Source organism: Talpa occidentalis, unplaced genomic scaffold, assembly GCF_014898055.3.
Source record: "Talpa occidentalis isolate TD23 unplaced genomic scaffold, MPIMG_talOcc4v2.1 talOcc4.8, whole genome shotgun sequence".
Classification (NCBI taxonomy): Eukaryota; Metazoa; Chordata; class Mammalia; order Eulipotyphla; family Talpidae; genus Talpa; species Talpa occidentalis.
This window is the reverse complement of record NW_023605194.1, coordinates 79251467-79395645: the sequence shown is the minus strand read 5'-3', so window position 1 is coordinate 79395645 and position 144179 is coordinate 79251467. Positions and strand designations below refer to the sequence as shown.

General features: G+C 35.3%; 1 protein-coding gene across 3 annotated transcripts; it reads left to right on the top strand.

Moving 5' to 3' along the window:
• Positions 1-28352: 28352 nt before the first annotated feature.
• On the top strand, positions 28353-141815 carry PTPRC (protein tyrosine phosphatase receptor type C). 3 transcript variants are annotated; one of them, XM_054690291.1, is made up of 30 exons: positions 28353-28453; positions 28540-28655; positions 81329-81352; positions 91610-91681; positions 92720-92743; positions 94406-94600; positions 95682-95792; positions 97247-97411; positions 102636-102755; positions 108146-108304; positions 109453-109658; positions 111774-111834; positions 117103-117211; positions 117891-117925; positions 119058-119167; positions 119747-119837; positions 119922-119998; positions 123755-123791; positions 124166-124263; positions 124984-125109; positions 127558-127715; positions 127914-128049; positions 130042-130191; positions 132957-133047; positions 133964-134097; positions 134964-135098; positions 136969-137091; positions 137305-137483; positions 138917-139052; positions 140507-141815. In XM_054690291.1, exons 2-30 carry the CDS (start codon positions 28589-28591, stop codon positions 140774-140776), a joined length of 3399 nt encoding a protein of 1132 aa, XP_054546266.1. In that variant the 5' UTR covers positions 28353-28453; positions 28540-28588; the 3' UTR covers positions 140777-141815. The 3 variants fall into 3 exon arrangements, with proteins under 3 accessions (XP_054546266.1, XP_054546267.1, XP_054546268.1); XM_054690292.1 differs by having other exon boundaries at positions 28353-28460; XM_054690293.1 differs by lacking the exon at positions 91610-91681.
• The last annotated feature ends 2364 nt before the right edge of the window (positions 141816-144179 follow it).

Below are 144179 nucleotides of genomic sequence, written 5' to 3'. Positions count from 1 at the left end.
ATGCAGAGATAAAAGATGAAAGAATGAATGACATGTTATAGATTATTATCACAGTACATAAAAGACTTATGTTGGAACTCTGAACAATTTTTTCCTCTTTCATGGGACTTATGATTCAGTGGCTCCTTTGTGATGCTATTTACATGATGGGATCATATAGGTATTGAGGCAAAATAGTATTGACTGACAAAATCCATAGCAGTGCTGAGATAATGTATTTGAAAACATTTCTAATAGGCTGCTTTTCTATTCTGTTATTTTATATCTTCCAACTATATATATCAAAATTCCATTTGAAAACATTAGTTATTTCCACCATTTTTTATAAAGCCAACAAAATAGTCAAACAGAAAGAAATCTCTACAATGAGATAGTTATTCCAGTTTGCTAAACAGTTTAGTCTAATCATTGACACGTATCTACAAGTACTAAGAAAATTTCACAATAATGTTTCTATTTAAGTTTTTATTTATTCTCACTAGATGATTCATGGGAATTGGTCAGGAGCAACAGATACAATTTTTTTTGTTCCTGGTTTTGTATGATGCTTTTCTTCTTTTGACATATCTCTGTTCATCTTTTGTGACTTACTCTCTTGTTTCCCATGCTATGCCAAAGCAAGTCAGTGCATGGTGATTTACCTCAAAATTGATACACTAGTTAGAGCAGATCCCATGTCTCTCCACACTTACTACAACAACAGTCATTTAAGGTACAATGTTCTAGTTAACCTTGAGCTCTAATATTGGAGTTCTATTTTTTCTGTCATGTTTTGCACCTCGTTTATGTAGGCAATAGTCTCCAACTGCAATTGCTGGTGACATAGTGCCTGCAAGCAAACTTGCTTTCCTTTTTGAATCTGCACAGTAAGAGAGGTTTTACAGAGACCAACATTTGTTTTTGATGTTACCTGGAAGAATTTCTCTAATATTACTCAGAAGCCCCTCATCCTATTTTATTTATTGCTTGATATAATTCATATTCTGTGCCTGGTCCTTGATCTTAATAACAATAATTAAAAACTACCTGACTTTTGTTCACTGGGATTGTACTATTAAATATTTTATACTGTGTTATGTAATAACAAGATTGGCCTGTACAATGCAAAACTATTAAATATAAAATGTCATTGTGTTTTAAAGTGTCATAATTTCTTGTGCTTCTTTATTTTTCCATTTTTATGATTATTCAACTTGCTGTAAGTTCTGTTCTCCCCAACATAGTTTTTCTTATTGCTTATGGCAAATGACCCTTATTTAAAGTTTATATGTCAAATTTTATATATAAAGTTTATATAGCTTGTACAGTCTAATAGGAAGCTCTAGTTTAGTTTCATGTGAATTAAATCAGAAGTTACTTAAGTGCATCAATATCTAATTGTGCTTTACTTTGATCTATAGCTAATGCTAAACCATTTTATAAAGTCAAAATGCACTTAATTAGAAGAATCTTTTTTTTTAAAGATTTATTTATTGATTGATTTATACATACATATATACAAGCACTGGGTACAATCAGAAGCGCGGGAGGGTGAGAGAATTCACCAGAGCCAGAGCAGGGAGCAGAGCAGGCAGAAGGACCAAAGTACACTGCTGAGGGGAGCAGCGGGTGGCAGGAGAGGTCTGCGCGCCATGAAGGACCCTCCTCTGGGGGCTGGGGAGCAGCCAGGGATGGAACCGGCGCTGCAGAGGCTGCGGCCAACTTCGCAATCCAGCGCTCAACCGCTGCGCCACCGGGGAGGCCCAGAAGAATCTTTTTGAATGTACCTTATGTTACTAGTAATGCAGAAACCACATTAATTTAATTTTGAAGAAATTGCTGCCTTAGCAAAATTCTCTTCTAAAACGCAGACAGTTGTCTTCTTACTATTCAGTCAGGCTCACCTTAGCTCAGCTTTCTTCAGACACTGCAACACAGGTTCTAGACTTGATGGAGGAAAAATGGAGACCCACTGGCACCAAATCTGATAACTACCCAAAATAATTGTCATATCCCTCTTGACTATGATAAACCCACTAACTATATCACTTAAGCCATTCATTAAAAATGAAATATTCTCCCTACTGAATGACTTTTTCTTTGTCTCCTATCAAGGTATTTGACAAAATCTGTAAGAGTTTTCTTTTGGAGGTTAAAAAAAGGAAAAGCCTTCTAATTTTGTAGTTATAATTGTTTTTAACAGTAAATGTGCAACAATCTGAAAGTTCCAGCGTATACTCAGATGACAAGCACTTTGTGCTATGTTAGATCAGTGATTCTTAAGGGGGCAAGATTACCCTCCGGGAACATTTGTCCAAGTCCAGAGACATTTGACATCACTCTGGAGTTGATGGAGATACTACTGACAGAATATCCCACATGCAGGAAAGACAAACCTCCCCACCCCCTGCAATCAGCCAACCAAAATATAAATAACAAGAAAATCAACTTTAGATTGAACAAAGTCTGCCATTTTAAGTTGTCAGAGTGTGACATTTCTGTGGAAAAAATATCCTTCTAAAAGTAATTATTTTTCTTTTCAGTAGTATCTAAAATTTTGACTATCAAAATCCAGATTAAAAGCTACTCAGAGTGACCAACTTGGATAAATAGAAATAATTTGGTGGAGGTGACAGAGTAGGGGGTACTGTGGTGACTTTGGTATTGCACAAACACAAAGCACCCCCATGAGCTGTCTTTTGAAGAAGGAAAAAACTGTATCTCAAGCAGAGTGTATGTAGCTCATTAGTTAGCTAACTGGACTCTCTGTTCTTTACAAGAGAAACTTCCTCTGGGGTTGGGAGTGGGGGAAGGGGGAGGAGGTGGTGGGCAGTTTGCAAGTCTGAGGAATACAAATCTTTGAGGTGACTAAATTAAAAACATGCTATGAAGCTATAAACTCACTACGGAATCTGTGGCCTCGGGTCAGAATCCCTGCAGGAGAGCCGTTTCCTCAATGCCTGTGCTTGTTAACATTTTCTGTAAGGAGCAGCCCAGGGCTAAGTCAGCTCTGAGCAGGACTCTGCAAGCCCACATCAAAAATGACAACAGGCGGCCAGTGTGCTGAGGCCTCGGTGGGAGGTTCACCCGGTGTGCAGATTCTGTCCTGCCACACCCCGGGAGAGTCGCAAGGACAAATGTAAATGTTCTGTTTCATTGAAAATCACTTTGGATTATACAAAGCTTATTCTTTTTCACTTGAAAAGCTACCGATTTCTGCATTCATATGTGTAAGAGATGAAGATTTTCTAAGACCCGAAGGACACCCCAGTGACCATTCCTGTGCCGTTTCTTCCACACAGTTCAGGTGGTAGTTAGCAGCACTCCAGCCCCTCCCCTGTAACAGCATCCTTGCTTAGCGCCTGACTATACTTCACAGCTATGGAAAAAGAAGAGGAAAAAAAAAAGCCATGCTTACACTATATGAACTGAAAGTGATTTTCAACCATTGCTAGGCAAAAGATATCCCTGCTTCTATTGTATTAATTTTCAAAAATTCCTAATAACTACAGTTCTGTGCTTTCAAATGGAGAAAATTAACCACTCCCCACCCCCTGCACACACACAATACACACATTTTTTTATTATCCAGAGACATTTGGGGAGCATCACAACTGAGAGGTCTTACTGGCATCTAGTGGGAAGAGACCAGGAATGTCTGTGTTCAGCACAGACTCTCACAACAAAGAGTTATCCAACCAAAATGTATGTAATAGTGCTAAGAAGGAAGATAAAGAAACCCTGGCGAAGCCATGGTCAAGAACCCAAGAGGAACTCTATGTTTGGCATTTACTGAACTAATAATAGTGTTACTGGGCAGAGGGAGGGGCACCCCAGAATCCCCAAATCTGCCCACTCTAAATAGGTTCTGCCATCTGCTGCATCAAGACAAAATAGACTTTTAGTGAAAAGAAACTTTATTATAGGTAGTGTGCAACAAAGACAAGAAAAGGAATAAAGTTTTACAATCAAGCACCGCAAGTTGCCCATCCCCTTGTGGGTAAATGCCTTGCCAAACAGGATTGGCCCAAAGCAGGGCCACTGAGGCCTGAAAACCTGCCCCAAGTCTAAGACACCTTCTGGTGGGGACCCTAAAAAAGGGTAGAAATGGTCAGACAAGTCTGGAAGAAATAGCAAAATCAAAATCAAGATAAACGCTGGCATTGTTTAACCTCCCTACGGGTCTCTCACCCATATCAGTTTCAAGTGTCTCCTCTTCATGCCCCCCAAGTCCCTGGTACAAGTCCAGGGCTGAGAAGCAAGTGCAGTTTCTTCACATGTCACTCTGTTCCGTGTGCCTCGTCCAGGTCTCCTTCTAATTCTCTGTCCTTCCTTCTTCTAGTCTCCTCTCCAGCTTCTCCTCCCAGCTTGCCCTTCCTTTGTTAACCTCCCCACAGGTTAGTTCGCACCAAATATGTGCTGGGATACCTGGTCTCCTCAATGGCCTTTGACACAGAATGTGTTCTGGCCATGCTTCTGCATTCCTAGAACTGGGCTGGTTTTTCTGGTCTTGGTGGTATGTCTTATGGCCCTGCTCTCATGGCAGCTATATTGCTTCCCTTATCTATGCAAGCCTCCCAAACTTGCCTGCTGGGCAAGGTGGATGGGGAACTAAGTCTTTAATGTTATAAAATGACACCCTAACAAATAATCACGAGTTTATTCTTTTCTACTTGTTTTATTTTCAATTATACTCCTGCATTTTTGTATTGGGAGTTTGAGTATACAAAAGCAAAAGTTTTGAGATAAAAATTATGTAGGAAAATACATATTCTAAATAATTTTGAGTTAAGGTTCACTGCTTTCTTGTGCAAAATTGGGTGCCTTGATACTATAAAATAAAAACAGTTTCCATGACTGGATTTATTATGAATTATTTTAGTGCCCTGTCATTACTATCACTTAGGTGGTAACACTGGTTAAGTGTTCAAAATATTTACTTTTATATACTTTATGTGATTTGTCATGGTTTTGGCATTTTCTTACCTTTAAGTGTTTTACATTTGGAAGCACTGAAATAAAGAAGGTACCCTGTTTGCAAATTTTAGCAAGTTTTTAAATAATAGCTTCTTTTTTGCTATATAAATAAAGTCTTCATGTTAATGGGGGATACACTTAGCAACTTTTAGTTTTCTACACATTACTCATGTATGTCAAGGCAGCACAAGCCATGTATAAAATATATGACAGCATTTGCTGTGAAAATTGAAGAACTATTTTTTTAACATTGTTCTTTCTAACAGTCTTTGTTTTAAAAGACTGCATAGTTTAAAAGGTGCATAGTTTGATTGAGTTTAAGAGCAATCTATAAACTGTAGTAATCAGCTGTCTCCATTTACTACTGGATCAAAATTGTTATCATCTCCACAACATGTGATCTTTATCATCCCTGAAGGAACATGAGCCACTCTAAATAACTTGTATTAAATGAAAAGAATTCCAAAATTTTTGGTTTAGATAGTTTTTAGAAATGGTGTTCCAGAAGTGTGAAACTTCTAGAGCTTATGATAAATAGCCTTTACGCAGATGTTTATGAGGGAAACAGTCTTTGGGCCTCAGATGCCTCCTAGGTGAAAGAAAAGGTGTGCAAATCTCTTAGCCATTTCATTCAATGCATCCCTCAGGAGATTTTGTCCTTTTAAAATGAATTGAGTGTTTGGAAGAATTGTTTTCAATTTGATGAAGCCATTACCATCTTGCTGTCATCACAGATGTCTAACAGATAACATCAACACTTAAACTCATATAATGACTAAATCATCTTAAAAAAAAAAAAAACAAACAGCATTGCTGCTATTTAAAATTTTAGGGCTCTGTCATATTCTTTAGAGATCAAGAAAATATTTTAGGGCTTCCTGGGTGACGCAGAGGTTGAGCACTGGGCTGCGAAGCTGCCCGCAGCCTCTACAGCACTGGTTCGATCCCCAGCCACCGGCGAGGGTCCCACATGGCTCACAGACCTCTCCTGCCAGGCCCGCTGCTACCCTCAGCAGTGTACTTCGTCGGTCTGTCTGTTCTGTTCCCCACTCTGGCTCTGGTGAATTCTCTCACTCTCCCGTGCTGACTGTACCCAGTACTTGTATAAATAAATAAATAAATCTTTAAAAAAAAATTATTTTCACGATGTAAACATTATACTCATTTCTAAAAAGGAAAATAACATTGATTTTTCTTACTAATAAAATGTAAGCAACTAATTTATCAGTTCTTGGTTGTTTAAACTTAAGTTACCCAAAATAACTTAATAATTAAGTACTAATAATGTGAGAACTTTCATTTTGAATAAGAATTATTATGATTATTATTTTAGAATGTTACTCATTTATAAGAATTTCCTGCTATTACCAGACTCAACACTACTATTTCAGAATCACTGAAATATCATATCATTGTATCATATCAAGGAGAGTACCAAAACATCAAAAAAAAAAGTGAAGAAAGAGAGAGAAATTGTTTAGAACTTTTAGTCAGTTGGAAATATCTCCTATTGCAGTAAGTACTGAAATGTGTTTAATCACTAAGTTACCAATTATTTATAGAAGGGCATAAAAATTCAAAGACATGGTTTGTAGAGTTCTCTTCCTTCTAGCTCACCTTCCTCTACCTTTCACCCTCCATATACACATCCTAGAGGAATTGTTAGTTAATTTGAATTGGCTTTACTGTTGCCTTGAATACATCATGTCCAAAAGTATCTTATTAATGTTAAATAAGGGGAAATTGCAAGAAATGGGGGAAAGACAAACTTGTTCACTATATTGGTTTCCCTGCTCCAACCTCTATTTGGGTTGTGGACTGCTGTCTGGTATCAACACTCATGGGAATTCCAGGTGGCAGGGTATGGGTAGACAAAGTTTCTCAACTGGAGTCTGAAAAATAATAGATAAAAGAGATCTTCCTTCTCCTTGTTACCTACTATTTTCAGTTTCTACAGCACATTTTTTGTTGTTGTTGAAGAACTAGGAAAATGTCATGAGGGATTGTGATGAAGGAAAGATTAACAAAGTTCTAGTCAACTGCTATAACTCCATTGGCCTCATAAAGGAAGTCTTTGAAAAGTTTAAGGGCTACAGCTGGGGAATGAGGTGGAGACCATAGAAAGCTATGCAGGTCACATGGTCTCCCATTCATGTCTGGTCTCCCAAACATATCCCTCTCCAGTTTCTGAGTCTAAACACTATTCATTTCAGTAAAACCCTGGCCTTCACCAAGAAAGAGATCTCATTCTCGGGATACTTGACAATTCTTGGTATGGAGGATGAAAGCTCCTTTTTATATTGGAGTTTTGTATGCATTGTAAAACATCTAAATTAGCTTTTACTGGTTGCTTCTTTTGTAAACCCCCACATATGGACCCACTGGGGCTGTGCTTAATGCATGTTATCACTATTTTATTCAGAGTCTTTTAGAAAGAGAGCCTTTGAGGGAAGGGTTATCATTACCTTCTGCCACAAAGCCCACTATTTTTATAATATGGTGAACAAAATGCAAGTAAATATTGATTTGTGCATTTTTGCTGAAATACTTTTCTTACATGAAAGCAAAAGGAGTATGCACCTGTATTTACATAATTTAAACTCCTAAAATTTGCCATTTTTGAAAACATTCTGTTTTCAGAAGATTGCACTATTGTAATAACCATGTCCTTTTCCTTTTAGCTGGCGCTATTTAAATGTGTGAAATATATTATAGGGAAAAAAGCAGATGCATTGGTGAACTATTTTCTGACAGGTTTTTTAGTTGAATGTCATGAATTCAGGTCATTGGGTAACTGGATATCTTATTGCTTGGCAGAAATTTAAATATTTATTTTTTCCTAAGATATTATAGTAGCTATTTTTGGAAACTGCCTACTTTTTCTTATGAAAATTCTGTCTTTAGAACATACAGAAATCCAATGAGACCCTCTTACCTTTACTTGCTTCTTTGCCATTTCTCCTTTTCCTTTCACAGCAGGAACCTAAAGCTTTTATGATTTCCTGGGTACTTGTTATGAAAAAAATACAGAAAAATCTTACTTTTGCAAATTTTACAAAAGTACGTGACTGTATAAACACCTCTCTGGGATCTTGAAAGGGACCTGTCTAAGTCAGGGGTCCTGAAACTTCCACTTTTGCACTCAAACTTCATTTCTGAACTCCTGAACAATTGAAATCTAATACTTGCCTTTGTTTTTTTCCATGGGAGAGAGGGCTCATGTATAAGAGAGGTACCTGGCTGCACAAAGATACTGAGATATAAAGAAAAAATTTTAATGTAAAAATCTCACTTTCTGGCATCCAGACCTAGATTTTGCTCTTTTCTATCTCTTTTCCTTTGCAGCACAATGCACATCTAGTCAAGTGATGTATTTAGTTTGTTGGGAACAGACATCAAAGGAGTCTTGCTAGTGTGTGGAAGGATGGGAGAAGGGGACTATAGCTGCAAGAGCGCAATCCCAATTACAACCACTTTAAAAATAATTAAATATCTAGGGGTAAAATTAACAAGGGATATGAAGGAACTCTACAATGAAAACTGTAACATCTTATTAAAAGAAATATAAGAAGACACAAAGACATGGAAAGCTATTCCTTATTCATAGACTGGATGAATTAACATTGCTGAAATGGCTATCTTACCCAAAGCAATATAAGATTCAATGCAATTCCCATAAAGTTTCAATTGCATACTTTAAATGAATTGAACAAACAGTACTGAAATTCATATGAAACTACAAAAGACCCCAAATAGCCAAAGCGGTACTGACAAAATAGACTTCACACATTACCCGACTTCAAACACTAAAAAAACATAGTAATCACAACAATATGGTATGGCATAGAAACAGAGATCAGTGCAAAAGAATTGAGAGCCCAGGAATAAACTTTTATGGACAGCTAATCTATGATGAAGCCAAAAGTATACAACGGAAAAGGGAAAGTCTTTTCAACGAATAATGTTGGGAAAACTGGAGACCCACATGCAAAAGAAGCTTCGATGCCATTTATAACTTGGTATTGGAATCCTTCTAGTCTTAGCATATTCTACTGTTCATGTAGCTCATAAAATTGTAAATACTAGGAAACTATATTGGAGACCAGCTTCCTTATACCCTCTGTCTCCTTTTGTTAAGCATTCAAATGGCATAATTATTTACCAAGCTTTTAGAATGAGTTCTCTCAAAGGTAAATTATACATGAGTCCATGTGAATGAGTCATTCTGGAAGTAGATCCTCCAGCTCAAGTCAGGTCTTCAGATGCCTGCAATTCAGCTGCCATCTGATTATAATCTCATGAGAGACTCCAAGCCAAGACCCAGCCAAGCTGCTTCTGAATTCTTCACAAGCATAAACCATGAGAGAAAGTAAAGAAGTATTACTGTTTTAAACCTCTTTTTAAAAAGCTTACACTAGCATTACAAGAAAGGAAAAGTATAAAAGAATGTAAAAATACTAAATTATTAGTATATGAACAGTAGATTAAATAGTCCTTATTCTAAGAATGCATGAAGAGTTGAGCATTCAAGGAGAGAGAGAGAAGAAGAAGAGGGGAGAGAGAGAGAGAGACAGAAAGAGAGAGAGAGAGAGAGAGAGAGAGAGAGAGAGAGAGACTGACTCCCATTGTTAGCTCAGATGCAGGAAAGAATTAACACACCATGATACAAAAATTCAGTAAATAGGGAAGAGAAAGGCACTTCCTTAAACCAAATAAAGAACTTCTATTAAAAAATCTGCAGCAGATACCATAGTTAATTGTATATTATTGAAAACTACCCCTGAATTTGTAGATGTTAAATTGCTGCCCTGTATTATAACTGCTTTTCAACGAAGTCCTGTGGGTCCTTCCTCATACAAAAAGGCAAGATAAAGAAATGAAAGGCAAAGGCCTAAGAATGGAAGAGATATTGTCAAGAGATATTCATTGGATATAAAAAACCCAATGAATCTACAAATTACACAGTTTCACAAGTGAATTTAACAACTTTGATGCTTACAGTTGCTGAACATAAGATTATTATACTAAAAATTTATGGCATTTATATATTGAGGCAAACAAAAAGAAAATGAAAGTAAAAATGTAATTAACAATAGTACCAAATAACATTAAATATTAAGAATACATCTAATAAAAATGTATAAGAGATATACAATTAATAGGGTATTCCTGAAAAAAAATAAAGAAGATCTAAATAGAGATATTTGCCATAGTCATGGTTTTGGTTGAAAATAATATAAAGATACAAATTACATCAAAATTAATCAAGCTGAAAAAGATGATTTTGCATTTTTCTAAAAAGTGCTTTATGATACTTTGGTGCCTTGTTTAGAGCAGTGTCCTTTACTCAGCATTAGCATATTACTGTTTTGTAAGATATGGATGCTAATGAAGCACCATCTTGTAGCTCTTCAAGAGAAACCAAAAGTGTGAATTTAAAAAAAAAAAATCTCATTTTTAAATGCTAAGAACTATCTCAGATTAAAGCAACCACCAAAATCATAAACTCTCCCCCCAAAATAACAGCTACAAGTTTGTAATCCTTGCTTTGAAGTCCATTTTCCCAGCACTGTAGCAGGAATAATAGCACAACTCAATATTGATCTTAACACTTAAATGAAAAATTACATGTACAAGTGATTGGTTGCTGACATGCTGCTATTGTTTTTTTTTTTATTGCTATTTGGTATTATAATCTGTCTCTTAAGATTTATCTTAATTATTCTTAATTTTGATAACATTTCTACTGAATGTCACACCATAATTATAGCAGCATCACATCTAAGGTAGATTTCAATACAAATTTGTGACTTAAATATATGCAGATTGATTGGTAATGACATATTTATATACTTTAGATCAGTATATCTTACATATCAGTATCTCAATGGCATGTGCTATATCATAGAATATTAGGTTAGGATTCTGGGGAGCATGGAAAATTTAGAGGCTAATTATAGATGTTTATACTAGTGACAGATAATTTGTGGACAGGTAGAATTAAATAAGTGTGTCATAACATCCATATAATATGTTTTTCCTATTCTATCCTACACGGTTTTAAGAACAAGCTCACAATGTTGCACCTCCCATTTGTGAACACCAGTAAAATACATTAGTCTCACATTGACTCATTCTCTTAGGCTATCCTTCACCATCTTTGGTCTTTTCCTTCTTTACAGCTCTGATGACATTACTCCTTCATTTGTAGCCCTTGTTTAAAATTCTATTTGTTCTGCCATTGCAGATAAAATCCATAGATAAACACATCAAGGCAGCTGAGTAACACTGTTGATGCTCTTGTCTATGTGAGTGACCATGGATTTTATCAAGGCAGAAACTTTAGGCATTGTGTCTGTTGTTGCAGAAGCAGTAATAGCAATGCTCTCACTCCTTGCACCATAGCACTTTTAGATTTCAGTAGCATGTTCGTCATCCTTTTACTATTTATAGAAATCCAAGTGAATTGAGCTAGTGCTAGATCTGAGCAACAACACACATAAGTTATTATGTCTGGTAGAGTTATTATGTCTGGTAGAAATGGCCAGAAATAGATCTCCAGGAGAAAAATACAGGAGCTCCAGAAACAAAGAGAGATGGATAAACCTAATTAACTGCAAGGAGGGAAAATGGCTTCAAAAGTGAATTGAAATCATACTGTAATGTGCATTCAGCTGGGCTATCTACTGTACAGAGAGGGATTCTTGAGTTAGGGGCTCAGAATTCAGTTGTTTTGACTCTGGTATAGGAGACACCTGACAGCATTAGAGGAAGTTGGTTTATCCACCAGGATTAGTCCATATTTGTAGAAACTTGTGTGCTGACATTTTGCTGGAGCCTTATTTTCCTCCATTTGGAGGAAGTTGGTCCTTCTGCTGAGACATGTTTTCCAATTTTGAACATTTGCACATAAGAATCTTAGCAATTCCCATGTCCAAATCACTTGTCAGTTTCAAAATTGACACTCAGATAATTAAATAATTTGTAGAAATCATCCACTAATTAATAACAGAATTTAGATTCTAGATTTTTGATTTTCAGTTAAGGACTCAATGTGTTATGTCACTATTAAGAAAATTTTCAGATCCTTTCTTGAGAATGGCTTTGCTTCAAAGGATAAGTGGAGCAAACCAAAATGAAAAGCACTACTAATTAGTCATCACTAGTTTTTGCATGAACTACTCTGAATGCATTCATATGAACAATATTAAGTATGTTCTAATCTACTAAGGAAGAAGATAGGGAGGGCTATCATGTCCTCTTCACGCAACAGCTCTTATTTGGTTTATTACATTTTGCTATTTTTTTAAAAAAAAATTAAATATGCTGCAAAATATACTTACAGGGTAAGTAGCTAATAAGTAAACCTATAGATATTAAAAATTAAGAGTAAATTCCATCACTGTAATAAACATGGTGAGAAGAAATAAACACTATATAATAATGTGATTGCGTTTATTCCATTTTGCAGTAGCAAACACAAATATGGAAGCTATAAACTTGTAAATCATCTAGAAGAGTCCATTCCCATGAAGCAGGGGTGAAAATCAAAAGTCAGCTCTCTGCTAATCTACAGATTTGCCTTGCTAATGACACTTTAAGTGAGTAGAATGAGATTTTCATTGAAAGTGAAATATTTTAAATTCTCTTATGGTTTAGTCTACCTACAATGTATGAATATTTTTTTCCTAAGATATAGAGGATTATACAGAGTTGAAGGAAGTTATTTATTTAGAATTTCAAATTCTTTGAAATAAAAACCACACACCCAAATGCTACCCTAAATGGAAAAGGAAAAGAAATTTAAGTGCAAGCACAACCTAAAAATATCTTAATGCCATTGCATTTTACTTGAGAAAGTCGCGTACATGTGTCCGTGTACACAGAATTTATTTCTGGTCAATAAGTTAAGGTATTTCTCAAATAGGATAGGATTAAAGTTAATGTGTTATTGATTTACTATATCATGCTTTGGTGTATAAAAATGATGTAACTAGGCTAACATGTACAAAGAAGAAAATAACATCAACTGGCAATTTAATACTCAGATAATCATAGCCCTCTTGGCAAACATACTTCTGCACCTCTCTATACTTAGATTTGTGTTCCGTCTCTCACAAACACAATCACATACACACACTTGATGTGAGTGGATTCTTACAAAATGTGCTATACAGCACCTGCTTTTCTGTCCATCAATAAATTCACCCATTTTATGTGAAGCTAGAGATGTTCATCCAGAAATGTGCATTTGAAAGTGTCATGATTTTAACTTAGTAGCAAAGTGAAAATACTGAGTGGCAAATACTGAATAATGTTTCAGATGGTGAATTGGCCAGTTATAAGAAACCATTAACTGGAAGTACAGTGTGTGAGGTATATTTGAATATTTGTTACATATGCTTATTTTTTTCACATTTGTATTATGAAAATTTAAACAAAAAAGAAAAAAGGAACTTTACAGAGTAACACACACACTGCACCTGTGTTCATCTGCTGTTGGCATTTTGCTGAATTTTCTGACTTCTGTTTATCTAGTAATCTTTTGGTTTAATCTCACTTTTATTTCCTGAAGCATTATAAAAACATTACAACACTACTCCCCAAAGACTTCAGCCTTAGTTTATAAAATATTAACAATCTCTAACACTCACATTCATGTCATCATAATACCTAACCAGATACCTAACAAAACTACCAAAAATTCTCTCATATTATTTAATATTGAAAATTGACTTATTCTGAAAGCCAGCTTTCAAAAGCTAGCAAAAAAATTCTTCTAAGTTACAGCTGAGCAATTCAATTCCCTTAATGCAAATAGCTTTTTTTAATAAGCTGATTTTAAACTACTGTCTGTTGTGTAATTTCTATATAAACATAAGTATAATAACATGTGCAAATGTAGAAGTTAAGAAAATATTTTATTCCAGGAGAAAAATTTTTAAGTGAATATTTTGTGGTGTAAATTTTGCACACAATTTACTTTGCATTTGATTGTTTATCTAGTGTGTCAATATTTGTCACTCATTACACTGATAGCCATTACATGTTTGTGCTGTTAGCCTCTCTCCATTCAGAAAGACTAGATTCACTTGCATCCTTTTCAAACAGTTACCACAGTGATCGGCAGAGGATTGCTGTCTTGAAAAACAGTGAAACATGGTTCTGGTTCTTGTATTTCAAACAAAGAAAGATTAAAGCAAACAAAAAAAGCAGACTTCCGGGGATCTTCTTTATTTGGATCAGCTGGCTTCATAAGGCTAACTGAATGGCGTTTTCTCAACAGTGCACATCAGGTGACTAGGATTAAAATATATATTCTCCTTCACAATATATGTGAGAAGATAAAGTCAATTTTGTTATAGACATGGTGCTCTTTACCCCCGCAAATACTCATCTTTGTTTGTCTTCTCAATCCATTTACCGTTGTAGAAATAATCAGCATCAGGGTAACAAGGAAAGAGCTCTCTCCTTATTCATATATTTCTAGGCATAATAGATATTTTCTACCTATTTTAAATGTTCTCACATTGTGCTTTCTTAAAGAATGATCCTGTCCAGATTTAGCATGCATATATTAGTCAAAGGCAGGCATGAAAGTGTGCAGTAGATGCTGTTGGGGAGGGACAGCCGCTCCTGGCTGGGAGGTGTGCTGACCCACTGTGCGTGTCATCTACGTGTGCACACTGACTTGTTGTCATGTGAAGGGTAGAAGACTCCTGCTGCTTGCCCTTGCTCTAACCACCTCCACTGGACCCTGCTGTGGATCTCTGCTCCCACGCTGTGAGCCTGGAGCTGGGCCTCACTCCTTGAGCAGCCTGTCCTGTGAAACCCTACTGTCTGCTTCCTGCCCCTCAACCTCTCCTCTGCTCAGACCCTGGAAAGAAGTCCCACAGAGGGGAAGGGCAACAGCCTGGCTTCCCTGTCCAACACAGAGAAGCTGAGACTGCATTTGGAGAGGCTAAACTGAAAGCAGGTATTGTTAAAAAGGAACCACTGACTTCCTGTGAAGCTTGTTCCTGTCTCACCCTTGCTCTGCTGCAGAGGCTGGGCTGGGAGGAGTTCTTAGCACCCAAGGTGCAGCTCCCAGGAGCTTGGAGGCCTGAGGAAGGGATTCCAACTGTGACGAAGGCCACTATCCCATTCGAAGGTCACCATGCCTCTAGTTATATATGTTCCTACATTCTTGCCACAAGTCATGGACTTGTGACTCTCAAATGTTGGCTCACAAGGTTCACAGCACACGCTTTGCAGCTGCACCACCCAGCTAGGAGGGTGAAACCAGTGGAGCATTGTAAGCTGAGCTCATTTCCGCCCACATCAGAGCAAGAGAGAAGTTTGTGGAGAGCTACATTTGAGCCCTCCATGAGCTGTGTTACATCTTGTAGACCAAGCTGCTGCTTCCTACACTGTGTTGATAGGGAACCAATGCTGTAGCCCTCCAAGTGCTGAAGCTTTAACTTTGAGAAGTCTTTCCTTATTCAGTCTTGCTGTCCAGTGACATTCCTTGACACAAACTAACTCTACTGGTCTCTCTCACCCTAGATTACACATTGCTACATACAGTCTGACAATTTGAGAAAAAAAGAAAGGGAGGGAGGTGGGAAGGAGTGAGAGGATTGACAGGGAGAGAGGGAGGAAGGTGTTTGGAGGGGGAGGGGGCAGGGAGGGGAGCGTGGATTTATCAGTGAAAAGTTAATCAGAAGGCCACTGCAAGTGAAATTTTTAAAATAATGTGCATTCTTTTTTGAGATGAATTGGTAACAAGGAAGAAGAAAAGATGAAGTGTTTATAAGCTAAAACAGAAGTTGAAATTGAGTGAAAACAGGGAAAACTTATTTTTATCTAAAATTATAGCATTTTACATCTGGTTGGTACAAATACTGGGAAATAATCTGAGAGTTTTTTCACTTCATCTTGTCTAATTGACAATCCCAAAAATATTGGTGAGACTTCTTGACTATCCTCTTGCTTCTGGTTCTTACGATCAACCTCATAGCTTTCCCTTGGTTTGGGACCTCATCCTTGTGTCATGATTATTATTCTTCCACTCAAGAACACTTTAATGCCATTAACAGGATGATTTCCCAAAAGTAAATTTATTATAATCCTTCCCTACTTAGAATGCTTGGATGATCCTTCACTAGACTGACACCCATTTACTACTGTCACATCCAAGGCCTTTCCTGGTCTAACAGCAACTCTACAATCCCTCCAAATTCCTTCCTTCTTTGCACTATGATTCTGTAAAATCAGAGTGCTTGCAATTCCTCAAAGAGTGTGTTTCCTTGGAAATTTCTCAGCAGTGCCTTTGTTCCTGCTGCCCCTCCCCCAGGGCAGCTGGATGATGAGCTTTCTGTGCACCTTCTGTTATCCCCTCGGGCACAGTTGATCACTTCCCCCTTTAGGCCACAGTGTTGCCATACTTTTATCACACTGTATTTTAATTACTTGTTTATGAGTCTGTTTTTACTATTAGATTGTGAGTTTCTGGGTGGGTAAGGATTTTGTTACTGTATTTTTTTGTATGTGTTTTTAGGTCCTATCGCCAATATCTGGGCTATAGTAGAAAAAACTCTAAAAATAGTTGCTAAAGAGTAAATAAATTAATATCCCATGTGGTTACTTGGGCACTTTCTGTTCCAACTGTCACAAAATCTGACCTAATCTAATTTAAGCATCAGTTAGATGACATCAGATAAAACATTTATAGATATCAGTAGGTTATAACTAGATTGAATTTACAAGTAATATTGTGTTTTTCTACATTTCTTTTTTCTTATCCCAAGGTTGTGTTTAAGTTCTTTTGGCGTTAGGTTTAGAATTGGTGTGGTGGCAAGAGAAGGTCCAAACGCCAACCTTTTTTATTTTTAATTTTCTATGCAGCAGAAAAAATAACAACTAGAGAGTGAGAGTCTCTCTTCCAGAAATGCCAGTTAAAGTTTCATCAACTAGCACTGGATTATGTGCCCCCTGTGGAACATAATTACACTTAACATGCATATTAAAATATCTAAATCTAACATATTAGATGTAGCATGCATATATTAGTCAGAGGCAGGCACTCAGGTGTGCAGTAGGTATGTATTGGGGAAGAACAGGGCCTCTCCTGCATGTCTTCTTCTCTGCCAGGAGAGAGCTCTACAACAGTGGATTTAGTCGAGCCTATGCTCACCTGTGCTATCACCCTCTCCAGACATGGGGATACAGGGTATGGAGAAGGACATATTCTATGGGTGACCAAGGATTTGTAGGTGGTTATCAATTTCTTCCTGGTTTGCCAAATGGATTTGCAGATTTTTGAAACTCATGTTTAATGTGATTATAAATTGGGGATTGAAATATTTTGACAATTAGACTGGAATCTTCCTCAGAAAAGTTAGCATTTAAATTTTTGCATCCCTTGATACTATTAAAATTCAGTAAAAACTATCTTAAACTCCTGAGATGATGATGCATTGTCCAGTGATTAGCTAACATAAGTAATATGTGAAAGATAGTTTTGTAAGTGCCTCCCTGGTGGTGCAGGCAGTTGAGTGCCGCACTGTGAAGCTGTCTGACAGCCTCTGCAGTGCAGGTTCGATCCTGGTCGGCTGGGGAGAATCCCACATGGCAAAGCAAATCTCTCCTGTCTCACCCGCTGCTCCCCTCAACAGTGTATTTCGTCAGTCTTCCTGTTCTGTTCCCCGCTCTGTCTCTGGTGAATCCTCTCACCCTCCCACGCATCTGGCCTGTACCCTGGTTCTTGTATAAATAAATAAATCTTTAAAAAAAAGATAATTTTGTAAGATAGAAAGTGATGGAGAAATAGGGAAAATTAGGGAAATAAGGAGAAGGGTAGCTAAGTGGTCAGATTTAGAAGTAAATGGGAAAGCCAAGAATAGAAGAGAGGTCTTCAGTTTGTGGGCCAGTGTCTAAGTTGCAGGTTATATCCCCTGGGGAACTAGCATTTCTTGAGTCCCTTCTATGTGTAAGATGTTGTATATCATTTTATTCAGCTTACATTCCATTTCTGTAAAGTGGTATCTACCATTTTCTACTGAGGGAACTATGCTAAGAAAAGGTACCACTAAATGTAGAAAACAAAGGAACTTCTTACAAGTTCCCAAAATTTTGTGGCAGCAGATAAATTTTTAGGAAGAAAACTAACTCAATATTGTAAGGTATCTCTGTATTATGATGTATCTCTATATCTCGAAACTATACATTAAAGTTTCCTTACATGGGTAATTTTTTATTCCCTTTTTATTTATAAACTTAGACATTTATACCATCATTTTGTCCTTTGCTAATAGACATTTACTAGGCACCTTCTAGAAGACAGGCTTTGCTGCTGCTACCAGAGTCAGCAGTGGGCAGGGCTCCTCCCTTGTGGAGCTCACATTCAAGTGCATGTGATGAAAAGTCAAGTAAACGGATGGGCAAAAAAAGATAACACAATTGTTGAAAGAATTGTTATGAAAGTAACAGAGGGTTGAGATGAAGTGGAGAACCAGAGTTGGGGATCTGCTTTAGAAAGGATGGTCAGACCATTATGTAATATAAGAAGAATTTGGTGATGGGAAGTAGGAGGGAAGCACATTGCTTAACCAAAAGCCTATATAATAGCTGAGGTGGGATCAAGACGAACTTGGGAGAAGCCTGGAGAGCAAAGTCCTATAAAACCAGGTGTGAGAGACTCAGGCAGTGGCTGGAATTTACTGGGCTTTGTGGACTCTGATAAGTGGTTTGCATTTTATTTGAATTACAAATGAAATGCTTAAACAGATTTTATACAGGGCCATTGCATGGACTTATTTGCGTTGTAAAGAGCTCTCATGGCTTTGGAATAATGGCTTTGAGGAGAGTAAGAAGGGAACCTGAGGGACAGGTTATAACCCTGCTTGCTAATACTCCTGGGGATAAGTGGTATTGTGCAGACATGCAGTGGTGGAAGTGGGAAGGAGATGAAGATGATATACCTTTTAGACCCAGAGCATTTTTTAGACAGAGTATGTTTCTGGATGACAACTCCAGATGTGGATGGAGAGTGAAGAAAAGGGAGGATCCACGATGACTTCCAGGTACCTGGCTTGAGTAACTGGGTAGGGAATATAGTACCCATGCAGGGAATGTACTAGGGTGGGAGAGCAGATTTGGGGGCATGAGAAATCAAGAGTTCAGGTTCAACATTGTTGTTTGTGCTTTGTCATCTTAGACAAGAGGAAGCAGGGGCATAGAGGTAAGGTTTGGGTAGAAAATCTATGCCATTTCAATTCATGGAAATCAATAAGTTTATCTTGAGAGAAAATGTGGGAGAAGAGGACCCCAAACTGCAATATTTATAAGTTGGATAGAATTAGTATTAAACTTTTGAAAAATTGCTTTTTTGGTTGTGTTCATAGTGTTTATTATTTCTGAGACAGGAAGGCATATTTGATTGACAATGTATTTTGTGTCATTTCTGTTTCCACTTGAATTACGTAGAATTAGTGTTACCTGTAACTAAAAACTTCCTAATGTACAATTTCAAGGGGGTTGGATTTGACTTAAATTCTTAAACTCGGAATTTGAGTTCAAGCTTAAGTTCTAGCTCCTATAGTTGAATGGACTAGGGAAAGTTTCTTGATGAATCTAGGCTCAGTTTACCAGAAAAAAATATGACACCTAGGAGTACCTACCTCATACTGGTGTCATGATTAAATGAGAAAATTCATGTTAATATTAGCATGATGCTTGGCACATAGTAAGCACTAAATGCACTACTATAAGAACTTCTCCCTAGAAGTTCTCTCATTCATATAATAAGGAACTTGTTGCTCAGAATCTGCTGATGAACAGCCTCCAAAATCAGTGGGTGAGCAACTGCATCAGGCTTGGTCAGGGCCAAAGTGAGTTGGAGAGCCTGAGGGCTTCACAAGATTGAGGTCTTCTCACTTCTGATCCTCCCACTGCAGTGCGGACACCAGGCACCATGCTAGGTGGCCTGTGGGCACAAGGAGAGCACAAGAGGGATCCTGCAGGCATTGGCTGGGCAGCCTTGCTTGGGGTCCTTGCCAGGAACCTGTGAAAGAGCATTAGCAGAGTTGAGAAAACAGAACTAAGTAAAACTGAAACTTCCCTCATGTTGCTTCAAATGGTAATTGTCCTATGAGATTGTTCAGATACATGATATTTTTTCCATTTTCACCCCAGATTCCTATGGTGTCTTTGCTGTATTGCTTACATTGCAATTACCTTTTATTAACCATGAAAATGTAATACCTTACATATTATATATCTCAGCAATTCATAAAAAGCTAAAGTGTCAGCTGTGAAAGGTAATAAGGCATCACAAATACTGGGCTTCTTTCTCCTTTAAATCAAGTAATTTGGTTTTGGTAATATTCCCCTGGCATCAGCAAAACCACATGCTTGACAATCATCTGAAAGAAAATAGACACAACTGTTAAGCTCTTAGCATATCCTTCAGGTCACAAAACAATCATATTCATCAAAAGTGAACACATGTGCATGGGTACATATTTATTTGTTCATACACATATTACATATCGTATCATATTATCATTTGTCCTGCTCCTCCTTGGCCTTGGGGTCATATATTATGTATTTTTTATATGCATTGTACCTCTACAGATAGTAGAATGATTTAGTACACTGTTTCTATTTCCAGATTCTCGTGAACATTTTTTTTTCCTATCCAAGGTATGTTGGCTGACATATCTTGCTCTCTCCCATAACTTTTCTTTATGCCCCCTTCCTTAGCATAGAGTTGTTGCTGGCTAGCAGATGCCCAACTGGAAACTAAATTTTTTCATGACCCCCTAACCCACAGATGTGGGTCTAACAACGTGACAGACGTTGCCTGCAGAATGGGTGGTAAAGTGATGTGTGTCACTTCCAAGCCAAGGCTTCTAGGAATTGTCTGTCTACACTTTCTTTACCCCTTTACCACTAATACAGACAGGTAACATTAACCCTAATAAATATAGTGCTTATTAGTAATGTGAACAGGCTTTCTCTGAAACAAGGAAAGGTATTTGGGTGTTAATTTGGTTTCATGTGTTCATATTATTTCCTCCTGCTTACTGTGCAGAAAATGAACCTGTCTTTGGAAACATGAAAAATTACGGTATCCTACTGAACATGCATAGCAGCTATAATTTTGTAACTAAAGTTTCAAAGTTGTCATATTTCTTCATTTTCTGTAATTCAAATTAAATCTAGCCATCTGATCATATTATTCCAGGAAGGGCACACACACACACACACAAACACACCCCTCAGGCTAGACTTTCTGAAACAAGAACAATTTGGAGGGCCTCCCTGGTGGTGCAAGGGGTTAAGCACCGCACTGTGAAGCAATCCACAGCCTCTGCAGCACAAATTTGAGCCCTTGCCAGCCAGGGAGAAACCCACATGGCCCAGCAGACCTCGCCTGTCTCGCCCAATGCTCCCCTCAGCAGTGTATTTCAGTCAGCCTGCCTGTTCAGTTCCCCTCTCTGACTCTGGTGGATCCTCTCACCCCCTGCATGTCTGGCCTGTACTCCAGCTTTTGTGAGCATAAATAAATAAATCTTAAAAAAAAAAAGAACAATTTGGAATCCATAGAAGCCAGGCCAGAGTGGAATATTCTCTGATCATTTTAGAAGTTACAAGACAAGAACTTGGAGACTGGTATCAGAGCTCATTGCCTGTATCATAATTCTTTACACATATTACTGGTTTATCGGATAGTCAGAACTCAATGAGGATAAAAACATAAAATAATTGTGCTTTTCTCTTGACTCTGATCAGCTATATTACTGTATTTTCATTGATTCTAAGGTAGATATTTTATAAAACACATTTTCCCATTACTGAAATCAGGACACCTCTGGCAATTGATATTGCCTTTAATTCAACTAAAGAAAACATAAGGCCTCCCTGCTGGCACAGGGGTTAAGTCTCTGCACTAGCAAGCTATATCCAGCCACTATAGCATGAGTTTGATCCTTCTACCAGGGAGCTAACCCATGTGGTGTCTCGCCTGCTGTTCCCCTCAGTGTATTTCAGTAGATTTGCCTGTTCTGGCTCCCCACACTATCTCATGAATCCTCTCAACCCTGCACCTTGACCTGCACCCCAGTATGCATAAATAAATAAAAATAAATCTTTTTAAAAAACCAAAATATTGAGTTTCCTTTTTCCATCTCTTGATAATATATAGGGCAAGTTCCACAACCTTCTCGTTACTTTTGGATTAAAAAATAGTTTCACTCCAGTTCAGTTAAACCCCTCAATCTTATATTCAGTTTAAGTCTTTACTTCCTGTTTACCTTTAGCTCTGATTAGGCCTTTACCTCTGTGATTGAGAAATGAAGAATGAAATGAAAGGGTACGCTTGAAATCCTAGTGGAGCTCCTCTCCTTCCCATTTTGGTTCCCTACTCTACTTTCTTATTGGGGTTAGGAGAGTTAGAATGTACATTCTGTTGTATGTTTTTAATGATAACCTGGTATGGTTATACAATTCATTGAATATGTACCTAAATAATTAATTTAGTTCTTACAACAATACTTAAGTAGTGTTATTAGCTCTACTAGCTTAGTGGAGATATTATAACATTGTTAGGATTTAATCCTGTTTCTTGACCATGGCAAGATCATTTTTATATCAGTAGTGTATATTTGTTTACATCAGTTGGCATCAGCATGTAGCAATACATGGACCGATTTCCTAAGCTCAGTAGGAGAGTCATGTTCTGGTGCTCAAACTGGGAAGATCTGTCACCACTTCCCCCTTCATGCGTTAGACATTGGTGGCACTTATTTTTATCTGGATTTGCATGTTACAAAAAGACAAAGAGAAAGATTAATCAGACACCACTGATTTCTCAATAAATCTTCCTAAGACAAAAAGGCATAACGAAAGAATGTACTTTCAGGTCAAATCATAAAAATGTAGAAATGTTTCATCCTTTGCATTTTTTATATTTGTCCATTGATAAGAATCTGTATCAAGTTATAATTGCATTATAATTTCATTATAATTAATGCATTCAATGCAGTCATTTATTCAATGGGTGAATATTTTTACTATTATTTTTCCTTGCCTGTGCTACAACATAAGCTTCTAGACCATTCTACTGGCTCCTCTTGCCAACTTTTTCAATACTAGCTATATCACAGCCTCATGTGTCTGATTCATTAATTTATTCAACAAGTACCATGTATAGCAACCTCTATACTAAGCACTCCTCAGGCTTCATGGTTTACCATCCAGTAGACAAGTTTTTGTTCTAGTCAGGGAGATGGATATAAATAAATATATCTCTAGATCTGGAGAAAATGAACAAGATTCTGAGATAGAAAAGAAGAAAATAGGTGTTTTTATGGGGGATGTTCAGGGAAATTTCATGAGAAAGTGACATTTAAACTGTTACCTATAGGAAACTGTGTAAAAAGTGGATGGTGGAGTGTTATAGAAAGAGCATCCAGGGAAGAATGAAAGGTAAAGGCCAGGAAAGAGCTTGGCATTTTAAAGAACAAAAAGAATAGCACAGCCTGAATATAGCATGAACAAGATTGAAAGTAGCATTAAATGAGTTGAGAAATGTTTGCAGAGGTTTGATTTTATTCAACATGCATGGGGGAAATATTGAGAAAGGTTAAGGATCTATCACAACCTGATTTGTATTTACAGAAGATCAAATTGATTGCTTCTTGGAGGAAATAATGAAGGGAGATAGAAAGAAGCTTGGAGAACAGCTAAAATACTGAGTAGTTACAGTGACCTTGTCCTAAGTAATATGATTGGAAATGGATCACAATAAAGATGGTAGCAATGGAATTAATGCTACCTATTAATAAGTTGTAAGTACTTATGACAGAAAAGGAAAAATAAAGACTAAAACTTGGATTCTGGCAAAATCTACAGGATGTACATTAGTGTGGTTACAGACATGGATAAGATCAGGAATTAGGGCAGGTTTAAGGGGAGGGGCCAAGATTTCTCCACTTCATTGACTTGGCTCTGAAGCAATACCATGTACTGTTTACAATACAGTAGCAAATGTGAGCCCTGAGACCTGAGCTGACAAGAGATACGTATTTGTGAGCCATCAGCATGTGTACCCATAAAGAAAGAAATGGGGAGGGCCTCCCTGATGACGCAAGGGGTTAAGATGCGACCTATGAAGCTATCCACAGTGACTGCCGCATGAGTTCAATCCCCACCCAGGGAGCTACCCACATGGCACAGCAGACCTCTCCTGACTCACCCACTGCTCCCCTAAGCAGTGTATTTCAGTCAATCTGCCTGTTCTGTTCCCCATTGTGTCTCTGGAGAATCCTCACACACACACACCCCACATCTCTGGCCTGTACCCCAGTTCTTGTATGCATAATAAATAAATCTTTTAAAAAAAGAAAAAAATGGGCATAGAACTGAACTTTTAATGTATCACAATACTTATAAGGCAGGTGGAGGAAGAGGACACAACATGGCGGCCAGGTCAAGGAAATCAGTAAATAATGGTGTTTAGGAAACTGCATAGTGATTAGGGAAGGAGAGGCTAATTGTATGTAATGTTACTGAGCAGTGATGTAAGAAAGAAATGGTGGGTATAAGATAGATTTCACTGTTGTTTAACAACAACATCTTGTAATATTGTAATATTAAACTGCAGTTAAACAACGTTTAATAACTCCTCAAATGTGTTAGGTTACAGTAATGAATCTCTTAAAACCTAAGTCTTAGTGATGTTGACTGTCATTTCCCCCTGAGACCTCATGATTTCCCAGAACGTCTATAATTTTTTTTTTTTTTAGGTCTAACTTCATTGCTTTAATTTCAGGTAAACTTATCTAACATCACAACTAAACCAAACATCAAGTGTATCCTGTGTGCTGAAATTGTCATGGTTATTGGTTACTTAATTATGTCTCTACCATTAAAGTATAGATTCTACCAGGGACAGGAGTATGTCTGTTTTTATTCACCATTTATTCTTTTTTTTTAATTTATTTATTTATGCATACAAGAACTGGGGTACAGGCCAAAGGTGTGGAGGGTAAGAGGATTCACCAGACACAGTGGGGAACAGAACAGGCAGATTGACTGAAATACACTGCTGAGAGGAGCAGTGGGTGAGTCTCCTGACTTGCCCTGTGCTGCGCCATGTGGGTCTTCTCCTTGGCTGGGGATTGAACTTGTGCTGCAGTGGCTGCAGATAGCTTCATAGGTTGTGTCTTAACCCCTTGTGCCACCAGGGAGGCCCCCCACCATTTATTCTTGGTGCTAGGAAAAACTACTCTATAAAATTAGGAGATAGCTTTATACTTGTTGAATGAATAAATGAAGGAATGAATGAATATCTTCTTTTGCAGTTAACTTCATGTAATATTTTCAACCTTTGTATAATCTTTACATCATGGACCTAAAAAAATCTGGAAATGATTAATATAAATAAAATATCATTTATAATTTAATATTATAGTTTAAAAACATTTATTATAATTTAATCAGCTCTGGTTATCTTCAAATTTTATTGATCAACCTTTGAGATTGTTTTGGACATGTACTGTTTCTGCCCTTCAAGAAGTAACAGGTTATTCACTACACGTAAACTCTGATATTACTTTTTAGGTCTTTCCCAATCTCATTTATTCTTTAAAAAGTACCATTTAATAGCAGCCTAATCTCTCTCAGAACCAATGAAAGAGGATAGGAAGGAACCCATCCGTATGTCCCAAATGCTCCAACTACTTCTTTGAGACTTGGAGGCTGCTGCATGCCTAGGCCCTGGGTGCTAGGCCACCTGAAATACAGTGGAGGAGATTTCCTTGGCTGTCCTATAGAAATATCAGCTGCTAACCATACTCCTGCCTAGATGCCACAGTTAGTGTTATCCACTATTGGAGGGGAACTGTGTCCTCTCTTCTAGCAACTACTAGTGTCTTCTTTATTGCCTCCCTCTGAACAGCTGATACCAAATCTTTGCCTTGCCAATGACTCCATTCTTGAGAGCATTGATTGGTATCTCTGTATGGTAGGTTCTATTTCCTTATCTGTTTATAGTGTACAATAAAAAATTTTTGCTTTCTGACACAACAAAACAAAACCAGACAATTATAAATCAGAGACATCCTGCAGGAGAGGAGGAGGGAGAGGGATCAGAAGGAGGGAGGGAGGAGCACAGGAGAGTGTGGTGATGGTGCAAGGGTGCATTGGTGAAGGAAATTCTATGGGGGACTACACGTGAGGTGAGCGGGAAGAAAATATTGTTTAAAAATGAACAATGATGTAAAAAATAAAAAAAAGCATATTAACAAACTGCTAATTATATTCCCCCCAAAACATTTTGCTTTTTGCTACACCAAAGTCTATTATTTCCTACAGACACCAAACTCAGTTTTAAACATATTAAAATATTTAATCTAAATTTTATGTTGCTAATTATTCTCAGTATTGCTTAATCTCTCTGAAACTTCTCTACCCAGCTGCCTAAGTAGAATTTAATCTCTCACATTCTTACTATTTCTTCAAAGCTGTGATCTATACAACCTCTTTTTAATGTCTCTTTAAGACTTCTAAACCTATATTTTTAGCTTGTATAGAGTACATTTTATATACTTAACTCCCTTTTAAAACATTGTATGTAATGTAGTTTTTTCCTTGCCTGTTAGTTTTGCCAAATATGCTGCCATGATGGCAGCTGATAGAACACATGTATTTGCTTAAAGATATTCAAAGCTAACTTCCCTATAGTTTTCCATTGCAAATGTATTTTAAGAAACAGACCAGAGTGAGGGGGAGCTGAATACTGAAATTTGTGACCCTTGACACATGTTTTTCATGAGGTTTACCTGCTGAGGAGCAGTGCTTGTGTTCACAGGTAATTTATTTGAAAGAACATTTGAAAAAAAAAAAAAACACATTTTTATGGAGTCCTGTCTTTATAGATTAAAATGACAAAGTTGTAAAAAACATTGAAAAAGAGGTGAAAAAATAAAAAGACACAAAGTTATGTAAGAAAAATGAAATGAAAATTTGAAATTGGTTCAAAACGTAGCATGTCAACATCCTGCTGTGAGACCTTGAACAAAACATCTAATCTCTTTGAACTTCATAGATAAAATGAGGAACAATAGCATTATATTGTTCAAGCATTGGTGTACAAACTGGATTATGTAATTAAAGTGCTAAGCACAGTCCTGTAAGTAGTTAGGAAGCTAGTAAATTAGTTATAATAATAATCATAATAAAATAATTACCAAACAAATTTCTTATTGTAATGCTGTTTTTCATAAAATAAGATGCAGGATTATTTCCATTTGCAAACAAAAAGGAGAGATGTGCACATTTGGCTCTGTAGTCCCTAGCAGCCGGACTAAAACAAGTAAGTTTGTAAATACCTAAAGGTTTATGTACTTAAATACAAGAACTCTGTAGTAGCACTTCCTAATTGGAGTTTGTAGAGTTAGTGGAAGTATTGTTTGCTCTAAGTCCCCAATGCATTATCTGCAATTTAAAAAATAATTCCTTGTGGATATATGTACTGTTATTTTTAAACACATACACATATGTGATAATGCTGCCAGTTCTTTTAATTGTATTGCTGGATTCATTGTGACTTTTTGCTAGTATGGATTTTTCTAATTAATGGACTCACCATCCAGAATCATAAAGACCATTTTGTATATTAATTTGTTGTCTTTTTTAATCAAAAAGTTTGGGCAAGTGTTGCTCAGATAAAAGCTTAGTTTTAATAAAAGGCAACTTTTGATTTTCATTGCTCTCTTTTCCTCATCAACAGCACCAAGAATATCCCAATTCACAGAAGCATTAATTTTTTTGAAGCAGAATGTGCTGTAGTAAAAGTGACACTCTGATTTCGTTCAGCCCCATAAGGATATTTATGAAAGATCTGGGGCAAACCTCTTAAGTTCTCTGAGAGTGCTTTTGCATAGGAAATGGGTCTGACTTAAAACTGTCATGTTACAGGGTTTTGAATGCCCTACTGGTAAATGACAATGGTTGCCAAAAATAACTGGATAGATAGTTGTTTACTCATTCTTCTGGTTATGGTAAATCAAAAAGAGATAATCTCTACTAACACAGTTATTTTATCACCTTGTCATCCCCCATTTTGTTATATCCATGCTAAATTGTTTTTATCATCTCTTAGGTGAGAAAATTATTGATTATTTATTGAGGATTTGGTATTTTTAAAAAGTTGTAATGAATATTGTGAAGCAGTATGTTTTGGGTACTTAAAAAAAATGTTCCTTAAGAAAAAAATCTTTCCAAAAGCCTACTAACTTGGTCTAATTACATGAATTAAGGAAGTAAGATGCCTTTGCACAGACTTGAACAACTTTCTTGACTTCCTGCAAAGAGGACCCTTTACAGTATTTTTGGAGAAGTTAGTAAAACTGAATCTGACATCACTACCTCGCTGTTAATGCTACTAGCAAGTGGTTTGTTCTTAGGGTAACAGAGGAGGAAATTGCTCCCCGTCTGATAAGTCAACAGGGTAGAGTGTGCATTCATTTCTTTTATTTTGGATTCAGTTTCATGGAGAAAATATTTTAAATAGATAACCATTATTTTGCCTTTCAGAAGGACGCATGCTGTTTCATAGGAATACAGCTGATTTCCAGATATAACCATGTTTTTGTGGCTTAAACTTTTGGCCTTTGGCTTTGTCTTTCTGGACACTGGAGTGTTTGTTACAGGTAAGCAAAATAATTTTAATATAGCCTTATTTTCTCCTTGTAGAGGGACACTGGTTTGAAAAGAACATAAGCCTTAGTGAAGCATTGGTGACTGGAATCTGCTAGAAAGTGGTGGAGGCTGTTGTAGCTCAGAGACACTTGGCTTGTGATGTGATAAAATAATTGTTTCTGTTTGAATAGGCATAAATGTTTGGGGGAAATTGCAATTTAAAAGTAAAACATTTTCTATCTTTATGTTCCTTGAAAAAAGATATATTCAAGGATATTAAAAAAAAAAGCAACAATGTTGCTGAACCCCCAAAGTCTGTGAACATAGGTTTATGAAAGTCTGAGAACTTTTTAATATCAAAATTAGTGACATTGTATCTTTTTAGCAAAAATGAATTTTTTCTGAGTTATTAGAAGGTTTTGGTTCCATGCAAGTATCTCCCTCCTTTAGCAGACAAGTTTGCTTCCTCAAATTTGATTACTACAGAAATATTTTATTAAATACATGCTTACAGTATAAAATAATGCAGTTGAGTAAAAAAAATGCAGTTGAGTAAATAAAATATTAACTGTTTTTCACATTCTTATTCCAGAATATATTTTCAGTAAAGTTAATGGTTACAGTACTTGTTTTAATGATTTTTTTTTGCCGTGGAGATTCAGGTTGGGCCGCCGCCCTTCCACGGTGATGGGTAAATAGTAGAGACTTGAAGAGATAGAATATCTAAAGTCTCAAGAATCATGCAAATGTATTCTATAGGAAAATGTAACTAATTGGACCTCAGATAGCTATTTCAGCTTGAGACCTTTAGATACATGTGGTCTATTTAATACACATTTGTTTTAACAGTTTCAGTTTGGGTGGAGTACATTTTAGTTGATTATTAAATGTAGCTAAAAATTTGATAATTAATTTTACTCCTTATGGTGCAGTGTCTAAAGACTGGTCTTTCTTATTGAAAGGAATTTGAAATGGGATTTTCATAGAAATATCAAATAAATTTAAAAAAAAGTAAAACTTTATAAAATCTTGCTTCTAGAAATTCACTCTGAAACTGTTCTTTGGCTTTCCACTGCTCTCTCTTCCTGTGAAAGGCAGGGCAGTACCTACCAACTCGGCAATTTTGTCAAATTATATTTTGAGTAAACAAAGAGTTGAAAGTAGTATGAAATAATTTACTAACTAAAAGATGGATTTAAAAAAATCTTTATGGTGTAGCCTTTTAAAGTCTTAATATGTAACATGTTTATTGTCACTGTCCTTATAAAAGTAGGTTATCTTAATCAAAAACAAATTGTAGAGAATAATTTTAGCGTATTTTCCATTAAAAATTCCCACTCAGAAACTGTTGCAAACATTTGTAAATAAACATAAAGACATACTGAAATATTTCATAGGCCGTAGAGCAAACCCCATAAAAATTTCATCTCATTCTATTAAAGGTTTTTACCATAAGAAGTTCCCTTAAATTCATAATCAAAATAAGAATATAAAATGATCTAGAAACCTTTAAGTCAATTTTGCTGAATAATTTATACTGTAATTAAGTGGCTAGATATATATAGATTTATTTTAAAAGGTCAGGTGTAACTTTAATTGTTCACATAAAAATTGAAAGGCATCAATAATTTTCTTGAAATATTTTCTCCAGGAAAAGCATATAGAGATAATCATTGTATATGTAAATCTTGTTTATTTTTAAATTCTGAAGGACATTTTATCCTGTAATATATAATTTGGTGAGTTATAAATGATTTAAATTACACATTTTTCTTCATTTGCAACAAATGAATTGGATTATATTTTTTACTTTAATGTGTCAAAATTGAGTTTAGTGTCTATAGGAAATAACTGGCTTTAGGGCAATTGTATTCTCTAAAGGCATAAAGAAATAGAGCCACATGTAGAGATGCATCAATGCATAAATATGTGCACAATTCAGATGTTCTATTTAATCTCTAAAATACAAATATGTACAAGGCCAAAGTACTCCCAGGGTAACAACATTGCTGGGTTATGTTACACAAAAGTGTACATAAGCTCTTTTGTAGTGTCACATCACCTTGTAAGTGGAAACCAAAACTTTGTTTAAAATTTCTAGATAATTTTAAGGGAAAAGATAGTTTTAAGAATGTAGATAGAGATTAGTGTTGTCTATCTCCAACAGAGATAATGCCAGACAAGCTATCGTTCTGTTCTGTGACATTGAAGTAATAGGTGTATAAGGTATTAAGTGAGCTATGAGTCATAACTGTTCAGATTAATTTCCTGGACATAATTCTTGATTTTCCATCTATTTCCACTTTCTCATGTTAGAAACATGTACTGTGCTTGCATATCACAGGTGTTCAAAACAAGTTATGAATTCAATTTAACAAGAAATACTGTTGTTATATTTTAAATACTATATGACTTAGAGATTTGGGGTAAAGTAAAATTGATTATCTACTAATTTTAGTAAATATTTCCTAATACAAACCCTGTCTGTAGTCATTGCTAGAACTTGAGGTGCATTTTGTTGAAGGAAAGATGATGTGGGGTGAGAGTCTCTCCTTTTCCTCTTTTGTTTAGTAGGTTAAATGCAAGTAGATTGGTTAGCTTGAGCCAGGTTTTTTCTCTGTTTGGGGCTTCGTGATATCCTTTCATTAGAGATTAGTAACTAGTGTAGGACTAGAGATATTTCTACACTGTTCATGGAAATACACATGCACATAAGTATACACATACATATATACATACTAGTTTTATGTGTCTTGTACCTATGCCAGGTATATAACATACATACAAATGTATGTTACATTTACACCGTTACATTTACATTTACATTACATTTACACTGATTTATCTATTTATCATCTATATTTTGGTTCTCCCTATTTGTCTCTTAAAACATTGAGGTTTAATAACTTCAGTACTTGACCAGTTTTGTTCTTGGTTTCTATACTCAGCATTCCTTATCTGCTGTGTATTTATGATCCATTTCCAGACTCATCGTTCAGAAGTGAGGAACCTACCTCCTTTCCTAAATTTGAAATCTTTTTCACAAAAAGATACACTCTGAAATATGTATTTCATGATTTTACATTTTAATAATCTTGAAAAATTTTCCCCTCTTCATCTCCATTGTTGTCACCTTAGGGTTAGGGTTAGGGTTAGGGTTATGCCTGTATCATTTTTCTCCTGAAGTATTTCAATAATTTTCTCATGTCTGAAGTTCCACCTCTTTCTATACTCTTCTGCTTAAAAAATATAAAAGGGGGCAAAGCCCTTTGATACCTTCATTGATTTTATTATAAATTCTAAACTCTTAGCCAGATCAACTGGATCCACAAGTGAGATCAGAATGAGCCTGGAGCTAGGCAGGGACTTTTTTCTTTTTCTCTTACGATTAAAATAAAAAAAGTTAAAGGTTTCAACACCCTCTCTTCTGTACTTCCTCAGGACTACCAAGGCTCTGTGAAAATCCTATTTCCTCTCTGAAGTTCTCTTTTGTCACTCTTGCCAAAAAATAGCTACACTGTAAATGCATGCTTTTTATTACCCTGCTTTGTCAATTTCACATAGAATTTTAATTTGTTGGTAGTGGCATTATTTTATCACTTACCCATCAGTGCATTTACTGTTATTGTCACCTATACAAAAGCAGAATCTATGTCTTATACCTTTTTAAAAATCTAATTTCTTACCAGGCATTGCATAAATAATTTTTTTAAATATAACTATAGATTATAGTAATGTAGAAGAAAAAAAAGAGACAAGAAAAAAGTCAGACAGCAAGGACAAAGAAAGAGGGAAGCATTACATAAAAAATTTAGACAGAGGCAAAGTAGAAGTCTGGAAAGAGACAATTTTATCAAGGTTAAATAGAATTGTTTGGGCCTCCCTGGTGGTGCAACGGTTGAGCGCTGGGTTGCGAAGCTGCCCGCAGCCTCTGCAGTGCCGGTTTGATCCCCGGCTTCCCAGCGAGGGTCCCACATGGCGCGCAGACCTCTCCTGCTGCCCGCTGCTCCCCTCAGCAGTATACTTCGTCAGTCTGCCTGCTCTGCTCCCTGCTCTGGCTCTGGTGACTTCTCTCACCCTCCTGCACCTCTGACTGTACCCAGTGCTTGTATAAATAAATAAATCTTAAAAAAAAATAGAATTGTTTTAGAGCAGCTTTCCTCCTGACCACCTGTGACTATGCTGGCATCTCTCTTTTTTCCTTTATCCCTTTCCTGATAAACCTGTGCTTTTAAAATATGTAAGATAATTAATTATAATTTTAGATCTGTATCTTTGCAGACTTGGTTTTTTTGTTGTTTGTTTTGTGTTTCATCTTTATTTTATCTCTTATCTCCTGACTTCCTAAAAATTCATATTTCAAAAATTTTGCTCCTAAATTTTCTCTGATCTGCTACATGGATATTTCCCTGATCTGCTACATGCATATTTTTGCTACTGGCATTCCATTTGGTGGGTTAGTTTCATGTTTCAGATACAAATACCTAAAGAAAGAGAAGAGGAGGATAGGAGGGAAAGCATGGGGACATGTAGCATGGGGACAAAATGAATGGAGCCAGGTTCAACTCTTGCAAGATCATGTGTGGCCTGGGTACTAGTACTGGGGACTGTTTATAAGGCACCTAGAAGAGGAAGCACCCTGCACGGTCATTGTATATACACAGAATATTTCTAGAGTCTGGGCATCATTTCTTACATGATATTGTAAGATTATGTGAGAACATGACAATGATTTTTCAATCTGAGTAAGTAAAGAACAGGAATTTGTAATCAGTTTGCTTAATTTTGTTGGTAGAGCACAGCGTTAAATGCTGTAGAAAGGTTTTGTATTTAGACCATGGGTATATAGCACATGATGCAGAGTAAGAAATTTGTCATCACCATCACCACAGATCTTTGATCTTTTTCAGTCATTTTGTAAATTTATGAGATTATTTCAATGGGAGAAAATTGGAGTGGAAATTTAACTTAATCTTAGTTTTAAACTTAGTTTGGTCCAATAGTTTTTTTTTTTATAAGTTCTGTGTTTATTATTTATTTATTTATTTATTTATTTTACACAAGCACTGGGTACAGTCAGAAGCGCGGGAGGGTGAGAGAGAATTCACCAGAGCCAGAGCGGGGAGCAGAGCAGGCAGAAGGATCGAAGTACACTGCTGAGGGGAGCAGCAGGCAGCAGGAGAGGTCTGCGCGCCATGTGGGATCCTCCTCTGGTGGCCGGAGAGCAGCCGGGGATCGAACCAGCGCTGCAGAGGCTACGGGCAGCTTCGCAACCCAGCGCTCAACCGCTGCGCACCTGGGGAGGCCCTGGTCCAGTAGTTTTGTCAATACTAGACATCCAAACCCAGACTAGTTGCCTATTACCAACTAGGGGTTGGTGCTATGATTTTTGCATACGTGAAGATATACTTTTTAGGGAAGAATAAAAAAGAAAATATTGCAGATTGTTTATTTAGCAATATAATGTGATACCTATTTCTACATGATACTAAAATATGTTGAAATAAAAATTATAGTAATCTGTAGATTTTGTGTAGATGGTCTTAGCCAATATTTAGATTAGAAAATATCTAAATATTGCCTAAAATCTTCAACTGCAACCATTTTTATCAATGTACTACTTTAGCTTTAATTGGTCAAGATTCTAGCTAATATAAGCGTAGTATTTTGTGTTCAAGAGTCATACAAAAACAAGGAAAAAAGAAAGAAACAAAGAATGAAACCATGCTACTCTTTCAACCAGGACAAGGAAAAATGTACATAAAATCTATGTACTTATGTATGTTACTATTTATAATGTCTTCAATTAATCTCTTCAATGTTTTTATTAGATTCATTAACAAAGACCTGAGCTCAAAGAAAAGTGTAACATTTTCTGTGGTACTTACTATACAGTGTTTGAAGTGTAAAGAGTAAACACTACTCCTGCTAAAAAAAGAGACCCAAATATCTGAAGTTTAAAAGCTGCTTTATTAAATTTCAGTTTCTCATACATACATATACGCATATACATACAGCATTGTGATAAACTTGTAACTACATGCAATAATATTCAAGTGAAAATCATTGCTATTTATTTATTTAAAAAATTACATTCAACAAAAATTTTCACAACTGAAATTAAATCCTCAATCCTCCAAAAAAAGAGATCTGCTAACTTTGGGACAGTGAAGAGATGAGAAAGCAGCTCAGCATCATACTCTCATGTATTAGGATATGAGCAATTGTTAAAGTGAACTTTAACAAAAATCACTGAAAAACAAAAATAAACTCCTTAATGTAAATTTACAGACTCATATTTGTCCTGATAGCCATGAACATAAACTAGGCTATATAAATAATAATAATGTTAAGAGATGATACCAAAGGGATGATATCATAGCGATAAAGTATAAAGTGCAAAGAATAAATATCTCTAGTTAAAGAAAAATTAAATAGTAACTTTTTTACTGATAAAATAAATAGTAAGCATGATAGGAATTGTGTTAGGAGCTATTCCACCTTGGAGAATACCAAGGAATCTGGACTGAGAAATATCTTGGAAATTCAATTCTATGAATTGTATGGTCATGATTCAAACATTTTTCCACCTTCAAGACACAGTTTTCTTGACTATATAGTGTTGTAAGCTTTAAAAGTGATAATACTTGTGAAAATTCTTTGAAAACTATGGCATACTCTGCAAGTTGTAACTTTTATTAATGCGATCCCATAAAATCAAAGCACGTAGCTCTTCACCATTGAGACGTGATTCCAAATCACTATTCTTTCTTTGAGAGACTCTGAGGGATGAAGTTTAAGGCCATATGGCAGAAGAATAAACCCTTATAAATATTTGAATTCTTTGAAGTTTTCTTGTCCTGTTTTAGGGATTTTGCAGGTTACTTTGGATTTTACCTTTTAAATAGTTTGTAAATCCATTTCCTTTCACAACTCTTTACTCAAGATTCTTATCATGTTTTATCCTCAACAACAGCCTGAAATCTTGCCACTCTTCAATCCCTCTTGTGTTCATACATATTCCTATAAGGATACATTTTTTAAAAGCCAAGACTCACCATTGTTCCTCTTTGAATGACTATGCATGGAATAGAGAATATACCGATTCAACAATTTTTATTCCAAAGATGGTTGGACTCAACTTTTATGACAATAAAAATATTTTCCCTGGTATCAACAACTTACTGGTTACTAGGAGCAGTGAAAGAAAGGAAGGGGATGTATCACCTCTGGTTCCATGGATGACTCCGAAGACTAGGTTGTTTCTCTTGAAAAGAAAAAAAAATAAACATTTAATTAGAACATAACTACATTTATGAATTTGCCTTGAAGATAGGTCTCACAAAAGAAAAACTCCATTAAGTCAATTTAATTCTCTGAGTAATTTTTATATCAACATATTAATCAATTTCCAGTTTCCCTATTTATACTTTTATTTTACTGAATAATTTTAACAGCATCAAATTTAATTTTTATAATTATTATTAAATTGGTGAATTATTTTTATCCACATCAAATTTTATGCCTCTGGAAATTTTCCTTTTATTATTTTTCTCAGTGTAATTTTTCTTATCAAGCATTACAGACCTAAATTTCCCCCAAAAGGCTTCAACTTGTAAATACTATTTAGCCATAAGTATTCCCTGTATACAATTTTAGTCACTGCTAGCTTCAATTTAAAAAATTTCATTGTTACATAAAATGTAATTTATATCATTTTTACTCTTGTCAAAGTTTAGATTGAGCAGTATTAGCCATTCTCAAATTTATATTGTGTTAATGTTTCTGTCAGCAGCATTCCTTTCATAATTGAGAGTTCTTTCAGCAAGATTCATTTGAAACTGGATATTTGGTTATTTGTCAGTTAGCCCATAGAAACTTTAAGAACATTTGGAGAACTGCTGCATTAATCTAAAATTGTTGTATTTTCATTACCGATCATTTGTATGGGATTCTTCTGATTAGTTTACACATGTTGGCCAACTTCTCATTGATGGAGCAGAAAGTGAGGAGAGGAATCAACGTAATAAATTTAAAATCTTCTCGATGTACAATGTATATTTGCAGTCAAATCCTCCTATTTTGTTCTCTGTACATTTAGGAAAATAAAAGTTGTTAGCATGGCACACAACTCTAATTTAATTCCACCAGATTTCTCCAGCTTTATCTGTGACCACCTTGTGACATGTATTATATAGGCTTGTATTTTAGTAAAAATATGTTTTCCTGTCTCCAAACTGTTGGGCATGCCTTTTTTTACATTTACTCCACATCTTTTTCTTAAATTGGGAAAATTATAATTGCTACTTAAAATTTTCAAAGTTGACTTCCTCTGGGCAGTCCTCTTGCACATCTTCAGTTCTCTCACCCCTTTCACAACTGCAGAGGCACTCTTCTGCTGTGAGAATCCTCTCAGTTACCTTCTTGAAAATCTCTTTCCGGGGATCTCTCAGGGTAGCTGGTAAACTCAGGTAGGTGAGTGACTGCAGGTTTTTGAAACTTGGTTGAAGAATGGATGGTCTGTCAGTGTAACACAGCCATCTATGTAGAAAGTACTTAACAGCTCATAAAAGTAATTTTAGTCCTGTCCTTTTGGTCTTGTTTCTATTTAAGTAAATTTCTGGTAAAATTTCTGCATGATAGAAATTTCAGGAAATAGAAGAATTAGCTAAGTCCTTGCTGATTTTTTTTTCTTTCCATCTTCCATTCCCTCTTTCACTTGCATGTTGTGTGTAAAATTGCACATCCCATTCTTTTCTAGGTAAATTAAACTGTGATTATGGTAGGCAATTGGAAAAATGCAGAAATGAATGTTAGGCAAATAAAAAAAATCTCACAGATTATTAATACTCACAATCTAAAAGCTTTCTGAGTATTTTATCAGGTTAGCTAAATCTACTTATTTATTCTTTAATTCAGTTCAGAAAAAGTATGTTTTCAGTGTTTTCCCTACACCAGAAACTGAGAATAACATATCCCTGTGACTATCCTCATGAAGTTTAATCTCATAATGACAGTGGCTGCTCAGAGATGGAGCTCCAAATGATCCAAATTCTCCATAACTTTCCTCAGCAAAGTAATAATATACCTTGTTATAAATAATTTTTTGTGCTCTGGTCTTTTATAAATTATAAGTAAATTGCTATTTTAAAATTTACATATACTATATAAATAAAAACTCTGTTTTTGTAAGATAGTGTCTAAGCTCTAGTTCCAACCAGATCTCTTCTGTAGGTTTCAGTGACAGAAATTCTGAAGCTGTCACTGAGTTGCATAGATTATTATTGGATATTAGATTATTATTAAATTTATTTGCCTATTTATTCATTTCTGCACTTTTCAAATTACTTAGCATAATCATGGTTTAATTTGCCTAGAAATAAATACAGTAAGACATAAAAAGTTTAAAACATACATACACCATGTTTGCCATGTAAAACTCTTTAATTCTTTTTGGTGATCTTTCAGGACAATTTTCCAAGGTCACCAGCTAATAAAGTATGGGAGTTTGGAGTGTGAGGCTGAGTCTATGTGATTCTGGGTCTTTTTTATTTTCTGGGTTGCATAGACCTCTCAGTGATCAGCTTAATAAACAGGTAATTGAGATCATGATTACATGATGGTGGGCAAGTCCCACCAAGACTAAAGAGTAGTTTGTAGCTTCCTAGAGATCATTTGTTTGAAACATACACTTAAGACCTATCCATCTAGTCTGACCAAATAGGTAAACCATTGTGCACTGAATCACCCCCATATCTTTAGCAAGATCTAACCCAGCTAAAATTGTGTGTCTCATATAAGAAGCAAACAGACACCTGTGATTAATTGGTCTTTACTATGAATGCTGATACCACATTAGGAATTCAAAAGTGATGTGGTACAATCACCTTGAAAAGGAGGTTAACAAGGTATAAGACTGAAACCATCTAGAGGTGAGTGATAGAATGGAAAGAATGGATTTTCCCCCACCTAGTTCATTTTTTGATATTACATAAAGTGAAAGACATTGAATAATTTACCAAAGAATCTAGATTTTATTGTTTCTGAAGTGCAAGGGAAGTAACTTGACCTTTGTTAAACACTTTGATCATGGAAAACACACGAGGCTTCATCTTATTCCAGGAAGTGTAGGTACCAGATAATCTTTTCACAGTCATCCAAGCAGCATATTAATGATTCAGGTAGAACTTTCTTGCAGTTTTCTACTCCAGGGACATGTTGGTTATACCTTAAGGAAAAGTAAAGAAAAAATATATTTATTGTTTGGTTACCATCATACATGTGGACTGCCAATCAGCTAATTTAGACCAAATATTCTTTGACTTCCTTAAACTTAGGTTTCCAAAGACCCTTTTGGTTTTCTGAAATAAGATTTTAATTTATACCTCATAAGCTCTGTCTTTCTAGTTTTCAATATTCCATTGTTTTATTTTCTGAATTTACTTATTGATACTTTAGGTCTAGTCAAGGTATATAATAGATAAGAAAAAATGAAGCAGAAGATAACAGTTTAGAATTCTGCTGATGAGAGGAAACGATGATGTGAAGAAAGTAGATCAATAAAAGAAGGTCAGAAAGGATGAAAGTAATTTTAAGATATGATACTAGAAATGTTGAGTTCAGGCAAACTCCACTTTTAAAGTGCTTAAGAAGTCAGTCTTTGAAACTTTACCTGGACATCATTCTGAGCTTGCCAATTATGAAACATTAGGAAACTGATCTTTCAAAGCCTCCATTTCTTTATCTGTAAAATTATAATAATGGCAATAGCTATTATATGAGATGATTTACTTATTGACTCAATAGTTGTTTATAAAGCCCCACTATGTACTAGGAACTATTATAAATGCTGGCAGAGTAGTAAATAAATAAAAAATCTATCTACTTTCCTATCTTAGCAAAGGGAAGCAACAAACAAAAAATAGAATAGAGAAAATTTCAGGTCTTTATGAATGCTCAGATATGTTATCTGATGAGACAGAACAATTTGAGGGGTGAATGCCCCTTTAGACAGAGTAATCAAGGAAGACTTATGCAGAAGTCCTTTTTTTTAAGCCACTTGACTTGACAAGAAAGTAAAGATTCACATGAAAAGACACTGGCAGGTGCAAAAGCCCTTTGGGGAAAGGAAAAAAAAATGGTGGGTCTAAGCACAGAAAGGAGGTCAGGTGCCTGTAGTGTGGTGAGTACGGGGTCAACCTTGTGGTGGCACTGGAGAGATAAGCAGAGGAGGCAGGTCCTAAGGCCTTGTTGGTAATGAGAAGGACTTGGGTTACATCCTATATGTAATGGAAAGGAGTCATTTGAAATTTTTAGGCAGAGAATGACCTAATGTTATTTTGGTCTTAGAGACTACTCTGAATGCTGTCAATGGAATATATTGGAAATGAGTCAAAACCTGTAGGACCCATTTGATCTGGTGAAAGGGAGAAAGGAGAAGCAATCTGGACTAAATGTTGGCAGTGGAGGTAGAAAGAAAGGACAGATATACCTAGGATCAAGAATTGTTGCTATGTGGAAAAGATGTTTTGCCAAATGACTCATTTTTTCCCCATAGGCAATCAGGATGGGAAAAAACGCAGTTAAGGGCAAACAATCAAGGGTACTGTCTTGTTTGTATTGCTCATTAAACATCTAGCAGAGGAGTCTGTCAATCAACTGGAGTATTGGGTTCCATTAAATCTTGATTGGAGACATACACTTAGGAATTACTGTTGCAATTGGAATTTAAAGTCAAAAGACTGAATCTGAGGGAGGAAAAGAATGTATAGCTTCAGAAGCACAGAAGAGCTAATTCTGAGCCCTAGTATTCTTCCTATTTGGAGAGTTAGGAGCAGTGACTAGAAAAAGAAACTAAGAACCATAACCAGTGAGGAAAAAAAAAAATATTTGCTTTGAATGTCAAAGGAAAGAGTTGATGACAGTAAAGGTCTACTGTGCTTGCTAGTACATTATGAAAATCTGGCAAATTCCATGTAAAAATTCAAATTCATGTCGCCTACTGAAAAGTTGATGGAATAGTAGTTGTGTACATTCTAATTATTGTTGAATGTCCCTATTTAATTTTAATATCATCACAAAAGTAAGCATGAAGGAATTTATGATATTATTTGGACAAAGATTTAAATATGTTCATATATATGATGTTTATATGGTAAAGATAAATCCATATACCTCAGAAGGTGCACTTTAAAATAAATTTTTAATAAGAATTATACAAAGTATATTGAGAGACTAATAAATTAGACATTTAACTGAAAATGTCTTATTACTATCAGTGTTGGATAGGTTGAAAATTGTTTTGATAGTTTATTTTTCCATTAAAAAGTTCATTTCTAAATCAAATTTTAAGTTTTTCATTTGAGAAATTTGAGAAACAATTGGTTATCACTTAGGCTTATATTATATTCGTCTAATAGCCTTAATAGTTATGCAGCATGTGAACATTGATTTGTCCTTTAGGGAACATACGTATATAGGATTTTAATTTCAGACTTGGTAGGTTTTTAAAAAAGAGATAGTTTTAGAATAATTTATTTTTGTACTAACTGGTAGTTAGTGAATAGGAAAAATCCTTAGCTACTATGAAAAATAGTGCTTATTATGTGCCAGGCACTACTTTCAACATTTTATAAGGGTGTTTTCATTTAACTTAAGAAAGCATTATATAATCCAGTCTAGCTTATACTTGTCTTTAACATAAGTAAATTTGTTAATTTATGTTTCCTGATATTTATTATAAAATTTGTTGATTATCATATCCTGGAAGTGAATAATAAAGTTTATTGTTGCTTGTTCTAATTGTAAATACTGAAATTGTGAAAAAAAAAAAAAAAGGTAAAGAAAGGGAAGTAACACTGAACTCTTCCCATGTGCTGGGCCCTCTTCAAGATGCTTTATCTATGTATTGCTATTCAGCTTTAGGTTTCTTTCTACGTTTTGTTTCTAATTCTTCAGAGTATTAAATGAATGTTCAGACAATCCTTAGTCACTAGTCTTAATAGAGAAAATCAAAATTATGGTTAAACCAAAAGACCAAGCAATCTAAATATTATTAATATTTATTTTTGTGTTATAGTGTTTTTGCTGAAATTGAAAAATGGCATGCATGTCAGATAGTTTGGAAGTTTCCTATGATCTCAATAATGAACTCATATTGAAAAGGCTCAGCATAGGAGAAAGTTGTTCAGATTTCTCTTCCTGCCTCTGCATAATTTTCATATAGATATAAATATAAAGCAGTAGTTGAAGTACATCTGCTACACCGTGACAGAGAGAAGGTGAGAGGTGGGCCAATGGAAGGAGGGGATAAGAGAAAGTGGTCCACTTTATTGCAAACAGTATTTTAAAGTGTGGGAAACAGAGAGTCATGCATAAAGGCATCTTCATCAGTGAGTCAGAAAACATAATTTGCTGTAATGCAAGAAAAATCTAGTTGTGTGTGAGTGTTAGGGAGATAAAAGCCTCATAATCTTAAGTGATCTATTTTCAGATGTGTTAGCTCAACTTTGTAAGCAAATCTCACTTACACTTTTCTCATCGTTTTAAATGTACAAGTTTGAAAGAAGGAAATGAACTTCTATTTAAATAAGCGGAATCAGCATCTTTTAAGTGTTAAGAGTTGAGATGCCCCTCGCTTCATTGCAACGTTAGGACAAATGGAATCTACAAGTCCATCTACAAACTCAAGAAAGGTTCTCACATGGAGAAAGAATAAAGATATTTTCGGGATGAACTACAGCAGAAAATCACTAAAGCCTTTGAAATAAAAGATTATCTCTTTTCTAAGAACAGAAGGTGGTGTTTTGTTGAGGGCAGCTTGAAAAGCATGGATGAAAGAGCTATTGGGAATGACTAGCTAGAGATCAAGGGCAAGTAGAACCTCAAGATTCTAGAAGTGGAACAAGTTAGATATAACATAAGGAGTATTTTAAATACAGGGAAATAAGAATAATAAAAATATCTTTTGTTGTCAAATGTAAAATTTGTGCCAGTTTTGTCACACTGTATTTTTCAGGAGCACTGTAAAACTAAAGATATTTTCTATTAACATCATTTTAACTGTACATATTTTTCTCATCTTAGTTATGAAAAGAAAAAAATACATTTTGCTGAAAGAATCCTAAGTGATATTTTTGTTATCCTTAATAGAATGCCTCTCTTAAACTAAATTATAGTATTTACCCATTTTCAAGTTAAAAAAAGTTATGGAAAATGAATGTGAAAGCACTTCAGAAAGTAAAATGACATGAAATAATATATGAGATTGTTAAATTATGTAAACATTTGGAAAACTTTATAAAAGAATGCAAATGTTCTGTTATCACTATTACCTTCTCTTTGGATTTCTACTTTAAGAGATGGAATGGTAAAATATTGATTTAAAAAATAAGAAATACTTTGCATATTAATCTATAAATTATGACCATTTTGATACAAAAATAGATATATGGAGTGTTCAGCAACTGTCAATGTAGACTCTTATTTTGTAGTTAAAATATCCTATAAAATCTATATTTGCTAAAGAGGAATAAATAGACTAAGGAAAATAATCATTATGATCCAGAAAACCAGGATTTTATGGAATCTTTGCTCCAGTATGTTTTGTCAGTTTATAAAAGAAAATGCTCATCATAGATCTATTTTTTTGCTAAAGAGAAACCTTTATATTTTAAAACAAATTATTTACATAATGATGTTCCTGGGGAATAAAATCTATGTTTTATTTTAATGCATCCATTATTCCTTTCCATATTTAATATAAATTACTGTAATTATTTAAAACAAAAGTAAAGCATAATTCATTAAAAAAAATCAATTTGAATTTTGTTGTCCATGAACTTTCCCAGAAGAAACACCTCTTACGACTATCAGAGACCTTGGGGAGGGGTTAAAAAAAAAGTATATCAGAGACCATAACCTGCCTTTTACTCTCAGCTTCCATTTTATGGGCTGAACATCTGGATTTGATGGGCATGAAAACATTTCCTTCCGCTGACTTTTCTAATAGTCCTGAGTTACACCAAAAATGAAGGAACTTGGTCTGGAGTTTATCTGCTGTATCAGGAGGTATTTTCCCATTTGCCTGATATGATGGAATGACTATCAAGTTAGTCATTCAGGACAAGTTTGAATCCTAACATGATCACTAATTCCTTTTCACTAGACTCAGATTCTGATGTGTGTTAGTGGGTAACTTACTTGACTTCTTCCAGTCTGTTCCTTTCCCAGTGATAAATGCTTAGTTCTAAGAAAATGGATTGTTTACTTCAGTTCCCATCTCGGCCTGATTGATCTTTTGAGATGGATAATTTAGTCATCCTGTTCATGATGGGATGTTTAGCAAAGTCCCTAAACCTTACAAAGTAGAAGCATTAGCATGCCCTCTACTCTCTAAACTCCCTACCATAAATGTCTCCAGACACTGCCAAGCATCATTTGAAGGCAAAATTGCCAGTCCTCACCACCTTCCTTGAAAACTACTGAGTTAGTTGAGACCATTCTTTGGGCCTACCCAGCAGTTAACTTAGTGTTTATCCCAGAAAATATGGCTAATTCCTGTATACGTCATTTAAAAGTATTCATTAGGCCTTATTCATTATGAAGTTGTTAGGGCCTATTTACAGTAACTAAAAAGGACATCATATCATTTTTAGAAAAGTAAAATCAAAGATCAGAAATATCTACAGATGAGAATTTTATGGTAGCAGTAAGATAACACTAGAAAGGTTTAAGAATGCTTATCTACTGTAAGTGACTCAATTTTTTTTTCATCTAAGAATATCATTGTATTTAGCAGTTTTACCAAAGTCTACAGTAACAATTTAATCATTGTTTCATAGATTAATAGGGACTCACTTCAGATCAAAGATGTGTTTTGTTCCTTTCTAAAGCCATTTGAACAGTGAAGGGCATTTGTTTCTGATAAGATTTGCTGGTGCAACCATTGTTTCATCTTGAAAATGGTCCTTTGCACATGGAAGAAATAGATACCTACTATTAGTGTTAAATTAAAAGATAATGTTACTTCTCTTTCTTTCCCTCCACCACCTTCATTTTCTTCCCACTGGCTCTAGATACCTGCTAACCGAAGGTGAAAGCCTAGTACAGACACTTTGTATGTTCAGGACACCAGAAGATTTTTCTAGCAATTAATGCTAGTCCAAAGAGGTAGTGTGATGAACTCTGCAACACTACCGGGTTACTTGGTCATGCATTGCTGCAAGTTCCCTGAGGAAGTTTACTGACTTGTGGTTTTACAAGAAATATACGTCACGGAATGGAGGCGGTGGGGAGCGGGTGCAGGAGGAAAACTTAATTGTTATAAAGTGGGAGCTGAGAGCTCAAATAGGTTGGTATGTACTGCCAGATGGAGATAAAAATTGAGGCAGCCACTTCCTGTGACTAGCAATTGTTAAGGGGAACTTCAACAATTGTTAAATGTGTTAAAGGGAATCATAGAAAGTACACTAGACAGGAGACTTAAAGGGGGAAATCAATTTTGTTTAAAATGGAGGAACCATTTCTTTTTTTTAATTTTATCTATTTTTTACATCATTTTTCATTTTTGCAAAATGTATGCATTTTCGTCATGGTTATAGTCCCCATACAATTCCCACCCACTCTTGTTTTCATCCAACCCCCACTCCCCGTATTGTGTCTCTGGTTTATAGTTGCTTGTTGATTTTGATTTTTACTTTATTATAATTAGTCTTTTTTCCTGGTCCCTTATTTAGCGATTATGCTCAGCGAAATAAGCCAGAAAGAAAAAGAAAAATACTGGATGGTCTCACTCATAGCAGGAATTTAGAAAACCTAAATAAGGAACCATTTCTTTTGTAACAGATCTATTTAACTGTATCATATGATGGTTTAAGAACATTTCATCTATGGAACACATGTGTATTAATATCTCAGATAAATATTTTGATTTATCTTTTTTCCAGTAAAGCAATGTTTGAACTCATATCAAAAACAATTGGCAAGTATAGCAGAAAAAATTAGTTGGATCGTAGTGTTGATAGTTAATCTTTCAGAAAATTAAGTTTTTCTAAGTTTACCTGTTGATAAATATGTTAATGGTGAAAATAACCTTTTCGGATATTGAATACTGACACCAGGTTATTGGTGCTTTAGTTTTTTTTCCATTAAAGAAATGTAGCTTTGATAAGTCAACCCAATTTCTATTTTTATTGAGGTTAAGAATGAAGGTTTTATTTTCTCTTCAGCTAAGACAAAGAATGTCTTGAATAAGCTACTCTTTTAAAATAAAAATAAACATATTATTAGTATTCACCTAAAATCCCAAACATGTTCCAATGAAGTATATTCAGCTTTGTGTATAAAAATCAATTATTTAAAAAACAACAACAGTGTTTTCATTTTTAACTCTCTTGCTACTTCTGGATTCTCACTGAGTCCGGAAGCAGAAGTTGCAAAACATTGTGAGAAAACTTTTTCTATATGTTTTTTTAAAATCTCCACCTAAATGGAAATACCAGAAGTCTGAGAGGAAAGTCCATTCTTGCTAAATGCTCATTTCGATATTGTATCTATACTGCAGTTCTTCAGTTATCTTGGTACACCTACCCTCTATCCCTTCTGAAGTGTCAATCATCTTTTATCATCCCTGTTCTCACCCTGAATGAATTATTTTATGTTCCCAATTGCCACAGGCTTCTTTCATGTTCCATTAAATTATGCCTTGGTAGCATCTCTTTCATAATTATATAGAAATAGTCTAATTATGGTTAGATGCTAAATGAAAGCATTACACTAAGTAGTATTCAAGTACTAGCTTTGTAGAATAACAGTTTTTTCACTTTCCCAGGAAGAGATGTGAAGTCCATGTAAAATGCAACCATCTCACATGCCCATAGAGATGTCCTCCCAATCCCTGTCTCACTTTGAATGTCCATCCTTAGTTTACTTTTTAGTTTCTCATATGGTATCATAAGCCTCTCTATAGGAGGAACCTTTCCTTATATTCTGTTGGGTGCTCAGTGCCTGATATTAGAGAGTAGTTTTTAAACAGATATTTATCAAAATAATAATGAAATGAATGAATGGATGAATCCCTACAACTTTTTGAGAGAACTTCGTGTTGTGGGATTATTATACATTATTATACATTGATGACTGATATTTTGATGGAATGGCAAACTACTGAGCTTGAGTATTGTATTACTTTCTTATATAAAGAGGGGATAAGTCAATGTGCACTCCAAATAGTTTTGTTCATGAAAGCAAAACCATACATAAGTGCTCATTTCCTTGAGATAGAATGGCTTGGATAATCTTGACTGTTTATTATGATTTATCTATCTCCACTATATAAGAAAAACATCTCTTCTATGTGATGAGATACATTTTGTTAAGCCTCTTGCTTGATCATTTTCAGACTAAGTTATCAAGTTGTCTGAGCCTTTTTCACCCCTTCCTGTCCCTCTCACCCCCCAAAATGTGGTTTACACTTTGGTATTTGTGACCTAGGAATGCTAGATGGAACATATCACACATCACACACACACATGCTTTGTTTTGTTTTTCATCATAATCAAAAAAGAATCCAATTCTTCCTTCCCTTTGCAGTGAAAGTCTTTAGAAGAAAAAGCCTGTTTTACTCCAATTATTGGGCAATGTGAAGTTGAATAAGTGATGTGGCCCTATTTCACGAGCATATAGTCAGTATCTGCCTGGCAGGCAGCTTTTGTGTTTGTCGTGGTGACTAAGAAATTCTCTTTCTAGACCAGATTTTTCAAAATAATATTTTTAGAAATCTTAACAATGAACTTTAAAGTTAAGGACCAAGTTGCTTTAAGTGACATAAACATGTTTAGAGATACATGTTTAGAAATGTGATTTTGTATTTTCATAAAATTTAAAACCAACTCAGACTGATTAACAGACCATCAGAGACATCTGGGTCTAGGTCATGTCTACGGGCACCTCTGTCTCTAAGAAGGAGGAAACGGCTTCTTCATATTTTTACTTCTGCCTATTCTCTTGCCTGTAACCACAAGACATACTTTTGTGGGAAAAAAAAAATAAGGCTTTCCTGCAAATGCTCCACAAGTGTATGTGTCACTGTATGCCATCGAGCAGAAGACACAACAGTGCTATGAGGTGTGTGGAATTTCTAGCGCAAGTCCTACCCCATGGGAAACGGAGGATCAAGCTTCATTTGAGGATACAATAGGTGGGGACTATCTGAGGAAATGGGCAATGTGTATTTAATGCCCTAACCAATTTGGTCCTGAGGGATATTTAATCTTTCTATGGAACTAATTCATTTTCTGCTGTCAAAGAAGGATATTTTGGCAGTTTGTCATTAAAATGCATATCAATAAACAGAAATGTTTTCCTAAATTTATATGACCGTATCTTTAAGATAGAGCTCTCAACTGGGAATTTCTCTGTCAAAGATTAGGAAAGTTTTAAGTCTCTCATGATAATAGCAAACGGTCTTACAAAAAAAAACTGTATTGCCTATGATCTTTCCTGGCAATGTATGAGAGTTTCCTTTCTTATACATTTGCCAGAGATGGATTTCGCCATTTTCCAACATGTATTAATTTTATATGTAAATCTGGTATTTCTTACAAAATTTCTACTTTGTGTTTAGTTTGGTTTTTGTGAGTTGTTTTATGTGCTAATCATCATTTGCATTTTCCATTTTTTGAATTGTGTTCATATGGTTTGTAGATTCCTCTCTGGTGTGACTGCGTTTAAATTTTGATTTGGAGATATGTATAGAAGGGAAATATATTTTATGAATTGATATAAATGACAGAATCAGAACAGTGAGTAGAGGTTACCAGGTTGCCATCTGTGACATTGTCTGGAAGAGGAGACATAGGCACTTCTATAAATTTTCCTTTCTATAAAACTGTTAGTCCCCAGAATATTCAGGGGAGGCTTGTGAGGCCATAATGGAGGCCAGTTTGCATTCTCCCAGAAGAGATCTTTTTATGAAATCAAGGTGGCTTTGGCAATAAGTCCTTATGCCCATTATCCTATTTATCAAGGAACTTAGCCACCAGCACAGTGATTCAAAGTGCACTATATTATGTGCTGGAGTTCTTTACCTTTTGCTTCACCCCCATAACTTCCACCCATAACCACATACCTATTTGTTAACTTTCACAACAGCCTATGAGAAACAGTATTTTCAGTCCACTCCCTTTTAAATTGCTTTCACAAGAGAATTGCACCACCGAAGTTGAAAGAAATCCTTAGGAGACATTAATACATGTATCCTCCTTGCCACACATCCTCGCTCAATATTTTCTAAGGATTCCTTTTATAAAAAAAGAAAAACCTAGTTTAGTGGTGAACCACTTAAATTATTTGAAATTTGTGGTTTCCTAATTTCCTATCCTATGACTAAAAACGGTGGTTCTCAAACATTTGGGTTTGAGGACTCCTTCTTAAACATTGTTAAACACAAATTACATTCTTAAGCATGATTGTGGATGCTCACCCAAACTTTATTTATGTGGCTTATATACATATTTACTAAAAGGGAAATCAAAACTGAGAATTTGCAAGTATTTATTTACTATTAGCTTGATAACAATAAGCCCAATATATATATATATATATATAAATATAAATATAAATAACATTTTTATGAAAAATTAGCACTTGTTATTTAATAAGAAAAGTGATACTATTTTACATTTTTGAAAATCTCCTTAAAGTCTGTGTCACTATAAGATAGTTGAATTTTATCATATCTGCTTTTACATTCTACATATTGCAATATTGCGTGCCATAAAATCCTTGGAAACATAACATTGTCTGCTAACAAGAGAGAAAAAAGACAATAGTATCCTATTATAATAAGACATTATAAAAATAATTTTGACTTCAAAGACACCTTGAAAAGTGTTTGGGGATCCCTTGGATCTCCAGAACATTTTAAGAACCACTTAAGTCAATGAATAAAATTCTTTCTTTTGCTGCAACATAGATAGGGACTATACCTTATTCCATATACTAATATTTCAAGGGTTTGAAATATTGGGAAAAAATAGCCTGCTTTTTCTTAAGTTTTTTTATGGTTGGTACACTATATTACACCCATTCTGACCTCATATGCTGAAGTTGTTCTCTTCTGATTGCTCCTGGATTTCAATTCCATTCTTAATGTGTGGTAGTCAAAACTGGACACAGCACTTCAGAGACCTGATATCTTCCAAAAGTTGACTATTAAGCAACTACTATGTTCAACTGGTTGGCTCTTTTTTTCATGTTACATTGAACAGCAGAAATCTCAGTTAGTTTAAACAGGTTTAGACATTGTGTTCTATTCATTCCATACCATATTGGTTACTTTAGTAAAAATACCAGTGTGGATAATCATTAAAATTACTGACCATACTCAGCACTTGGAATTGCTGGATGCTATGTTTAATGTAAATATTCACTCATTCATCTAACTCTTAAAATAATCCTATGATAGACATATATTTTTTAATCCCCATTTGGTAGAGAAAAAAAATGTGAAGCACAGAGAAACTGGATTAGTTGTTTGAGGTTTCATAGCTAGTAAGAAATATAGCCAAGGTTTTATCCAGACGATTTGATTCCAGAGTCATTTTGACCAAACATCTTCTGGAAACTGTGTTTAGATAAATATATTAAAATATAAACATGTCTCCATTAGTATAAATAAATATATAACTGGAATGTTATACATAGGAGTAGTTTATTTGGTAGCAATGAAAGTGATGTGCAAGAATGAAAAGAGAGAGAGAGAAGAAAGGAAAAAGTAATTATGAACATTGAAAAACTAAAATATATTACTCTTTTTATTCTGGACATAAGTGACTATTTTCATCTTTAAGTCCACCTTTCCACATACTGACCTTTTTCCACATACTCTCTCCTTTTTTAAGACAGCCTTACAAATATTCTTAGCTATTTGACAGTTAATGTTTCTGCTCTTTTAACATGCCTGCCTCTATACCTGTCTCATGTAGATGTTTTTTTTTTGTGTGTGTGTGTGTGTGTGAAATTATGGCTTCTCCTTTAACTTCAAGGACTTCATATTAAGCCCCGTTCTGTACTAACCACTCCCTTTGTGCAACTCTGTGGCTGTGCCCTGGGTCCATTGTATAACGGTGGGAGGAAAGGGCTGAATTATCATGGCCCCCTAGAGACGAGTCACTGGCTGTAGGAGAAATGGAGCATCTGTGTCCTACTTCCCAGGTGTCTGCACCTCAGAAATGCATCAGACTCCCAAGTCTATGATCACTCTACTGTTGAATAAAGACATTCTCCCAGCACAATTGCACGGCAGGCAGGATTGAACTTACGACCACTCCTTCTATGTAATTCTGAATTCCCTAGACCTGAGTCCCGCTGAGTACACCTGCTCCCCTCCACATCTTGCTGAATTTCATTCTTTTCAGTCCATTAAAAGAGCCAAACCAAACTGGTAGTGGTAAAAATTTGAATACAAATGGTCTTTAACTTATCTTTCTTTAAAAAATAAAATTCCAAGGACTGCTTTTAGAAATAAGCTTCCTTTACCTAATTAAATAAGTTTAAATTTCCTGTGAAGTACAAAAGGGCACAGGTGGTTTGCAGAAGTAAAAGGAAGCAATGCTGGGCCAGAATAATTTGAGGTACTGTAGTTGAGGAAGTAGTTGAAGAAGACTTCCTTAGAGGCTCGGACTGACAACACCCTGACCTGGACATTGAAGAGCTGTAGCCTCCCTCTAAATTCAGAAGTGACCTGGTGACCTTTTTATACATTAACAATTAAAAGGTAGTTTTGTGGTGGTGATGATAGTATACTAAATAAGTAGATTTTCTGAATTTAAACCCCAGCTTTGTCACTTACCGTATTTCTTTGGGAAAGTTGCTGAACCTCTGTATGGTGATAAAATTTGAGTATTTGTGTCATAGGCACTAAAGAATAAATGATTCAAAATAAAGTATTGAATGAATGTGAGTAATTATTATTATTCATTGCTATGCTATTATTTCTTTTATTAATATTCCTTTATAAAAGGCATCATGTTACCTACAACAGAGAATGAAAACACAGAGAATGAGAACACAACAAAATTTTTCTACATTCATAATAACAATAAACACTTCAAATGTTTCTGATCTGAACCTTTATTTTTGTTGCCCCACATGCACTTATGTCATTTAAGTAGCAGATCAATTAACAAGACTAGATGGGGTTGAACAGAGAGGGAAATAATATTACTTAAGACATTATCTACTATAGTTTTTTATCTCCCCATGTAAAAATCATCCTATATGTTCTAAGAAAATGATCTGTGGATAATTGAGGTGAGATTATAGGTTTTCATTTTGCGACCAATGTGAGAAATAAGGAACAGAAATCTTCCCACTTTTGAAAGGGAACTGTACAAAAATAGGAAAATATTTGTTCAAAATGGCTCTTTGACATGATTTCTACAGTACTATTTTGGCAGCAAAAGAAAGTTTTAGGCAAGAAGAGATTTAAAGATGGTAACTATGCTGAAAAACCAGGTGCCTGCCAGTCTCTCTGAGAACAGTTTTGAGAGGATATGTTGTTTCCTTTTACCTTTATAGATATCTAACATGTCCCATGTAGAAACTGTCGAAAACACCTGTTTTTTTCCTCTGGCACTAGCAGCGTTTGATAGTCATGTGACTGATGACAAAGTCATGTAAAGTAGCCTTTAATGAGATTTAGTGAATGCTTTTTGAAAATTTGAAAAGTTCCAACTCAGATATGCCAAGAGTTGTTTCATTTTTATCTTAAATGTTTACTTCAGGCTGGTATGTATGAAGCTCTAGAACAGGCTGTTTGGGAAAGAACAGAAAATCTCTCTAGGGCACTCCCAATACTCAGAGTTGCCAGATCACAAGTCAAGGACTTGCTCTCCCGCTGTGGCGGAGCTTTCCCCATTATGTTCCTAATGGATTTTTAATATGGGAAGAAATATTTTTCTTTTGACTTCATGTTATATACATATTAGCAGTGGTTCACTATAAGGAGAGAACGCAAAATGCTACCTTTATTTTCTAAAGATGTCCTGGAGACCTGTCATAAAAAATTCAAGTCTCCCAACTTGGAGAGTATTTTTTCTCTCTCTCTCTCTTTTTTTTTTAAAGATTTATTTATTTATTTATACAAGCACTGGGTACAGTCAGAAGCACCGGAGGGTGAGAGAATTCACCAGAGCCAGAGCGGGGAGCAGAACAGGCAGAAGGACTGAAGTACACTGCTGAGGGGAGCAGTGGGCGGCAGGAGAGGTCTGTGCGCCATGCAGGACCCTCCTCCAGTGGCCGGGGAGCAGCCGGGGATCGAACCAGTGCTGCAGAGGCTGCGGGCAGCTTCGCAACCCAGCACTCAACCGCTGCGCCACCGGGGAGGCCCTTGGAGAGTATTTTTTGACTATGAATGCAATTGGAGTCATAATCAGGAGGGCAATTTTGGAACACTTGTGTGGGCTTCTATTGCCATTTAACATGCCATTTGAATTATAATTTATTATATCATATTTTGCTATATTTAATTTAATTTAATGGGTGGGCATGTTTTGACATCAAAATGGGTCAAATAAGTCAAGCTAGGCATGAGGGCAGTGAAAACAAGGTGGAGGCAAAGGAAATAAGTGTCAGCTCCCCAAAATACACATAGAGACATTTTGCAATGTTGGCCATCTTGTCTCAGACAGATTCCCACCTTGAGGTAACTGAGTCACTGTAATGATATCTGGTCTTGATCTCTCCATGCATTTGTGTGTCTTTAAGAACAGATAAACTCTGAACCTAGCACTTTTATTCTTTTGTCTTGGCTCTCTGCCATCTGACTGGTAAATACAAGGGGCACATTCAAGTATGTTCAATAGAGTAATAAATGCCATGCATGACATAAACTGAGAAGCTTATCTGGCAAGATGTTAAAGTGTTGGCAAATGAATTTTTGTTGGCATGTTAAGGATGAACGAGACTATGGAGATATGCGAGTGAACTTCTTCCTAAAGCTAGGCAGACAGTTCAAGTGCGTGCACTGATTGCATTAAGTTGGTAGTATATTTTTACCTAGAAAGGACAATTCATTAACTTTTGATCTGCTCAGAAATTCACATTTAAAGATCTTGGAGATTTGTGGACATCAGCTCACAGAGGTCTGACGTGGAGTAGAGTGTGTGTCTGAAATAGTTTATTTTATGTTTGTTTGTTTCACTCATGTGGAAAGGGGAGGGCAAGGAAAAGGAAGAGATTGTTTTGGATCAGATTGGTCATGAAACAGATTCTTTAAATATAATAGAATTTTCTGCATCAAATTTTGTTTAGAAACTAATTGTAAGGCTGGTTTGTCTTCTATGGAAAATGAAATAATTAAAGAATTTGCTAAATATGTCTAGCTGCTAAAGTAAATGTAAAATTACTCTATTCATCTAGCGGAGTTTAAGGAATGATGTAATAATATTCTTTAAATAGGTAGAGGACTATAACAGTGATGTCAGTGAACAGATTTTATTCAGCTTTAGTAAATCAGCTATAGAAGCTATGGGCATTAAATATTCCACAGGCAAAGTGATCTTAATGTACTGCTATTTTCTTTTTTCTTTTCTTTTTTTTTTTTTTTATAGAGGCATGTTTTATTTATTTATTTATTTGTTTGTTTGTTCGTTTTGTTTATACAAGCACTGAGTACAGTCAGAAGCGTGGGAGGGTGAGAGAATTCACCAGAGCCAGAGCGGGGAGCAGAGCAGGCAGAAGGACCGAAGTACACTGCTGAGGGGAGCAGCAGGTGGCAGGAGAGGTCTGCACGCCATGTGGGACCCTCCTCCGGTGGCTGGGGAGCAGCCAGGGATCGAACTGGCGCCACAGAGGCCACGGGCAGCTTCGCAACCCAGCGCTCAACAGCTGTGCCACCGGGGAGGCCCTGTACTGCTATTTTCAGTGAAAAAATATATATTACGGCTATTTTCCCCATGGATATGCTTTTTAAAATAATAGATTTACTTTTATTTACCTTTTTACATTAAATACAATCTTAGACGAATCCACAGTAATGATCCTGTAGGTAACTGTATCAGCCAGTACTGTAATCTGATGGCAAACAAAATAAAATACAACAATTAGTGGTTCAAATGAAGAGGAGCTACAGAACTAGAGACCTAGGGAAATTTAATCCAGGAGTCATAGAGAGGCATAAGGATGTTAGAGCAACCCAAACTCTTGTTTCTTTACTGCCATCCTGTTCTATAGAATTGTGTCCTCGTATATGCCATCTCACATCTCTTGATGACTGCTATATATCCTCACCTTTCATCTGCATTCCAAGCAAAAGAAAAAACGGACAAAGTGGCAAAAGAACTTTCCTAATTACCTTTAACTTTTTTGCTCAGGCATGGAAACCTACCCCAGAGACTTTGTCTATACTTATTGAATTGAGATATAGCATGTGGCCATCTGTTGTCATAGGAGTAGAAGGAAGGCACCGAGGAAGGAAATATTTTAGTTTCCCAACCTCTATTATAGAGTTAGACAATGAATAATGGAGTTTTGAATAATTTTTGAGTATTTATTATGTCTGCTGGTTGCCATAGCCGGCAGTCACTTCAAATGACTGAATCTATGAGGCCATTTTATTTGACAATCTTTGCAGTGTCCAAAGATCAAAGAAACACAGTGAGCTTGCCTCAAATGGGAATAATTCTGTCTTAAAATAAATGGTGGTATAAAGTGTCAATTTCTTTGGCCAAATGTAGCTGAAAAGATTTTGGCTTTGTGGCATAATTAGTGGATGATAAAAATTGGGGTCACTCATCCATTCATTCCATCATTCTAGCTGTTATTGAACACTTACTAATTGAAAAGCAGTGAGTTTGACATTGAGAGGGAAAAGAAAAAGTCATAATCTCTGCCTTGAAAGCATATTCCTTCTATTTGTGTAATAGACACATACACATGTGTACAAACCGGCAATTTTATAGCATCCCATAGACATTTAAGGGGGAAAAAAGAGATGAATGGAAGCTAGAATGTTCAGAGAAATTATCCAGTTGCTAATAGAATGTAAATCCTAAGAATTGGACAAGGAGCAGCTGTGTTACAGGTATTCAAGGCAGTATGCAGCATGAGAAATTATGGCATTAAAGATTATTACAGACAGGAGAGTGAGGAGACAGTTATATTAGTTTGCAGAGTAAGTAAAGGAATGTTAGGCAAAAATGCTCAGGCATTTAGCTTATATTAAACCTTGAATGCAGAGGTCAATGTTAAAATGTGCTGTCACAACAGCAGAATATTCATTGTTAAAATGGAAGGAATTGACTTATGGAGACACTCAACGGAGTGTAGAAATGGTGAGTGCTAGCCACGTGGCTATCTGGGGGAAGAACATTTCAGGAACTCAAGTCAAAAGTGAAAAATCAAAAGTGAAAATACAGTGAGATAACTTTTATAAAATGTTATGTAATCATATACACAGGGTGATATGGTAGCCAAAAATAATATCTAACTCAAAATTTTATTTTTTAAAGATTTATTTATTTATGCATACAAGAACTGGGGTACAGGCCAGAGGATTGGGGGGTGGGAAGATACACCAGAGACAGAGTGGGGAACAGAACAGGCAGATTGACTGAAATATACTGCTGAGCAGAGCAGTGGGCGAGTCAGGAGAGCTCTGCTGGGTCATGTGGGTTGCTCCCTGGCCGGGGATCAAACTTGTGCTGCACTGCCTGCGGATTGCTTCAGAAGGTTTCATCTTAACTCCTTGTGCCACCAGGGAGGCCCTATAACTCAGGATTTTAAAGAGCATATAGGAGTTAACTAGATGAAGAGAGGGGAGAAGATAAAAGAAAAGAAATAGATGACAATAAGACATCTAAGTTATAGACTTGTATTTCCCCTATCACTGCTAAGAATAGGCAGTATTTAGTTAAAGGAAATAAGGAGTCTGAGAACTTACGTAAAGCTCTTGCATTTGGCAGGTAAATACAAAATGAAGATAATAATTCTAATTGCATGGTTTGGAGGAAAGACAAATGCTTAAATTTGAGATGAGAATGTGTCATAAGGCATTAGGTACGTTCTGAAATTGGGAAAGGTGATTAATTTAAAAAGAGAAGAAGAAATATGGTAGCAGTTAAAATATACTCTAGGAAAAATCAAACATTTTCTCAGACTAGATAAGGATACTTGTTTGAGAGTAAAAGTACAGAAGCAGAGAAGACTTAAAGACTCTATATGCAAGAGGAGGAAACAGACATGGGGTCACAGAGATTTCAGACCCAAAAGGGAAAGGGTAGATGTTTTAGCCTTTCAGAACTGGGGAATCCATTTTTCAATATGGATGGATGAGACACCTTTGATGAACAGAAATATATTGATGGGAAATGAAGGGATGAAGAGAATTTACATGATGAGAATTTAAATGAAGAGAATTTAACAAAAACCACCTGTACCAAGTAACCTTGCCAACACTTGCTTTTTTATTTTTTCTATAGGCCATTCTCACAGGTGTGAAGTGGTATCTCATTGTGGTTTTGATTTGCATTTCCCTAATAATAAGTGATTATGACCATTTTTCCATTGCTTGTTTCTATCTCTGTGCCTTGAGAAGTGATTATTTTAATCTTTCATCAATTGTCATTACTAGATTATTTGTTTTCCTGTTGAGTTGTATGAATCCTTTGTAGACGTTGAGGATTAGCCGTTTGTCATATGTATTATGTCCAAATATTTTCTCCCATTTAGAAGAGTGTGTTTTAGTTTTTATAATAGTTTCTTTTGTCATGTGGAATCTTTTTAGTTTGATGTAGTCCCACTTATTTATTTTTGGTTTTGGGCCATTGCCATTGGAATTGAGTCCACATAGATATCTCTACTGCTGAAGCCTAGGGATGTATATTTTCTTCTATGTGTTTTTATGGTTCCAGGTCTTACAGCCAAGTCTATAATCCATTCTGAGTTAATTTTCGTATATGATGTGAAGTGGTGGTCTACTCTAATTCTTTTGCATGTAGCTGTCCACTTCTTCCAACACCTTTTGTTGAAGAGACTTTTCTTTCTCCAATGTATATTCTTGTCATAAATTAACTGAGTGGGCTACTTGGGTGTTCCTAATCTGTGTGTCTATTTTTACTCCAATACCACACAGTGGCTTTGTAGTAGTATAATTTGAACTCTGAGATACCTGATAATTCTGTTCTATTTTGTCAGAATTGCTTTGATTATTCAGGGTCTTTTGTGGTTCCATGTAAATTTCAGTATTTTTTTTAAATTTCTTTGAAGAATGCCATTGAAACATTGGTAGGGATTGTATTCAATCTGTACATTGCTTTGGGAAAGGTAGCTATTTTAACAATGCTAATTCTTCAAATTCATGAGCAAGGACTATCTTATAAATGGGATTATTTTCTTCATTTCCTTTTCTCTGGTTTATTATTTGCGCATAGCAATGCAATAGATTTTTGTGTATTGATTTTGTAGGCTGCCACTTCTGTGTACCAATTTGTTGCTTCTAATAGTTTTTTCGTGATGTCTGTAGAGTTTTCTATGTATATTATTATGTCATCTGCAAACAGTGATTTATTACTTCTTTTCCAATTTGAATTCCTTTTATACTTTCTCTTGCCAAATTCTTCTAGACTTACAATGGTCTATTAGAAGAATACAAAAACATGAATTAAAAGGATATAAGCACACCTATGATCATTGCAGCACTATTTATAATAGCCAAATTTGGAGACAATATAAGTGCCCAACAACAGATAAGTGGATAAAGGAGATGTGGTATATACAGACATGGAATGGAATACTTCTCAGCTACGAAACAAAGATAAAATCTTGCCATTAGCAGCAACATGAACAGGGAGGGAGTTATGATAAGCAAAATAAGTCAGAAGAAGAAAGACAAATACCAGATGATTTCACTCTTACTTGAAACACAAAGAAACAAAACAGAAGCAAAGCTAAACAACCAAAACAAACCTTAGAAATCTGACTGCAGAATTGAGACTACAAGAAAGGTATTGTGGGGGGAGTCAAGGGAGAGAGGAGGCCCAAAGGACAATGGTAGAGGATTATTGGTGTTTTGGTGGTAGCCATGGTGTGGCAACATACATCTAAGGACATATAAACCCAGTCCTCTAAATCATATACAGTGTTATAAACCACAATGCTATCTCAATAAAAATGAATACAATTGAAATAAATAAAAATAAAACATATCCCTGGCATAGCCTGCCCAGGACCTACATGAAAAATTTATCCTTAGGTTCTAAATACGAATGTTCATATAATTGATTGTCTTTTGCACATTTTGAAAAAGAAATTGGAAGACAAAAATTTCCATGATAAAATTTTGATAATAACATTATTGTTGTACGTCTTTATTAGGTCAAGAAATTATATTCAACTTCCTAAACGTAAAACAACTTTGAAGTTTAAACACCATTGACAAAATATATAGAAGAAAAAAAAAACCACAAGATAGTTTTGGATATAGTCAGTACTTTAAAACAAAGATTTAAAGAAAGTTTTAAAAATTTTCCTAATGGATTTGGTATATATCACAGAAATACTTAAATTTTGTTTTTTAAATCTATAGATTTTCTTCCATAGATTCAAAAACAATTTTTAAATATTATCACCAAAACACAATTTTGAGAGTAGTAATTATAATAATAGTAAAATAAATAATTAAATACCCTTATCCACTTCATATTCCTATGTAATTACTCCAGTTTTCTTTTTTTTTTTAAGATTTATTTACTTATTTATGCAAGCACTGGGTACAGTCAGAAGTGTGGGAGGGTGAGAGAATTCACCAGAGCCAGAGCGGGGAGCAGAACAGGCAGAATGATGAAGTACACTGCTGAGGGGAGCAGTGGGAGTGGCAGGAGAGGTCTGTGCTCCATGTGGGACCCTTGCTGGTGGCCTGGGATCGAACTGGCACTGCAGAGACTGCAGGCAGCTTCGCAGCCCAGCGCTCAATCACTGCGCCACCGGGGAGGCCCTCCAGTTTTCTTTTCCTTCACAAATTTCCTGAAGATGTTTTTCTCTAGCTTCACAGTCCATAATCTCCCACTTCCCATTCACTTGTCTACTATTTATTGGTTTCTTCTCCCAGCACGCCACTGAAACTACTTGCATGCAAACATCAATATCATCAACCCCACCTTCTATTTGCTAAAATATCAAATCCTGTGTGCCAAGCTACTTTACTCTAACTCTCAGAGACATTTGACATTAAATGACAGTTTCCTTCTTTTTGAGACTCTTTTCTCATCTAGTTTCTATGAAGCGTGAAAACACCTGTGCTAGCTTTTCTATTTATCTCCGTCCTCTGGCTCCTCTTCATCTACTAGTTCCTTAAATGTTGGTGTGGGTGCCTATCTGGGTGATATCACTCCCTCCCATTGCTTAATTTATTGTCTATAAATTGATGACTCTACATCTATATTTCCAATTCTGCAATTTGTGTTAAGCACACATTTCTCTAACTATGTACTAGACATCTCCAGCTGATACCCCATTGACCTTTCGAATATATTGCCAACAATAAATTCAACAATAAATTCAAACTTTTCTGTCATTAGCCTGTTTCACTCTTGTTCCCTATACCAGTGAATTACATCAGATTCCACAATGTAGCCCAAGCCAGAAACTTAGAAACTAATCTTTATTTCCCCCTTTACCCATAACTCTGTATTTAGTTATAGAATATTACTAAACTTATACTCTTTATAGCTCTTGAAATGTTCGCTTCTATTTCCTTTGCCACAACCTCAATTCAGACCACTTGGCTTCTTACAATAGCCTCTGAGGTTGTCATCCACCACAACTTGTGTGTTTCTTGCTAGTGAAATCTTCCTTTTTAAGAAGAATTGCATTTTGCAGTTATTAAATTACTTAGCTACTTATGTCTCTTGGTGTGACTTAAACTTCTATTAGGTCTCACCGGTTTCATGTGACCTAGACTTAGTCTTGATTAGTCAAAGTGAATTGTGATGACTACTTTACCTTTGACAGTGATGCAATTTAGAACAATAAAACATGAAAATGTGTAAGGGAAACTTTGGTCCACAGTCTTAAAAGGAAACAAAAGGGAGACAAGGCCATTTTCCTATCTGTTTGAATTAGTATGAGAATGTGACACCTATTCATTTGTAAACCTTGAAAGCAATTAGTGCCTTACCTTTGAATGTGAGAAAAAAATATGAAGGGAACCTGAATATGAATGCAACCACAAATTAGTTACATTTTGGAGAGAAATAATGAATTCCTTAGTGTTTATTGTGTTTGAATTTTTTTTCTGTTAATTACATCTGAAGCATTTTACCACCTCTTAACTTACATCTTAGTCTTGCATCCCCATACTCAACTCTGCACACCACAAATGAGAGAGGACTGTTCATACCCTTTAGTGCACAGTAGGGCCTTGAGCAGCAGCGTTCTGTTTCCCCTAAAGAAACATTTTAAGTCCCTATCTACATGTTGCTTTCCAGCCATGAAGAGCAACTTTTACTTTCTGAAGTGACTATATTCTCAACTCTGGGCCACATCATTCTCTTTCTCTGAAAGTCTCATTTTCACTTCCTACCCAACTCTGCATGTCCTGCCCAACTAAGACATTACTTTTTTTCAGGATCTTCTATCACTACCCCAAGAATAGGTTAAGTTATTTCTTTCTGCTTCCTTAGCACATGGTGTTCAGCGCCTCTATGTTATAATGTGGTTATAGTTTAGTGACTGCAAGAATTAACTGTCAATCATTCTGCCTGCATCCAAATCATGTCCATGTCACTTAAGTAGAATGACCCTTGACAAGTTATTTGCTGTGTACTATTATGTTTTCCTCATCTCTAAAATCAGGGTCATAGTTATACATAGCTCATAGGATTATAATAATTGAGGAAGCCATTATATGATACACATACACACACACACACACATATATATAATCCAAGATCAGATGCTGTGGATACACAGTCCTTGGCATAAAGCAATTTATAGCCTTAAAAGACAGCAATTCACATAGGACAGTCACAGAAACAGCTGACAGGCACCTGGCATTATTATGCATCAAGTACTATACTAGATTACACACACACACACACATATATGTGTGAAACAGCTGAAAGGTATCTGGCATTATTATGCATCAAATACTAATGCCAGATATCTGTGTATTCATTCAGTCTACCATAAAGTAGTATCAAAAACTTTTGAAAGAAAATTATATGTGTATACTGTTGACATAATCCAGACTTCTTCAATCAAAGACCCAATTTCCCTGCATGTATTTACTGATTATATTCAGCAAAAATGGCTTAAAAGCTATGCACTCATTTTACATGGACCATTTTCATGCTCATCATCACTTTGGTTAGAAAATGGCTTTATCGTTAAAAAATTGTGAGAAAATTTCTAATAAAGGCATTTAAGGATAAATTCGTAACTAGTAAGAGGGTATTTTATAAATCAGTTGGTCAGGTAAACTTTATTGCATTTTTCCATTGTGAAATGTTATGATTTCTTAAACAATGTATAACATTGTCTTTTTGTAATAGTGTTTGTAGCATCTGCATTAGGACTGGATGATGATGATGATGATGATGATGATGATGATAATGATGATGATGATGATGATGATGATATTGTTGTTGACCAGGGCCATGACTGCAAAACCTGTGAATACGTCCTCTTTCTCTAAACTGTATAAACAAAACATTTAAACAAAACATTTAAAACTCACCTTTAATTTGGGAATGATTTCAGATTTACAGACAAGTTGAAAAGATGGGATGGAGTTTCCATCCCCCTTTCACTTCCTTTCCACTGTAACCATGAAACATTTGTTGAAATGAAGAATTACTCAGATTTCACCAATTTTTCCACCAATGTCCTTTTTTTGCTACAGTATCCAATCTAGGATACACATTGAATTTATCCATCATTTCTCTTCAGTCCCCTCTAATCTATGAGTTTTTTAGTGTTTCCTTGTCTAACATGACCATAACACTTTTTTTAAAAAAGATTTATCTATGCAAGAACTGGGGTACAGGTCAGAGGTGCGGGAGGGTGAGAGAATTCACCAGAGACAGAGTGGGGAGCAGAGCAGGCAAACTGACTGAAGACGCTGCTGAGGGGAGCAGTGGGAGAGGCAGAAGAGGTCTGCCCCGCCATGTGGGTTTCTAGCTGGCCAGCCAGAATTGAACCTGTGCTGCAGAGGCTGGGACAGCTCCACAGCGCAGCGTTCAACCTGCTGCACCACCAGGGAGGCCTGATCATAATACTTTTGAAGAGATACTAGTTAGATTATTTTGAGAATGTCTTTGTATTCGGACTTGTCATATGTACAAACTGCATTTTGATGTGCATTCTTGAACTTAGGTGGTTGCTAATCATAGTATTTTTCAAGAGCCTTTTAATGTTAAATCTAAATGATTTACATCTAATTTACAGTATTATCTCTGACAGTATGTTACTTAATCTTCACAATGACACTGAAGCTTGAAGATCTGTGACTCCTATTAATATGCTTTCTTTTCAGCTATATTGTTTGCATAGTTTTTTTTTTATCTGCATTACATTTATCTTCCCTCTGCAAAATTCTTGTACTTCAACATACATCATAGAATCCCTTCCACAAATATAAGTGACTATAAACTTCCTTAAAGAAACTTTAAACTGATATTTGCAAGTATGATCATTTTCCACTTCAAATTTGCATCCCTGGCAATGAAAAAGACTGCCTACTACTTGGAATGCTTACTAGCTATCTAGATATTTCTATTCTTCACTGCAAGGTAGGTATAATCCACCCAGTTGTCAGAGAAGAAGGCAAAGCTCACTTTTAGGGATTAAAAGTGAGAACCAGTGTTTTACCCTTTACCACTTTCCGGTTACCTTGTACTTTGTCTTTATGATCCCTTTGGTTAATGGTAATTTTTAATGCAGTGCCTAACCTTTCACAGCTCATGTATTAAAGAAATAGAGATCTTGAAGAACTACTGCATCGGGAGATATAAGGAGTAACAACAATGAAGTGAATTTATCAATATTAGACGAGAAATATCAACAGAGAATGGCAAGGATGCTACTTGAAGGAAAGGCTTATTTATCTGAACCCCTCAGCATGACACTAGCATGTAGGAAGGGATTAATCAATATTAACTATCATTATCATCATTATTACTACTACTAGCATACTATGGAAGGAAAATTCAAGTAATTTTAAGTATTTTCTCATTTTTCTAATTTTGTTACTTTATAACCCTTAAAAGATGTTGATAGTCTCTTCTTTGTGTTCTAAGATACTCAGTGAGGCAACTGTTGTATTATAAATGTGTCAGAGTAACATTTACATATCCATTAATAAGGCTATTATGCAATGTGATCCTTATATTCTAAAAAAAAATCTATGTGCTTTTTTAAAATTAATTGGTTTCTATCAAAACCAATTATCAGAAAACATATTTAAATAGATTTATCTCACACAGTCAATATTATTTTTTTATTATAGATTCATTATAGCAACTTAAGCACCATAGAAACACATAAGATGGATAATGATGTTAATAGTTAATAATAGTCAATAGTTAATGTTAATATAATGATGCATGTGCTTTTAGATTTCCTCCCCCAGACATACACCAGGGTCTGTACCTAATTTACCAAAAATGTAATAACACCACACACTACTAAACTATTCAACTAGAATTCCCGCTCCACTTTGGAGGGCTTATTAATGCCCCTATTAGTTTGCATTATCCTTTTAAAAAATTATTAGCTGTCACAAAGCATTAGTAGATTTCACCTCACTATTTCTCTGATCCAAAGGGTTTGAAGTGAAGAATATTTGTCACAAATTTGGCAGTCATCCTTGGAAAATTTTGACTATATCTCAGTCCTACTCCCTTTTTGAAAATGATAATTGTTGTTTTTTGGTTTGAAATTATTTTTGTGAAAAAAATATAAATTAAAAAAAATCTTATTGGGTGATAGACTATGGGGAAAGTGTTTATTGTAGAAATAAAATCCCAAAGTTTTATCACTATATGTGCCTCAAATCTACATTTACTTCATTATCATCATTTAGTTTTTATTCTTTTAAAAAGTTTATGCCCCTGGTAAAAATCCATGATTATAAGCCCACCTAATTTTAGCTTCCCCCCGCAATAGGATCAATTGAAGTAGACTAAGATAAGGCGATCAACTAATGCAAATATAATAAATGCAAATAAATCTATGAACTTCTCATAAGATTTCCCATAAAAATTACCCGAGTCCAAATTTGCTCTTTGTTTTACATGAAATGACATGTCAAGAACTGGATTTCCTTTGCCATAGATCAGGCAAAATATTTTTCTATCGGGCCTCCCCTCGTGGTGCAGCCGTTGAGCGCTGGGCTGCAAAGCTGCCCGCAGCCTCTGTAGCGCCAGTTCGATCCCCGGCTCACCGGTGAGGGTCCCACATGGCGCGACAGACCTCTCCTGCCGCGCCTGCTGCTCCCCTCAGCAGTGTATTTCGTTAGTCTGCCTGTTCTGTTCCCCGCTCTGGCTCTGGTGAATTCTCTCACCCTCCTGCACTTCTGACTGTACCCAGTGCTTGTATAAATAAATAAATAAATCTTTAAAAAATATATTTTTCTATCATTATTTATTAGGTTTAGGTTATGAAAATATGTTAATAAATTAATAATTTAGACACATAAGGTCCATTTCCCCTGGAAGGTTTTTATCGCTACAAGAGGAAGGCAGGCTACCCTTTCCCTACTGTTCAGCATTATCTGACCTGTACCTACATTCCAGGATCTGAAATGAATGAGGTCATTTCTATTGCAACTGCTAATTTCATTTCTATTGTAACTTAGAAAATATTAAAAACATTATTTCAGAACTGTTCCAAAAACCAGAATATAATTTCTGCCTGAGACTAAACATTAAAACCGAGGCTATAGATGCTCTATGTGATTAAAATGTGCCCCTTAAAGTTAAAAGTAAGTAAAAGAAATGGTTGAAATGAGAAATAGGCCATACTGAGGAATTTTACTTAGGCCACTAGTTGTGAACTCTCTAAATGTTGCTAAAGGACTTGTAATTATTGCTTTTTTTTTTTTTTCACTAACTCCACTCAGTCAAACCATTTTTAATTTAATACATTGTGTGTTGATGTGCAATGTGAGAGTCCAGGTTGTTGCTAGACCCTCCAAGGATCTAGGCCTAAAGGAGCCATATCCTCAGGTTTTAAAATGCTGGTTATTCTAATTTAGGATTAATGTTAAGAATAAGGTATTCTTGTAACATTTGGAAATCCCTCAGTCAGTCCACGGGGAGGAACAGTATTGAATGTGAAGCTGAAAAGAGGCCATGTCTTTTTCCATCCAGCTGTGAAAAACTTTCATTTTTTGATACAGTTTTCAAACTAAAACAGATGGTAGATCTGTAACAGTCAGTGTGGGGATTTTGGAGGATTGCCAGGATACTGGCTCCCCAACACCGCGTGGTGCTGGCGTTGTCTGCACACCTTTGCGAGCATAGCTAGGGATTCAGAACCACAGGACACAGCCATTTCCATTACCCTACACAGAGAAGACCACAGATTATAGGTCACTGGGATATCATGTTTTTGAGGATTGGTATCTATATTGGCACTCATAAGCCTTGCTTTTGATGGAAGTTCTTCAAAACCCTCCAAAGGGTGAGGGAAATGCAAGAAGAATATGATAAAATACATCATTGAATTTGATAAATACATTCAAATGTAGAGGCACACAAAATGCTATCATCTGGAGATGAAACTCAGATTCTTTTTTCCTTTCTCAGGACAAGTTGCACAGTCACAGAAAAATTATGCAGAAATCCAGAATTCAAGACAGTGGGAATATCTAGATTCTTACCTAGATAGTAATTAACAATGAAATGGGATTTTTAGTGCTATTTATAAGAATAGATGGTTTAGCCCTTAATACAGATTTAACTATCGCTAGATTTCTGAATCTCATTTGAAAATTTTACCAGTGATAGCCAGTGAGTGAAAAATGCAGAGGGATAGACTAGTGCCAACTCTAACAAACATTTATTCACCACCACATATGTGCCTGCTAGTGAAACTCCTGCAAATATTACTCCCTCTAAGTTAAACATGCTCTAGTTATGATGATTCTGACTCCACATACAAGGAGAATAAAGTTCACATATACTATTTAACCCACAGAAGATCCTAACAGGCTGAGCTAAGATTCAAAACTGGGTCAGGCTGAGTACAATGCAAAACTCTATGCTTCCTTCTACATAGGTATTTATATTTTCTGGGTATAGTTTTGCATTTTGTTCATAACTGTATGACATAAATATAGATATGTATGGAAATTCAAAAACATATGAAAATACCAAAAGGAATGTGATACCATCTTATGAAATGAGCAGCTACATAACTACAATATAGTTGCCATATCTGCAATGAGTTTCAAAATTATGTTACTCAGAATTTTGTTACCATGGGATCATAGGCACAAATCATATCTAAGACCAAAAATATTTACTATTTACCTTCCATAAACTAGCCATTGTGTAGGATATAAATGATGTTGATTTCACCAATGTCTTTAAGAAACATAAATAAAGGTAACAAGTCAAATGTCAAACGGTATAATCATAATAATGATAACAATAAGGACTACTACCATTTTTTGCTTCTAAATGAGTTACTAAATGCTTCACAAACATTATCTTGCTTAACAACAACAGCCTTATGGGTAGATATTATAAACTTCCTTTAACTAAAGAGGAACTGATGTTGGAAGAGGGTATGTCCTTTTTAGCAGTCACATAACTAGAAATGGCAATGCAGAAATTCAGACCCTCATGTGCTGTTTCCAAAGTCTATGTTCTTAAGTGGAACTCTCCATGTAAACAGACAACTGGTTAGATAAGCCAACTTATTATATATACCACAAGTGGCACATATTATTACTATTCTAAATGTTACAAGATCTTGGTTGCATAGGGAGATCAGAAATATTGTCATGAAGATGAAAGTCAAAGCATTGAACCAAGTCTTTAGGATGGCTATAATTCACATCACTCTTAAAAGTAGAAACAGTATTTCAGTCTAGGGTAATGCAAAACTGAAAGGGAGAGATGGAAACCTTTTTTGGGTTATGACAAGTTGCATTTGAACTAAATCTGAAATGAACTAATTGATTTAATTTATGTTGATAATGTTATTGCAAAGGCAAGTTAGAGAAAGATTATGAAGGGCTTTTGATAACAATAGATTTTGGAGTTGCTTACAAACATATTTCAACAGAAAAGAAACATTTCTTGTTTTTAAAAGTAGACTGATGTGTCAGTGCCTAGTGTGCATGTTGAAGGGAGAGGCAAAATGTCAATTTAGAAACTGAGTATAAAGGTTGGAGAAATAAGACATGATAAGTACTAGGACTGGGGTAAAGCCAGTGGAAAGGGAAAGGAAGCAACTGACCTCAGATAACAGATAGTCAAGGACTATGTACTGAAGTTCAAGAGAATTGATGTGAAATGAATTCACTTAACCCTCTACATCCAGGACCTACATTCTGTGCTTAGTAGGAGATGCAGGTGCTTTGGCATCTGGTAGACCTGGAGTTGAGTTTTTGCACTTTTAATTTATATTGGGACAATCAATTTTAATGATCTGTCTTCATTGTCTTCATTTCCTAATTTATAAAACAAGAGTAACAACATTTATTACAGAGATAATATGAGGATGGCAGTACTCAAAAAGCGTTTCACTATTTGAGAAAATTATTTTCACTATTTGAGAAAAATAATTCTGATATGAAAAAATGGGCCCAAGGTGAATTTTTTTCCCAAAGAAGTTAAATAGAAAGTATTCTTGTGATCTTGCCAGGATTGCAATTAATGGATAACAGTATATATTTTTTTTATATCACAAAACAATTATTTTTTTTGTCAAAGAGTAAGACATTTGGTAGAAATACCGAGCATGGAAAAATATTACAGGCAGGCTGCAAGTAGGCGGCAAAACATTTCTCTGCTTTTCTGTGTTTTTCGGTAATCAATTTCATGAAACTTCAAGCGTGATGTTAAGGAAGTCACTCGACTTACGTAGCTCAGCATATTTGCTTGCAGAGGATGCAGTGTGGTATGCCATAGCGGTAGAAAAGCATGAACATGTGATGACAAAGGGCACTGCACAAATGTGAAATGTGAATTTACCTTGACTCTGTGGCCATTTCATAAGCTTGAGGTAAAAGTAATGTGAATTCTATTTACGAATCAGCACACTTGTTCTACATTTTCCTTTGTAATCTATTTTCTTCTCCAAGTTTCACTAGATAACTAGTTAATAAAACTTCACTCCTGGTCAAAGATAAGGCAAAATTTTAGGTTATCAAAGCTAAGATTGGATGTAATGGTTACTCTCATTAAAATATCTTTACCAATACTTTTTAGAATGAAGTGCTTGTGAAGTTGTAACATCATCATAGTCATCATACTCAACCTTATCTTTGAAAGACATTTTCATTGAAACAAATGCTCCCCAAATTCAGTATTTTGTAGCAGTTAAAGGCATAATCAGAGAGCTTCAACATAAGTACAGAAGTTGTGGTTTAACCCCGAGATAGGGCTGATTATGCGGGTGCTATGGCAACCTATTGCACATTTGGAAGCGCTTCTGTGCTTAACCGCACGCGCTGCACCTCTTCCTTTCCTATAAAGACTTAGAGTAAGAAAAACAGAAGTATACCAAAGAGGAGAAACCACAAGAGCCGTAGAGACACTGCTGCTCGCTTTTAGCTGTGCTAACAGCGGTCTTGTGAGAACAGTATATTGAAAAGATCTGCTGTTTGAAAGTGTATCTTTGCCCATTAAACCGGCGTTGCTTTAATGATTTTGAAAGTTAACCAACTGTTACCTTGGGACCACCCTGTTACATTATGAGTGCAGTTCTCATTAAGGGCAAAGGAGAAGATGTCAGTCATACATTGATCAGGCTTTGCTGTTTAACTCTTCATTTGGGAAATAGATGTTTATGTGCAGCTTCCAGGGACGTTTGGTCCTGTTTGGCAGATGAGAGACTAGTCGGTTAGGGGACTCCCTATAACCTGGTATTTATTTTCTGCTTATTTCTTATATTCTTGTATTTAGTTCCCATGTGCACAAATAGAATAATTTAGGTTTAATTCCTGGTTCTTCAAAAAGAGCTGTGGATGGTGTTGTGTATAACTGACTCCACAGCTAGATTAAATGCACCTCGGAGCCCAGCTTGTTTGCGCGGTAGCTTCCCGGAGGGACCCGCACTGCTCCCTCTCCCCACTTGTTTCACAAGAGACAGGCTTGATCACGGAAAGCTTTTTGTTTTGTTTTAAATGATGGCCGTAATACAATTAAACGATTTTCAAACATGGTCTATATTCCCTCCTTTGAGTGTTTGACGTACATTGTTTAAAACTTATTGTGAAACTGAATTGTAGAATTTTAATGAGTAGTAAGTAGAAAGCCAAAATCAGCAGAGGACTGTACCTTCCATTCCTTCAGGATTTGGGTAAAAATGGGTCCTTACCTGGCTTTAGTTTGTCACAGGCCTTAGGTAAAGCTTTACCTTTAATAGGCTAATATACTTTATTACTCTTCCTGAGGGGTATGTGACATGAAATATTTGTAAAATAATTTTTTAACTATAGGACATTTTAAGACATACAAACCTAAACCAAAGACCTCGGGTTGGTCATCATCACACAGGAAGTGATAATTTCACCTCCCCCCTATGACTTGTAGATAAATATTTTAAGACAGAAAATGAGGCAAAGTAACCAATCTTGTAAAGATGATAATCTTGCATTTATAAATTTTTGTTTAACTTATCAGCATGGCTGGGATTGGAAACATGATTTTCTAAGTTAAATATAAAATATGTATAATAAGCATATGTCTAGTTTCAGAGCTGTGTATATGTATTCATATGCAATCATAGGAACAAGAATACCTCTTATGGCTGTTTGGGAGTTCTTTGGGAGACACATATGATAGTTCTTTGGGAGACAGATATGATTACTATATTTAAAAATGATGAATTCCTTGATTCTATTCTACCCTGAGGCCACCCTTTATATGTGTCTTCTTTAGCCTCACCTCAGTTTTACATGGTACCTTTCTTCTTTATTTGTATTCTTATTTAAAGACGTGCATGCATGTGTGTGTGTGTGTGTGTGTGATTTGAAAGTTCAAATAGTACTGTAGGTGTATAATAGATAAAATCATTATTTTGTCCCTATCCTTGATTCCTGCTTCCTAGAAGTCAACACAAATGCTTTTGCCATTTTTTAAATGCCACTTTCTGTTCTACTGCTGTTTCTTCTTCTTCTTCTTTTTAAGATTTTAACCAGTATCTACTGATTTTGTTTCTTAATCTTGAAATATTGCTTTCTATAAGCCCTTGTTCTTTGTTCATGGATGCAATGTTGTCTCACCTCTGAGCAGATGATTTACATTTGGTTTTAGGGTTTCTTCTGCTCCTTGCATTTTCTCAGTTTCTCCCATGTCTCTCTTCAGTTTATCTTGATCTTTTGGTCTAATGTTTTTTGGAAGTGAGATTCCCCCTAAAAAAGGTATGTCAAAACGGTCATAATTAATGAAACTTATAAATCATGGATTTCATGAAATTGTTTGAAATCAGAAAGACATTTAAGCCTGCTGATTCTTAGTTTCCTTATTTATCAAATGAACTGCATGTCAATAGATATTAAAATTTTATGTCTTTTTACCAATAGAAATTACTGAAAGTTTTTACTGGTAGTAATCGACCATTGTTTTATTTATGGGATTAAAAGGCAAAATGGCAATATAAACAATGTTTTAACAAAAAATATGTGTAAAGAATAAGAAAATTATTATTAGACATAATTGCAAATTTACTACGAGGTCCTAGGTGTGTGACTGTCAGCAAAATTCTCTAAGCTCTTTTAACTCTCAGTTTTATTTCTGGTAACAGGAAAAAATAATTGCTAACTCATTGGCTTGCTGGGATGATTCAGTGCAAAAAAAAAAGTAAAAATGCTTGAAATAATGTCATACATAATGAGATTTCAGTAAACTATTGCTATCATTTTTATATTTACCGAGAAGCTGAACGGAAGGAAGGAAAGACTATCTCCCACGATATTCTGAAATCCAAATAATAACTTATTTGTGACTTGCCCAGAATGTTTACTCCATAAATACATACTATTTTGATCTGATTTGTTGAATTTGCTGCCTGTGGACCATTTTTCAGGTTTACTGAGTAAGATAGAAGCCTTTCATTTTCATTTAAGTGCTTTATCATTGCCATGCCTTACCAAGCAATAAAAACCATACCTGTTTTAGCTGTCTCCTCTTGCCTCTTTCTTTCTTTTTTTTTTTTTTGTGGGGGGGGGCAGTTTAAGGGAAAGGCTTGATTTGCTTTTTCCTCTTTTGCATGATCTTTGTTTTTATGGAGGTCAAGTTTGAAATGTTCCATCATTACTTTTAGGGCTGATACTGAAATAAGTATTTATTTCATCTGTTTGATTTCATCCTCTGTCCTTGTGCACCTTAGAGTTGCTGAACTAGATAGGTTTAAATTTCTTTGGAAATGGCATTCCATTTCATTGAGGAAAGGGTCTTGGTGGAATGGGTAGTATTTAAAACCCAAGTGTGCCTTTCACTCAATTTATTCCTAGTTTTTGCTGAAATCTCTGATGGGGAATTAGTGGTGTGACTTCAAGGTAGTTTTGATTTGTGATCACTTAAACATTTTGAGTTGAAAAAGAACATATTGGGAAAAATAAATTCAGTACCATTACATGTATTAGAATAACACAGCTTTGAATATCAAATGCTCTGTTACCTAACTTTTTATCTGTTTAAGTTACCTGATCAATTCCATTGGTGATTCACAGCAGATTTATACATAATGAAGAGTGCTGGGTTAAATGATTGATAGATTTTTGGTGTTATATTGCCACCTACTGGAATATTGATAAATATTAGTTTGTGTAAATAATGAAACTAAGGTGGTGGGTGTGGTGTGGTAACCTATCAGAAGTGCTGTGGTAACACATATCTCTGAATTGCACACTGTTTTGCAAACAAATGTTAACTTCAGTAAAAAAAAAAAGTTAAACTTATCTTTTAATTTATTTAAAAAGTGTACAAAATGCCCCCAGATAAAGTCACATAGAAACACTAAGTATATTCTACTACACAGAAACAAAGTATGTTACTGTGATCTGTTTTGTTATATTTGATATGTTTATAGAATTTGAGAGAAACTTTCAGAAATATTGATGTCTTTTCCTTACTGCCAAAATATCCACACATGTGTTCTCTTAATTCCCATACCATTTCACGTATTTTTCTTTCACACCCTCCCAGCATTTTTCATGTATGTTTACATAAATTGTAATGCTATTTACATTAATACAATCTCCTAATTTTAAAAAGATGAGTTTTAGTTATTAAGCACCATTTTATTCTTTTTCCAAGTCTGTCTGACTCCATTAACCATATATAGTTGCTTTGAAAAAACACAGTAATAGGGATTTATAGCTTTCAGGGCTGTCTCTATATATCAATAAAGGTGACTCCATCATTCTGTTACTGTGCAGTAGTCAAGCAGATCAATCTGTGACTATATACTATGAGACAAATGAGTAGGTCATGAATGAATTAAATATCTCATATAACCAGTCTTGTCACTTTCTTGTTTAGTGATGTGGATTTAACACATCCCTTCTACCTAAAATTTTAGTAATGTTCTGACAATTTCTGCATCCATGAAATGTAACAGACACTTGAAATCACTCTTAATAACATTTAGGAAGAATTCTAATGTGATGAGACATCAAAAATTTCAATAACTTCACCACCCTATTTCAGATGTAGACTGTCTCTATAGAAGTGTTTTTAAGTACACTGCTTACATTTATGTAAAAGCCATTTGGTGATTTTTTAATTGGACAAGTCCTTTAAATTTTTTTTTAAAGATTTATTTATTTATACAAGCACTGGGTACAGTCAGAAGCACAGGAGGGTGAGAGAATTCACCAGAGCCAGAGAAGGGAGCAGAACAGGCAGAAGGACAGAAGTACTGAGGGGACCAGTCCTGCTGAGGGGACCAGCGGGCGGCAGGAGAGGTCTACTCGCCATGTGGGACCCTTGCCTGGCAGCCAGGGATCGAACCGGCGCTGCAGAGGCTGCAGGCAGCTTTGCAGCTCAGCGTGCAACCACTGCGCCACCGGGGAGGCCCAGATATTAAAATTTTAACTAGACTATTTCACGTAGATTGCCTTTATATGTGACCCTACTTTGATATTTATAGTTACTTTTTAAAAATAATTTTTAAATTTAAAATAATTTAATGTTTATAATCTAGTGTATATGGTTTATAAAAATTGAAGTGTGGCTTTAAGTTGCATTGCAGTAGTGCCTAAATATTTTCTTAATGATAGACAAATCTGAGAGTAGCTTGCATTTTTAAATTTTCATTTTAGAGAGATATCTAAGAATTTTTGAATGCCTAAATAATTTTCATGTGGTTTATTATGTTGACTAAAAATATTACAAGACTGAATATCAGCTTCTTGGGATTTTGTGACCCTGGGAAGAAGCAATTTTAGTTTTATGCTGAGTGTAAACAGTGATGGTACCCAAGTATTTGGAATTTTTTCCAAGAAGATCGAAGGTTATGTGTGGGAAGGTGGATGGGAGGGAGAAATACTTTATAAAGAAAATGAAATAAACATTAGATAAACTACAGTCTTTTACTAGAGCCTAAAAATCACCAAGTAGACGAATTTAAAATTAAATTTAGAGATAAATGGATGTTTTGAAAAATGCATATTCAATTCAAAATGCCTTTGAAAAGTAAGCATGAACACAGAAGAGAATATATATACATGTATATTGTATGTGTATATATATATATATACAAGTCAAAATACATATGTATAATTATATATATATGCATATTTCTTTCTTCCCACTCTCCAAAAACTTTGTTACAGTTAGATAGTAGGTCTGTTAGTTGTATACTTTTGTTTAATGTTACTATATTTTGATTGACTTTCCTCTCAAAATAATAATGTGTAGCAAATTAAATTGGCATATCTCTGAATTTTGTTGAATATTTAATTCACCCAGTGTATTAAAATTTAATCTGAATATCTATTTTTAGGTCAAATTTATTTTAGCATTTGTAGCATTTTAAGTCATTTATTTTGCAGTTCAATCTTGATTAAGATGCATTTTTAAAAATTTACTTAGTCTATGAGTTTTTAGTAAACAGCAATCTTCATGGAACTTAAAATAATGGCTCAAAGAATTTCCACCCTGGAAGGTCAGATGGAGCCACCAGGCTAAGGACAAGTTAATGAGGAAGGCAGGATGCCTAAGACTTGAGAGCATGGCCTGCAGAGTCAGACAGACTCGAGTTCAAGCCTGGACTAGCTTATTCTAGTCTTGTGAACTTAGCTTAGACACTTGACTTCTCTGAGCTTCTGAATGTTGTTATGCTTAAAGAGAAAAAAATAAAGGCAAAGGATTTAGTGTAATATCTGGTACTCAGCAAACATTCAGTAAATGTTAGCAAATAATAATGCAATACCATTTCTGAATTATTCCTTAAAAAAGATAAATCTCTAAAAATTGTATAGTCTATTGTGGTCATATACTTTCTTTTAAAAACACAGATTAAAATACTACACATAGTGCATTTCCTTTATGAAAATTTATTTCTTTTGAACTTGCTAGAGTTACATTAATAACTCCAGCGCATTTAACATGCCCATGGTCTGATGGATAGTCTACTGGCTGGAAATATTTCTAATCTATTTACTCTCATGTTCATAGTTCTTATGTTAAAATAGAAATAGTTTCCTTACAGTCTCTCCATTACTTTTCTCATTTCCATAATAAATTGTGACAAGTTATAATTTCATTTTATAAAAGTACCTGCATTGTTTATACAACATAATTTGGTGGCAACAAGCTAATACATCAGAATGATTGAAGTTAGTGGTCTTTGAAATTTGTGACGGTGGTAGTACAGGTAGTATTAAAATTCCTCTTCTCTGTCTTCTATTTGACTTTTCTTCTATAGTCATTGATGTGATGATTTCCATTGCCCTCAGGAAATAAAAATTCAATTTTCTAATGTCCTATAATGCTTGTTCTTAAATTTCTGCCCAAGCTTTTGTCATCATTTCTACTTTAGCTGATCTTCCTTGCATTTACTCATGCTCAAAATCATTCAACAATTGCTTACCAACACTTGATCTAAGTGCAAGACCCTTAACTAAATGGCGACCACTGCTTCTCCCCTCCTAATCTTTTTATGTGACTCCTGCTTATCTAAAAAGGGAAGAATTTTAATTGTTAGTCATAATAAGATACATAAATTACATCTGTGACCTAAATTCCTTTGAGGATCACTGGAGACTATTACAGGACAAACGACCATGCCTTTATATCTTACAACCCTAGCACTTAATAATCTACCAGCAAAATAATATTTCTTGAATGCAACTGAATCAAACTGACTTGTTTAAAATTCCACAGAGTTGGGTGTCTACTCTGAGATGGGACATATCAAACATATTTTTAGATATTTTAAAATTTTGAATTTCTCAGATAAAGAGGGAAGATGATTATGTGAAAGGTCCTCAGACATTCAAGCCAACTTGAATATTTTCAATGTGGCTATATGCTGAATTATTTATAAAAAATTACAATAAAGATTATTTGTCCTTTCATTAAAAACACAAGGAATCTCTTATTGCTACATCAATATATTTTTATTTATTTTTATCGATTTATTATTTTTTAAAAAGATTTATTTATTCATTTACACAAGAACTAGGGTACAGGCCAGATGCGCAGGAGGGTGGCAGGATTCACCAGAGACATAGCTGGGAACAGAACAAGCAGACTGACGAAATACACTGCCGAGGGGAGTAGCGGGCACAATAGGAGAGGTCTGCCGCACCATGTGGGACCCTCGCCAGCTGGCCAGGATTGAACCAGCACTGCAGAGGTTGCAGACAGTTTCACAGCATGGTGCTCAACCACCTGCGCCACCAGGGGAGGCCCACATCAATATATTTTTAATACTTGTTTTGTAGGTGAGCATTTTACGAACCCTAAAAACTTATTAGGAAATAAGAATAAATGAGAGGAAACTATTAATGGGAAATTTTATTAAGACATTTAATATTTTATGATAATCAGGTAAAAGCTGACTAAAAAAAGAAGAGAATAAAAGTGCAAATAATGCAAATTTAAAATAATACTTAAGGGCCTCTGCAATGGCTCAGTGGATTGAGCGCAGTGCTGTGAGGCTGTTCACAGCCTCTGAAGCTCCATTTCAATTCTCAGTAGGCCAGGGAGATACCCACATGGCACGGCAGACCTCCCTGTCTCTCCTGCTGCTCTCCTCAGCAGTGTTTTTGGTCCTTCTGCCTGTTCTGCTCCCTGCTCTGTCTCTGGTGCATTCTCTCACCCTCCCGCACCTCTGGCCTGTACCCCAGTGCTTATATAAATAAATAAAATCTTAAAAAAAAAAATAATACTTAAGAATAAATTATTAAGAAAAAATAGAGAACTATAAATATATTTTAATGTTACTACTTTAATAACTACATACATTTGTATGTGTAATATATATGTAATACAAAAATGGATTTTATTTCAAGGAATAAACCATAGAATGTCATTGCAGAATACTGAATCATACCCCCTTGGTGGCACCTCTGTTGGGATAAATGCTTTTCAGTTCAGTTTGTGCTCAGAACATAAAATCTCAAGGCAGGAAGGTAGCTCAAATACTAGCCAGTACATTCTTTCATTTAATATTTGATTTTCCTTTATAGCATCCATTGACTATCATTTGAGAAAAGTTCTGTGGTCTTTGTCATAATCATTTATTAAAGTGAGAGATGGAAACATGTTTTACTCCAATGTAAACTAAGATTAGCTCCTATCATGCCCATAAAGCTTGCTTTTCCAACATTCTCACAAACCCAAATAAAAAATCCAGTTGTCCCATATTAGTCCTCATTTATTTGACATCAACCATTTCTTTCTTGAAACACCTTCCACTCTTAACTCTTGCTGAACTTTGGCTTCTCCCCTATACAGAAAATTAAGTCACCTTTTCTGGCTCTCCCCTTAAATATTAATTTAACTTTAAGATTGTATCCTGGGGCCTCCCCGGTGGCGCAGCGGTTGAGCGCTGGGTTGCGAAGCTGCCCGAGGCCTCTACGGCGCAGGTTCTATCCCCAGCTGCTCCCCGGCCACCGGAGGAGGGTCCCACATGGCACGCAGACCTCTCCTGCCGCCTGCTGCACCCCTCAGCAGTGTACTTCGGTCCTTATGCCTGTTTTGCTTCCCGCTCTGGCTCTGGTGAATCCTCTCACCCACTGGCGCTTCTGACTGTACCCAGTGCATGTATAAACAAACAAACAAACAAACAAACAAACAAATAAATAAATAAATAAACCATGCCTCTATAAATTAAAAAAAAAAAAAGATTGTATCCTGGACAGATGTCCCTGTTTTATGTTTGAGGATCTTACTCCTCCCTTGTAACAATATCCACCTACATGCTGATGTATAGCATTGACCCAGATGTATATCCTGAGCTACCAATTTCTGTGCCAAATACTTCTATACATTTTTTACCTGGAAGTCTTGAGCATATAAAAATATCCTCCCCCACCTTCTTTTCTTTCTTCTTTAGTTCTGCATAAAAGCTTCTGCATTTTATCTAATGCAATGCATAATAGTTTAAACTATCAACCTAGATATTTTTTCTTATTGTTCATTGTCCACCTTCCTCATTTCCAAACATGTATAGCCTTGACTACTTCTTAAGTGGTGAATGGATTTTTCACCCTCACTTTTTTTTTGCTACCATTTTCCTAATTAAGACATATTTCTAATATGCTTTTATTTCAGTCTCCTGGTTTTCCTGTGCCCAATTTTGCATTTTGACAATCTTCCGTTTCCAACATACTGATTTAAAATTGAAATGCTTCTTCATTAAACCTCTCTGTAAACAGTTCCCTCTATGTTAAAATGGCCATCTTACATAGGAAAATACACAGATTCAAGGCAATTCTTATCAAAATATCAATGATATTCGTCAAAGAAACAGAACATACATTATTGAAATTTATATGGAACTATAAAAGATCCTGAATAGAGAAAGCACCTCTACACACACACACTCACGCACAAAAGAGGAAGAATGGCGGTATCATAGTCACAGAGACAAACTATACTGCAAACCTATAGTAATTAAAAAAATATGCTATTGGGCCTCCCTGTTGGCGCAGGGGGTTAAGACGCAACCTATGAAGCTGACTGCAGCTACTACAGCATGAGTTCGGTCCCTGGCTGGCCAGGGAGCAACCCACATGGCACAGCAGACCTCTCCTGTCTCGCCTGCTGCTCCCCTCAACAGTGTATTTCAGTAGATCTGCCTGTTGTGTTCCCCACTCTGTGTCTGGTGAATCCTCTCCCCACCCCCACATATCTGGCCTGTACTCCAGCTCTTGTATTCATAAATAATCTTAAAAAAAATGCTGTTGGAACAAAAAGAGACATGCAGATCAGTGGAATAGAAATGAGAGCCCAGAAATAAGCCCACAATTATGGACAGCTAATCTGTGACAATGGAGGCAAGAGTAGACATTGGAGAAAGGAACATTTTATCAGTAAATGGTACTGGGAAACTGGACAGTGACATGCAAAATAATTAAACAGGACCACTCTCTCACATTATATACAAAAATTAACTCAAAATGGATTAAAAACTTGAATGTAAAACCTGGAACCATAAAAAAAAGAAAATTTTAGGCCATGCACTCCATGATACTGGCTTCATGGATGTCTTTAATGACTCAACTCCATCAGCAAGGAAAATAAAAAGCGAAAAATAAAGAAGTTAGGACTATATCAAACTAAAAAGTTTGTGTGTAGCAAATGAAACTACCATTAAAATGAGAAGGCATCCAACTAAGTGGGAGAAAATATCTGTATGTCATACATCTGACAAGGGGCTAATATACAAGATTTACAAAACACTAATTCAACTCAAAAACAAAAAAAAAAAATAAAAATAAAAAATAATGGCAGAAGAGCTAAACAGACACTTCTCCAAAAAGAAGACATATAAATGGCCAATAGGCACATACAAAATGCTCATTATCACTTAACATCAGGGATATAAATCAAAAACATGAGATACCGGTTGACACCAGTGAGACATGACACCGTATTAAAAAGATCAGGAAAAAAGATATTGTTAAGGTTGTAAAGAAAAAAGAATCTTCATGCACTTAGTGGGGATATAGACTGACCCAGTCCCTATGATATAACATGGAGGTTTCTCAAAACAATACTGGGACATCTCCCATATGATCCAGCAATTCCACTCCCAGGCATTTACCTAATGAGTGCAAACACTAGTTTGAAGGGATCCATGCACCCCTATGTTCCCTTACAGCACTGTTTACAATAGCGAAGTTATGTAATCCACTTAAGTGCCCATAGATAGATAAATGGATTACAAAGATGTGGTATATATACAATGTAATAATACACAGCTATAAAAAGAGATGAACTCTTGCCATTCACAACAACATGATAGAACTGGAAGAGATTATGCTAAGCAAAATAAACCGAAATGACAAAGACAAAAACTGGATAATTTCATTCACGTTTGGAATATAGACAAACAAAGTAAAGGAGCAGACAAAATTAAGCCAAAAATAAACCTTAGAAATTGACTATAAAATTGAGGATGCCAGAAAGGGAGGGTAAGGTGGAGAACAAAATGAGGAGGAGCCTCTGGGGGAAGACTGTGGGTGTCTTGGTGATGAGTGCTGTGTGCTACCATACTTCTGAATAACTGTGAACCTACAGCTGTGAATACTATACAGTGCTATAAACCATTTCCTCAATTAAAAAAAAAAAAACAGCTCACTTCCTAGCAATGGCTATCTGAAGCCTCTAAGCCCTAACTTTTTATTCCTCTAGGACTAAGCTAGCTTTCTATAATGTTTTAGGTAACAGGTAATATGTATCCAAGAAACCTTCTCTCACACCTCCTCCACTAATTAGTATCAAACCTGGAATTCTAAATTAGACCATGCTCCTATCTGCTTCCAAAGCACTTCTGCCCTAACACTGGGGGGACTTTTTTTTCTTTTTGGCACTAATGTCACACTGAACTGAGATGATTAGGGACAGGAATTTCTATATCATTATCTTATTGTATTTCTATAATGTGTATTATCTAGCACATAGTAGGTAATGTATAATCATTACCTAAATAAATGAATACATTTGAGAAAACTTTGCAAAAGTATTTTGAAGGCTGAAATTAATTTCAATAGATTTCCTTTATTTTCTTATTTTACCTGGAATTCAAAAAGTAATAGCATAGCTTTGATACCCTTGGACTGTGTAACTATAACATTAGGAAAAGAATTATATTTTCATTTGGGTGAAGGGTCATAAAAGTTACCACTTTGTTATTACTGAATAATATAGAGATGATATATAAATGTATATATGTCATATAGATGGTTATGTATACATAAATTTAACATATTTATATACATATGTATGAAATTTGAAATTTTCTAAAAGATGTTTGTTTTTCTTTGCAGGACAATCCACACCTTCCACTAGTGGTAAGAATTAACACTTGCATTTTCTTGTTTTATTTTTTCGCAAAACTAATAAAAGTTTTATATAAAACTTATATAAAAGTATGAAACTGCACATATAATTATTTTTATATGTATTAGTGTGCATAAATTGCAGCTTTTCTTAAACTTGACCATAAATCACATGGCAGGGCTCCAATTTCTTTTTAAATCTTTTTTTTAAAGATTTATTTATTTATGCATACAAGAACTGGGGTACAGGCCAGAGATGTGGGGGCAAGAGGATTCGCCAGAGACAGAGTGGGGAACAGAACAGGTAGACTGACTGAAATACACTGCTGAGGGGAGCAGCGGGAGAGTAAGGAGAAGTGTGCTGCACCATGTGGGTAGCTCCCTGGTTGGGGATGGAACTTGTGCTGCAGTGGCTGTGAATAGCTTCACTGGTTGTGTCTTAACCCCTTGCACCCCCAGGGAGGCCCTTCTTTTTAAATCTTAATGTTGCTAATAAATGAATTTAAGTTAGAGGACAAAACCTTATAGGTCAAAAATGTGTCAAGGAATTATCTGAAAACATTAGAGAGAATTCTAAACATAAATATAATTAATTAAATCCTTCAAGAGAAAAGCTCTTAGACTATTAGGATTTTTGTAATAACCATTTCTAAATTTTACTGTCATGGCTAAATTAAAAGCTTAACAAGTGCCCTACCAGAAATAAATTAAATTTAACCAATGAAAGTGCTGAAAATAAATTCATACATATTACAAGCCAACTTAGAGATTGAACCTTGTTAAAAATAAACTGTATCAGGCCTCCCCGGTGGCACAGCAGTTGAGCGCTGGGTTGCAAAGCTGCCCGCAGCCTCTGCAGCGCTGGTTTGATCCCCGGCCACCAGGCAAGGGTCCCACATGGCGCGCAGACCTCTCCTGCTGCCCGCTGCTCCCCTCAGCAGTGTATTTCGTCAGTCTGCCTGTTCCATTCCCCGCTCTGGCTCTGGTGAATTCTCTCACCCTCTCATGCTTCTGACTGTACCCAGTGCTTGTATAAATAAATACATAAATCTTTTAAAAAAAAAAAATAAAAAATAAATAAACTGTATCACTTAAGTGTTATTGTTGTTGAAATATATATTTCCTGATTATCCATTTGGTTTACAGTTTGCATTAAGAAGGTAAGTAAAACCACTATGAGAATTCTGATTTAATAATTATAATGCACATTTAATGAAGTACTTAGAAGTGTTCTGAGAATTTGGTTAGAAATGTTCTGAGAATTCGGTTATTAACAGAATTATTTTTGTTATTAAACAATAATTCATTCCAAACTGAAGAATCAAAGAACTCTGAAAACAGTAACAAAATGCTCCTGAAGTTGCATAGAAGAATATCCTCTTCTTTCTTAAAAGATCTAAAATGTTAGAATGTTGTAATTTTCTAACATGGCAGAGAGATTTTATAAAAATATGTAAGCCACTCATTAAAACAGGTTGTGATTTGCTTATGCCACTTACATGCAACTTAGCAGTTCTACCATTTACAGAAGAGTAAGTTCACTTTAACTGTATAAACTGGTAATCTCTGCAGGAGGGAATGGGAATGGGGTGGAATGGGAGTGAATGTTTAAAATTGTAGATGACTCAGCACCTTATTACCTATGCACCAACTCTATTATAACAAGTCCCCAAATGATGAAAACAGATTAAAATCATGACCTAAAACTTAAATGAGAATGGTCTCTCCAAATACTGCCAAGAAGAATATACTTAGTGGAAACTAGTAATATTGCCCAAGTTGGGGTGCAGAGACAATGTAAGTTGGCAATTGAATTTTTAATTAATTTAAATTAAATTCTTATTTATGAAACTAGGGAGTATCTATTGAAGTATGCAAGGACACTAATGCGTCTAGGCATGAGGGTAGTTCTCTGAACACCCTTTCTTAATCCACCCTGGACTGATTTGCTTGAATAGAAGCAGTCTTGAATGATTCTCTTCAAAAGAGTATAAGGTGTTTGAACTGGTTTTGCTTCAAGTATCTGTCATTCAAATCGAAGGGAGCAGCTGCAATATTTCTCTCAAAGGAAAAAGATTTGTTGGAATCCCGTCAACACACAAGTTAATTTAATCTAAAACCAACAAACCATAATTACCCAAGTCTGTAACAATGATAGTGATTTAATGTTACTGGACACTTACCCTTTCTTTGTCCTGTCTTTCCCCACTCACTCCTATTTTCTTTTTCTTCAACATATAGCTGATTAGAGAACAACTAACACTGGATTTATGATGTACAGTGAGGACAGGATGTAGCCATGTGCTGGCTGCTCAGTTGGATGTAATTATGGGTGAAAGTTTGTAAGCATTTATTTGTAAGTGATCAGGCTATGAAACCCATAAAATTTTCTTTGGAAAATAACATGTACAATAACTCTACTATCATTTTGGATTTCTGCAATCCCAGAATAGTTTTCCAATTTTTCATGGGCACAATCCTGTACCTAGTACATCATTTTGTTAACTCTAAGAATTTTCTACCATGTTGTGACAAGTGCTCCTCAGCTGGAAAGTACTAAGGATGCCACTTTGCAGAAGACTGATGAGAGGATGGGGAGGTGCCTGGCATCTCTGCCTCCTAGTAATCTTGCTTCTTTTCATGTAAGTTTTGTCCAAGTGAGAAAGTGTGTATAAATAATAAGCCACTAAACTAGATGTGTGTTGCTCCCCCTCATGTTTTTCCATATTTAAAAATACAGATGCTTTTCCAAAATCAATAAAAGTAAAAGTTGATTTCACTTTAACTTCAGCACTAAAAGAAAGAAGCTAGAACTCCACTGTATCACTTCTATTTCCATTTTCTTAATTCCCTATTTAGTTATCTCTCCATTTCAGTTCTTGATTCTATCATGTCAATTCTACTTCTTTTCTTGTTTCTCCAATTCTCTCCCTATATTTGTGCCTTTTTCTCTTATCCAATCATGTTAAATTAATTAAACTAATTTCATAATATAAATCAAGTTTAATTAATTAAATATTGAAAGGCATAAATTTTACAATTCATAGAAATAAATACATGTAAAACAGAAGTTAAGAAAGAAGAAGCCTCTATAATCCCAACATACAGAAATCACAATTTGATTTTTATTTTTTCAAATACAATTTTGGTGTATTTCCTCATTCTTTTATGAAGAGATACACCTTCTGAGTAAGAGTATAAACAAAATTAAAAGTCTTTTATACAAGATATTTGTTTGCCCTACAGGAAGTTTATAGCCATCGTATGCTTGTATCAGCTATGCAAGGACCTATTTCATAAACATCTTGTCATATTTTTCTTTTTTCTGAAGTGAACTGAAACTATAGGAAATGTTATTTCAGTATCTCAGTTGTGGCTTTTTGATATTATGAAATTAAAAACATTTTTGTAGAAGGGTCATTTTGTATATCCCTTTAAGAATTTTGTCTTTTAATCTTTTGCTTTGTCTTTACTTTGTTTGGATATGATTTATTCAAAAGAAAAGCATTGTGTATCTAGAAGTTTGTCTTTCTTTTTTTTCTGGAGCCCAAACCCTCCTAATAGTCCTTTCTGACTTTATCTTTCTCTTTTCTTCATTGATATCTTTTATAATCTCTTTAAATCACATTTATGTGTGGTATTTCATTCTCCTGTACCCTATTGCTTTGGAGAGCTGAGAATTCAGCAACCCAGTGGGAAGATGGAAGAGGCTGCTTTCAAATTCCATTCCCCATTTTTATCTTTAATCACTATTCTGTAGCTCATAGTACATTTAAGGCTATTTATCATATCTATACCTTTGTTTGCATCTCCATTTGATGCATGCATGTAGGTATATGCATTTACAAACATATCATTATGTACATATATATTGTACATCCTATCTGTATGGTTGTGCATATACACAGGTATGTATATATGCTTATATATACCATAATGGACTGGGGAGTTAGTAAACTCAGGTGAGTATATATTTAAGGATATATTCACATATTTACTTTTTTCCTTCTTCCATCTCCCATAAATATAACAGGACTGAATGCAACAGAAAATCCCAGTGCTTCTCCTACAAGTGGCCCCTTACCTGCTAGCAGCACTGCACTCTTACCCGCAAGCACCTCTGAAAGCGAAAATGGCTCCTCAGAGACCATGTCATCTCTTAGTCCAGCCACTGTTTCAGCTGAAGTATCCCTGAACTCTTTGAGTAATGCTAGCACTTCTGATGTTTCAGGTTGGCATCAAGATGTTAAGTGAAATGGAATTAGAGAAAATGATCTTTCTTTTTCTTTTTTTTTAATTCTAACATTATCAGAAACAGTTTTTCTTTAAATTATGTGTCCACTTTCTATGCATGTGACTCTATTAAAGTGTATAAAATATGAGGGAGCTAAGATGTTTATGAAATATTGGCTGAATGAAATAATGAACATGTGTTGTTAGGGACAGAGATAAGGGAATCTTTCCTGGGAAAATCAGGAGACATCTGATCTCCAGGAACTGCCTCATTCTCCAGGTTCCTGCTCATTTAGGTTTTCTGTAGCCCCAACAGATATGGGACTCCCTATTCAGACCTTGTCAATACTGCCCTCCCTGGATGTTATCCCAAAGTAGGATCTTTCTTTGTTCAATTCCAGATTCTTAATGTCAGAAAATTATTAGAGACAGACTACTTGTTTTTTAAATGTCTTCCAGGGACATTTGCATTATTTTTAAAAGAAAAAAAATTAATCAAGGTGGTGAGTCCTAATGGTAGAGTTAAGACTATGTGGCCATGTTTATAGAAAAATGTCAGAGTGATATGGGAGGTATCTTCATCAGGAAAAGCCACCGATATTTCTTAGAATTCGAATATATCATTCTGTGTGTGATATTAGGTCTGCAAGTAAGTCTCCGATCCTTGAATCAACCATCATGAAGACCATTCATGACTTATCTGAGATAATGCACTATGTTGCCATTTTCTAAAGCAAACAGATTGATAGACATACTCTGAAAAAAGAGACAAAGCCATTTGATTAACAATGCCATTAATCAGTTTTGAAAAACAAGCATGTATATCATCACAGACATTCTGTACAGGGTAATTACAGTGTTTTGAGTATCATACTGATGAAATTTATTGGTTGTAAGAAGCAGTTTAGTAAATGGTCAGTGACTTTTTTTTATTGATTATAAGGTTGTATATTTAGTCATTACTACATTTTTCAGCTAACATAACAGAGTAGTGGCTGGGAACTAACTAACATTGTAAGCATTTCAATTTCTTGTATTTTATACCAACTTTTAAAAAAATTATTTTATTTTTATTTCTTTCTTTGGTGTGTAGAAGAACTTGGGTATAGGCCAGAGGTTGGGGGCAGGGGTGAGAGGATTCACCAAAGACAGAGTGGTGAGCAGAACAGGTGGATTTACAGAAATACATTGCTAAGAGTAGTAGCTGGAGAGGTCTGCTGGTCATATGTGGGTTAGCACTCAGTCCATAGTGGTGATAGCACTGAGACTTAACCCTTAAGCCACCAGGGAGGCTCCCTATAACAAACTTTCAATTAACTGTGTAATGTCATGCAATTTTCCACTTCCAAATTTCACTTCACATGCATAAACACACACATGACATTTCTACCATTTTTTTTTGGTATGGTCTACTTTCTTACCCTTTTTATTCTCACCAATTTTTCCCTGAAAACTTTAAAGTCAGAGATTAACATATGAAGCAAAGTGTGACAAAAAGGGTTTAAAATGGAATGGGCAATAAAGATGAATAATTTGAAACAGCAACTTGCTCTGGAGCAATAACATAGATAGTGAAATTAGCGTGAAAAGTTTGTTTTGTTTTCTGATAAAAGAACACATTTTCTTTTCTAATAAATAATCTTCTATTCTATGATATTTTAGTTATCTACTGGGATAAAATCTGTTATATGTTAATTTGTGTTTATAATTGATTTAGACTGTGGAATATAATCAGTCTTCTAGCTCACTGATACAAGTAGGGTAAAAATCTCAATTCATTTTTAACAATATTATATACACGAATTGATTTTTTTGATAATGGTTGCAAACAAACATCCACATGTATATTATTAACTTTAAATATGTAATATTATGGGACACTGGGCATATGATTCTGTGAGTGTGTGTTTATGTGTGTGTGTGACTCTTTTCCCCCATCTTATTAGTTTTTAAAACTGTCAGTAGTATAATTAAAATATTTATTTTGATTAACATTTCAAAAAGGTTTTCATAATGATGAGTGTCTATGCAGATGTTTTACCCAGTGTATGTATTAAATAGATATCTGTTACATCTCTTGTCCATCTTCTGTTTTTTCTTTTCTTTGGGATTTGTGAGAGATTCTTGTATGTTGAGGGATTCTTATTCTGCCTACAAAGAATTGTCTGGACTTTCAGCTCATAGAGTTGAAGGAGAATTCAAAAAGTTCATAGTTTCTAAAAAAATAAAAAAAAAATCACCAGGAAACCTGAGTCACTCATGACAGCATCAACTAGGGGAGCCTCCCAGGATATGTAAATGAAACCTTGGGTGCTACCTTCAGCGAGGTGAACTTAAAATACTGCAGACATCCATTTTAATAGATTCCACAGTTTGGTAAACTCTAATAATAACAAATTGCTCTTAATATTTAAATTTTTCATTAACATTGGGAAAGTATTGATGCAATGATCTCACTTTCTTACCTCAGATGTTACACCAACACCGCCTCACCTTTCCACGCATGGAAACTCGAAAGCGCCTTCTACCAGACCTGACACACAGACACTCAGCAGCTCAGCTGCCCTTACCACACGCACCCGTGCTGCTGGCATGAATGACACATCAGGTTTGCGGGTCCCTTAGACTTGTGCAAATATGAGGAGTGCACGCCAACTGCCTTGCTTAATAATGGTAGATGAGGGGTATTTGTCCCTGTGTAGCACTTACAGTTGATGAGCTTGAAATTTCAAACTTTCATAGTTACTCTTAGCCTATGAGGCCCCATGGGATGGTCTTGCAAGAGATGAAATAATAAAGAACGAGAATTATGATAATATAGGGGAAATTTCTTCAAGAGAAAACAGTTATTCACGTATGTGTTTCTTTATATCAGGGGCAAGTATTGTACCATGAAAATGAATTTTTTTTCTTTACACATTAATAAATAACACATTAATCTTTACTCAAAGCTCTTTTACTAATAAACAGAACAATGGAGAGTAGCTCATATTGACTCCACTATCAGTATTTTTTTTAAAGAATGAGAAGAAAGAAATAGATGATGCTCAGAGTCCCCATTCAAACAGCTGTCAGCTTAGCAACTCTATTTAAAAAAAAAATAAAAACAACAAAGTGTTACAAAATCAGTGTCTGAATCACTTCATGGTACCCCTTTTTTCCTCAAAAACAAGCATCATATTTTTCAGGTTACAAATCCAGTCATATATATTCCTTTAGTGACATGTGTGACTGAAGGTTACAGGTATGAAGAAAGCACCCACAGAATTGGCACTAAAATGGTTCTACTAAGTGTGGATCAAAGTTGGAAGTCAAACATAATTATGATTCTGGAGTATTAAAACTGCTTACTTAGCATAAAACCATCACAAGCAGTCTATAAACACTGAACTACTGAGTAAAGAGCTAGTCCATCTCCCTGCCTCATCCCACCTACACCTGCTGCCATAGGAACCATAGTGGAAAGAATTGGAGCTTTCAGCAAATCCACAGATTCAGAAGTTGAGGATGGAAAGGAGCCATAAAATAAAGGACCAAACTGTGGGGCTAATCTCCACACAAATTAGTCTATTTTGCCTCTATCAAGAAAGCCTTTTGATTAGTCCTCTCCCAGAGGCCAATTCCACTATGTAAAAATCTGTTTGGATTAATTAACCTAATTAAAATTATAAAATGCTACTCCTAAACTGTCATTGAAGGTCACCACACAGCAAGGGGAAAGTCATTTCCTTAGAAGAGTGATGGTAGCAAAGTGGGGGGTGTGGACACCTCAAAGTGGGGGGCGCCTCAAAGCAGTACATGTACAGGGATGGCTAGGAGAGGAAAAGAGCAAGAAAAGAGAAAAAGAGAATATGGCAAAGGGCTAAAGACAAATCTAGTTGATTAAAAACTTTACAGAGGGCCAATCTCTGATTATTTTTAAGGCTAAAACAATGAATCTTCCTATTCACCTGCTCCTTCTTTTGGAGCCTATCTCTGAGGATTCAGAACTGAAGAACTAATGTTTATTCTATACTATGGCTTCCCCATTGGAGTTTAGTGGATTTTGAAGTGGACCTGAGAACGCAAACTCATATTTAGGGGGAAGATGCTTTTTCATTTCAAATGGATAGTTTGGGCCTGGAGAAGGCCTACATTCTGATGTCAAAGTCATTTTCTAAATGTGTGTGCATGCTTCACCATGAGACACTGCGAATCAGACCACAAATGCAAGGCTGATATCACATCATTGAACGGATGACCCCTGGGGTGTTTACAGTGAAAAAGCAAACAAGCTTAAATAGGGAGTAGCTCGAATTTCTTAAGCTTTTGCTTTGACAGCTAACATCATGCTAGCTAGTAGATCCCCAATGAATGTATATTGATAGCCTGGGCTATAATTGTGGGTTGATACAGCATACATGAGGTGCTTTGAAGCTTGACTTTGAAACATCCTTACTGAATATAACATGCAGTTTCTTTATTACAACACTTGCTTCTATAACAACTAGCTCCTATGTGATTGGAAAAGAGAGAAAGTATAATGTGGAACTTCCTTAATTCCAAACCAATTCAACTTTTCCTGGTAAAGGGGGCATATATGACCAAAGCAGAATTGTAATCTGCATCTGGAAAGGGAAAAAAATTCAGAGCTCAGCAGCTATCTTCAGCTCTATTTTAAGAAAATTAGAAGTCAGCACCTCCACCCAGAGATCTTTCCCCAGGGAGGTGCACCCTCTGTGAGGTTCTCAGCATGTGGAAAGCTGCACTTCCTCCTATACAAACCCTAGCACAGGTTTTCACACTCAGAGCTCCTCGTCCACGTTCGTGGTGTGGTCTTAGCACCAACAAGCCCATACTCCACTCTATTACCTTGAAGGATTTTTGATGTCTCCAAAAGGCAGTTGTCAACCAGGAGGCTTGGGTTGTCCAAGCTACCTCTCAAAGTTAAAATTTGTGGTCTGATTACAAAGGTGCATAGATTTCGAGTTGCCTGCACTTAAATTTATCCCATAAGCCTTGCTGAACTTCGTTCAGATTGCAGAATGCACATGTGGTGGTACCTAAGTGCTTGACAGCTGCTCTGCCTTCGCTTCAATAATCTTCCTTTTGTGAGATGTCTGGCATTGCCCTGGCCTGGTAGCATGAGCAGCAATGCTGATGACCTTTCTGATTTCAGGTGCCCCAGAAGACAAGACTACACCCAGCACCTTGGATTCAGGCACAGCTTACACACCAGTAACCACCCTCTATCCTGCACTCAGCAGCTCCGCTGCCTTACCTGCACTCACCTCCAACAACCTCACCACAGATAACTCCTCAGGTTTGAAGATGGTGCTCTAGGTGTTTTAGGGTAGGGATAATGAAACAGGCACCTGAAACTTTCAGGCATCTCTTTTGTTTCACACCACATATTATCAGGTTTCCTGAGTTATGAATTTTCACAAATTAATACAAAATTAGGCAGAATAAACTTTGCAGGAAGCTTTTTTCTGGGCATATTTTATTTTCTGTATTATGAAAGTTTATGACAAAGAAGAAAGATGATGTACTTTATTCTTTTAATCCTGGAGTCACATCCAGTACTTTTACTTTCCAGCTGACTGTAACACAAGCTTCTAACTCTTTCTGTGTGTCTGTTTTCCTATCTGAAAAATGGATGTAATTTCATAAGATTGCTGTGAGGACTGAGTAAGTAAAATGTCTGAAATGCAATGAATGTTATAAAAGAGCAACCTGGATTCTTATTAGTAAATTAATGAGGAGAATTTTAATTGAAAGGGAAGGAATAGTTTGAGGAAGATGGTGAGTCAGGTAGGAATTATCTCAAGTCACCTTTCAACTATACAATACTTAATTCTAATGATTTTAACCACTAGTTATCTAAACAGACCATTGGTAGATAAATCTTTGGTCATTTTCTTATATTAAAGCAAACAAGTGTCAATTCAGATCAAAACTTCTAAAGATTCAGTTAGGATTATCTTCGTTATTTTTCCCTCACCCTTCAATATGACCAGCTCATTAACTTTTATTCTTCTGTTCATTTCCTTGCAGATCAGCCCATTGCACCATCCACTCAGAGCTCTCCAGCAAGCACTGCCCCTACAAACGCTTCCACAACCATAGGTGACAACCTTACCTCCAGTCATGCAACCATGCCACCCCCATGTACCTGGGATGTGTTCCCAGAAGAGTCTGCCACCTGATCTATCCTGGGCTCTTTTCTTTGAGAATCTGATAAAGCATTTTAATACTGAGGGTGGTAATTACTTATCTACTTTAGCAGGTGTAACTGAAGTGTTGAGGCCTAGTATTATTGTCATAACGTAGCCTCCCCAGGAAATGTGTGTTTTAATATTAATAAGTAGATAAATGCCCAAATATACTAGGACTTCTTTCTGTAAGAGTGAGTTTAGGTGTTTCTATGAAAAGGGACAGTTTTATCAATGGGACTCTCCATTCCATGTGTTGAGTGGCAAAGGACTATGGCTGAGTTTTGATCCAACAGCATGGAGTGTGGAGGCAAAGACAAGGGGCTTATAGGGAAGGAAGAGATTGGTGGTGTCTGTAAAGGCGCCAGGCAAAGCAGAGCCAGCAAGCCCACCATTCTCACTCAAAGTCTTCCTACTCAAAGATGAGATCAGCAGAGATCTCAGCTTTCATGGGTCAGTTAAATACATAGGTTCACACAAGATAATGCCTCAATTTGTTGAGAGAGCAATTATCCAGGATCTACTATATGTGCAAAGAGCTAACAAAAGTTAAACTAGAGAATGAAGCAACCCTTGCCTATTTCCTTGCTTAAACAAAAGTGTAAACTGAACTCTCTGAGGGCTATATTTATTTATATTTTAAATTAATCAAGGGATTGAGGACCTTTAGCATGTTTGAATATTCAACCTGAAAGGGCTTAATATTATTCTTATCACAATTTTGTTTTTGGGTAAATTTATGAAAATATTTTATATAACTAGCCCTTTAGTTATAATATTTGAAGTTCTGTGATCAAAATACTGTACTAGCAACTCTGAAACCTCAAATTAACCATAAAAAGAACTGGATAGGCTACAAAATTGGAACTTCATAAACCACCTTTCCCCAAAATGGTCATAGAAGAAATGTTTCAAAATTAAATTTTAATATTTGCCTTTTTCCCTTTTACAGCTCCAACTCCAGTGGTGCCCTGTGGTAAGTTTATGCACTGAGAAGTAGCATATATCATTTTAGAAGAGTATGTTACATTTTTTCCTGTATTTTAAGCTTCCAGGATCCACTAGAACGTTGAACTCACTGACTCAAATTTTTCACCAATGACAAGCTCCACATCTTAAAAGCCAATGTGCTTCAGGACCAAGAAGCTTTGATGTCATATTCAGAGCTAGTTTTGAGTACCAGGATTAATAAATAATACCTAGCAAATTGGGTGAAGCCACTTAACTTCAGCTCGGTATTTGTAAAATGTAATGATAGCAAGTTTATTTTGGGTGGGTAAGGATTAATTGTGATGATAAATATGCAAGGTGGGTAAACCTTCAAAGCTCATCAGGAAGAAAATAATCTTTCTGTCTCTCTTCCCCTCTCTCCCTGTCTTGGCAGGGTTTGGCTCAAAGCAGATGCTTGAGACTAGTCCCATTTTCTTCCTCTCTTCTCTGTGGAAACAGAGTCCTTCTCCTCCTCCTCTTTCCTATGTTTCTGAACTTTACACCAAATCTCCTGAGTTCAGTAGCTGTTCAGACATTGAGTGCAAAGATGTCCCATATGCTTATGATTAGGCTCTTCTAGCATCCTTGCCTGCTTACACTCTTCATTGAGTAATGAGAAACTACTTACAGTCTTCTAACCACATTGCATTTCATTCTACCTTGGTGTTTACTCCTGCCCTTCTTCTTATACACTTGAAATTCCCATCCATTTTTATCTAGTACACCCTCTCCCTCCATGAGATTTCTAAGTTTGGCTTATATTTTAAAACATAAGTAAAGTTACCTCTTCTGGAAAGCTTCTCTTATTCTTCTAATCTGAGTAGATTTGTCTCTCTTTACTTCCATTTTATTTTGTGCATAAACCTATTTTAGGAGTTCACATGCCTTCTACAATTTATGTCTCTACCTTGACTATACATTTCTATATGTTGATCATTTGTATATTTAGTGCTTGGGTAAGTGTATTAAACATAATGAGGGCTGAATAATTTTTGTTGCATTAAAATGGTTCAATAAATTAATATCTGCTGAAGAGATACTTTTTAAATCAGTCAATGGAATTCATTTAATTCAGGTGAGAGTGTGAAATAACCTGGTGGAATGGTGTTTAGGAGGGTTTATTATCAATAATATTACAAAAGTAAAGGAAACATGAGACTTGTGGTCTTTAAATAATTTATGTTCCATGTGTTTGGAGAAACATAACCAAAATGCATTTAGAAGTAAGGGGAATTATAAAACAAGAAATTTGTCAGACTCACCATTCATCTGTACACTAACTCAATAAGCAATTAGTGCATCTTTAATAGTAACATTATATAAGGATCTGTTTTTATGGTGATGATCAAAATAAAATGAACTTTATTGTCATATAATTATAGTCCAGTTAGGAAGACAGAAATTCATCCAATAACCATCCAAATATAAATTTACAAGCTGAGGCACTTGACAGTGCATAAAGGGGAATATGAAAAAAATAATGAGGCACCTGGTGTGTTCCTTCTCATTTTCGTGTTCTGACAAATGTTTTGTTAATAATTTCATATTTTTTAAAAAATCAAATGTTAAGTTATTTACATTAAATGGAGATTTACTTGTTCTGAAAAATAAAAAAAAAGATAATCTTTACTATTGTATCTTCTTTCAGGTGAGAATATCTCTGTGAGCTACACTTATGGCAATGAAAATAAAACATTTACTGCAAAATTGATTGTTCATGGTAAAGATAAATGTAAACCTGAGTGTGAAAACAAAACAATCAGTAACCTAACAGCATGCGAGAACTTCACTGTAAATTTTACTTCATGTCCTGATTCACCTAAGACATTCACAGCACCATCAGGTCAGTAGGAATTGATTTCTAATTGTGTATTTACAAAAACAGTGCAGTGTTGCATATGTTGCCTTACAGAGTCATAGGACTCAGTCCATTGGGTGAATAAGGCTGAGGAAAGAAAGTCAGCACCTTGGGAGTAGGTGACCTTTCTAGTCCCCTGACCTAAGAAAATTACAGACTCATATAAGCTTTATGACTAATTACTTCCCTTCACTTTTTTTCAAAGTGGCTCATGCAGATTAGATGTAATTTATCCCACTGATTACCAGCAAGCTTTCATTTTTCTCCTCAATGTAATTTAAGTCATTAAATAAATGTATGCACATATGAGTCCTGTAAAATACAGGTGTATCTGGGATATATTGGGGAAAAACACAGTCAAGAACTTGATGATTGTGGAAGAACGAAAATACTTTCACAAAAGAAGGAATATTACAGTCATTAAGGTGATAAAGCAGGTTTGGCCAGGTTAGGAAAGAGAAGGGCTAAAGAATATGAAAGCAGAATTTGCTCTGGAAAGGGGATTCAGGGACCATGTGATTTGGTTGAATATCTTACATCATTTAATAATTCAAAATTACTGATGCATTAACATTTAAATAGTTTTTTTAAAAATATTATCTATTCATTTTCTCTAAATATTACTGAAATAAATTACCCATGGAAAAGAGAAGATGATAATGAATTAAAAAATGCATTCCCAAAAAGGAAGCCCTTGTACTGCTCTTGGTATAATAGTCATTCAGTGAATGATCATGGAATAAATGAAAATAACTAACAACACAAATAAGAAAATGAACTGGAATGAGTGTTTAAAAATGTGCAAACTTTATAATTTTATCTAAATGTTTGCTAGGTTTTCATTTTTTAAAAAGTAACAAATTCTAAATGAAAAGCTGCCAAATGCATTATGTGAAAAAAGAGTAAACTAAATAATCAAGAAATAAGCTTTAAGTTATTAAACTTTTCAAATGTAATCCAAATGTGCTTACCAAGGAAGATATAATTGTGTGTGATTTCATTGACTATAACTGGACTTATAACACATATGAAATATTAGTCATCTATTTCTATATCTTCTTGACAGTGTTTTTCTTGGAAAATTGCACACAGCCTGAAACAGCAAATACTTCTATTTGTTTAAATTGGACTTCAACTGATAACTGTAAAGAAAATATTATGTACACATTTCACTGTGGTAAGAATATGGCATTAAACCAATAATTTTTCTGTGATAGGAAGTTGTTTTAGATATTATGCAATGTTTCCATCCTTCTCTTGTCCCACCTTCCCTACCCTCCTTTTTTCCTTCCATTTCTTTTCTCTCTCTCTCCCTTTCTCTCCCTCTCCTTCCCTCTCCCTCTCCCCCTCTTTCTCCCTCTCTCTCTTTTCTTCTCCCTTCCCCTTGTGTGTCTCTCTTATTTATTCTGCGGTATGTTTGGACTCAAACCATTGTATTCTTTATAGGACTCAAATTCACAAATTAGACAGACTGCCCCTAAAAAGAAGTAATAAAGATCAATTCATTTACAAGGTTTTTCTTGGCAACTGTTATTTACAAGCTACCATTGAAGAGATTATCAAAAGAGAGTGCATAAAACATTACATTATACGTATTGTTGGAATGAAGCAAAAGCAAACATAAGATCATCTGATTCAAGAGTTCGCTTGGGGCCTCCCCTGGTGGCACAGGTGGTTGAGCGCTGCGCTATGAAGCTGTCCGCAGCCTCTGCAGCGCCAGTTCAATCCCGGCCAGCTGGCCGGCGAGGGTCCCACATGGCACAGCAGACCTGTCCTGTCTTGCCTGCTGCTCCCCTCAGCAGTGTATTTCCTCAGTCTGCCTGTTCTGCTCCCCGCTCTGTCTCTGGTGAATCCTCTCACCCTCCCGCACATCTGGCCTGTATCCCGGTTCTCGTATAAATAAATAAATAAATCTTTAAAAAAATGTATTAAAGAAAAAGTTTGCTTGGTTAGCTCTCCATCAACAAAATTCCTAAACAATTTCAAGAATGCTTAGGTGAAAAGGGAAGTGGGAAAGAAATGTAAGTTCTTCTAGAACTATGATTTTGGGTTCAGTTTTGAGTGGGAATAATGGAGGTAGTATTTCTATTTATTTATTTATTTTTAATTTCTTTTTATTTAAATTTATTGAGATGTAATCTCCTTTACTTGCCCTGAATTAACCTGCTAGGTCACATTTGGCAAATAGCCACAGACACTCATTCACGCACAGCGGATGGACTGTGACATGGTTGTGATCATGTTACAAGCAAGATGCATGGCTATGATATATGCAATATAAAGAAAGTGATAATACATGGCAAGCAGATAAGAAAACAGTGCTGAATCTAAAATATCTACTATCTCAGATGCAATCTCAGTTTCTGAACAGAAAACAATGAACTAATGCCTCATTCCATCAGTTAAATCAGAGATACTCAAGTTCACTTATACTTCCTAATATTTTGTTTAAAACTAATTGCAGCAAAATAATGCATTATTGTAGGTGTTTTCAGGATATTTACTTATTATTTTGACTATTTGCATAAATTTTCAACATGATAGATAATATGTGATTACAGATACAAATATAAAAAGAAAGTGTGATATGGTATGTTAATATACTTAATATGTGATACTTCTTTCTTTCAGGTAACTCTACTGGATCTAATATGACCCTACTTAATGAATCTCATGATAATTCAAGACTATTTGAAAAGCTTGAACCAGAAACTAATTATAATTGTGTTTCACAAGTACTTTATAATCACCAGCTGCTTTTTGAAAAAAATATTACAATTTTAACAGATATTGGAAGTGAGTATTTTACTTACATGTAATATGTAAAACTTCTATTCTTATTATATTTTTATGAATTTTTGAGAATCAGAAAATGATGCTGTAGATTTGGGGAAAGTGTTTCAGAAAATGAATTAATTTGTCAGACTCTTTAAAGTAGAATTTAGAAATAAATAAGAGAGCATCCAAACTTCCATCAAGCCTTTTTTGTTTGTTTGTTTTGCAAAGTATGGGCTGTAGTGAGGTTGTGGCAGAAACAAACTGAGCAGTAAGTGAAATGTTTTGTGTATTCATTCCCAATTTCACTTCCCCATTCTTTCTGCAGAATCATTCCCTTCTTGGTGTGCTCCTACACCCTCTGCCTGTCCATCAAATCCCACTGTTATTAGGCATAGAGTGAGCACATACACTAATAAAACAGAGGCAGATTTAAGTGTGAAAAATATATGTAATAACCAAAGATGGCAAATAGGTATATAAAAAAGATGCTCCACATCATATGTTATTAGGGAAATTAAAAAACAACAGTGAGTTACCACTACACACCTATTAGAATGGCTAGAATCTGGAGCACTGACAACAAACACCAAATGGTGGTGAGGATGTGGATCAACTGGATTTTTCATATATTCCTGGTAAGAATGAAAAATGGTGCAACCACTTTGGAAGGCATTTTGATAGTGTCTACACAATTAAACATAGTCTTCCACACTATTTGGTGTTTACTTAATGGGTGAACACATATTGACACATCAACCAACGCATGAAAGTTTATGGCAACTTTGTTCATAATTGTCAAAACTTGGAAGCAACAGAGAAGTCCTTCAGACTAAGTAAACAGTGGTAAAACCAAGAAATGGAATAATAATTAGCACTTAAAAGAAATGAACTATCAAGTTATGAAAATATATGGAGGAGACTTAAATACATTTTATTAGTGAATAAAAGCCAATCTGAAAAGGCTACAGATGTATGATTCCAACCCTAATACATTCTAGAAAAGGCAAAACTCTGTTGACAGTGAAAAGATTTGTGATTGTCAGTGGTTAGGGGGCGAGGGAAGGATTTTTAGGGCAGTGAAAATACTCTATATGGTCTCAGAATAATGGATATGTGTCATAAAACACATTTAGCCAAACACATAGAATGTACAATACTAAGAGTAAACCCCAATGTAAACTACAGGTTCTGGGTGATTTGTCAAGGCAGGTTCATCATCAGTAACATATGTATGAACTCAGAGGAGAGGTGTTTGTAATGGATGGTATGTGTGTGGGGGGCAGAGAAGCTATAAATGCTCTAAAAAATAAAATCATTATTTTAAAAATTATTGAGCCAGATTTATCACAGTAATGCAGAAACCCCTCAACCTGAAAAAATAGCAATTTAACCATGTTACATATTGTTTCATTCTGGGAAGAAGGGGTATTTTTGTAGAATAATTGCAAAGAAGCCATGTTCTTAAAGAAAAAAAAAAACTTTGTTTATTGACCTATTATATGATTCACCCATTTAACATTTTCAGTTCTATGGTTGTTCTACAACCATCACCAGAATCAATTTTCAGAATGTTTTTATCAGAGCATAGAGAAGCCCCATATCTATAGACAGTCTGTGATCATTTCCCTCCTACCTCCATCCTTAGCTAGTAACCAATCTTTTGGTGCTTTGATGCTTTTCTGCTTTGGTGAGTTTGCTGATTCAGGACATTTCACATAAATGGAATCACATGATATGTTTTATTTTGTGACTGGCTTCTTTCACTCAGCATAATGTTTTCTAGTGCAGCCATGTTATATCAATACATCAGGTTTTTTTTTTAATTGCCTAATAATATTCCATTGTATAAATATAATTTATTTTGTTTGTTTCTTCATCAACTGAGTAATATTTAGGTTATTTTCACCTCTTGGCTGTTGTGAATAGTGCTATGAACATGCATGCGCAAGATTGTGTATAAACACGTTTTAATTTCTCTTGTGCTTGGAATTTTGAGGTGAGATGGCTGCTTCATATTTTGCATGTTGCAGAACTGCCAGTCCAAAATGACTGTTTCATCTTTCATTCCCACCAGCAGTGAATGAGGGTTCTCATTTCTACACATCTTCAACAACATTCCCTAACGGCCTAACTTTTTTACTTCAGCCATCCCAGTGGGTATGAAGTAGTATTTCATTGTGATTGGGATTAATGACAAATGATTTAGTGGCCATTTGCCTATCATTTATCTATTCAAATTATTCCACCCTAATTTACTCTTATTTATTTTTCCCCACCTTTCATTTATTTTGTTATTGAGGTGACACTGGTTTACAATACTGAATAAGATTCAGAGATAAACATAATTCAAAGTATGTTACCATGCCAGACCTACCACTAAGGCACCCATAGTCCTCAAATTCTATGCCCAGTTTTCAACTGGGTTTTTTTTATTGAGTTATAAGACATTTTTATATATACTAAACACAAGTCTCTTATCAAATGCATGATTTACAAATACCCCTTCTCCTAGTCTATGTGTTATCTTTTTATTTCATTGAAAGCTTTTGAAGCTTATACATTTTCCATTTTGATGAGGTCTAATCTCTAAATTTTCCTTTTTTCATCATGCTTTTGGTGCCACATTTAAAAACCCATGCAGATTTATCCTTACGCACAGATTTTTACCTACATTTCCCACTGTAACATTTATAGCTTATGTTCTTAAATTAAGCCCTTTAAATCAATTTTGAGCCTGTATTTCTACATGATATCAGGTAAGGGCCTGATTTTATTCTTTTGTTGTAGCTATCCAGTTGTCCTAGAACCATTTGCTGAAAAAACTATTCCTATCCCATTGAATATTCTTGTATTCTTGCTACCCATATCAAAAATTAAGTGATCATAACGATGGGCTTATTTCTGAATTCAGTTGTATTCCATTGATTTAATGTCTATCTTACAACAGTACAACATTTTTGATTAGCTGTAGTTTTGTATAAGATTTCAAAGCAGAAAGTGAATACCTCAACTATATTCTACGTCAAGATCATTTTGGGTATCAAATTTCCCTCAAAATCCCATGTATATTTTAGAATCAGCTTGTCAATTTCTATAAAGAAGCCAGCTAAAATTCTGATAAGGGGTCTTTTGGATATGTAGATCAATTTAGGGAATAGTGCCTTAACAGTGTTAGTCTTCCAATCTGTAAATATGGGGTATCTTTTCATTAATTTAATTTAATTCCTTTAATTAAAAAAAAAATATGTCAGTTTTCAGTACACAAGTCTTGCACTTGCTTCAATTTATTTTTAGGTTTAAATTTATTCCTGATTTTAATGGTAATGTCTTTAAAATTTTATTTGCTGTTTATTACTAATATGTGGACATGCAGCTGATTTTTCTGTATTGATCTTGTAGTCTGCCACATTGAATAATTTGTTTACTAATTATAATGTTACTGATTTTTGATTGACTATACTGAAGTGATTCTAAATTTCATATAGAAGGGATACCAGAAAATAAGGGAGCTGTCTAAATCCATGCCTCTCAATAACTCTCTAAAGCAAATCAAAACCACACACAAAAAAACACATGTCCTCAGCATAACTAAAATTTAATATTATGGATTAAAATCTTTATAAGTGAAAGTAACAAAATAGAAATTCCATAAAAAATATATTTTAATTATTATGAAAGTGTAAAGGCAATGCAATGGGTCAAAGGATAGGTTTTTTCCAATGAATGATCAAGTTTGCCCTATAGAAATTACCCCTGATCTCTCAACAAACATAAAATTTAACTCAAAATGGATTGCATTTTACTAAGAACTAAAACTGAAATTCTGAAATCTCTAGCTAAAGACATTAGAGAAAATCTTCACAAGTGTAATGTAAAGATTCTATAATAGGACACAATGAAAAAATAATAAAATTAAATAATTTATAAATTGAACTTCGTCAAAATTGAACTTTCCTCATCTTTGAAAAAGCCATAAAGGAAGTAAAACCTCATCAGCCATTGTAAAAAAAAAATCCATAATTCATTTTTTCAACAAAGGAGGTTTTCTGAAATATGTAGAGAACTCTTCCAACTGCAAAGTAAAACATCAAGTAACCCAATTAAAATGGGCAAGCATTGTGGATATATGCCTCACAAAATAAAATATGCAAACAGAAAATACACACACAAAAACATGCTCACTATCATTAGTCATCTGAGAAAGGCAAATTAAAACAAGGAGATAATAATGACATGCACACTCACTGAAAGGGTTAAAATGAAAAAGAATGAAAATACTACTAGTAAAGTAACAACCTAGATATTTCATTCTAGAGGAAAAGTATATCTACACAAAGCCTTCTACACAAATATTTATAGACATACACATATAACAGCCAAATCCCAGAAACAACCCCCAAATCATTTAGTAGTTGAATTAAAGGATAATATGTAGTATGTCCTTACAATGGAATATTACTTGCAAGTAAAAAAGAACTAATTACCGAAACATGCAACAGTATGTATCTCTGTTACATTATATTGAGTGTGATATGCTAGACATAAAAAATACTTGCTCTTTGTTTTGTATCTCTGTGAAATGAATGAACAGACAAATTTAATGTGTAATAACAGAAAGCCATTCAGAAGATGCTTACAGTTGGGCAGGAGGACTGAGTTTACTGGACTAGGAATGAAAGGACTTTCGGGGGATGACAGAAATGTCCTATAGCTTGCTTGTGGTTATACTCTGTAGATGCAACATTTGTCAAAACTCATAAACTATACTTCAAATGGGTATGTTTTGATGTATATTATACCTTGTAAAGTTGATTTAAGCATTTATTACATACTTTATCTTAATTTCAAAAGACTAGTTACTTGACACAATGACAAGTGTCACTCCAAATGATGACTATTAGATTTATGAGTGCTACCAATGACAGATTATTAGTATAGAGAAGCATCCCAAGATAGTTGGATAATAATATATTGGAGAGGGTGAGGGGATTCTCAGGTAACTTCAAGTCAGTGGCATGCTTAGCTTCTACAGTGCCACTCTGCAGTTACATTTATTCTGTTAATTGATCTCTTGGAATAGGTCCAAATGTGATTCTTTTAATGTCATTGTTAATTTATAATTAATCATACATAATTAATTGTAATTAATAAATATGGTTTATTAATAATGTATGTTTATAGCATAAGAATGTTTTTTTTTAATTTCTTATTTTTCACATTTTTGTTCTTATTTTTTCAACAGTCCCAGACCCGCCTAAGAATCTTACTTGTGAATCTGAAGGTAAACGTGGAAGACGGATTACCTGGATCAAACCTGACAAAAATGTTCATAAGTTTTATCTTCATTATAAGAATAGCACAGGTAATTCTCATATATTTCCATATTAGAAAAGAAAAATGAAGAATTGGAAAAATATTAGAAATGTGGGCTAGTGAGCTAGTGAGTCAGGAGCTCCCTGCTGAGTGACTGCCTTGGGCATCCTAGTGAGTCAGGAGCTCCCTGCTGAGTGACTGCGTTGGGCATCCTCTGTGCTTTGATTTTAGAACTGTTGAAAATCAGTTTTGCACACCATGGACTCTTGATACTCTGAAATGACTATAGACTAGAATACTCCAATATTTGCTTGTCTTTAATGATCTGTTTTGTTCAAACTTTTGCACTCCAAACCTGGAGAAAGAAAATCTCTTAAAAATACTGTTCATTACTGTCTTTCAGTAATGAGTAACTCCAGTGAGTTGCACTGGTTTGACATCATCATTCTGACCCATAAGCATACATCTTACAATGCTTGCTCTGGTTGTTATGTGCAAAATATTGGATGAATGAGAATAGCATATATACCTTTAGCCCTAAAGGCCATTTGGATTAGACTTCCCCAAAAGTAAATATAGTCCAAAATTTTGTGAAAACAAGTTCAACCATGAGTCCCCAAATGGGAAACTAAATAAGAGAGCAGACATTGTCTGGGTAACTTAAGCATCTAAATGCTTAAGTTAGGGATAGTAGGGATATCAGTGGATAGTAGGGAGCATCAATGGACCATCCTAGAGCAACCTCAGCACCTGGAATAACCCACATGCTAGAAAGGACTGAGCTGAACATTTCACAGGCTGCCATCTCTTTCTTTGGTGGGAAAGAGTTAGATATAAATTTCCCTCTGTGAAAGTTGAACATAACATACATATTCTGCATGTTATTTTATATTTTGATGACTTTTTTTTGGTGGTTTGAATCACAATAAATTAATAAATCAAAGTTAAATATACATGTAGTTTTCAAATTAGCATAAGAGAAATCAAATGCTATGCAGAAGCATGCCATGTATTTGAGGTCAGTTTAAAAAGTTAGAGATAGGAGACTTCCTGGTGGCGCAGGGGTTAAAGACAACACTATCAAGCTATCTCCAGTCACTGCAGCACGAGTTCGACCACCAGCCAAGGAGTTGACCCACATGGCACAGCAGACCTCTCTTGTCTCGACCGCTGCTCCCCTCAGCAGTGTATTTCATTCGATCCGCCTGTTCTGCTCCCCACTCTGTCCCTGGTGAATCCTCTCAACCCCTGCACCTCTGGCCTACACTCCAATCCTTGTATGCATAAATAAATAAATCTTTAACAAAAATTAAAAAGTTAGATATATGAGAAAGGAAATGTGGGGAATTACAGGAAGATAAAGTACCAAAACATCAGGTGTCTCTGTCTCATTGGATACCTAACAGAGAAACACCCTTTGCTTGGTTTCTGTATTGACACACATTGTTTTTCTTTCTCTTCTTTTGCTGTCTTCCACCATTCTATTTTATTTCTAGAAGAACTGGGGTGTAGGCCAGAGGTGTTGGGGCAGGTAAGAGGATTAATCAGAGACAGAGTGGGGAGCAGATCAGAGGGATCTACTGAAGTACACTGCTGAGGGGAGCAGCAGTCAAGACAGGAGAGGTCTGCTGGGCCCTATTTGGGTTAGCTCCCTGCCTGGGGATCGAACTCATGTTGTCGTGGTGATAGCATTGAGACTTAACCCCTAGGCCACCAGGGAGACCCCCCGCTACAGAGTATTTTGTATGAAAATGTATATGGTAGAAATTTGTAGAGCAGTGTTTATTTTTCCTTGTATTCTTCATAGCTATTTTAATTAATTAATTAATTAATGGTAACACTGGTTTACATTATTGTTTGTGTATTAGAAGTGTAGTATATATCTCCTCAGGACTTGTTGACCACACATACCCATCAGCAAGAAACCCATTGTCCACCACCATCATCCATTGTGCTCCCTGACAACTTGCTCTCATTCCTCCCCGTCCCACTCCCCTCCTGGTAGCCATCCTCTCTGGAAAGCTATATCAGCTTTCTAGGTCAATATAGTTTTTCAAAGCTATTTGCATATTTTGTCTAAGAAGAATATGTTAGTTATTAGCATGTTTTCTTTTGCTTTTTTTAACAGTACAACTCCTTATTTAGTGCTACCCAAATTTATGGCTATCAAATATAATACTTGAGAGAGAAGGGGGAGCTGGACAATGTCAGGTTATGTGAGTCTTTTTCTCACATACTGTTCATTGGTAACTGAATCTATCCTCCATTCTACATCATGCACTGACTCTGCTTAAAGGAACCTTTGGAAGCTGACCACACACAGTCTTTTCTCTCTCTTTAAAGCAATAAAAAATCAACTACTCTAGAGAAAAGTGTGCTCTGCTTTTATTCATCATTTTCTCAAACATAGGCCATAATGAGATCTTTCCATTTTATATAAATCAGAGGGAGTTGAGAGGATTATAGCATTGTTAAAGTCTTTTAACTACCTTCATTATTCAAAATAAAATCACAATTTAAAATTCACAGGAACAAACTCTTAAATTATCACTGCAATTTATATTACTTTAATTATATGTTAAACTTCATCTCATTATTTCATAATTGTTTCAGTTTCTCTGAAAGATAGGGAATAAAAGTGGAGGAAAGTTAATTGGCATTTATTCAGTTTCCTGTCTTCTTGGGTGTTTTTATAATATTTAAAAATTTTGTTAAATATTTTAATAATGCTCGTGAAAGGAGATAAATGAATATTTTTATAGCTCCTAAGATGCAGCTGAGAATCACAAAACTTAAATGTTCAAATTCAATAGCCTGAACAGCACTCTTTTTGCATGTTTCTAGCATGAGTTATCGTGGAGAACTGCAGTGCTGTGATCACTATAATAATGACAGATGACAGTGAACATTCCTCAATAATGGGGCAGAGACTGCTTTGCTTTGCTACATTCAAAGGTCCACTTTTCAAATGTTTTTGAATCCAGTGTGGCACTCTTCAAGATTGTGATGATTGATGAAATTTGTTTTGTGTAATACCTTTTAATATAAGAGAAAACATACCATTTTTGCCATCACAAAATCTTTTGGAGGTGAATGGCATAGCATTCAAGCAGATACATGAGAGTAGTACAAATTAAGAAGTTAATGGATTTCCTGAAACATTTTCTAAAAAAAAAAAAAAAAAAAGGTGACATGTGGCATTCAGTGTACTTCTGACCATTTCCAGCCCTATAGGCATATTCCTGTTACCCTGGAGAAACAATTCTCAACACTAAGCCTATTAAGTCCTTAACTTGTCCCCTATAACTTGTGTTTTTAATGTCAGCATCCTGAGGTTCAAACACACAGAGGAGGCAAAGATGTTCATAGAAAGTATTTGAGCCTTTCAACCAAAGCTTGAAACCATCGGCCATCAGAAATAAGCATTCTGAACCACCTTTCTAAGAGCTGAGAATTTTAACCCCCAAACAATCAAATCTTTTAAACAATGCATTGTTCAAAATTAATAAGCATTCAAATTTTGTCAAAACTGAAACAAAACTTTATGGAACTACATAATTGAAATGTGTTTTCATCCAGAATGATTGTGAGGTTATATATACAAACATACAAAATTAGTCAATGAATGGAAGTCAGTTTGATTTTACAAATGATATATTGACACTTGGGATTGTAGCTGAGTAAGAACTGGGGCAATGCCCAGTGTCAGATCCCATGTAAGGAGCCATGAGTCAGATGTCCCTCTCTTAAGCTCACCTTTGCTGTCCTGAGAGAAAATTTGCATTAGGGCAGAACTGAGCTTGTAGGTTAATGACAACTAACCCCAGTTTGGAGGATTTCTGAAAAGTAGACACTTAAGCATGCTAGAATAGACATTTCACCTCACTCACTTTTGAGCATCTCAAGGTGAGCTACAGATAATACAGTAACCTTCATTTTGAGACAAGTAACTGAGACAAGAAATTAGCATGCTAGGTCTTTTCATACACTGTTTCTGAAATTTCAGAGGTGCATCTGGCTGAACCAGATAGAGAACTGAAGTGTTCATGATTTAGGAAAAGCTGGGCCCCATTGTAGACATTGTCCCTCCTTCTAATCAGGGTATGCACAGTGGTGAAGATGAACACAGACTCTGGAACCTCAGTGCTTGGATCCCATCCTGGCTGTGTTTCATTTCCCCTGAGATCATGAGCAGATTAATCAGTCAGTGTCTCTGTGGCTGCTCTCTCAACTGTTAAACTGAATGATATCAAGAATGCCAGCCAATAGGATGGTAGTGATAATTAGTTAATTCATGTATACCACTAAAAGCAGAGCTTGGCACATAGAGTGATTTATTTGTTGTATTAATCATTATTGGTGTTACATTATTGGTGGTTATACATTTATATAATCATTATTGGTGTTACATAATTGGTGTTACGTTATCATTACCATCATCATCCGTCATCATCACTGAAACTGCTACCCAGTGACATGCTGTCACACTTAGCTTCCTGAACCTCTCTTTGTTGAAATCACTTGAATACTCAAAAATTGTCTATGACTATTGATTTTTTAATTTAATTGCTAACTCTTCTGCCTGAATGTTAAAATGTTTTTAAACAAGATCTGACTTCTCATATGCCTTCCCAGTTAAAATCTGCTATCCCATTCAGGCCTGTCCCTCAACTTGAAGTGCTCCTTTTTCATATGTAATGTTTTCTTTTCTCCCTTTCTCCTATTCAGTCTCACGCATCTTTCAGTGAACCGCTCAGATTCCTCTGCCAAATTGTATTTCCCTCATTCTCACTGCCCCCATGAATTAAATTGTATGATGGAGTAGACAGAGTTACTGGTGATCAAATGGATTCTTCACCTGAAGTCCTTTTCTCAGAAAGAGAAGAAACCATCTTCACAAATGTGCCTTAATTTAATAAAATATTATGTGTACCAAATTAATTATATGAAATACAGTTCAAAATAGTTGAATATTTCATTTATAATATTGCATTTTTTCAACACATTTGTTGATAATTGTGTGGATGTACATTTGAGTACCAGAAATATGTATTTCTCAATCACTCAGGTTGGAGTAGACTTGGAATGATTTCATGTAGAGAACAGATTAAAAATGTGGTAATTCTGACTTTTTAAAAAATATTTATTTGTATTTATGCATACAAGAACTAGGGTGTAGGTCAGAGGTACAGGAGATGAGAGGACTCACCAAAGACAGAGTGGGGAACAGAACAGGAAGACTGACTGAAATACTCTGCTGAGGGGAGCAGCGGGCAAGTCAGGAGAGGTCTGCTGTGTCATGTGGGTAGCACCCTGGTAGGAGTTCAAACTCATGCTGAAGTGCCTGACAATAGCTTGATAGTGCTGAGACTTTAACCCTGTGCCACCAGGAAAGTCCCTAATTCTGACTTTCAATGAGTATTTTATTTTTTTTCCAAGATGAAGAGAACTATGATATTCCAGCTAAAGAAAATGAGAAGTATTTGGAGAGACTGAAACCTTACACAAACTATACTGTATCAATCCATGCCAGCACCAACGGAAAAGTGCAACGTAATGGAACTGCAACCACGTGTAAATTTCGAACAAACCCTTCAGGTAAGTTATATGCTTTAGTGCTTCTATGAATCACCAGGCCACATATGAACATTTTAGCACACAATACATCTACCTTTATGCTTCATTTGGGAGATACATTGACTTGGTGCATTTGATAAAATCTAGGATTTATACTAGCTTAATATACAATAATTTAAAAATTGTTGTCATGTTCTCTGTATCCTTCAGATATCATGAGAACAAAGCATGAGGTCTTATTAACTGGTACAATATTTAAGATTTCAGGCAATTAAGTGTGCAATCTACTTTGATAAAAATGTAATGTCTGTGGTTTTCCTTGTAATCTAGAAATATTAACAGCACTCAGACACCTAATAATGTTTCAGTCACTGAGCATTCACTTGCTAACCTCTACTCAACTCACAAAACATAATTATTTCCTTAGCATTTTCTTTTCTGTTACATTCAACTACCTGCGCTTTTATTTAATGTCACATTTTCCCTTCAAGCTTCCCTTTCAGTGGCTCTTGCCACCAGCATGGTATCTCCACAGTTTCCAGACCCAAAGATAGATCTGCCTCTGAAGTGAACATGACTCCAAGGGGTCAGCAAAGAGAAATGCCTGTTTACAAGGCAGCAGCTCCAGACCCTACAGACATCAGGTGCATGAGGAAAAACTGTCTTCTTAAAGGACTGACAGAAAATGCTCCTTCTGTCATTAGGTTCTGGTTTAGAAAGTCCAGATCCTCAAACTTTATGACTTTGTTATTTTCCTGATTTCTGTGATAACACAGAAAAGAATTTGTGGCTGCTCCTGCAGAACCCAGTCAGATAGGTTTTTATCAGGATAATGGAAGCACTTCCAGAAGGGAGGACCTGCATTGCACATAGGCCTTGGGTCAGTCCCCTGCTCTTTCCTTCCTGCTTCTCCTTTGCCCCTCTTGACTCCAGTCTTTCTCTTCTCTAATTCTACACCCTCTTTGGGAGATTGCAAAACCCTCATGGCTTCAAGAATGGAGTCCACGTGGCTATTCTCTACATGAACAATTTGCTTTTTGGAGGTTTCATTGCAGCTTTTTCTTGTATGTTCTATTGTCATTTCCTGTTGTATGCATATTAGGGGAAGTCATTTAAATATGCATTTACCAAATGATAAGAGTAAAGCATCTTTCTTAAATTCTTAATAGAGCCTGGTGAGGTTGAAGGATTGAAAGTTGCTTCAACTTCAGACAATAGCATGAATGTGATTTGTAAGCCGCCTAAAGAACTTAACGGTCCAAAAGGCTGTTATCATTTGATAGTCAAAGGAGGTCATGATATGCGAACTACTAACAGCAAAGACTGCAACTTCAGTGTAAAAGACCTTCATTATTTAACAGAGTACACTTTTGAGGTAAGATGATAATTTCTATAATCCCTATAGTACTGCTGTAGATTATACAGATTATTATGTAGTACTAAAATAATACTCAGACCAGTACTCACATGAACTTGAGAAATTCTTGATGTCAAATGGAATCATATTTTAAAGTCTTCAAAATTTGACTCCAAACTTTTCCTCCTTAGGACTAAATACAGTGGTCTAAAGCAAATGTTTTGTTGGAGTGTTTTTGACCTTTGAGATGATTTACTTATAGCTGAATTTAGCTCTTGTGTCAGGAAGCACATTTAATGCACAATGGTTTTTTACTTTGCCAAATACTTGACTTATCTTGATAGTTTATCTTTACTAATGTGACTTTTTAGAATTACAAACATTTGTACAAATACATTGAGGCTAGACATAAATATTAGGAAATACCAGAAAATCTAGAGAATTAAGAAAACTCACCCACTGTCTACTCACCACATTTTGTGTTTATTTCTGGAAAAAAAAAAAAAGCCCTCAGTTTTTCCTGCCTATTCCTTCAGTTCTTCTCTGTGAGTTTCCTTACTATTTACGTAAAGTTTTTCATGCCTGATTCTTCTGTTCACCAAATGTGTGGGGAATTTACCCCAACCAAGCAATTCTCATGATACCAGCTGGGTGTCAACTTCTGGCACCATACCTGGAGATATAGTGTCAGATCCTGAAAGTTAAGGACTCAATCTCACAAGGCAGCTCCTGTCCCACTTCGGATATCAATTACAAATCCCTACTTCACCTGTAACTTCTGTCCAACTTGGCCATGAATTAGAGATTTCCATGGCTCCCTCACTAGGTTCACCTAATTTCCTAGGGAAGCTCACAGAACTCAGGAAATATGTATCCCAGGCTATTAAAAAATTAGAATGAAAGAAACTAATGAACAGCCATTTGAAGAGGTACATAGGATGGGATCTGGGAGCAGAACTTCTTTTTCTGTGAAACTGGGGCACATTACCCTCCCAGTATGCAGGTTTTGGCCCACCTGGGAGCTCTCCAAAATGCACAGTTAAAAGATTTTATGGAGGGCTCATCACATAGGCTTGTAAAGATTGATTATTAACTCTTCTTTTCATTTTGTCTGCCTCCTCAAAAGAATGGAGGGCAGGTTGAAAATGCCAAGCTTCCAGTCATGAGAGTCTTTCTGGTGATTTTTCCTCAACCAGAAGACCACCTGGAGTCACCTTATTAGAAGAAAGTAATTTCCGTCACCCAGGAAATTTCAAGGGTTTTTAGGAGCTCTGTGCCATGAAATGGGGATAGAGGCCAATGGATAGTTTCCATTACCTCACAACTTCTATAATATGTAATGCACTTTTATATACATATTCAACATATACAATCAACATTGTGAATACAGTTTGATAAACTGCATTTTTTGTATATCACCATATCATGAGCATTTTCCATGTTAGATAATCTGCTACTATGTAAATTTTTATGGTTGCATGGTGTTCTATGCTATGGCTTTATCACATCCAACTAACTATACCGGTTTTGGTTTCTGTCACAAACATCATTAAGCATACTTTCATTAAACAGCAAAATCTTTTATTATGTCTTTCATCATTTCTGTATGAATAAATTACTGAAAATGAATATATTGTACCAACAAGAACTTACAGTTTTTTATTCCAATGAAAGTTACAGAATTACATTTTCCATCACATTGCATGAAATGACTACTTTTGAAAGAATCACCAACATTGTCGTCTTTGGTGTTTAGGTGAAAGTGGTATTGACATCTCTCTTTTTTTTAATCATCTTTTTCATCTTTTTGTTTTAATGGGATTTCTTTAATTACTGTTGAGGATAAATACTATAGTTTTGTTGTTCTTTGGTGGTGGTGATTATTGTTATAATTACTATTATTATTAAATGAGCTAAGATTTATTTATACCTTTTTCAATGTTAAATGTTTTATTTTAAAAATTATTTTACAACAAAATACTAGCATAACCTTGAAGTTTCACCTTTAGATTAAAACTACTCAGTATAGTTTTAATGAAAATAAACAACATTGTATGAGAATAAAGTTAGTGTTTATTATGATATATAAATTTCCATTAGAAAACTATTTTTTCTTTTATTGCTGAAATTCAGGTCTATTACAACAATACTAAACATCGTGGACCTTCATGTTCTGTATATAAAGAAACATCATGTAAGTCTTTGTTATTTATTACATGTATATTGAAATATGTTAGCATTTTCAAAGTTTTTATTTTTACTCTAATTTAATTACTTGTGTTTAAATTATAAATTTTTCATAAATATAATATTTGAGGTAGTCTGAAAAGAGCATAAGTATGAGAATACTACTTTCTACTACTTTCTAAGGACAATATCTTAAATCCAAATTAGGAGATTTAGTTATTAAAAGATTGCTGGTTTCAATAAATAATTCATAAGTGTTATCTGTATAGACTATTAAATAATGATTATGTTTATGATATTTCTTCATGTTAGAACAATACATATTGCTCTGTGTACTATCTTATTTGTCCCTCAATGGTATGCTTGGCAGAAGCAGACATTAGATATTAATCTGCCCTGATTTATCTCACTGAAGTCAATTTTTTAACCAGGCATAGAATTCTAAGTTTAAAAATCCATAATTCAAGAAGTATTTTTGTATCACTTCCTTGCCTGCACCCTGCTTCTGCTCATGTTCCCTTGTTTTTCCCTTTGGAACTTTCAGTCTTTTCTCTTTATTCTTGGTGTACATGGGTCTGATTTACTTATTTTCCTGGGTAATATTGGCTTTGGTGATCTAAAGTCTTATATCTCTGAAATCTTTTAGTGCTCTCTTTTCTTTCTATTGTCTTTTGGAGCTCCTACTAGTTGTAATTTGCAACTCAAAAGTTTACTTCTTATTTTGACACCCATTTTACTTGTTTAAAGTTTCTTGAGAGTTTAGCTTTTATGACATTTGATCATATTTACAGCAAGGCAACAGGAAAAGTTGATTAGATGTTCTGTCTTTTGTAGAGTGGTTTATTGACTGAGGAGCATAGAATCCCTATGGTATTATTGTTTTCTGCTGTGTCATTCGCTATCTCCAGAAAATAATCAACATACCACTCCTAGTAGTGAGGTAAAATCTGGGGGAGGGGGCAGGAATGGTTCTTCCCATGACAGGTCATGGGGATAGTGCCCAACCATTTTATATACAGATCTTTACTTTTCCTCTTTATTTTATTCCTGGTTTCATCTCTGTTCTGATGTGGTCTGATTTGACCTTGAGTTTCTTACCTCTTCCATTTTATTTTCTCAGAAAAATCACTTTCTCCTTTGGGGGAAATATCTTTTAAGGAGTGCTTGGTTGTTCAACTGCACCATTTTTGGTGCTTTGATTTACTTTCACTGTGTCTGATGCCTCCAAACTTGAGAGTCAGACATCCTGAGTAAGTGGCATCCATCCTTTATGGTGTGCTAGCTTAGTAATGATTTACTTTGTTTTCTACCTTCCAAACCTTGTGAGTTGTCTCTCTAGTTTCTCTTATCCACTCTCTCTGCCATTACAGATCTATGCCACTCTTAGCTTTTTTTTTTTTAGTATTAGAAGAACTCATAGACAGAAGGTAGAAAAACATGTACTTACTGCATGAGATGTAGCTGAATACTTGTTTGTTTTATTGTTACAAGTTTATCCAGGCAAGTCTGAAGTTATTTACTGTTTCTGTAGAGTCAATCTTAATTCATTGATATAGATTGAAAGGTTTACTCATAATCATTTGATGCATTTTCTTGCAAAATCTCAGTTCAGGGTACTCTATTTTGCTAGTAAAAGTCTTTCATTTTAGGGCCTCCCTGGTGGCGCAGTGGTTAAGCACTGGGCTGCGAAGCTGCCCGCAGCTTCTGCAGCACCAGTTGGATTCCCGGCTATCAGCAAGGGTCCCACATGGTGCGCAGACATCTCCTGCCACGCCCACTGCTCCCCTCAGCAGTGTGCTTCGTCAGTCTGCCTGTTCTGTTCCCCGCTCTGGCTCTGGTGAATTCTCTCACCCTCCTGTGCTTCTGACTGTACCCAGTGCTTATATAAAGAAATAAATAAATCTTTAAAAAAAAGTCTTTCATTTTAATAATTTTCTTGAAGGAGACAAGATTAGATGATTGTCTCTCTGATGAGGTTTTATCTATTATTTTTTAATCAACTTTTTTTTTCATAGAGGTTTGTGGGGGTAGTAAGAGGACTAACCAGAGATAGCATGAGTAGCAAAACATGTGAATTTACTGAAATACACTGCTAAAGGAGCAGCAGGTAAGACAGGAGAGGTCTGCTGCACCACATGTGGGTTAGCTCCCTGGCCAGGGATTGAACTCGGACATGTTGGTGATAGCACTGAGACTTTACCTCTAGGCCACCAGGGAGGCCCTCTCTGATGAGGTTTTTATCCACAGATATGGGAACAGATTAATATATGCCACTAATCACTAGTATGGATTGATAATTTTAGTGACAATAATTTGAGATAGAACAAAGAACACTTTGGGTCATTTTAGGAGCCCATTGCAATAAGAACTTCTTCCCTAAAACATTGAATACAATCTATGTATATAATTACATTCATCTACATATTCATCCTTTTATATATCCACAAAAAGTGATTGTTTAATATGTGCTGGTGTTCTCTTTCTAAAGATAGGCATACATGATAGATAGATCAGCTGGTACATCAACACACAAATTCTCACAGTAACCCCTTTACAAGGATAAAATCATTCCCATTTTACAGATTAGGACATTTACTCAGACAATTTAGTCAATGCAGAGAAATCACTGAAGACCCCATATCTTTGGGGGGATTTGGCCAGGGGTCTCATGTAGCTCACAAAGGCCATTCACAGATCCTTTCCAAAAGGGCTCCTCCTTTGTCAGGCCAGCCAGAGAATGTTGGATCCTCTGGTGCTTTGAATCTCTGATCTCCTGCCTTTAAAGGACTCACCATGAGGTCAGCTCACCCAGAGCAATCTCCATAACTTAAAATTTCAACTGATTTGAAACTTTGCTCTTGTCAAATTTAATAATATCTTCTTGGGCTAAGCCAGAAGATAAATTCTCAACTGTATCCAACTTGACTTGACAGTGGTAGTTGATTTTCCTTTTCTCTTTGAAGTGCCTCCTTTTAAATTGAGTACCTGAATACCACACTTGATTTTCTTCCCATTTGCTGGTTCCATCTTTCCTCTTTGAATATAGGATTGTCTCAGGAGTCACTCTTGAGATTTCATTCCTTTCTAATTTTAATTTCCTGATGAATAGTTCAGTCTTAGAGCTTTAAATAATAGCTATACATTGAAGACTATCAAGTTGATGTCCAGTCCCAGAAAGTTTCTCAGAAGATTCATGGTGCAAAAGATTCAGATTTGCATGTTCAATTTCCTCCTTGGTAATTCCTCTTGGGTGTCAATTCTTTCAAACTCTCAGATCCAAAATAGAGCTCTTGTCCTTTCCTCAATCCTGCTTCTCCCAGAGCCTTCATGATCTCCATTAATCAATCCTTCCTGTAACTATTTCTTCCAACTAGAAGAGATAACAAGCTGGTATCAACTTCTGTATCTTTTGCCTGCACTATGGCAGTCTCAACTGTCATAAAAATCTGTTCCTGCCCTACTCAAAAATCCTGCAGTTCTCAAACTTAGCTCAAAAACTAGTGTATCCTTAAAATAAGAGCCTTACAGCAACCCTTGTCCTTCCCTCACTCCCTGCCCCACTCTAAGGTGGCATCTCAGGCTGCCTACCCATCACTCACTACTCCCGCTGCTGGTATTCTTGTCATTCCTTGGACCTGCCAGGGATGCTCCTGCCTTCAAGCTCAGGTTCTGGCCTTCAACATACCTCTGCCTAGAAAGTACCTCCCCCATGTATCTGCTTAATTTCCTTCCTTCTCATATTCCTGCCATCATTTAACCTACTTTATCATTTGCTGATATATTATGCATACTGCTAATTGTCCTTCCCCACATGGTCAGTTCTGAGAGGACAGGGATCTCTCTTTTGTTCTCTGAGGTATCTTAGATATCTACGGCAGTTTTTGAATTTTTTTTTTGTGTGTGTGTGTGAATAGTGAATAATTAGTACTTAATCTGTACCCAGCCCTGGGAATCTGTTTAATTGGAATTGGGGAATGGAGACACATAGTAAGGTTTCTGCCCAAGGTCCTATTAAGGAACTGATAGAGAGTAAGCACTCTCTCTAGAGAGCTGAGGCCCTTAAATCCCTGCAGTATTTTGTTGAGCTGTCACTGTACTTGAAGAGTGATATACTCAGGCAAGGGATAATTCTAATCACACTCTCATTTCTCTACCTTTCCATCAAAAGGGCATTTCAGTTTAAACCTTAGTGAAATTCATGTCAGATAAAGGGAATCCTACTGTAGAATGAAACAATTTTTGTCCCTTGGTTAATTTATTTTATAGTTAATAAGCAGATAAGAAAGTATATCTTTGTGCTGCTCCCCTTAGAAGGCTACTCACTTCTGCATATAAAGTTTTACTATTGTATATGAGTTTTTCTAAAAGATTTACAACAGCTGGATTGCTACCTCTTTGAGACCTTACAAATAGAGATACTGAAAAGGAAGAAATCTAAATGATAATAGCCATAAAATATATTCTTTAATGAAAGGAAAGAGAATTGTGTTTCTACATTTCACTTACTATTTTTTTAAAGATTTTTTATTTATTTATGCATATAAGACCTGGAATATAGGCCAGAGGTGGGAAGTGAGAAGATTCAACAGAGAAAGAGTGGGGAGCAGAAAGAATGAATCTAATGAAATACACTACTGAGGGAAGCAGCAGGTGAAACAGGAGAGGGCTGCTGTGTCACGTGGTTTAGCTCCCGGGCCAGGGATTTAACTCATGATGACAGGTGACAGGTTGATAGTGTTGAGACTGTACCACCAGGGAGGCCCCCATTCTAATTACTCTTTTAAAATAGAAAACTTTTATTGTTTTTTAAAAATATAGACAGAATTCACAAAATCAGAAACTCATTGTATTCTCATACCAAATATTTTTTTGAAAACCTCAAAATAAGTGACAATAGTAAAATCAAAATTAAATGTGATTTCTTTAGGGCATTATGAAGCACAGCACTATGAAGCTATCTGCAACCTCTGCAGCATGAGTTCAATCCCTGGCCAGCCAGGGAGCTAACCACATGGCATAGCAGACCTCTCCTGTCACACCCGCTGCTCCCCTCAGCAGTGTATTTCAGTCAATCCACCTGTTCTGTTTCCCACTCTGTCTCTGGTGAATCTTCTCACACCCCACAACTCTGGTCTATACCCCAGCTTTGTATACATAAATAAAATCTTTAAAATAAATAAATAAATAAATAAATAAATAAATGTGATTATTAAAAGAATCCAGCAAAATATTTGACATAATAAACCTCTCTTCATGTGTTATTTTTCATTTCTAGATGATTCTAAATCACTGATTATATTTTTGGCATTTCTGATTATTGTGACATCAATAGCTCTACTTATTGTTCTCTATAAAATCTATGATCTACAGAAGAGAAGATCCAGGTAAGATTTGATTTCAAAAAGAAAAACCAATGATGGGAGCACTCAACTGTAAGACAAATTTAAAACCACTGAAATGGGAAAAAAGTAAATTCAGTAAAAGACAACATGAAGTATGGTTCATCACAGATCGTTTGATCAAAGGCTTTTAATAATGTCCTATTGGTTTACATCAAATTATTTATCAATATTGTTGTGTATTTCTTTTAAAAATAACCAATGAGAAGAGTATGTTCTTTAAGTATAAAGTGAGCTCAGAAAGATGTAGGAATGACAAAGGAAAAGGAAGAAGTACCTAGGGAATTATATGCATTCCTTTTTGCCAGAAGCAATTGAAAAATATTTCATTTTATGAAAACTAAGAGGTTTAATATAAAATAATGTCATCCCTTATTTGAGTTTAGCAGACTATCCTTAGCTTGTTTCTTCCTCCCTCACATTTTCTTTATTTTTTCTCCTCCTCCCGCCTCCCTCCCAACCTCTCCTCTCCCCTCCCACTCACTTCCTTCCCCTCACGTCATTTTCCACCTCGTTTCCCCTCCCTTCCTTCCCCTTTTCCTTTTTTTTTAAATTCAACCAGCTTCCCCTCCTCCCTCCAATATACTCATTAAATATAAATTGAATATAAAATGAATTCTACATTTCTTTAAAATATAAAAATTAACATTTCTTATTTTCACAGAAATTTAGAAGAACAACAGGAACTTGTTGAAAGGGGTAAGTATGTCTGGTTTTACTCATGAATCTCTCCTCACATTTGAATCCATTTTAAATAAGAATTCGCATTTTATTAATCTTGCTGATCTTCTTCTGTTGATACAATGATGAAACTTAAATTCATTTATTTATTTATTCAACCAGCTAGTATCTGTGAATTTCAAATGTATTCCAAATAGTGTACCAGGCACTGAAAATCTGGCAGCATCATGCCACAGACTCTGCTCTTAAGCAGTCTAGAGCCTAATAGGTGGAAGACAAAAGCACTGACAAATATGACAGCAATCAGATAAGTGCCATAGTGTTCAATGTGTATAGATAGAGAAATTAGAGAAGTGCATCTGAGTCTTCTAGGATTGTGGGAAGTATTAGGCAGCAGATGAGGGAGTAAAGGAGGGAAAGGCAGATGGAAAGTCACACAGAAGAGTCAATACAATGCTCAAGTCCCTGCCTGGGTGGGATGGCTGCTCCCTCTACAGGCCCATCATTTACTTAGGATAAGAAAACAAATTCCACGTTTTTCAACTTTTACATTATTTCCTTAATTTCTTTTTGAAAAATGTGTTTTTTTGATCTGTGGAGTTAGAGAAATTGAAGTTATGTTTATAATAAAGAAAATTATTTTTTTTGTATACTCAGGATAGGAAAAAAATTCTGAATTTTTTCCTCTGTCTTACTTTAAGTTGTCTTTGAAGGGTTTCTCTCAAGCAATTACAGGCACCAAGTCCATAAGCAGAAGCTTTGGCATTGATTCTTTAGAATCCTCGATAGGCATTCATTTCAGTATTAAATTATTTTGTGAGTGTTGATCTTATTTGCAGATTGAAAATGCTAGATGAAGGGAAAACATGACCTTCACTTTGAACATCTTTCCTAAATCAAGTACCTGTGAGTGCATATGGGATAGCTACGTGGGAACTCAGAGAGTAAGGCAGAAAGATGAACAGAAAGCCCAGAATAGGATTGGAGCATAAGATTTCAAAGCCATAGGTTTATTAATGAATATTTATATATAAGTAGGCTTTCCCACTGTCTGCCAAGGATTGAATCCAAGATATACCCTGAATGAAACCTGCATGAACATTTGAAAGATAGATCTAACATTCATATTGAATTTTCAATGTGTTTAAAGATGATGAAAAGCAACTGATGAATGTGGAGCCAATCAATGCAGATACTTTGGTGGAAACTTATAAGAGAAAGATTGCTGATGAAGCAAGACTTTTTCTGGCTGAATTTCAGGTGTGTGCTGTTCTTAATATATATAATGAGAAATTTTATTTAATTATCAAGATAATTCTACTTTAATGTATTGTATAACCGCTTGCTTCAAATTAATCCCATATAATACTGCAATATAGGCAAAGCAGCTATCACTAGCACATGTTTACAGATGAGAAGAGAGAGTAATAGTTATAGTTAGTAAATATTTTAAAATAATACTTCATTTTGTTATTTCCTTTTACGTAGTGGCACAGAACATGATTGGCTGATTTTGTAATTGTTTACTAGATATTCTTCCAAGTATCATCCAAGTATGATAAAGTATCATCCAAGTAAATGCATTTTAAAGTGGCAATTAATTCTGAATTTACTGACACTTATGGGACTTATTCTTAAAGTAGTTAATCATTCATTTTAAAGGAAAAAAGGGTTATTTGCATAATTTGTATAAGTTTCATTTCAATTACCATATGAAACATGTTCATCAGTATAAAGGAAATATATTACAGTATGTCTCATTTGCTGGAAATAATTACTGACAAGGGGAAAATTGTTTTTCTTGAATCTGCTGTAACCCAAAGAATCTGTGTTTTGCAGAGCATTCCAAGGGTGTTCAGCAAGTTTCCTATCAAGGATGCTCGAAAACCCTTTAACCAGAATAAAAACCGTTATGTTGACATCCTTCCTTGTAAGTACTCAGAGAATTGGATCTCCATCTATTTACATGACTTGATTACTCATTATTTCACTCACATATTTTTTCTTTGAACAGATGATTATAATCGTGTTGAACTCTCTGATCTAAATGGAGATGCAGGTTCAAACTACATAAATGCCAGTTATATTGATGTGAGTAACAATGCATAATTGTCAGATTATTTTATATCTTCATCATTTTATCATTGGCCATTTGCATTTTTTATTGTACCTATGCATTCCATTCAGTTCCTTTGTCATATCAAAATTTTAGAATATTATTAAAAAATAGTTTGAAATAAGTGCATAATATCATCACTGATATAAGCAAAACAATCATTACCATTTGCAAGAATATTTATTATTTGCCTATTGGTCCTAGATGTAATATAGGATTTTTCTCTACAAACAAACTGATTGTAATAATTAAAACACTCTGGTGCCTATTAGGTACTGACTATTAGACTAAATTATTTGTTAAACTATGTATGTACTTCTCATAAAAGCCTCACATTTGTGCTAGCCACGTGCGCTGTGCTGGCTGTAGAAATAAGGACTGGGTGCCTCTAGCTTGTTACCTGTTCAATTAGTAAAAGTTTGAATTAGGATTCAAACCCAGGACTGCTTGACTCCAAACTGTTGAGTTTCAATTACATAACATTGCATTTCAATAGAGATACTTTTCATCAATAAATATCCTGTATTTATTATATTTCCCCCCAAACAAATATCAGCACATGAATAGGGTTAATCTATCTAAAATACTTTTTTAAAATAGTTATATAATTGTTAAATATTCTATCATTTGAATTCAAAATTTTAAGTATAAAAATATATAGAGACCGAAAAAAAATCTTCCTTCCGCCCAATCCACTGTCCCCAATCCAGTGTCCCCACTAATCAGGAGGAGTAACCTATATGTTGCTTATTAGATATCCAATCAGAGTTTCTTTACATCTAAACAAGAAAAATAAATATTATCCCTCTCTTTTTGCAAAACTTTTAATATTTATACTGTTCTGTACCATGCTTTATTTACCTTAAATAAAAGCACATAACTGAGATATATATAATACCATTATGAAAAGTAGAGCTTGGCTAACTTATTCAGTAAGGGTTCAGAAAACAAATATTTTGGGTTCTACAAGACTTATCTGAGCCACAGCTACTCATCTCTGCAATTTTGTAGCCCATTTCCATAGACAATAAATACATAATATGGCTGCCGTGCTCAAAAAAAACCCTAAAAAATCAGGCCTGCTTGATTTGTCTCAGGCTGTGGTTTGCTAACACCAGACATAGAGCATATCTGCATCTTTATTTTATATTTTTGTAGTAATTTATGATATAGTTGCATTGTAATTTATTTAATCAGTTCCTATAATAATATATAGTAAGTGTGGTTTCTAATCTATTACACAGGATGGTTTAATGAATAACTTTGACTCACATTCTTTCATGATGGGATTCTGGGATTCAGTATATCAATATGATAAATTTCTAAAAGAAGCATCACCAGCTCAGAAAGAATATGCACCTTTAATTTTAAAGATGTTTCCAAATGGTCCTCCACTGTGGTTACACCCATTTATACTCTACTTACAGTGTACAAGAGTGTTCTGATTCCACACAGACTTACTAAAAGAGTGGTTATCAAATATTTTTTTGACAAATTGACAAAATGATGTCTTGTTTCCATATATGCTGGTTATAAGTTAGATTCCACATTTTTTCCTTGAAATTGAGGACTTTTTCCCCTAGTTGTTAGTTTGATCTATTTAAATGTATAACCTTTTACTGGAGTAGCTGAAATAGTCATATTATTATTATGCTTTTGTTTCCTAAGGCTGACATAATAAAGTACGACAAAGTAGGTGACTTAACAACAGAACTTTATTCTTTGGAACAAATCTGGAGGCTAGAAGTTCAAAATCAAAGTGTCTGAAAAGCCCTTCTCCCTCAGAAGGCTCTGAGGAAAATCCTTCCTTGCCTCTTCCTAGCATCTTGTAGATCTTGGCAATCTTTGGTAATACCTGGCTTGTTTCTGTATCACTCCAGTCTGCATCAGCATCACATGGCTCTCTTCCCCATGAGTCTCCAAGCCACTGTGTCTCCTTTTTCATAAAGATACCAGTCATTGGATTCAAATCAGTATGATCTCATGTCCCCAAAGTATATCCACCAAGACCCTATTTCCAAGTTGAATTACAGTCTGAGACCCCAATGTACTTGAGTTTTGGGGGAATGCTATTCAATCTGCTACACATAGTTTATGTAAAAATATAGAATAATTTGGAAATACTTTTTTAACTTGGATCATTCCTGAAACATGCATCTCCAACATCTGTAACTTAATCTTTAATAAAGTTCCTTTCTGAGACATCTAATAATGTTCCAGAGCAAAATTCTTGACATTAATGATTATAATGACAATTGGTAATGCAATTGGCTACATAGTTGCTATTTATTAGCCACCTTTTTAAGGGCTTTCCATATATTAAATCAATTAATTCTCAAAACAACACTATGAGGTGTTCCTTGTTTTGCTAGTAGGAACAGACTTGGGATATTCTTTTTCTTAAACACACTTTCTCTAGAGAAAGCATTCTAATTTCTAGAGTGTCTTGCCTGCCATCGACTTTGATATAGTTTGTGTATTTTTCTATTGCTGTCCCTGGAAAATAGCCTAAGCAAGAGATACCTCTCCTATGACATGTGCTCATTATATCACAGTGTAACTTCCTGCTTTTATTTGTGTTTCACATGATCCTCAAAAGCCTTGCTTACAATAATAACCAACTCTTACAAATCTGAGATCATGGTGAAAAATAATTAGTAGTAATGTGACATAACTTTGTCCTCTACTATAACCAATTTTTCAGGTAGCGTTGGTAAGCTTCATAGTTAGCATCAATCAAGTTTATTTTAATGAATAGCATCTTTTCTAAGCAATTTATTCTTCAAAGGAAAATAATTGAGAGTAAATGTTAATTTCACAAGGATTTATATTGTCTCTGAAGAAAGCATAATCTGATCTGTATTTTCTATTCAAATGTATATGGTTATTACAGTATTGAGGTATACTCAGGTTGCTCCAGCAGAGCCCTGAGCTCCTGGAAGGGCATGTGACATATATTAGCCACTCATTATATACATATTGAATAAATGAATATATGAATAATGCTATGTCATGATACAGAAATTTCAAGAAGTCACTAAAACTCATCATGAATTTTTGTGACTGAATTTCATCTAATGGCACATGTTATCTCCCTAAAAGACTTTCTGATTGCAAGATAAAATTAAGGAATGTGAGGTAGTATTGGAAGAAATTATCAAAGTATCTTATCTGCTCTAAACTCCTTTTTGCCTTGGTAACAGGAGTGGAGATAGCAGATATTGCAAGTAATGAAATAAAAGTTATCTTGTCGAGAATGGCATAAATGAGCCTAGGGAATTAGCAATATAAGCCAGATGAGTTAAAGGGAAGAAATGACTTATTGAAAGAAATTGGGTAAAAATCCTCAAAGTAAATACATGCCTGATAAGAAGGTTTGAGTTATGACTGAGGGCACATTAAGGACTGGCAGGATATAAAACAGAGGAATGCCTGAGTTATTTCTGTATATAGCTGTACCATCTACACGAGGATGAAGTCTGTTTTTTCTTGTTTTGTGTATATAGAAAAAAACGAAAATTACGCATATTGTTTGTGAATGCTAAGATCATTGTCACAGTTAAATGCCTGCTCATGACTTTATAAAATGCCTTTTGTCGTTTTAAAATGCCCAGGGAAACCAACAATGAAGAAATGTTGGGCCTGAAGCAAATTCTTCCAGCTCACAACTTTGCATGTAGATGAATAATTGAGCTTTCAGTAAATGATATATCTTTGTGTGTTTTGAACAGGGTTTCAAAGAACCTAGGAAATACATTGCTGCACAAGGTAATTTGTTGGATAGTCCAATATTCTTTTTGAACAATTGTTTATTTTTTAAGATTTATTTTTATTTATTTACACATATAAGATCTGGGGTCTAGGCCAGAGGTGCAAGTGGGTGAGAGGTTTCACCAGCGATGGAGTGGGAAGCAGAACATGTGGATCTACTGAAATACACTGCTGAGGGAAGCAGCAGGCAAGACAGGAGAGGTCTGCTGCACCTTGTGGGTAGCTCCTTGGCTGGGGATGGAACTTGTGCTGCAGTGGCTGGTGATAGCTTGATAGCACTGAGACTTAACCCCTGTGATGCCAGGTAGGCCCCTGTTTATATCACTTTTAAGAAGATATTTCTTAGCAGTTTGTGTTTGTTTACCTCCTAGGTCCAAGGGATGAAACAGTTGATGATTTCTGGAGGATGATCTGGGAACAGAAAGCCACAGTTATTGTCATGGTCACTCGATGTGAGGAAGGAAATAGGGTAAGAACCCAGAAGCTTCATTGGGTGAAGGATAGAGATTCCTAGGGTACAGATGGGGTTAGGAAAAAAGATTTATTTATATTTCAAGAAGTCACATATGTGTGCTTGGTGACTAAAACAGATAGTTGTCTGCTTTAATCAGTATAAAACTGCTTTAAATTTTCATTCATGTGGAGAAATAAAACATATACATATCTAAGTACATGTGTATATGAGCAAACTTTAGATGTTTTGCTTCAATGCTGGGCTTTCATTTGATTATACTTCTTTGCAGTATTTTTTTAAGTTTAGTTATTTTCTTTGGGCTGACTTCCCAATTACTGATGAATACCTGAAACAAAACTGACCTTAGGCAGAGAGGTGGTGACTCATACAATGTAACTTTAGGAACTATGAAAACTTCTCCATCCCTCATTCTGCTCACCACATGCAAATACATCACTCTGCTCCCACTGAGCATATCCTCTTTTAATATGCAGCTCAGGCTGGAAGATCATACTTCCCCTAAGTAGTATAGAGGAAATCCTTCAGAACCCATTAATGGGAAGTGGATTGCATTTAAAACGTAACAGTTTAGAGTTTATATGTATTTAAAGGAGACGATACAAATATTTTGAAAATATCAGAGTAATACATTTTTATTTTGCCTTTTAAAAGAATGTTTGACAAACAGGTTTGTTCAAATGAAATCTAGATTTCACGATTTTTTTTTAACCCCAGAACAAATGTGCAGAGTACTGGCCATCAATGGAAGAGGGGACACGGACTTTCAGAGATGTTACTGTAAATCTCACTGAGTACAAAAGATGTCCAGATTATGTCATTCAGAAATTGAACATTGCAAATGTGAGTTTGTTTTGGTTACATAATTTTTATTTTCATATTCTTGTCTAAAATATGATTAGGAGATATTAAATATAAGAAACTAAATGTATATGGGAAAATATTTTCAGTGTCCTGCAGGAGGAAAAGTTGGGTTAGAACAATAACACAAGCCAAGAGGGTCAGTTAAGTCACTGATGTAAGTGCTATTTGTGCAAAGCACAACACAAATATTTATGGTTCTGTGGTCCTTTAAGTATAAGAAAAGAGCACATGAAATATGTTGAATAAATGATTGAATTATTGAATGGAGGATAAAACAGTCCCTATTTTCAATGGGTTTGCTACCATTATGAAAAGAATATTTATACGAATCACACAATGAGAGAGACTATGTAAGAAGTATGTGGTACATATATACCATGGAATATTACTCAGCATTCAAAAAAGATAAACACATGCAATTTGCAGCAACATGGATGGCGCTGGAAGGGATCATGCTCAGCGAAATAAGCCAAAAAGAAAAAGAAAAATACCGGATGGTCTCACTCATAACAGGAATCTAGAAAACTTAAATAAGGGACCAGGAAAATGAATAACTATAAGAAAGTGAAAATCAAAATCAACAAAAAACTATGAACCAGAGACACTTTTAGGGGGGCGGGGGCGGGAGGGGAGGGATTGGGGTCAGAATGGGGGGGCTGCAATTGTATTGGGAATATAACAATAAAATTTATTATTTAAAAAAAAAAGAAGTATAAAGTTCTGACTATGATGTAGAGATAAAACATTTTATTCAGAGAATAAAACTGTCAGTGTGATCTTAAAAATCTAGTTAAAATGGAGGTGTGACTATATGGTTACATATGATTATATGATTCAATTTACATGAAAATCCAGACTAATCAAATTTATAGAGATATAGAGTTGATTAGTGATTGCTTGGGACTAAGGAGGGTGGGACAGGAATAGGAATGACTACTAATCCATGTGAGTTTTGGGGGATTAAATGAAATGTCCTATAACTAGATGATGGTGATGACTTCACAACTCTAAATATAATAAAAAAAAAATCACACTTTAAATAATTTAATTTTATGGTATGTAAAATGGGGGTCTTTATAGACAAAGTTGAAATTTTCTCTGAATTCTATTCATTGGTAGGTTTTTAGTAACTTAAATTTTATTTCTGCATGGTCTAGAAACATTTTCTACAGAAAAAAAATGACTAAGGCTATTTTCCCCCTCACTAAGGTTTTTCCACCTCAAGACCTTCTAAGAGTCCCATAGCATTAGTTACTGTATGACCCTGGAGACCTGCGGAACAACCTCACTGATGTTTCATGGCTAAATACATGATGGACTAAGCTTTGAAATCTCACAAATCATAGATTTGGGTGATATGTAAAAATGGACACCAATCTGATTACATTTAGTCTAATGTTACTTTTCTTAATTAACTCAGTTATTTCCTATTAGAAAATTACAACCAATTTTTTTTTATTTCTTCTGTAATCTACATGTAGGTGGTTCTTCTTTATACCAGGTGAAAGAATTATGAATTATTCATCTTCTGGTGGTACTTAGAGATTGGGACAAATATGGGATGTATTTTTGCTCAGTTCTTTCTCTATGGTCTGAGTTAACATTTCTTTCTTTCTTTTTTTTTTTTAAAGATTTATTTATTTATACAAGCACTAGGTACAGTCAGAAGCATGGGAGGGTGAGAGAATTCGCCAGAGCCAGAGCAGGGAACAGAATAGGCAGACCGACGAAATACACTGCTGAGGGGAGCAGCGGGCGAGGCAGGAAAGGTCTGTGCGCCATATGGGACCCTCGCCCGGCAGACTGGGATGGAATGGACGCTGTGGAGGCTGTGGGAAACTTCACAGCCCAGCGCTCAACCACTGTGCCACAGTGGAGGCCCCTGAGTTAACATTTCTAATGTGAGAGAGTCTAAGAAAGAGAATGTTAATCAAATAATTCATCAGACCTTGTTTACATAGCAGTTGGTCTTATTTGCTGGTTTTCAAAGCATACATATTTCAAGCAGCAATTTGAATGGCCTTTGTATCTTTGCACATCCATACACCATCTCCCAATTGTGTGTGTTTTGTTTTTGTTTTTGTTAGTTTAGTTTCTGATTTGGCAGCATGAAAGTACCTAAAGATTTAAGCTCTCACACTCCATACCTTACCTACCTTCCTGGTAAGTTACTGCTTACTGGTCAGTGCATGCCAGTCCTGCATGACATCTCAGTTAGTAGTTACTAATTGGAATGGAAAAGTTTATATTGCCTAGAAAAAAATTCTGCATGAGGAGTTGCTTTTTTTTTTTTTTTTTTTTTGTTTTGTTTTGGTTTGTGTTTTTTTGTTTTTGTCCTGGACTTCCTTCCACTTATTTATTTATGTCAGGTTATTTGCTTTGAAACAAACAAACAAAAAGTCAATGAAAACATTATCCCTTGTCCAGAAAAAAGAAAAAACAGCCGCAAGAGAGATAACTCACATTCAGTTCACCAGCTGGCCAGACCACGGGGTGCCTGAAGAGCCTCACCTGCTCCTCAAGCTGCGAAGGAGAGTGAACGCTTTCAGCAACTTCTTCAGCGGCCCCATAGTGGTGCACTGCAGGTGAGTGAATCCAGCTGGAAGCACCAGGGCTATTCACATCCTTGTGCTATTAGGTCATCCACCCATTTGGCTACTGCTATTTTGGGAAGCAATCTAGGCAGTGAAACTTCATAGTCCTTTCTCTGCTCCATCCTTATTGACTTTTTCATTAATTTCCTTGCCTTTCATGCCTTGGCCTTTTTTTGTTTGTTTTGTCAGTGCTGGTGTTGGGCGCACAGGTACCTACATTGGAATTGACGCCATGCTAGAAGGCCTGGAGGCAGAGAACAAAGTGGATATTTATGGTTATGTTGTCAAGCTGAGGCGACAGAGATGCCTGATGGTTCAAGTGGAGGTATATTCTAGCCTTCAATCGCTATTATGCTTTGGCATTATGACCAATCTTTTTGTGGTGGATGTACTAATTTCAAAATAAATACAAGTTCTTTCCAACTTCAGACAATGTGCAAAAATAGTTTTAAATTCCTAAATTAAAATTAAAACTAAAGCAAGTGGAAAGCAGCAATCATAGTGCATTTTCCATTCATAGCTAAAAGTACTGACAAAGAAGTTGACTATCAAATGTTTTTTTTAAGATTTATTTATTTTATTTATACAAGAACTGGGGTACAGGCCAGGTGCACCGGAGGGTGAGAGGATTCAGCAGAGACATTGCAGGGAACAGAACAGGCAGACTGATGAAATACACTGTTGAGGGGAGCAGCGGGCGAGACAGGAGAGGTCTGCCGTGCCATGTGGGACCCTCGCTGGCCAGCCGTGATCAAACCGACACTGCAGAGGCTGCGGACAGCTTTACAGGGCAGCGCTCAACCGCCTGCCCCACCAGGGGAGGCCCCTCAAATATGTTTTTTAAAATAATGAAACAACAACATATCACATTGGGAAACAACACTAAAAACTGATTTGGCAGCATCTCATAAAATTAAAATAAAACTAGGGAGACAGACTAGCATGGTGGTTAAGAGCCTGGACTTCCAAGTTTCAAATGCTGCCTTTCATTTGTTAATACTATGCACACCTGGGCAAGTTCCTAATGTTTATGTCAAGTCATCTGTAAAATAGAGATGACAGCATTTACCTTATAAAGTTACAACAAAAAGATAATCCACGTAAATAAAACACCTAGATTAGTCCCTGGCACATGCAGGTCATCAGTAATTGTCAGTGATGGTTATTATAGAAAATTTCTACATTTCCCCCAGCAATTCTGTATGTACTATGTTCCTATGAGAAGCACTTGATATTATATACAACTACAAACTTGCAGGAATGTTCATTGCATTCAGCATTGTTAGACTAGCCCAAAAAGGGGAGACACCCTAAATACATACCCATAGGGAAATGGACAAACAAAATATAGATATTTGGGCCCTTGTATAATATACTCTATGCTGCAGTTAGAAAGAATAATCTAGTTTTATGTCTATATCTATCTATCTACCTACCTACCTACCTATATATATATATATATATATATATATAAAGGTTTAAGCTTTATATATATATTAAAAATATATATATAAAAGCACCTGACTCTCTCTCTCTATATATATATCTAGCATCTAACTCTCTCTCTATACATAGACTCTCTCTATATATAGAGACAGGTGCTCATATCAGAAGCAATCAGTGAGTAAAGTCACCAAATGAAACATGTAAGACATAATTTTGAAAAGAACACAAAAATGTATGTTTATAAATGCAGATATTAGTGTAGAAATATTAAAAGACTGTTAAGCAGAAAGAAATATGTCATATGAAAAAATAGAGTGAATGATATAGCCAAACTCAGGCTTGAAGTTTATCAGAAATAGAGCATCTTTTTAAAAATAGTGGATTCAAATGTGGTAAAAGCTTCAGCATTGTTAAATCTAGGTCAGGCATATTTTGTTTTAAAAATAATTTTCTATATTTAAAAAGTTAGAGAAAACTGTTCAAGAATGTGTTCTATGGAATATCAACTTGCTTTTTTTTAACCTAACATAGAGTGTGACTTTTATTATAGTTCTGCATATTAGTAAGTTGAATTACCGATATAATAATCACCAAAAGAAAAAACATGTAGTATGTTTCAGTTTTTAGAAAAAAAGATACAAGCTACCCACTACACTGTAGAAGCCAATTCCCTGGAAAATTAGTGTTAAGATGGAATTTGCACATATTCTGGAGAACTGTGAGAGTCAACTAATATTTACATGTTACGGTTTCCTCTCTCACATATTGTCACAATATGAACAAAATTATTGGACTATATAATTTATATAAATGTGATCTATAGGACTTTAAATTATCAATTCATTTTCTGTTTTTTTCCTTAAAATTATAGGCACAGTACATTTTGATCCATCAGGCATTGGTGGAATACGTTCAGCATGGGGAAACAGAATTGAGCTTGTCTGAATTCCATTCATCTCTACAAAACTTGAAGAAAAGAGATCCTCCCAGTGACCCCTCTCCACTAGAGGCAGAATTCCAGGTAATAATAAAGATGATGATAATACTTATAATAGATAACTTTCATTGCGTTCTATTTTCCAGTGCTGTGCTAGTCACTTGACATAGTTTCTTCCATTTGGGCCTCACTATAACCAACAGAGGACAGATGAGGATACTAAGACACAGTTTAAGAGAAATGCCTGGAATCACACAATTATCTAGGAGACTTGTTTAAATCTATAAATCTGATTCTACAGTCAACACTTCTAGCCATTCCTCATTAAGCTAGTATAAAATAAAGTGTCAAGATCATAGTATATAGCCACAAAATTGGCCCGCCAAAAGCAGTGCAGCATCTCACCTTTAAACTTGCATCTGGTTTTGGTTTGTAAAGGAAATAATTAGAGGAGTTTATGACTCCTTAGGAAGTTGAACTGACTGGAACTGGTAGACAGAAACTAAAGTATAAATGCATGCAGTACATGTGTCCTAACCTATTTATTAGGCAATTACTCTTAAAAACTAACCTAGGATGCAGTTCACTATGATTTCAAAGAATTGGTATTGCTGTCTCCAATTGTTCAGTTCTCAGAAAAAAAAGTTTGGAAACTTTTCTCTTTTATCCATGATTTCCAGTTTATGAAAGCTTTCTGTAAACTACCAATATAGTCAATTCAAGGAGTTTCACAACAAGACTTAGAATGTGCTTTTAATCAGATGCAGAATGAATAATGTTTTGGAACAAAGTGGGTATGAGACTGGATGTGGAGGTAGATCACTAAGTAACACAATTCACCAGAAGACCTATATTATAATGGAAGAACTAGCAGGCACAGAGAGCAATCTTAAACAGAGGGATACTTTATTGCTCTTTTAGCTGATAAATTCAATACACTTACATTCAATACAATACATTCCATACACTTACCCTAATTAATCACATATACACATACGTTGTTTGGAAAGACTTATAATAAACTTACTTTAAACATTCATGTGTATAGTCACTAAAAGAAAGTAAATTCTTTCACTGGACAAATATGATGGAATATCTACTCTGTGCTAAGTACAAGTCTAGGCACAGGAAAATGGTTAGTTGGTAGATTTGCTGTTGAGAGTTTGAAATAGTTCTTGTTTAATTGCCTTTTCTTAAGAAAATATGAAGCAAGATCATCAGTTGATTTTTAGGGGCACAAGAGTGAGTAGAACAAAGAAATTATGCCTGAGGAAAGGGAAAGTTATTAAATAGTTAAAACATAGTAGGCAAGCAATCTTCCTAGGCAAAGGAAGTAAGCTTGCCAGAAATTGTTGTTGGATCATTTGAAATGTATCATCATGGATTTAATAAGAGTTAGTTGATTGTATTTTCTACAGAATCATTGAGTTTGCAAGGAATAGAGGTTGTAAATGCTGACAGTTGAGTTAAACTCATCTAGAATTTTTTTAAATGACTATTTAAAAGTTGGGGAGCAAATGAGCTGAGGGTACTTTCAAATGAATGACGTAGTGGTGGGCGATAAAAAGGGAATTGATCATAGAAGGACATGACCTCAGAAAGTAAGTAAGTAGTAAAGACAATATGTTGGAGGCTTTGATAGAAGTGTAAAAAACTAAATTCAAGGTTCTAGATAATCCAGTGGTGGATGAGACTGGAATGACAATGTCAGCCTCATCTCCTACTGGACTAGAGATTATAGATCCTTGAAGGTTTTTTGTACTGTATTAAAAAGAGGTTAGAAAAGGAAAAAAATTAAAGAGTTTCGATGTATTCAAACAAGGATGTCAAGATGTTAAAGAGCCTCAGAGGAACTTGCTGGTTTGGTTTTAAAAGGATTAGAGCTGGTGAGAGGGCAGATAGGGCCCAGTTAAGAAACTGATGCTTTCAAATGAGACATAAAAGTGGACTGAAGTCCACCATGCTGTGGAGGAGTACAATGCTTTGGTGGTGAGTGTGATGTGGTAATATACATCAGAAGGGATTTATAACTCCAAAAAATACAGTGTTGTAACTAATATTATCTCAATAATAAATGATACAATAAAAAAGCATATAAAATCATCAAACAAAATTAAAAAAAGAAATTATATATCCAAAAAAGTGGAATTAAGGAGAGAAAAGGACAGCATGTTTTCCAATATCATTTTATGTTATTAGGTTGTAATGTTGATGAGAAAAAAAAACAGTCCCAGGCCTGTTATCTGAGGAACTGATTTGTTATAAGGCTTTGGCTTAAAGTCACAATTTTCAAGAACCTCTCAGCAATGTTAAGTAAGGAATGATTGTAAAAGGATTTGAAGCTTCCCCAGTAGAAATGGTAGAGATTGTGGACTAGCTGCTATGAGTGAGGGAGAAAGCAGTTTGGAAGGCATAAATAAATGATGTATCCACAACTGGAAGCATGTGCTAAGACTTCATTAAATGTTGTGTCTGGAGAGCTTATTTCTGATAATTGAAATAATGTGCCATTACTATTTGCAATCTTAATTAATAACCAACATCTGTATAGCACCTTCATCATAAATAAGAACAACCATACTATCCCTCTTCCTCTTCAGTCAGAAGTATTTTCTTTTATATAATTGTGTATTTCTAGTTTAACCTCCCAAGTCAAATATATAACTACTTCAGCAATTAAAAGGAAAAATTCAGAGGCACACTTACAATTTGTGACCTACAGAAAATGTGTGCAGATTTCACAAAACTTGAAATGCTTTTCTTTAGGGAGTATTTATAATACCAAAAATATCAATAAAATAAGCCAATATTTACATTTTAAAAGGACTTACTAGTTTCCTTTCTTTCAGAGACTTCCTACATATAAGAGCTGGAGGACACAACACGTTGGAAATCATGAAGAAAATAAAAGTAAAAACAGGAATTCTCATGTCATTCCATGTATGTAGTTTATTTTATTTTACTTTTTGTCTCAGTTAAAGTTAAGCTTTCTTTTGGATTTGTTTAAAGTGACACACACACACACACACACACACACACACACGGATGATCTTGTAGCGAGCTTTCAACAATTGGATGACTATAGAGAATAGTTAACAGGTTACTTCAATTTTAGAAGCAGCAAATACTTTGAACCCTAGGTATTCACAATGGACTTTGGTGGGTAGGAAAACAAAAAACTTCTGAAGCTTGGAAATTATGATCAAGTTCTCTTCAACAGTTCTCTTTCATCTTTAGGGTATTTCCATTACTTTTGGTTGTTGACAAATAGCAGAAATCACATCCTTTTGTTCTCTTACCTCTCCCTTCTATCTGGAGGTTGAGGTAGGTGAAAGTACTCTATAAATTGTCAATCATCAAATTTAACACATCAAAATATGCTGTGTTCAAGCCTTGTATTTTGCTACTTAGGTATATTAATGGTACCATATTGGGTACAACTGGAATTTTGTCCAGTTGCATACACTAAATTATTCACAGGGAAAATATAATGTAGATTAATAAACTGGACAATGAAATAATTCAGATAATTACACTGTCAATCTAGTTAACCTCTGAAGAAGTCCTTAAGAATATAGTTTAAAATATGCAATGGATGGTGATGTAGATAATTAGATCATTTGATCAGGTTATTATAAATTAAAGAAGTTTGACAAATTTTTCCTGGAATCCTTTTGGGATCTTTTTTTCATAATCTTTTAATAAAAGCTGAATTTTAGGTAGAATGACATTCACATTCACGTAGGTCAATAAATTCATGTAATACAATCTGTCCCTTAAAATTACTTTTTAATTTCCACATGACTATCAAGCAGATATTTTTATAGTAAGAATTACTACTGTTTGTTTTACACAGATGACTTTAACAGAGTGCCACTTAGACATGAACTGGAAATAAGCCAAGAGAGTGAGCATGATTCAGATGAGTCTTCTGATGACGACAGTGACTCAGAGGAAATTAGCAAATATATCAATGCATCCTTTATAATGGTAGGTACTTCAATTTCCAAAGCCCAAAATGTAATTCTTTAAAAAGTATAGCTATGTTATTATGGCCATTTTATGAGAGGTTTTATAAAAGAATAATGAGCTTGATTACGATGGCATATTGATGACATGAGACTTTTAAGACTATATTTTAACTTATTAAAGGAAAAATATTGAAACCTAATGAGTTGATATACAATAACTTTTAATTATAATTTATGACAAATATGACTATAATTATATTAATTTAAAATAATAAAAAATAATAAATATAACTTTTTGAAAATGTTTATATTTACTCACACATCCAAATTGTTGAGTAAATCCAAGTTTGCCTATTCATATAGCTAAATATTTTTCATTCATATTATCTAAATTATTAGTCTACATAACTTTTTTTTTAGTAAATTGAGATTTGAACAAGGTAGCTATAGTATTTCGGTAAATACTTTTTACATATTTACTATTAGACTTACTTTTCAAGTTTTCCACAAATATACATTCATAGAATACTAGTATAATTATAAGCCATCATAAGAATGCTTAGACATGCTGAAGACAACTTAAAATGTGCATGCAATTTATTTTTATTATTGCATTAACCATTTTAGAGAAAAAAGATATTTGTAGACAAGAAAGCTAATTACTTTTGCAAAGTAATATATTTTCAATGTGATTTTACTAAGAATTATCATTAATAAGTATTTTGCATAAATATAACATTGGACCTTGAACTAAAAAATCTTAATATTTTTTGTAATAGTACTGATAGCAAACTAAGTAACTGTATTTTCAAATGGTGATTTTACAGATCCACTGATTTCTCATCAGTTAGCAGTAGTTACAGAGTCCCACCTTTTTTTCTTTAGAGTTACTGGAAACCTGAAATGATGATTGCTGCTCAGGGACCTCTGAAAGAAACCATTGGTGACTTTTGGCAGATGATATTCCAAAGAAAAGTAAAAGTTATTGTTATGTTAACAGAGCTGAAGAATGGAGACCAGGTTTGTACTTTCAAGAATCTTTTTTTAAAGTCTGTCATAAAACATGGTTTTACTTTCTTGGATTTTTATGGCTGGCTTCCTATGTCCAAGTCTCTTGACCCTTCTGTCACAGTACACCATTTGTTCTTGCTGATCCCGTTCCATTCAAGTATTGCCGCCATCAACTGTCTGGCTTCTGACAGTTTCTCATATTTGACTCTCCCAACACTGCTTGCTGCTGTCATCCCTTGTGAAAACCAAGGGATAACAAACATCTGAAGATAACAAACATCTGAAAAGGTGTGAATTTACACCTCTGACTCATATGCAGTGTTCTCAACCAATGTTACTTCAAAAATAAGTAAATAAATATTTTTTCAGGATAAAAAGCATATTCCTTTGTCTGATATTAAGCCCCTCAGTAATCAGAGTCTCATCTATCTTTTCATTTTCCTCATGCAGTAATGTTTTTCCATATTTTCTACTCTGGATACCTAGGTTTACTAACTGAATCTTTTTTTTTTTTTAAGATTTTATTTATTTATTTATTTATTTATTTATTTATTTATTTATTTATTTAGTTAGTTATTTATACAAGCAATGGGTACAGTCAGAAGTGTGGGAGGGTGAAAGGATTCACCAGAGCCAGAGCAGGGAGCAGAGCAGGGAGCAGAGCAGGCAGAAGGACTGAAGTACACTGCTGAGGGGAGCAGCGGGCGGCAGGAGAGGTCTGCGCGCCATGTGGGACCCTCCTCCAGTGGCCGGGGAGCAGCCGGGGATCGAACCAGCGCTGCAGAGGCTGCGGGCAGCTTTGCAACCCAGCGCTCAACCGCTGCGCCACCGGGGAGGCCCTACTAACTGAATCTTAACACACCATTTGCGTTGTCAGCTCTGAGTCTTAATTTACTGACATTCCATTTATCTAAACATGCTCTCTCTCCCTTTGTAAACCTACTTTATCTCATAAACATAATTTGAAATAAAAATACCTGTGACATATATTTGACCCTTTCCTTAATATCTTGAGTTATCAAAATTTCTCTGGCAGTAGGCCATACTTAGCTTTAGTATTGAACATATGGTCGAATTTGACATATGTTAAAACTCATTTAATGATGTCCTCATAAACAAGCAATTATATTTTGTGCCTTTTCTTTCTCTTTCCCCTCATTTTTATACATAGAAATTGTCTTCTATTAATATATTGATGGATTTTTTTTCTTTAAAAATAAATCCAGATTCCCAGCATGAAAGTCCAGTAATATTTTTATTCACTTAAATTGTGAAAGCTAGGAAATGAACCAGAAGGACCAGCAGGAATGTTGTCAGCAATTATGGGATAGTAGTTGATGGAGAACTATTTACAAAGGGAAGAAAATGTCTGTAATGCATTTGTTCTTGAACCTACCCCTTTACTTAGATTTTGAGTCAACTTATATAGAGCTACTAGTGGTCCTGTTCACCAAGATTCAGTCTCCTTCAAAGACCTCTTGTGGAACAGAAAGACACGAGGTATTGAAGGGGTCCTGATAGGCTGCAATTCCATCTATAGATTGTTAAGAGGTAAGCATAGGAGTACGGAATGTAAGACCTGCACAGGGAGGACAGAGCTGCTCCTGTTGTGTCCTAACTTCCTTGGTTATACCTGCATCCCCTGCATTTGCACGGGGAAATACCACATATTTGTTGAATGGATGTTGAACATACTAGGATAGATTTTAGCATTTTATGGACAGGTTTCAGTTATAGAATGTAATAATTTTAATTTAAATGGAAAAAAGGAAATAAGAAGAAAAGAAAGAGGAGACAGACAGGAGAGAGGGGTGGACTCTGAATGTTTTAAGAAACAAACTACCTTGGAAGTTGGTGATCTATGTTCTTTCTTATCTAGGAAGTCTGTGCTCAATACTGGGGAGAAGGAAAGCAAACATATGAAGATGTAGAAGTTGAAATGAAAAACACAAATAAATCTCCAGCTTACACACTCCGTGTATTTGAACTAAGGCATTCCAAGGTATGTACACAATTTCTGGAGTATTTATCTTCAATACAATTTATCAAGTAAAAAATATGAATTATTCAATAAGGGCAAAACAACTACATCATGCCTTCGGAATAAAGCTTTAATATGATGATATGAATGTACTTGTGAAGAAAACATGACTATTAAATTATAAAATGGGCTGAACTTCAATGGAGTTAATGCTTCCTCCATTTCTGGTTTTAGAGGAAAGACTGTCGAACTATACACCAGTACCAATTTCATAACTGGAGTGCGGAAGAGCTTCCTGCAGAACCCAAAGAATTAATATCTATGATTCAGGTTCTCAAACAAGAACTTCCCAAGAAGAATTCCACCGAAGGAACTAAGTATCACAAGAATGTGCCTCTTCTCATTCATTGCAGGTAGGTAGGGTTTGATAAAATGTTCTCTAAAAATCATAGTAATACTTGACATCTTGGTTCACACTTACTGTTAAATTCTATTTATCCTGTTATATGAAACACATCTGCAGTGAAAGTCCCTTATGAAGTCCCTCTTAATTATTCTCACAAGCATAACTATTATAGAAATATCATATAAATTATTACATTATAGTGGAAGAATTTTAGGTTGTGTATTCCTTAATATTAGTTCTATGTCATCTTTGATTCCGTGGTGCCTAACATTGAACCTAGAATGTTATATGTCCTGAGTGAATTAATGAATGATAGTAAGTATGCATGAACAGATAAAGTGACAGGTATTATAATTGCTTACACTATATTGGTCCACTCTATTAGGTATTAAAAGAATACAGGGGACTGAATGCTTGGCCTTTAATAAACCTATCTTCAGTTACATATTAACTAAAATCTCAATGCTTAGCAACTTGTATATGAAACCCATTATTTGATTTCTAAACTGACTCAAAGAACAAAGATTTTAATAATATACACAATAATACTTGATTTTTTATTAATTTCTATTATTAAAATCCTTAAGTTTCATCTGATAGATAATTCATATTCAACTTAAATAAGAGATTTTGAAAGGAGGGTGTTAATATAAGTGTTTGCACTTAAAAATTAAAGTAAACGAGAAATGAAAATGATGAAGTAAATGTAAATCTAGCAAAGTGCTTTAAGAATTTTTGATTAAGCCTTATTATTATTGTTGTTGCTATAATCGCATACACAGAATCAAGTCCTTACAGATATCATACTTTTAAGTATTAATTGGGGTTTTCAATAGTGAAAAACATGTAGGGAAAAAAAGCTGAAGAAGGAAAGCTTAGGTTTTAAGACTATATTTCTTAGGATTTGGTTGGCTACTTACTATAATTTCTTTAGATAATCCTGTTAATAACACATTTTTAAGTTGAATATTACACATGTAGCATATCTCTCACAGTTTGCAAATCACTTGGTTGCCTTCTTTTTAATGAATAATTCCTTAAGGTATTTTTTTCTGTTGATGCAGAAATACAATAATTTACAAAGACAAAGGGAAAGACAGAAGAGAAAAGTAGTATAATTAGTAGTCTAGTAACTTATAAAATATCAGGTCCAGTATATGTTTTCATCAATTTTTGGCCATGACTTCATCTATCCTAAATCGTGATGTCCTCATCTATCAAATTGGCACTATGATATTTGTTTTAGCAACTTCAGATGTAAATTTTTAAATGGACTATAATCTTCAAAGTATTAAACAGAAGAAAGTATATTTTTAAAGCTCAAAATAATTACAGTAAACATTAAGTGAAGGCTATATTCTATGTCTCTTTCAATCTTTATTCTACTACAATATCACTTCCTCCAGAAAATGTAGAATTATCTTTTTAAATCACTTTTAGGGATGGATCTCAGCAAACGGGAATATTTTGTGCTTTGTTAAATCTCTTGGAAAGTGCAGAAACAGAAGAGGTGGTTGATGTGTTTCAAGTAGTAAAATCTCTACGCAAAGCAAGGCCAGGAATTGTTCCCACATTTGTAAGTACAGCTCATTATTGCTTTGAATATATTTTGTATTTTTACTTGGACAATCTCTCCTCATCTCCCCTTTCTTCCCATCCTCCTTTCCTTCATTTCTGTTAATTTTTCTATTCATTTTTATCTTCCACTTTACTTGATAATTCACATTGTATTATTATCAATCCAAATAGGAGACCTATTCAGAGTTTGCCAATAGAAGAGTTCTGTTCATCATTTAAGGCTTAGCCATTTTGGACCAAACTGCCACTGATGTGTCCACTGAAGAAGAAGATTCATCCGGGGGCCTCCTGGTGGCGCAGGGGTTAAAGTCTCAGTACTGTCAAACTACTGCCAGCCACTGTGGCATGAATTAGGTCCCCAGCCAGGGAGCTAACCCACATGTCTTACCTGCTGCTCCCCTCAGCAGTGTATTTCAGTAGATCTGCCTTTTCTGCTCCCCACTCTGTCTTTGGTGAATCCTCTCACCACCACCCCACACCTCTGGTCTATACCCCAGTTCTTGTTTGCATAAAAATGAAATAAATCTTTAAAAAAGGAGGTTCATTCAGGCATATTCATATAATGCTCCAGAGGTCTAAGAGGAGAACATCAGTATACAAGATCTCTAGAGACACAGGCTTAGAACTGGCAAGATGCATGTTCCTCTGCATTTTATCACCTAACAAGTCACCTGGCCATTCCAGATGCAAAGCATGGGGAAATAGACTCCACCTCTTGTTGAAAGTTTCTGCAAAGTCACATTGCAGTCATGAACAGAGAACAAAAGTGTAATTTTTTTTTTTTGTAGTCAGTGTAACATGTATTCTCTGTAAGTGGTAGCAACCATAAATGAAAGTCTGCATTTAGTAAGTAGTGCCAATATAAACTTAACTACTCACTCAAATATATGCAACTTTTATTTGTATATGACACTGAGCTTGTATATATTGATTTTGTATGTATTTTATATATTGATTTTGAAAATGTATTGAGCACTTACCATGTGCTCCTGTCACTAAGAGACTTGATGTTTAGTGGAAGAAACAGGCAAATATTTATTAAATAATGTAGTAGGTAAAATGACAAAGAAATTGTAGAACATAAATGAGAATACTTATTTGAACCTATGGGGTTCAGGCAACTCTTGCCTTGATACTTAGATAATGTGTGGGCATAAACCATGAGGATAAGCACAGAAGGTGGTGGCATTATAGGAGCAGGCATGGGAATGAGAAAGCACATGTCCTGAAAGAGGAATGAGCACTAATTGAGTTTTGATATAAGGTAAATATTGAAGAGTACAGAGTACTTGCAGACAGAATTTAGAACTGTAAGCCATTTAGAATGTTCTCTTTATTAACATGAGTTTCTTCAGGAGTTCCACAAATAAATGATTAATTCCTGTTAATTTTCATCTGATATAAAAATAATTACTAAAATTTCTCTAATGTCTTGCTTCTTTTCTTTACCAGGAACAGTATCAATTCCTATATGACATCATTGCTACCATCTATCCTGCCCAGAATGGACAAGTAAAGAAAAACAACCAAGAAGATAAAATTGAATTTGATAATGAAGTGGACAAAGCAAATCAGGATGCAAATTGTGTTAGTCCCATTGGTGCCCTAGATAAAGCCCAAGAAGGAAACAAGGAAGAAGTTTCCAAATCCACTAGTGGCACTGAGGAGCCAGAACAATCTGCCAATGGTCCAGCAAATCCAGCTTTAACACAAAGTACATAGAAAAAGACAAAATTGGGTCAACTCAAAAACTCACCTAGCCAGTATTTTTATTTTTTTAGAAGTAAGTGGGTAAAATAGATATATAGTAGATTAATGAAATGCACTGGACCAGTATCCGTGAAAAGTTTCAGTTTACCAGTGAAAACAAATATTTAAGATGGTTTTGCGAAAACATTTTGTACAGTCTTGTGTTATTGTTTTTTTTTTAATTTTATCTGTCACTAAAGGACTCTAGTCTTTTGCATTAGTGTGTGTTTGTGTGTGTGCATGAGTGTGTGACAGGTAGAAAGAATAAGAGGAAGGCTGAATTCAAGTGAATCTAAATGCTCTTGAAAAACTTTGCCTTTTTTGTCTTTTGGAAAAAAGTACATTTTATACTGGAAGTATTAATTTAGATTAAAAGACCTATTTTTAAATCCTGAATTATATATAGGATCTGTGAAAGAATACCTGTATATTTCTAGATTGACCTCAAGATGTCCTCCTTGTTCTACTCATGTTTACTATCTTATTTCTAGAAATAGATATGTAAGTAGTGTGTGTGCATATAGTTACCAAATGTAGGCCAGCTAAATCAAACTATTGAAAAACTTTATTCCAAATGTTAGCATATAGTCCGATATTTTTTCAAGCTTATTTAACCTAATTTAAATTTTCAAGCAAGGCTATCTTGTTATCTTCACATAGTCTCTACAATTTTGCAATATGGATATTCTGTGCCTAGTATGTGAAATTCATTGCTTGGTACTTTTAACCAAAAATTGTATGTTTCTGACAACTGAACATCTTTAAACAAATCCAACATATATTAAATCCATAGGATAAAAATAGAATCATTCAAATGTATTTGTGCTAAGTATTAACACATGAAATCTAATGTAGCTATTTTTATGGAGTGCAACATTGATATGAGAAATATCCTATTGCATATGTGTTTTTCCATGTTAAAGTTCATCCTTGACTTTCACTGAAGTGTATTTACTTTGAATTTCTCAAATGCTTAGACTGCTTTTACCAGGAGTTAATAATCATAATAAAATTTGCTCATTATCTTTTTTGTACATATTTTAAGTGTTACATGTTCATATAGACATTAAAATATAGACTTGCATTTGACATTTGTAGAACAATTTTACAGGTCACATTTGAAAAAAAAATCCACAGTAAAAAGTTGTTTATGGTAGGGCCTCTCTGGTGGCACAGGCAGTTGTGCACCAGCTGTGAAGCTGTCCCCAGCCTCTGCAGTGTGGGTTTGATCCCGGCCAGCCGGAGAGAAACACACATGGCGCAGCAGACCTCTCCTGTCTCTCCCATTGCCCCCCTCAGTGGTGTGTTTCAGTCAGTCTGCCTGTTCTATTCCCTGCTCTGTCTCTGGTGAGTACTCTCACCCCCCACACATCTGGCCTGTACCCAGTTCTTGTATAAATAAATAAATCTTTTTAAAAAAAGTGTTTATGATATAGAAAAATTTCAAGGAATATTGCATTTTTCAAATAGTAATAAACAAAACTCCTTTTGGAGAATTCTCCATCACCTTATTATATGAGTCACACACTACCTTTAGGTTGGTTTGATTTTCTGTTTTTTTTTTTTTTTTTAAGATTTATTTATTTATGCATATAAGAACTGGGGTACAGGCCAGAGGTGTGGGAAGTGAGAGAATTCACCAGAGACTGAGTGGGAAACAGAACAGACAGACTGACTGAAATACACTGCTGAGGGGTCACCAGGCAAGACAGAAGAGGTCTGCTCCACCATGTGGTCCACCTCCCTGGCCAGGTATCAAACTCGTGGTGCAGAGGCTGAGGATAGATTCACAGTGCTATGTTTAACCCCTTGCGCCACGAGGGAGGAAGACCCTGGTTTGATTTTCTATTACTTCCCTCTCCTGACTGACTTTAAATGTCTTAACAAAACATCATCCATTGTTTTCGAGTCAATTGACATTTACTCTGTGTTCATTCTTCTAATTCTTTTATTAATATACATACAAAATTAGCAATTAACCCTTACATCATCAGATAGTGCTTTGTCACTGACATATGAAAAGAAGTGCATTTTATAATGAAGCAATAGTTTCTAATTAATCTTAAATTACCCACTATCTTGCTACTTATTAATAAGAAAAGAGGGACGGGGAAATAATTTACTACTAAGGTTTTGCTTCAGAAACCTTCACAGGTTCCATCTGCAAATGACATCTTCCAAATGTGGATGGTGAGTTTTAAATATGTATTTTCAGCTTGAATGTATCCTTTCAAGATGCAAAATAAGGACAAAATAATTGACAGAAAGCAAATAAGCTATTTTTCTCTTAAAGGTTATTTTATTTTGGGTACCAGCATTCATTTGGAATAAATGATACTTAGTATTTTTAAATTCAGTTCCCAAGGCATTAATTTTTCATTCAATAACAAATATGTGCAAATAGACACACATATTTTAATATTTTCCCACAATGGTAAAATTGTGTGAAGTGATTAACTGAATGTCTTTGCAATCTTAAGCTTCTGTTCAGAACTCTAAAGCTTATATCCATTTTCATATCCATTTTTGCTCTTTTTCTCCTGATACATTGGATGTGAAGCTTATTATTTCTTACATTCCTCAACTAAGAATGATCTTAATTTTTTTTAAGATTTATTTATTTATGCATATAAGAACTGGGATACAGGCAGGAGGTGTTGGGGTGAGAGGATTCACCAGAGACAGAGTAGGAAGCAGAACAGGCAGATCGACTGAAATACACTGCTGAGGGGAGCAGCGGTCGAGACGGGAGAGGTCTGCTGCACCATGGGGGTAGCTCCCTGGCGGGGATCGAACTCATGCTGCAGAGGCTGCAGATAGCTTTATAGGTTGCATCTTAACCTCTTGCGCCACCAGGGAGGCCCTTAATTCTTAATAGACACCAGAGATTTGTTATAAAATGTCCTCACAACATTATATGAGGTCTAAATAAATGGGTGATAATTGCCCTGGCTATTTGGAATATGTTTCTTGAAATGAAAACTTTCAAATGCACATCAAAGGGAAGAGTATCTGTTACAACTAGTGAAGGCTGTTTCATTTATCTTCTACAGGTTTTACAACTGGGACAGTCTGAAGGCTCTTCAAAAGAGACACATTCAAAATTGGTCTTTTCCTTTCCTATTTCAGGTGAAAAGATTTATATGCTAAGGGTCCAGTTTTGCAGTCATTCTTTTGTAAATCTCTTTAAGTCTCTCTTTACATTTTACTGGTAAATATATATATTTTTTGGTTCAGTACTAGTTCAATCAAAGAATATACACCCCTGTATCATTATTTATAGATAAAAGTAATCTAGTAAGTGACAATGCCAGGATCTGAACCAATTCTTAATGACACTGTGCTTATAATCTTCTGTTGTTACTGAGTATCAACT

Coding starts and splice junctions, on each gene's coding strand:
- PTPRC (XM_054690291.1), top strand. CDS start 28,589: ATGTTTTTGTGGCTTAAACTTTTGGCCTTTGGCTTTGTCTTTCTGGAC. Junction 109,659..111,773: donor TAACAGAGTACACTTTTGAG/GTAAGATGATAA, acceptor GCTGAAATTCAG/GTCTATTACAACAATACTAA. Junction 125,110..127,557: donor AGAAATTGAACATTGCAAAT/GTGAGTTTGTTT, acceptor TCCCTTGTCCAG/AAAAAAGAAAAAACAGCCGC.